The 144179-nt window shown below is 35.7% G+C and overlaps 1 protein-coding gene across 4 annotated transcripts; it reads right to left on the bottom strand.

Annotated features, from left to right (window-relative positions):
* Positions 1-59234: 59234 nt before the first annotated feature.
* On the bottom strand, positions 59235-110368 carry LOC131165748 (protein LATE ELONGATED HYPOCOTYL-like). Of its 4 annotated transcripts, XM_058123774.1 has the most exons (8): positions 109798-110368; positions 109627-109652; positions 109225-109404; positions 108991-109102; positions 108672-108733; positions 61594-61821; positions 60016-61488; positions 59235-59926 (listed from the first exon to the last, which is right to left on the bottom strand). In XM_058123774.1, the coding sequence occupies exons 3-8, from the start codon at positions 109261-109263 to the stop codon at positions 59513-59515; spliced, it is 2328 nt and encodes a 775-aa protein (XP_057979757.1). In that variant the 5' UTR covers positions 109264-109404; positions 109627-109652; positions 109798-110368; the 3' UTR covers positions 59235-59512. The 4 variants fall into 4 exon arrangements, with proteins under 4 accessions (XP_057979757.1, XP_057979758.1, XP_057979759.1 ...); XM_058123775.1 differs by lacking the exon at positions 109627-109652 and having other exon boundaries at positions 109778-110368; XM_058123776.1 differs by lacking the exons at positions 108672-108733; positions 109225-109404; positions 109627-109652; positions 109798-110368 and having other exon boundaries at positions 108991-109077.
* Between the last annotated feature and the right edge of the window lie 33811 nt (positions 110369-144179).

Below are 144179 nucleotides of genomic sequence, written 5' to 3'. Positions count from 1 at the left end.
CAAAGGTCAAAGTGCTCAAGAGGATCAAATGAAGCTTAAAAGAGTTCAAGCATGGATTTAAAGATGATATATTAAATTCTGAAGAATATGAAGACATGAATGAGTTGTTGAAAGCCAAGGAATACTAAAAGATCCAAATAAAGGCAAAGTGATAAAGCTCAAAGAAGATGGAAGCTTGAAGAAACAAAACATGAAGACTTAAGAATGAAAAAGTTTTAAGAGTTTTTATGTAAGAACTTTAAATGTTTAAAATATCGTTTGCAATATTTTGAAGCTCTTAAGTTAATTTCTTGGACCCAAATACCTTTTAAAATATCTGTAAAATAATTTTATAAAGTCAAAAATTATTTTAAAAGGGTTAGAATCATTTTTGGAATAAAAAGCAGCAAAAAGGGTTTTTCTGTTTCCTGTCAATTTTGATACAGCCGTATTCAGGTATATTTTGCACTATCAAACTTCATTATTTTAAAAAATTATGAACATGAAAGTTGTAGTATTTTCTCTTAGCTTTCTTTTGACACCAAAAACACCTAATTTGGAGTTATACATAAAAAGTTATATTTAAAACACTGAATGGGGGTCATTGCTGTCAGTCAGCTGAACACTGTTCACGTGCGACTTCAGACAACTGAAGATTAAGTTTAGTCAACTGAAGATTTGTTGGAAAGAATATACAGCAGGTAGTAGTGGTTCAGATGACTGAACTTGTGACTTCAGTCGACTAAACTTGCAGCATTAGATGACTGAACCCTGATTTCAGTCAACTGACCCTGTATCTAGTTATATATTTTTAAGGGGTTAAGAAACTTTAGTTGACTGACCATGACACTTCACTCAACTGAACACTGTTCAACGGAAAAGTTTTTTCAAAATTATAATATTTTATAATATAGCCGTTTGAGCTCCAAACGTTCTAAAATTTTGGGAAACACTTAAAGGAAACTTTTGCAACATGGAAACAAGTTTGAAAGCCTATAAATACATGGTTTTGCAAATCAAAACACATCCAAGAATTGAAAAATCTGTTTGTAAAGCTGAAAGTATTCTTGTTCTTCTAAAGCTCTCTTGTTCACTCATTGAAAAATTATTTTGCTGAGAATTCTGAAGTGCTGATCCTTCTTTTTCTGAGTTCCTATTTCTAATCCTTATCTAATAAGGATATTGGTGAATTCTACACTTGGGCTTCATTGTATTTCATATTGGTATTTTACATTCAAAGTATATAGTGTTGAAATCGTACTAACTTGCTCTTTGAGAGAGTATACTTGTATGCAAATCTTATCTTGTGTTTCTTATAGTTCTTTGACGTTCCAAGGGTCGTTTGGATCATTGGCTAAGCAAGGGGACATTGCTTAGAGAGGTGGACTCTACCCTATGTAAGGAGTGACCGAACGAGGGAATATCGTTTGGAGAAGGCGGGCTCTAGCCTTAACCAAGGAGTGTTGTAATTGGTATTGTTCCACCCGTCAACGAAACTGAACTAGTGAATCCTTTGGTGGTTTGCCAAAGGCAAGGACGTAGGCTGGGTATAAGCCGAACCTTGTAAAAATCTCTGTCTCATTCTCTCCTTCCCTTACACTTTATTTTCAGCATATTTAAATTGTGTGGATGGTTTAAAATTTGGGAATCATATAAACTACATATATTTGGAAAATCAAACAAACTTAAGGTTTAATTTTGATTTGGGTTGCGGAAACCGAAAGGGAGTACGTTGGTGACACCATATCTTGCGGAAACCTTACGGGAGTACGTTACTTGGTTAACATCCCAAAGATAAATTTACCAAGAGTTTATTTGAGTTCTAAATATTTGGAAAGAGTGATTTGATTCATCTATATAGGGTTTTACATCAGCAAGCATAAATTCTCATTCATTACAGGGCTTGGTTCAAATTTGGAAAATATAAACAAACAACCATCTTGAGTTGTTATATTACCAAAGTGCTGAATACTTTATATCTTGGTTTGGTTGTTTGTTGTTTGACTTATACTTGGAAAATAAATTGGTTGAAGATTGCATTTAATTGATTGGTTGTTTAATTAAGTTGTTGTGTGATTGGTGAAATTAAACAAATAAGTTAAAGAATTGGTTAAGTGTTTAAAGAAATTAAGGATTCTTAAAAGAAGTTAAAAGAAAGTTTTAAAAGCCAATTCACCCCCCCTCTTGGGAAGCTATTTCTAATTTCAATTGGTATCAGAGCGGGGTTATAGCAAATCTTAAATTGTTGCTATAATAAAATCTAAATGGCTAACTTAGGCGTAGCTCCCTTTGGAGAGGGACAATCTTCAGTTAGGCCACCTATCTTTTGTGGTTTGAACTACACCTTCTAGAAAAAGAGAATGCAAATATATCTTCAAACTATGAATTGGAAAGCATGGGAAGTTGTCATGGAAGGTGATCAAATTCCCACTAAGATAGTTGATGGAAAAAAAGTTCCCAAAGAGAAAAATGATATGACCGACCTAGACTATAAGATGCTACAAGTTAATGCTAGTGCCATGAATGCGTTATATTGTGCCTTGAATGCTAATGAATTTAATCAAGTAATGACTTGTAAATCAGCTAAGGAAATATGGGATAAGCTAGAAGTTACTTATGAAGGAACAACGGATGTTAGGGATAATAGGGTTGACATGCTCACAAGCGAGTATGAAGCCTTTAAGATGAACTCGGATGAATCAATTACAAATATGTTTACTAAGTTCACTCACATAATCAATTCCCTAAATGCCTTAGGAAAAACTTACCCTACTTATGAGATGATAAGAAAAATTCTAAGAGGTCTTCCCTCTATATGGGAACCAAAGGCTACTGCTATTACGGAAGGTAGAAATCTGAAAAATACATCCTTAGATGAGCTTATAGGTTCTCTCCTCACATACGAAATGGCAATGAATGAAAAGAGTGGGAAAACCAAAGCCCAAGAAAAAATAGCCTTTAAAACCTCACAAGAAAACTCTAGTAGCGAAGAGATGGATGAAGATGAAGCAGCCTTTATATCTAAAAAGCTAGCAAGGATACTAAGAAGGAGAAACAAATTCAAGAGAAGAATTCAAAAATCTGAATCGGATGAAGAAGAAGAAGAAGAAGTTAGTAAGAAATCAAAGACTAAAACTCCTACGTGTTACAATTGCAACAAAACTGGACATATCAAACCGGAGTGTCCACTACTAAAGAAAGAATCTAAGAAAAAAAAGAAGAAAGCCATGAAAGCCACTACTTGGGATAGTACAAGTAGTTCGGAGAATGAAATAAGTGACCAAGAGGTTGCTTACACGTGCTTTATGGCATGGGATAACGAAGAAAGCTCCCCAACTAAATCTTCAAATAATTCTTGTAATGATGAATCAAGTGATGAGGGTATGCCATCTTATGATGAACTTCAAAATGATTTATTCAAAGTACATAAGATGCTTATCAACGAAATACGTCATTGAAAAATATGAATGAAGGAATAATGAAAGAGTTAGAATCCCTTAAGGCTGCAGAAAGAGAAAAAGAGCCTAGAATCAAGAAAATAGAAAGTAAGAATGAAACTTTGACAAAGGAGTTAGAAGCTAAAAATCTTGCTGAAAAAGAGAAAGACTTGAAAATCAAAGAATTAGAAAGCAGGAATGAAAAGATGATAGAAGACCTTCGATCCTTATCCTCTACCGTATATGAGAAAGATATGTATATTTCTAGATTAGAGGATAGAATAAGAAAATTATCTCTAGAGTTAGAGAAATTCAAAAGAAGGTTGATAATAAGAAAGAGATAGAAAATTTTAAGAGTCAAATTGAAGATAAAGATAAGATCATTCATAACTTCACAAAAGGAAAGGAAAATTTTAATAAGATGATTGGCTTACAAAGAATGTCTCTAAATAAAGAAGGCATTGGTTTCAACGGAATTGAAAATAAAAAGAAAAAGAATTCTTACATGGGATATTTCTCGAAAGAATCCAAAGACTATACTTGCACTTCTTCTAATGCCTACACAAACACCATATGCTATCAATGCAAGAAAAAGTGGCATATAAAGTTTGAATGTCCATTTAAGAGGAAAGGTGTTAAAACCAAGCAAGTATGGAAAATAAAAGAAACCTTCCTTCAAAAATCCTCCTGACCCAAGAAAATATGGGTGCCAAAAATGAAATAGTGACTTCTCACATATATAAAATAGTAAATGACATTGTTGGCCAAAATCTTAGGATGATTTTTTTTCAAGGCATAACTTAAGGAAATATATAGAAAATATCAATTCTGGGCTTATTATATAAGCACCTTGATGTTATATGTTACATGCTTACTTGCTTATGTTATGTGCCGATATGCTGTATGCTACATAAGTATGACTTGACTTGACTTGACTTATATTGATAATTTATAGCTCATTATATTGCAAACTTGAGCATGAGCATGAATCTTGATATAAAATTAATTTTTGACTATGCATGCTAATAATGAATCAAGTGGATAAATTTGATTTATGTTGATCTCTATGTTGGTATCCATGTGCTATGAATGATTTTTTCTATATCCATGAACTATGCATGATGTGATATTAAGCTTTGGTATCTATAAAGTAATTTTGGTTTCACATGTTAAAAAAAAAAAAAATTTCAATAGATATCAAATCTTAAAAGCTCACTTGGTATCATAAAGTCAAATTATTTATGAGCATGATTATGTCTATGAGCATGATGTGACATTGATGATCTTAGCATGATATTGGTATTTGATGAGTATATTCATGAGAACATACAGGATACGAATCAATATATGAAGCATGAATAATAAACTTAAAAGCATAATTGGTATCAAATCTGAATGTATTGAATTCAGGGGGAGTGTTATAAATCGATTAACATCATGAATTAAATTTTAAATTTTAATTTGATATCATAAAAACCATCAAATTATTATCAGCCGGTATCTTGAATAAATGCTGTGAGTTACACACTATCCATGCAATATTGAAAAACAATAACTTGAGTGTGTACATATGTTTGGAATACATGGTTATTGATATGCTCAAAATGATTTGTATTTGAATTTAAATCTTTTCTTTTCTTTTTGATTGATGTCAAAAGGGGGAGAAGTTGTGAAGCAAAAATTGAGCATAAGTGATAAGCATGATTGATGAAATTAATATTGATTTTATTAAGATGAAGCTTATTGAATGGGGGAGCCTTTTTAAGGATTACTCACATTTTTGCCTCCTTGTTTGTCATCATCAAAAAGGGGGAGATTGTTGGCCTTACAAGGCTTAAAATCTTATTATCTTGTTTTGATGCTAACAAACAAGTGAAATTTAATGTATTTGTGTGAGTAATGATATTTCAGGGCTTATATATGAGAAAGCAAAGGTCAAAGTGCTCAAGAGGATCAAATGAAGCTTAAAAGAGTTCAAGCATGGATTTAAAGATGATATATTAAATTCTGAAGAATATGAAGACATGAATGAGTTGTTGAAAGCCAAAGAATACTAAAAGATCCAAAGAAAGGCAAAGTGATAAAGCTCAAAGAAGATGGAAGCTTGAAGAAACCAAACATGAAGACTTAAGAATGAGAAAAGTTTTAAGAGTTTTTATGTAAGTACTTTAAATGTTTAAAATATCGTTTGCAATATTTTGAAGCTCTTAGGTTAATTTCTTGGACTTAAATACCTTTTAAAATATCTGTAAAATAATTTTATAAAGTCAAAAATTATTTTAAAAGGGTTAGAATCATTTTTGGAATAAAAAGCACCAAAAAGGGTTTTTCTGTTTGCTGTCAATTTTGATACAGCCGTATTCAGGTGTATTTTTCACTATCCAAAATTCATTATTTTAAACAATGAGGAACATGAAAGTTGTACGATTTTCTCTTAGATTTCTTTTGACACCAAGAACACCTAATTTGGAGTTATACCTAAAAAGTTATGTCTAAAACACTGAAGAGGGGTCACTGCTGTCAGTCAGCTGAACACTGTTCACGTGCGACTTCAGATGACTGAACAGATGACTTTAGACGACTGAAGATTAAGTTCAGTCGACTGAAGATTTGTTGGACAGAATATACAGCAGGTATTAGCGGTTCAGATGACTGAACTTGTGACTTCAGTCGACTGAACTTGCAACATCAGATGACTGAACCCCGATTTCAGTCAACTGACCCTGTATCTAGTTCTATATTTTTAAGGGGTTAAGAAATTTCAGTTGACTGACCATGACACTTTAGTCAACTGAACACTGTTCAACAGAAAATTTTTTTAAAATTATAATATTTTATAATATAGCCGTTTGAGCTCCAAACGTTCTAAAATTTTGGGAAACACTTAAAGGAAACTTTTGCAACATGGAAACAAGTTTGAAAGCCTATAAATACATGGTTTTGCAAATCAAAACACATCCAAGAATTGAAAAATCTGCTTGTAAAGCTGAAAGTATTCTTGTTCTTCCAAAGCTCTCTTGTTCACTCATTGAAAAATTATTTTGCTGAGAATTCTGAAGTGCTCATCCTTCTTTCTCTGAGTTCCTATTTCTAATCCTTATCTAATAAGGATATTGGTGAATTCTACACTTGAGCTTCATTGTATTTCATATTGGTATTTTACATTCAAAGTATATAGTGCTGAAATCGTACTAACTTGCTCTTTGAGAGGGTATACTTGTATGCAAATCTTATCTTGTGTTTCTTATAGTTCTTTGACGTTCCAAGGGTCGTTTGGATCATTGGCTAAGCAAGGGTACATTGCTTAGAGAGGCGGACTCTAGCCTATATAAGGAGTGACCGAATAAAGGAATATCGTTTGGAGAAGGCGGGCTCTAGCCTTAACCAAGGAGTGTTGTAATCGGTATTGTTCCACCCATCAATGGAACTGAACTAGTGAATCCTTTGGTGGTTTGCCAAAGGCAAGGACGTAGGCTGGGTATAAGCCGAACCTCGTAAAAATCTCTGTCTCATTCTCTCCGTCCCTTACACTTTATTTTCAGCATATTTAAATTGTGTGGATGGTTTAAAATTTGGGAATCATATAAACTACATATATTTGGAAAATCAAACAAACTTAAGGTTTAATTTTGATTTGGGTTGCGGAAACCGAAAGGGAGTATGTTGGTGACACCATATCTTGCGGAAACCTTACGGGAGTACGTTACTTGGTTGACATCCCAAAGATAAATTTACCAAGAGTTTATTTGAGTTCTAAATATTTGGAAAGAGTGATTTGATTCATCTATACAGGGCTTTACATCAGCAAGCATAAATTCTCATTCATTACAGGGCTTGGTTCAAATTTGGCAAATATAAACAAACAACCATCTTGAGTTGTTATATCACCAAAGTGCTGAATACTTTATATCTTGGTTTGGTTGTTTGTTATTTGACTTATACTTGGAAAATAAATTGATTGAAGATTGCATTTAATTGATTGGTTGTTTAATTAAGTTGTTGTGTGATTGGTGAAATTAAACAAATAAGTTAAAGATTTGGTTAAGTGTTTAAAGAAGTTAAGGATTCTTAAAAGAAGTTAAAAGAAAGTTTTAAGAGCCAATTCACCCCCCCCCCTCTTGGGAAGCTATTTCTAATTTCAGAGATCATGCTTAGAAGGATATTTGTAAGTACTTCAAAGTCATTACTATTTAGATATGTGAAACTCCTTAAGATACAAAGACTTAGAGACCAACACTTGAAAGATTCTTGAAAATGTTTTTGAAAAGTTCCAATTAAGTTCTTCAAGTAAACTAAATTTTTAAAGAAATCAAAAAATTGAAAATATTTGAAAAAGAGGTCTTCCCAGCCAACTGACTCGTTGAACTAAACATACCCAGCCGACTGACTAGTTTTGAACGTAGTTTAATCAGCTGACTGATAGGAAACTTTCAGTAAAGTTAACTGTCTAGTCGACTGACTCAAATGAACTGAAAATGCCCAGCCGACTGACAATGCCCAACCAACTGACTATTTTGAACATGGTTCAGTAAGCGAACTAACAATTTACCAAAATTAATTTTTGAAAGTCAGAATGGTGTCAGCCGCCTATCCAGCTGATTAACTAGTGCAAAAATTGACCAAGTTAAGTGAGTTAGCCAACTGACTCTGCGGAGAATGTTCAAATTTAAAATTAACAGGAAGATTTTCAAAATTAATTATGTAATTTAACATATTTTGAAAAGTTACCTAAATGCTTCATGTTAAATGAGGAAACTTTTCTTTGAAAAATTCTATAAATACCTCCTTGCTAAATGAAAAATACACCGAAGCAAAACACGATTACTACACTAAAATTCTCCTAAAAGATCATTCTTGCTCACATCTTTTTGCTATGGGAAAACTCTATGAAGTTGCTAGATTGAAACACAAGGGTTTGGTTTTGAGTTTCATCTAGAATTCTTTTAAGGACCATTAGTGACTTCTAAACCTTAAGCTTCTTATTTTCTATTTAGCTTTGGTTTTGAAGTACGATTTGGAATTTAACTTGTATAACTTGCTCTGTGTTTTGAGAGTGCTTTTGTACGCAGATCCATTTCTTTCTACTTGATCTTTGATGGTTCAAGGCATTGTTGAATCGTTGGACCAAACATAGGTTATCGCTTAGAAAGTTTCTCTTCCTAAAAAAGAGGGTGATTATTGTAAGATTTTTGTTCCACCCGAAATGAATAAGGTATAGTGAAATCCTTAGGTGGTTGATCGAAGGCAAGGACATAGGTGTTAGCTTTACTGTGATCCCAAGAGGGGGGGTGAATTGGTATTTTTAAATTTTATCTCCTAGGTATTCCTCCTAGCAGCAGTATGTTCACAAGCCTATGGTCAATCTAGTGCAAATAATGTAAATATACCAGAAATTAAATAAAGCAGTTTAAACAACCATACAAGCACCAGAAAGCAGTAAAGAGAGGATGACACGCAGATATGTTATCGAGGTTCGGCCAACTGCCTACGTCCCCGCCTTGGCTAACCAGCACAAGGATTATCACAATACCTTGCTCACTTAAACGGGTGGAGTGGCACCTATACAAACCAAGTCAAATTACCACAGGGCTGACCTCAACCTTTACACCAATCCTTACCGAGCTGGATTACCGCCCCCTCAGGCCACGCCTGAAATCTCTCAGATATACAATCAAAGGTACAATACAAGAGTGCTTTCACGTAAAGCAGATTTGTACCACAAGTGCGCACAAACACAAACACCACAGATGATTTAATGATGTAAGCTCTGTGTGGTCTAAATATGTCAACTCTCAACAATGTTTTCTATCTGTGTAGCAAGTACGTGAGAGTGTCAATAATAATCTGTGTACTTCAAAATATTCAGTCAAGAGTGTTCACACAGAATATCAAACAAGCCTCAATATTATCAATCAATAGAATGCGTATATGCTTGGATTGCAAAATGGATAATCTTTGTTTTCGGCAAATGATATATATAATTGTATAAATAATACCACAAAGATTAATATATCACACACACGAATATCTTTTCACAAATATATCAATATGAACACCACAAGATATTCGGATATGTTTGAAAGTATTTTTGCAATCTCCAAACAAAAACGAACTTCCTAAGATATTGCAACGAGAATGCAATACTTGGGATGTCACAACAAGTCTTTCTTAGGGCAGATTTATTGGCAAAGCCTCCTAAGAAAACTTAGGTTATGCTCTCAAAAATCGATTCAAATATGCAACAAATATGGAGAGCTAACCTCTAAGTAAAAGTACTCAATACACTTACAAATGATTTAGATGGATGAAGAGTGTAAGCTTGAGTAGGTTTCAAAAGAAGTGTGAGTAATGAGAGGCAAAAATGATTATTTTGGCTTGAGAGAGAATTTTTAATCTTTTTGCTAATCCGTGCTTAAATCACCAAATGAAGGAGTATATATAGACATACTAAAAATTTTGACCGTTGGGGACTTATTAGGGATTTTTGGAAAAGATTAATGACACTTAAGATAAGTTAACCCCGTTAAAAAATTATTAACTGCGGTAAAAAATGGGAGCAACCCGAGAGGTCCGATCGACTAGAAATGGTTCGGTCGACCAGGACTCAAGTAGCTCGGTCGACTATGGCAATTTTGAACTGAGTGGCTCGGTCGATCGGAGAGGGCGATTTGCCAAATTTCTGAGGTTCGGTCGACCGGGGCCTTTTTGAACTACAGGGCTCGGTCGACCAGGCCATTGGGAATTCTCCCAAAACCCCTCGGTCGACCAGGTAGTTGGAGTACAAATCTAGTCGGTCGACCGGGAGGTCAAAGAGTTGACTCCCAAAAGGTTCGGTCAACCAAGGTCAAATGACCTATAAGGGCTCAGTCGACCGGGCCTGGGTCAAACAGTTGACTCGGACCGGTTTCGGTCGACCAGGCCAGATTGAACTGAGTTGGCCGGTCGACCGAAAGTGCACCAAGTGTGCATTTCGGTCCCGAATTGACCCAAATAAGTCTATTTCAAGTGCCTAATAAACATATGTGCATATGTGCGTGTTCTAAGGTCACTTGGGGTCCAATTTGGAAACACCAAAAAAGTCTGGTGTCGGTCGACCGAAGGTCGACCGATGGTTCACCCTAAGGTCTTTCTATGGTTCGGTTTGAGCTTACAAATTAAATCATGCATGTGATGTGTGTGAGCTTATTACAAACCGAAAACCCTAATTACTATTACAGACAAATTTCATTTAAAAACTATTACAATTAAGAGTATGAAATTGTCTTCAAGTCTTTAAGCTTTTCACATGCCACTAAAGATATGTTAATATGAACCTGCACATAAACTAGATATTTATTAAATACAATTGTATTTGTCATTATCAAAACCAGGGTGTGACCTATAAGGTCAACAATAGGTTAGGGTAAGACGAACCTCGTAAAAGCTGTGGTGTCTCTCTCTTTCCCTTACTCTCTTTTAAATTTCAGCAAAAATATAAACTGCGTGAATGTTATAATTCTTTCAATTATAAAAATAACGCATATTGGAAATTAAATAAATCTACGCCTAATTTGTTCTTGGGCTTACGGAAACCGAAAGGGAGTACATTGGTTAATTGATATTTTGTGGAAATCGTAAAAGAGTACATTGATTGGTTAACAACTCAAAACTTATTACACTACAAAAAATGAGGTTATTAGTGATGGTTCAAAACCGTCACTAATAGTATTAGTGACGATTTTGTGAGTATTAGTGACGGTTTTGAATTAGTTGTTATATTTGCCGTTACTAATACTTATTAGTGACGAATTTTAAAATTGTCACTAATAATAGAGTATTAGTGACGAATTAAAATCGTCACTAAAAACGTAAGCCCGTCACTATAGATTCTACACCGGTTTGACCAAAAATCGTCACTAAAACGGTAGTATTAGTGATAGTATTAAATTCGTCACTAATGCTCTATTATTAGTGACAGTTTGAAAACTGTCACTATTACTCACTAGAACCTTCACTAATACTGTGGCTTTAGTGATGGTTTTAAAACCATCACTAAAAGCCATAGTATTAGTGACAATTTTAAATTCATTGCTAATGCTCTATTATTAGTGACAGTTTGAAAACCGTCACTATTGCTCACCAGAAACTTCACTAAAACTTTTTAAAAAGGCAATTATTAGTGACAGTTTTGAAATCGTCACTAATATTAAGGCTTTAGTGACGAATAAAAGCGTCACTACCATACAATAAGTGACGGTTTTGAAACCTTCACTAATACTTAAATTGGACAATTAGTAGTGACGGTTTTAAAATCATCACTAATAATGTTAAATTAATTTTTTTACCAATTATTAATTCCTATAAAAATCAGTAATTACATTTTCTTATACATAACATTAAACCATAATTGCTAAAAAATTCATAAATTATTCAAAATTCTAATTCAAATTTAAATACAAATACAAATATATTATACAAATTCAAATTCAAATTTAAATACAAATATATTATACAAATTCAAATTTAAATACAAATACATTATACCAATTTAAATTCAAATTCAAATTCAGAAATTTCATCTGTTCAAATAACAAAAAAAGTCAAAAGTTGCATCCGTAGTGCATGATATCGTGCGGACGTTGTAATAGTTGCAAACCCTACAAATTAAGAAAGTTAAAAAAATTAGTATACGCTTTTTGAAAAATTTTGGCAGCATTTCTCCTGTAAATATGACATTTTCAATAGAGATATGCTCCAAACCTAGGTATTTATAATAAACAGTTCACAATAATCCAACCAGTAATGAATTTTACGAGTGCACAAAAGTTTCATATAATAAACATTAAATAATGGAACGTGTTCATGCATCTCATAAACAATATATATCAAAATATACATACCCAAACAATTATTATTCAATCAGAGGAATTCAACAAGATGTCCATAAATGAAATCAAAACTAAATAAAGATAACAAACGGAAAGTACAAAAAGGAAAACCTAGTAGTAAGGCATATTACTCTTACATCTACACTAGAAGTGTAGAACTTAGAAACTAACCTCGGAATCCCAAAAACTGGGCACAAGACAGCAGTTGTAGTTATTATTAGGTGAAGGAACACAACAACCTGCAGCATCAGATTAGAAGTTAGATCATTTAGTGCATGATCATGCAAAAAAAAGAAGAAGTAGGAAAACTCTACCATAGGCAATTTTAGAAATCCCATTATAAAAAAAATAATGAATTTAAGTAGCCACATGAAGATGGTTTTCATGGCTAAAATTCAACCACCAGTTATGAAATGCACAAACTAAAAATCCTAATCGATTCAGGTTATTCTTGTATTCTTTGTACATACGGTCTTTAATTTAGATATGTATGCATAGATTTATTAACAACCATAATTATGCAATAAAGAAACCACAATCATAATCGGTGCAACATAACTGTTCAACCTCCAACCTGTGGAAACAAGCTACCTCCAAACTCAACAAGATGGTTTGGAGTTCAATAGGTTAAATAGTGAGGAAAGGCATGATTTTCAAAAGTTTAAGGGAAAGCATGACATTGATAAAGCAGGGTGATGTTGAAGGATTTGTGTATCCAACCCCAAGTAGATGAAATAGAGGCTTGGTGTTGTGAAGAAGGGATCAGTAATAGGCATTATAGAAAGCTTGTCTTAATTTTTGAACAATGTTCAGAGTTCCTTCCTATTGTACTCCCAAATGCTTCCGACAAAAAACCAGCCCCACCAAATTTGTATCTTTTGCCTCCATCTTTTTACCATTGCTCTTATCTTGACTTGACTAGTTGAATTCCCATAAAGATTGAAAAACTCTATGGGTGATCTATTGAAGGATTGAGCAATATTCGATGGCTAGAATATTAAAAAATGAAAATAAAAAAAGAACACAATGCACATGAAGGTTTCAATCAATTAGATGAAAGGAAGAAAACAACATCACCCATAAAAAAATTTTAAAGTTACTTATAGAGAGATTTCACTATTAAAGTTTAATGGATCATCAACAGGGTATAGAAAATAAGGACAAGAATTATATATGTCAGCATAAGACAAGTTGCAAACTCCTAATCAGGGAATTTCTGTTCCATGTTTAAATAGTAACTACCAAGGAATAAAGAGAAAATAAAAAGATATGAATGTTTAAATAGTAACTAATAAAATGGTGTTACCAAAGACTCAAAAGAAGCTTGGGGAACAATGGTGGACCACTAAATAAAAAAGTTGGGCTGTTACCAAAGACTCAAAAGAAATACAATTGAGCATTTGCTAACTATTAAGGATTACCAAACTCTTAAACTACTAAAATGCTAACTGCAATCTCCAAATGTATTTGAAAACATAAAACCCAGACACACTAGGGCTAACACCTAATGGTGATGATGTAGTTACTGTGGGATTTAATGGATTGAAAGGAAGATGAAGATCGGAAGGAAGACAGATAAAAAAGATGCAACTGCAGGAAATGGTGTTGCCAGCAGCAGTAATTGCAAGGTAGTGACAGCAATTTAGACCCCTCAAGCCATGAGAACCTGATTCTTTCAATATTTTTCTCCGCCAAAGTAATATATTTTTGTTGGAAAACTAAACAGAAAAAGAGGGAAAAAAAAAGATTAATGGATGGAAGAAGAAAATGCATAGGGAAAGAGAAGAATACAATTAGCATTATCCAAAAATCATTAATGGTTTTCATTGATAGGAACATAATGTCCAAATTCTGAATGAATACTATATGAGTCTTGAAAATAAAATTGCCTCAAAGATCAAGTCCCAAAAGATTATTTTGGTCTAAACATTGTGATGGCCAACCAAGCATTTAACTATACAGCAGAAGTTCTAAAATTTTCCCTTGTGCATTGGAAGTTATTTAGAAAAAGAGAAGATGAGGTGGGGAAAGAACAAAAGAACTCTTGAAAAGCCTTGTGTCCCAATATACTTCAGTAATCAGCTCTAAGGCCCCTTGCTTAAACCATAGACCCATCTATATACAGGTTTGACTAAAATTTATGCTAGTTATGAGTTATGACTCTAACCGCAGTGCATATGAAAAAGAATAATTTCAATAAATAATGACAAATAGTTTACTACAATTCTCTAAACTAGTATGCTAGTGCATTCACATAAAATGGATCCATTAAGTAATATCTTAAACCAAGTGACTGGCAGACAGACATTGCAATAAAAGGAAATTATTAAATTTTTTTAAATGTCTTCATAATTTCTCATTATCTTCTTGATTCTCCATTGTCCCCTAAAAATAAAAAATTTAAGAATGTGTACACTTGTGCCCACAACTAGCTAGGCAATGATATAAGAAATTTAGAAAATACCATTTACCTTACAAAACATTGAGGCATAGAAGGACTATTATTGTCCTTAAAGCTAATTTCGTGCCTTCTAAGTTATTCATCAGACTTAGTATTTGTATGCATTCACTAGAATCAAGATATAGAAACCATTATTGCAGCTACTCTAAAACTAAAAAATATTTAGTAATAAAAATAGGAGTAGAATGAGAGACTTGAGAAAAATAGAAGAGAGGACTTGGTAATTGATTATATTTTGAATAAGTACAACAGATTGCCCAATACACGAGATTAAAAACATACCGAAATGTAAAAAAGAAAAGTAGAAAACATCAATACAAATATGTTTACTACCATTTATTTTTAAATTGGAATAAAAATTAATAACCTAAATGATTTCTCTATTACAGTTCATTAATCCTTCGACTATAAACTATAAATATTTAATGGTTAGAAATGAATTATTTCCATAAATTTAATGCACTAATGGACATATATAACATAGAAAATTGTGTTGATTGGAATGAAAAGGAGAAATGGTTTCCATTCGAAGCAATAGTAAAAACATAACACCAGAAGTATGTACCTGTGTGTATGCTTATATGAAAATCTACCAAGACAATGCCCATTGCAAAAAGCCAACTGGCACGACCGAGTAACAGGGAAAGGACAGAGCATCAATAAAAATGAGACAGGGCAAGGTGGATCTGATCAGAAACACTAACAAATTATTTCGGGATTTTTATAGCATAACAAACCCGAGGCAAAAATTGAACCTAGTCACCAGATCCCATACAATCTTTCTATAAATTATACCTCATAAATGGAACTTTAGAAGAAGAAATATTTATAAGCAGAGTCTCTAAAGCTTTGGAGGAAAATTAAAGGAAAAAAAAAAAAAAGACTATACCGGTTGTTTTTTAGAAATTCTAATAAAGGGGAAGAGAACAGAAAACATATGATACAAAATCCCACCTGCAAGAGAACTGACAACAATATATGCCCACCATGCTAAACGGGGCAATAGGTGCAGGACCAAATCATGAAAATGATCAGACATCTTTGGCAACATTAAATTAAAAACCTACATATTTAAGAAGAAAATAAAAAATAAAAAACACGTCGAACAGCCTTCGAAACAAAGAGACCCTTCACCTCAACATACCCATAACTCATCAGAGGAGATCAACAACATTTGATGGCAGCTCCTCAATAACCACGTTTTTAAATTTTCATTTGAGTCCACGGTTGGGGATGAGTCGGGAACAGCTCTGGCAGTGCCAGCGCTGGGTCTCCTCCTGATAGAGAGGTTGAGATCCGAGTCGTGGTGCGGACTCGATTTCACGCCTACGCCTCCATCGTGCATGTCCGTGATCGCCATGGATACAGAGAGGAGACATTGTGCGCGGTGGCTTGAGATTCAGTGGCGGGAGAACTGCGCTGCGTGCATATAGGAGCGAGGAGGGAGGAGCAGAAGGAAATTTGGGGAAAGAAGAGATGATAGAAGGGAGAAGGAGGCGGGAGTAGGATAAAGAAGAAATTTGGGAAAAGTGTGGGAAATTATGCGTGTTAAGGTGGGGATTTCAGATTTTGAGCATCAGTGACGGTTTCAAAACCGTCACTACTACGCTCCCAAACCATTACTAATACCCTTAATTAAATTTATTTTTTTATTTTTTAAATAAAAACACTATTAGTGACGGTTTTAAAATTGTCACTAATACCCTATTAATAGTGACAGTTCTCCCAAACCATCACTAATACCCTTAATTAAATTTATTTTATATTTTTTAAATAAAAGCACTATTAGTGACGGTTTCAAAAACGTCACTAATACCCTATTAATAGTGATAGTTCTCCTAAACCGTCACTAACTTCCTTAATTAAATTTATTTTATATTTTTTAAATAAAAACACTATTAGTGGTGGTTTTAAAACTGTCACTAATACCTTATTAGTAGTGATGGTTCTCCCAAACCATCACTAATACCCTTAACTAAATTTATTTTATATATTCATAAATATTAGTAATGACGGTTTGTTAATCGTCACTAATAAGTGACTTTAGTGACGAATTTAATCAGTCACCAATACCCTAAAATCGTCCCTAATATTTCCCCAAAAAAAATTTCGCGCAAAAATTGTTTACCGTGCAGTTTTTAGTGATAAAAGTATTAGTAACAGTTTTAAAACCGTCACTAATAGTGTTGTATTAGTGACGGCTGCTAAAACCGTCACTAATACAAACTTTGAGTGACGAAATTGAAATCGTCACTAATACTTTCGTCACTAAAAACCAGTTTTTTTGTAGTGTTAGCTGAAGGTCTATTTAAATTCTGATCTTGAAAAAGAGTTTGGATGATAGTTTAATTTTCAGTTCAATAGCAAACTACAAGACTTGCACATTCATATACAGGGTTGCTAAATATTGCAAAGCTAATATTAATTACTTGTATGGTGTTTGTTTGGTTTGAATTGGTTGTGTATGTTGTGTTTCTGGATTGAATAAAGGAAGTAAGTACTTGTGTGGATTGCTTAATCAACAATAATATAAGAAATCTTTAAAAGATTGTAAAAAGAGCAAGAACTCTTAAAAATGTTCTAAGGAATTTTTAAATAACCCAATTCACCCCCCCTCTTGGGACTACACCTTAGGTTTCAATTGGTATCAGAGACCAGTTATAGCAAAACCTAACAAGTAGCTATATAAAGATCAAAATGGCACAAATAGGAGTAGCTCCCTTTGGTGAGGGTCAATCCTCAACTAAGCCAATGATTTTTCATGGACTAAATTACACTTTTTGGAAGTAACGAATGAGAATCTACCTTCAAACAATAGACTGGAAGGCATGGAATGTTGTTACAAATGGAAATCTGAGTCCTACTAAACTAGTAGATGGAAAAGAAGTACCTAAAGAAGATAAAGAACTAATCGAATTAGATTACAAAATGCTGCAAATTAACTTAAGTGCAATAAACGCCTTATATTGTGCACTTAATGCAAATGAATTCAATAGAGTAATGGCGTGTAAAATAGCTAAAGAGATTTGAGATAAATTATAAGTAACCTATGAAGGCATGGTAGATGTTAAGGACAGTAAAATTGATATGTTAACTAGTGAATATGAAGCTTTATGAATTCCGATGAAACTATAACAAGCATGTATACTAGGTTCACACATATCATAAACTCACTAAGTGTCTTAGGAAAAACATATTCCACCTATGAGATGATCCGCGAAATTCTAAGAGCTCTTCCACCTATTTGGGAACCAAAAGCCACAGCCATAACGGAAGGGAGAAACCTTAAAACAAGTTCTTTAGATGAACTCATAGGATCTCTTCTAACCTATGAAATGATGTTGAAGGAAAGAAGCAATGAAAACAAAAACAAGAAGTCTATAGCTCTAAAAGCCTTAAAAGAACATTCAAGTGAGGAAGATAATGAATCCAGTGAATTAGAAGATGAAGACTTAGCTCTCATAACTAAAAAACTTGGAAAATTCTTGAAAAGAAACAAGAAATTCACTAGAAAATTCAACGGATCAAAAGAGGAAAGAGGTGAAAGTAATAAAAAGGAATACAAAAGCAAAAAAAGATCCTCCCACTTGCTATCATTGTAAAAAGGTCAGGCACATCAATCCAGAATGCCCACAACTCAAGAAGGAAAAGAAGAAAAAGAAGCCTGCAATGAAGGCAACTTGGGATGACACAAGTTCAAGTGAATCAGAGAGTGAGTCAAGCGATCAAGAAGTAGCAAACATGTGCTTCATGGCACATAACGAAGAGGTAAACTTTTATTACTCTCTCTTTGAAGATTCGTGTGATGAATCATGTAGTAATTCGTGTGAAAGCAAGCCCTCTTACAAAGAACTTCAATCTAAATTATTCTCTCTACATAACAAGTTTATAAGAGTCTCAAAGAGAAACATAAGCTTGAAATAACAAAACGAAACACTTAGAAATCAGCTTGAATCCTCAAAACTTGTTAAAGAAGAAAAAGACTTAAAGATTGAAGAGCTTGAGAAGAAAGTAGATAACTTGTCTCAAAAATTAGCTAAGTCTCAAGTGAATGAAGATAGCTAGAGAGTGCAAGATATAAATGATCTTAAAAACCAAATTCAAGAGAAAGAAAAGGTCATCTACAACTTTACCAAAGGTAAAGATAACTTTGAAAAAATGGTAGGACAACAAAGGATGGCAAACAACAAAGAAGGAATTGGTTACAATGGAGCACCAAACAAAAGAAAGAAAAACTTGTTTATGGGATAATTTGTAAATCAATCTAAACATTATGCAAGCACTTTATCAACAAATATTTATAAGCACACCACTGGCTACATGTGTAAAAATAAAGGACACAAAATGTTTAGCTATCCACTCAAGAAAAAGTACATTAAAGTAAAAAATGAGTGTAAGATAAATGCTAAAACTAGACAAGATTTAAAGAAAGTTAAGAAGGTTTGGATTCCAAAAGTGACAACATAAATCCTTTATTATAGGTTTGCTTTAGGACCACTTCATCTAAGGCTAAATGGTACTTAGACAGCGGATGTTCAAGGCATATGACAAGAGATAAATCTAAATTCACTCTTTCACTCAAAAGGATGGAGGATTTGTAACCTTCAGTGACAATGCAAAAGGCAAGATCATCAAAATTGGTAAAATAGGTAAAGACTTTTCACTCACTATAGATGATGTCTTTTTAGTAGATGGTCTAAAGAATAATTTATTAAGCATTAGTCAACTTAGCGACAAATGATTTGAAATAATATTTAAGAAAGACAAATGCATAATTCAAGATTCTAAGGATCAAAAGACACTATTCAATGCACATAGAATGAACAAAGTATATTGCATAAACCTTGATAGCTTGATTTCTCAAGATAAAACTTGCTTAGTGGCCATGAGTGAAAATAGTTGGCTTTGGCACAGGAGGCTAGGACATGCAAGCATGGATCTTATATCCAAGCTTTCTAAAAAGAATTTAGTTAAAGGCTTGCCTAACACAAAATTTTTCAAAGATAAAGTGTGTGATGCTTGTCAACTAGGAAAACAAATCAAGAAAAGTTTCAAAAAGAAGAAACATATATCAACTAGTAGACCCCTAGAACTCATTGTTTGGTCTTACTAGAACCAAAAGCTTAGGAGGAAAACAATACGCCTTCATAATTGTTGATGATTACTCTTACACATGGGTGTTGTTCTTAGCTAACAAAGAGGATTCTTGCAACTCATTAATCACTTTATGTAAGTTGCTTCAAAATGAGAAAGGGTATAATGTCTCAAATCTTAGAAGTGACCAAGGAAGAAAATTTAAGAATCAAGACATTGAAAAATTTTGCAATGAACATGGAATTAAATCACAACTTTTCAACACCTAGAACCCCACAACAAAATGGAGTTGTGGAAAGGAAAAATAGAACTCTACAAGAAATGGCACGAACTATGCTTAATAAAAATAACTTACCCAAGTATTTTTGGGCTGAAGTTGTAAATACAACTTGTTATATAATTAATAGGGTTTCCATTAGATCAAGCCTAAACAAGACACCCTATGAATTGTGGAAAGGAAGAAGTCTTAACATAACTTACTTTCATGTCTTTGGATGTAAGTGTTTTGTACTAAATAACAAATACAACTTAGGAAAATTTGATGCTAAATCGGATGAAAGTATTTTCCTAGGATACTCCACAAATAGTAAGGCCTATAGAATCTACAACAAAGGAACACTCACCATAATTGAATCAATTCACGTAGACTTTGATGAATCTAATCCTTTTTCAAGAAAAGTCAAAAATGAAGAAAAAGATGATATGTTTAAAAAGGAGGATGAGATAGAAATCAAGGAAGAAAAGGAAATAAACGAAGAAAACCCAAAAAATGAACTTATAGAAAATCCAGAATTACCAAGAGAATGGAAGTATAAGAAAGATTACCCTCAAGAACAAATTATAGGTGAACCATCTAGAGGTGTGACTATTAGACCTACTCTAAATAACCTATGCAATCACTATGCATTCCTATCTCAAAATGAACCTAAAGATGTTGAAGAGGCCCTTAAGGATGAATCTTGGATAATTGCAATGTAAGAAAAATTAAACCAATTTGAAAGAAGCAAAGTATGGCAATTTGTACCCAAACCTGAAAATCATTCGATCATAGGAGCTAAATGGGTATTTAGAAATAAAAAGGATAAAAATGGTATAATCATTAGAAACAAAGCTAGACTTGTAGCAAAAGGGTATAACCAAGAAGAAGGGATAGACTATGATGAAACCTTTGCCCTTGTAGCTAGAATGGAAGCCATAAGAATGCTATTAGCCTATGCTTCCTACAAAGAAGTTAAGTTGTACCAAATGGATGTCAAAAGTGCATTCTTGAATGGGTATATTAACGAAGAGGCATATGTTGAACAACCCCCTAGTTTTGAAAATATTGAAAATCCTAACCATGTATTTAAACTAAGGCTTTGTATGGATTAAAATAGGCCCCTAGGGCTTGGCATGAAATAGTTAGTGGATTTCTAATTGAGAAAGGTTATTCAAGAGGAAAATTTGATAGTACCTTGTTCATCAAAACTAAGGAAGATGACATAATTTTAATTCAAATCTACGTAGATGATATAATATTTGGTGCTATAAATGAACATCTATGTAAAGAATTTGCAAAGGGTATACAAGAAGAATTTGCAATGAGCATGATGGGGGAAATTAAACTATTTTCTTGGGCTTCAAATCAAACAAGCAAAGAATGAGACTTTTATAAGTCAATCCAAATACATAAAAGAAATGATACAAAAATTCGGTATGGAAAATAGTAAACCCATAGGAACACCTATGAGTACCTCCATCAGCCTAGACAAAGATGAAAAGGGAAAATCCATAGACACTAAGCACTATAGAGGTATGATTGGAAGTCTATTATATCTAACAACTAGTACACCCGACATAATGTTTAGTGTGCGTATGTGTGCCCATTTTCAATCAGCACCTAAGGAATCACACCTAATAGATGTTAAAAGAATCCTAAGATACTTAATAGGCACTATGGACTTAGTGTCGGTTGTAAGATAGATAGAAAAAGTACAAGTGACACATGCCACTTCTTAGGAAGATCTTTAGTTTCTTGGTTTTCTACAAAGCAAAATTTTGTGGCTTTGTCAATTGTTGAAGCTGAATATGTAGCAGCCGGGAGTTGTTGTGCACAAACACTTTACATGAAATAGTAATTAAGAGATTTCAATTTGAAATACACAACTGTACCAATTAAGTGTGATAATACGAGTGTGATTAACATATCTAAAAATCCTATTTCACACTCAAGAACAAAGCACATGCATTGGCCTAAGACACCACTTCCTAAGAGATCATGTTAAAAAAGAAGACATCATTCTAGAATTCATCAATACAAATGATCAATGGGTTGATGTTGACCCTATTGGTCACACCCGGTTTTGATTATGACAAATACTCATTGTATCTAATGAGTGTTTGAGTTTTTGTGCAGGAACTAAGACTGTTAAGATCAAGATGTGCACAAAGCAAGTAAAGATTGAAGACCCAATTACACTGTGTTGTAATATGTAATTCATTTGTGTAATTGGTCTGTAATATTAATTAGGGCTATCTGGTTTGTAATAAGCTCACACACATCACATGTATGATAATACGTAAGCTCAAACAAACCTTGAATGAGAAATGACCTTAGAAAGACCTTAGGGCTTTCCCTTCATTCGACCTTCGATTGAGCGACACCGGACTTTTTCGGTGTCTTCAAATTGGACCCTAAGTGACCCTAGGACACACACATTTACACATTTGTTTGTTAGACACTTGAATAGGGTGTGTATGGTTCGAAACGGGACCGAAATGCACACATGGTGCACTTTCGGTCGACCAGCCAAGGTAGTTCAAAAGGCATTGGTCGACCGAAACCTCCCTGGGTCAAAGTTTGGCCATTTGGTCGACCAAACTAGTTTGTTCACAAATCCCTAGTCGACCGAAACCCTTCTTGGTCAACATTTGACCACCTGGTCGACCGAAACCCCCTGGGGTCAAAAGTTTGACCATCTGGTGCACCGACCCTTTTTGTACTCCAACTACCTGGTCCACCGAAGGATCCTCGAGAGAACTCCCAGTGGTCTAGTCGACCGAACCAACCATTTCAAAATGGCCTGGTAGACTGAACCTCAGAAAATTGAGAAATCTTCTTCTCCTGGTCGACCAAGACCTCAGTTTAAAAGTCCCCTAGTCGACTGAACCTATTATGGTCGACCGGACCTCTCGGGTTGCCCTAATTTTTTTTTACCGCAGTTAATATTTTTAAACAAGGTTAAAATGCTTTAAACATCATTAAACTTTCCTAATAATACCCAATAGGTCTCCAACGGTCATATTTTCTCCCATGCCTATATATATGAGTTCATTTGAGAAAATTAAGCATGATTAGCCACTTTAATTAAGGGAAAATTCTCTAAAAATCAAAAACCCTATACTACTCATTTTTTAGCCCCATTCACTCACGCTTATTGTTTATTAGTGCCTACATCATCAGTAAGTGGATTGAGTGTGTGTTGGAAAAGGTTTGCTCTCCTTGTTTTAGTTGCTTGACATGATTTTATTTGAGAGCAAAACCTAAGGATTCTTAGGGGACTTTGTTGATAAGTCTATTCTAAGAAGACTTTGTTAGATCTTCTAAGCTTGCACCTTCATTGCAAGATCTTGAGATGATTGTAATTGTTTTTGATTGCAAAAACTTTTCAAACACTTCCAAATATCTATTGCACTTTAATCTTGTAAAATATTTGAAGAGATATTTGTTTTTGTGGTAGTGGTCTTTGTTGCAATATTCTTTCACTCATATATTATTTGCTGAATACAAAGATTACATATCTTTTGCAAACCAAGCATATACATCATTTAATACTTACATGCTTGAGTTATCTTGCTAATTGAAATACTGGAGACTTGACATCTTTGTGTGAACTTATTTGTTGAATATCATGTGATACAAAGATTGCTTGTTTGCCACTTTCATGTATGCATTACACATATAGTAAATACTTTTGAGAGTTGAACCATTTAGACCATATTGAGCTTACATATTGAATCATATTGTGGTGTATGTTATTGCGCGCATCTGGGTACATATCTGCTTTACACGAAAGCACAATCACTGTAACATCTGATTATATACACATTTGTTGTATATCCAGGCACGGGCCTGAAGAGGGAGACTAGCCCTGGAATAGTCTTGGATTGGCTTAGACCCGATTCGGAATGCTAGGTGCATCGTCTGGTTAAGGCGTGTAGGTTGAGGTCAGCAACGCTAATTGACATGGTTAAGGTTGAGATCAGCCCTGTGTTAATTTGACCTGGTTGTAAACGGTGCCGCTCCACCCTTAAGTGAGCTATTAGTGGAATCCTCCGACTTGCGAGCTAGAGGCGGGGACGTAGGCACAGTTGGCCAAACCCCGATAACATATCGTGTGCCTTGTTTATATTTCTGTACTTTATATTTACCACACATGTATGTTATGGTGTGAATGATGCGTTTGACTTAATTTCCACATCATTTTTATCTATGCATTTGGAATTGCATAGAAAGACCCTAGGCTTGTGTAATACTGATTGTAGGATTAGTTGAACCTAGGAAGAAAGTTTAAAATTCCAATTCACCCCTCCTCTTGGGAAACACCTTTTCTAACAGTTGATATCTTCACTAAACCACTCTCAGAAGATAGATTTATAACCATTAGAAGAGAGCTTGGTTTACTACATAGTAGAGAAACTAACTGAAAGGACAAGCTTAAAGAAAAATCTACAGTCAGCCAACTGACCATGAGGTCAGCCGACTGACTAAAGAAGTTATTCCTAGAACAGAGAGCAGAAATCCATTTGACACTGAGGTCATCCGACTGACTGACTAAGCAACCCTAGACTTGTTTGTAAAACTTAAAGTTGTCAGTCAACTAACCTAGGGTTTGTCTTTTTATGTGTTCTAAGTTTGTTTTGGCGTGCACTGCACTTTAATGTGTTGTATGATAAAACACTTAGCTTGGTCGCTTTCTTTCCCCTTTTTTCTTGAATAAATAGACTTCATGCTTATGTGATATGCAATATGCAACATATGCGTGTTTTAAAATTGGTATCCTAAAATCTTTAAAGACGATGAAAATATTTATGATATATGGCTCACTACACTTGTTTGAAAATTTGAGCTTAAAGTTATTAAGTATGATTTAGAAACATGATTATTGAAATGTCTTGACCATGTATGCTTATGATGGATCACATGAATAAATTGGCATCTATGGACGTATATTGGAATCCATGAATGTATTAATTGGTATCACTTGGTATTTTAGCAATACAGCATACTTATGAGCATGTAAGGATATTGATAATATTGCCATCATCTTGGATTTGAATGATGAAATATGAATGCCAAATATGAAAAGAAGCATGACTATTTGATTTTTTTTACCCTTTTTGATTGATGTCAAAAGGGGGAGTAGTATTTGAGTAAAAATTGAGCATGATATATAAGCATGTTGAGCATGATATTGAAAAATTCGAGCATGAGATATGTATCAAAAAGTAGAGGGAGAAGTACATGATATTGTATGATTTTGAAATTGGTCTTGAAACTACAAATTGTTACAATGATGCTTATTGTAAGGTGGAGTAGAATAATGCTAGTTGTAAAGGGGAGTCTTCATAAGGCTTACTCATATTTTTGCTTCTTATTTTTCATCATCAAAAAGGGGGAGATTGTTGGCCTAACTAGGCCTTTCAATCTTGTTTCGATGATAAAAAAATGGAGGATGCTTTAACATGTGTTGTTGAGTGGTTTTATTTCAGGTCTAAGTAAAAATACGCTCACGGTCAATCATGGAAATAAGCTGGAGATCAAATGTCAATCAAGTGAAAGTGTCTTAGTATATTGAAGTAATGAATGACAAATGAAGAGCTTAAAGGCCAAGCAAATCTTAAAGTCAAAAGTGAACCTCAAAAGGTTGCAAGAATTATGATTAAGGAGATCATGCTTAAAAGGATATTTTTAAGTACTTCAAAGTCATTACTATTTAGACATGTGAAGCTTCTTAAGATACAAAAACTTAGAAACCAACACTTGAAAGACTCTTGAAAATGTTTTTTGAAAAGTTCCAATTAAGTTCTTTAAGTAAACTAGATTTTTAAAGAAATCAAAAAATAAAAAATATTTAAAAAAGAGGTCTGCCCAGCCAACTAACTTGTTGAACTAAACATACCCAGCCGACTGACAATACCCAGTTGACTAACCAGTTTTGAACGTGGTTCAGTCAGCCAACTGACATGAAACTTTCAGTAAAGTTAATTGTCCATCCAACTGACTCAAATGAATTGAAAATGCCCAGCCGATTGACAGTGCTAAGCCGATTGACTACTTTGAACGTGGTTCAGTCAATCGACTGAAAATTTAGCAGAATTAATTTTTGAAAATCAGAATGGTGTCAGTCGCTGGTCCAGCCGGCTGACTAGTGCAAAAATTGACCCAATCGAGTGAGTTAGCCGACTGATTCTGTGGAGAATTTTCAAATTTCAAATTAACGTGAAGATTTTCAAAATTAATTCCATAATTTAATATCTTTTGAAAATTTACCTAAATGCTTCGCGTTAAATGAGGTAACTTTTCTTTGAAAAAGTCTACAAATACCTTCCTTACTAAATGAAAAATACACTGAAGCAAAACACGATTACCACGCTAAAATTCTCCTAAAAGATCATTCTTGCTCACATCTTTTTGCTGGGGGAAAACTCTACGAAGTTGCTGGATTAAAACACAAGGGTTTGGTTCTGAGTTTCATCTAGAATTCTTTTAAGAACCCTTGGTGACTTCTAAACTTTAGGCTTCACATTTTCTATTTAGTTTTGGTTTTGAAGTACGATTTGGAATTTAACTTGTACAACTTGCACTGTGTTTTGAGAGTGTTTTTGTACGCAGATCCATTTCTTTCCACTTGATCTTTGACGGTTCAAGGCATTGTCGAATCGTTGGACCAAGCATAGTTTATTGCTTTGAAAGGTTTCTCTTCTTGAAAAAGAGGGTGATTATTGTAAGGTTTTTGCTCCACCCAGAAGGAATAAGGTATGGTGAAATCCTTAGGTGGTTGACCTAAGGTGAGGACATAGGCTGGGGTAAGACGAACCTCGTAAAAGCTATGGTGCCTCTTTCTTTCCCTTACTCTCTTTTAAATTTCAATAAAAATATAAATTGCATGGATGTTATAATTCTTTCAATTATAAAAATAACGCACATTGGAAATTAAATAAATCTAAGCCTAATTTGTTCTTGGGCTTGTGGAAACTGAAAGGGAGTACGTTGGTTATTCGATATTTTGTGAAAACCATAAAGGAGTACGTTGATTGGTTAACAACCCAAAACCTATTTGTTGACTCTATGAATCAAATTCGGTTTTGATAATGACAAATCACTTGGTATTTGATCTGTGCATTGAGTTTGTGAACATGACCTATATTAAGCATGCACGGAAAGATAACGAGTCATGGAAGTCGTAAAGTAAAACTGACATATCTTGGCAAGATCTATGGAAATTAAAGAGTACAAGAATCAAGATGCAAGCAGCAAAGTTCAAGAACATCTTGGGAATGGGTATTTAGAACTCATGTACTTACATTTTCATATGATTTAATTTAAGGCTCAACATAACTTAGAATGTCTTTAGGATTCATGCATTTCATGTACATCATAAGGGTACTTTCATGGACTTAAAAATACTTTTAAAATCATGCAAAGTGTGTTTTATAAAAGACCCAAGAAAAATAGCAACGAAGATTTTTAAATTAGGAAAGAAAAATTGAGAAAAAAGGGACTTCGGTAGCCTAAACTCAACCTCAGTAGCCTGAAAATTTTTCTTTAGGAGCCTGAAAATTAAGTTCAGTAGCCTGAAGAATTAATAAGAAACACAGTAAGTTGGCCGAGGCACTTCGGTCACCTGACCTTGGAACCGCGGGCGCCTGACCTGGTTTCAAGAACCTGACCCTCTCTTTAGGCACCTAACCCTGCATTCCAAGTTAATTTTTCAAAGGGTAAAGGAACTTCGGTCTCCTGGGCATTCAACCTCAGGCGCCTGAACCTGCGGGAAATTTAAAATTTTGAATTTTATTAAACGAACTCGCAAGCTATTTCTTTGATCCAATGATTGAGATCAATCCTAAGGGTAAGAAACTATATATACTGAATATCTAAACCCTAGAACGAAGCTGAGACACACAACAAGAGAAGAACATATCTTATTGCAAGACCATAGAGAAGCTTGTGTCGATTGCTATACGATTGCCCGCACTTTATTCTTCATTCTTCTTCTTTGGGCAAATCTACTCCGGAAATCAAAGGGCATTCATTCATTCAATTAATTTTCATTCTAGTATTGAGGTTTGATCATTCAAGTTATTATTTTCAAGAACTTCTCATCTCATTACTTGTTCTTGATTATCATTAGAAAAATTTGATCTTGAAGTGTGCACATACATATAAAAATTGTTTTTGAAAAGATCATTACTTGAAAAAGTTGTTTAGCTATTGGTTGATTGGCTTTGATTCAATAGTATATAAATATATATATTGTTCATAGAGCATATTATTGAAAAATCTATTTTTGAGTAAGTATTTTTTATTATGGTTTTGTTATTGATTGAATGATTTGATTCAAGTGTGCATTAAGTTAAAAGATTCATATTTTAGATATATTAAATCACTTGAATATATATTCTTGGTATTCATAAATATTTATTTTATTGAGGGATATTTTGTTTGGAAAACCTTATACTCAGTATTTTGATCTTTGAATTACATGTCGTATATATTTGCATATTACAAAGATTGGGTTGTGATTAAATATTTGATAGAAAGCTTTTTGATATAGATTGATAAAACATTCAAGATAAAGCTTTTAACAAGTTCACATTAGATATATTTGTGCATCTTTACAAAGTGAACTAGAACCCTAATACACTCCAAAGAATTTCAAATATTTTTTTACATGGGATTTAAAAAAAAAAAAAAAGGGTTTTGTGTGTTGAAGCATATCATACATAAAACGATTGTATCGTTTTCATACATTCATGAGCTTCAAGTTTAATCATATGTTAATGTGTTAGGAATTTGAATTGTACTCACACGCTTTTGTTAGAAGCATTTTTTAGTGTTGATTTTCATATTGCATTGTATACACGGTTCGGTGTGTGAACCAGTGGTTGAGGAGAAAGTTGTATCTCTTGTAAGCAATGGAGTAGAAGGGAGTTATGCCTCTTATAAGCAGCAGATTGTAAGGAAATCTCCATCCCAATTTAAGGAGTAGGGATTTAGTGAAATCCTTGAGTGGTTGCTCAAGGCGAGGACGTAGGCCAAGTCGGCTGAACCTCGTAAAAATCGTGTTTGTCTTCTCTCTTCCCTTTACTCTTTACTTTCAGCACTGCATTTAAATTGTTTATATTGCATGTATAGGTTGGATAGCATTGCACATAAGTAATTGAATAACACGAATTCATTGGTAAATATATAAGAAGGGTTTAAGTGGTAAATAAGTGTCAAAGAATTTTTAAATACCCAATTCACCCCCCCCCCCCCTCTTGGGATTACACTTGATTCAACAATTGGTATCAGAGCGGGTTTACATAGACTTGATAGTTAATTTGTAAAAAGATCACAAGGCACACATTGGTGTAACTCCATTCGGTGAGGGACACTCATCCACTAGACCACCCATTTTCTGTGGTGTAAATTACACCTATTGGAAACGTAGGATGAACATTTATTTATTGAATGTAGATTGGAAGGTTTGGAAAATAGTGACTAAGGGAAATCACATTCCCAAGAAAGTAATTGATAAGATTAATGTACCTAAAACTGAAGATGAATATACTGAAGAGGATTGGAAGTCAGTACAAATCAATGCCACTACCATGAACTTACTTTTCTGTGCATTAGATGTCAATGAACTTAATAGGGTAATGGCATGTAACTCAGCTAAAGAAATTTGGGAAAAATAAAAAGTTACATATGAAGGCACTAAGGGAGTCAAAGATAGTAGGATAGACATGCTTACTAGTGAATATTAAGCATTTAAGATGACAACTGATGAATCCATACAATCCATGTACACTAGATTCACACACATCATTAACTCTTTAAATGCTCTTGGAAAAACTTACCCTACTTATGAGTTGATCAGGAAAATACTCAGGGGATTACCTCCAATGTGGGGAGTGAAAGCTACAGCAGTAGCAAGAGGGAGAAATCTCAAGGAGATGTCGGTGGACAAACTCGTTGGATTGCTCATCACCTATGAGTTGGCAATAAACGAAAGGAAAACTGAGCAAAGCAAAGCAAAGAAGGTCACTGCACTTAAGGCATCATCAAGCTACTCAAGTGAAGAAAGTGATTCTGAAATGGATGACGACATGGCCCTGCTAATAAAGAAGTTCGGGAAGTTCTTGAAGAAGAACAAGAAATTCAACAGAAAATATCAGAACTCTAAATCGGAAAGAGAAGAGACTAGCATGAAGAAAAATAAGGAGGATCCACCAACATGCTACAATTGCCGAGAAGTTGGACACATCAAGCCTGAGTGCCCCAAGCTCGTAAAAGACTCAAAGAAAAATAAAAAGGCTCTAAAAGTTGGTTGGGATACTCACAGCACTAGCGATTCAGAATTTGAATCCAGCGACGACGAGGTTGCCAATCTGTGTCTAATGGCACATGATGACCTTGAGGTACAATCCTCTTTTTCATCATCTATATATTATTCCAGTGAGTCTAAAAATGAAAATAATATGATTTCTTATGATGAACTAAAACAAGAATACATATACACTATTAAAATACTTGAGAAGAAAACAAAGAAAATTTTTGAGTTGAGAAGTAAAGTCAAAGAACTTTCAAGCTTACTTGAACGTCAAAATGAATCTCATGCATCCTTTATAAGAAATAAAGATTTGAAAATTGAGGAGTTAGAAAAGGATTTGAAAGATAAATCTAAAATTATTTGTAAATTTACTGAAGGACAAAACAACTTTGAAAAGCTCCTAGGATCTCAAAGAAACTCCCTAGAAAAGGAAGGGCTTGGTTTTAATGGTAAGAAAAATCTAAAGAAAAGACATCTTTATATGGGTTATTTAACAAAAGAATCAAAGTCATATGCTCCAACTAAGAATTATTATAGAAATACTACTTGCTTTAAATGTAAAAGGTTGGGTCATATACAATTCGACTGTCCTTTCAAAAATAAAGATGTAAAAATAAAGAAAGTATGAAAGGTCAAAGGTCAATCTAACACTAACCCCCCTAGACCCAAGAAAATCTGGGTACCAAAGCTAGTTGTTTGATTGTGTCTTGCATATTTGCTTAAGATCACCATCCTCAAAAGAAAGATGGTATATGGATAGCGGATGCTCACATCACATGACCGGGGATAAAGCAAAGTTCACATCCATCATACCCAAGGATGAAGGGTTTGTTACTTTTGGAGATAATGCTAAGGGAAGGATCACAGGTGTAGGTAAAGTTGGTAATAACTCCTCATTAATTATTGATGATGTTTTACTAGTGGAAGGTTTAAAGCATAATTTTCTAAGTATAAGCCAACTATGTGATAAAGGCTACAAAGTATCATTTGAACATGACAAGTGCATAGTTGAACACAAAACTGATAATAAGATACTATTCACTGCTGAACGTCATGAAAATGTATATACCACAAGCTTTGATAACTTAACCTCATAGAGTGTGACATGCTTCTCTCCTATGAATGAAATTAGCTAGATTTGGCATAGGAGACTAGGATACGCAAATATGGATTTAATCTCAAAACTAGTTAAGAATGAATTAGTTAAGGGACTGCCTAAGACTAAATTTGTGAAAGATAAAATCTGCGATGCATGCCAGCTAGGAAAACAAGCAAGAACAAGCTTTAAGAACAAGAAAGAGATTTCCACTACTAGGCCACTCCAAATGCTACACTTAGACTTATTTGGACCAAACCCAATTAAGAGTTTAGGAAGAAAATCATACACTTTTGTCATAGTTGATGATTTTTCAAGATTCACATGGGTACTATTCTTAGGTCACAAAGATGAAGCATGTGAACAATTTATAAACCTACGCAAGAAAAATCCAAAATGAAAAGGGATATACAATTACTAAAATTCGAAGTAGGGGTAGAGAATTTAAAAATCAAGGCATGGAAGGCTATTGTAATTCATTAGGAAATGCCCATAACTTTTCAACACCAAGAACATCACAATAGAATGGTGTAGTTGAAAGGAAGAATAGGACTTTACAAGAAATGGCCAGAACTATGCTTAACGAACATAAATTACCTAAATACTTCTGGGCCGAGACAGTGAATACCGCCTGCTATATTCTAAATAGAGTATTAATTAGACCATCACTTAATAAGACTCCTTATGAATTATGGAATAGCCATAGACCAAACATATCATATTTTCATGTCTTTGGCTGTAAGTGTTTTGTGCTTAGAGACAATGAGCATCTAGGGAAGTTTGATGTGAAATTAGATGAAGGTATCTTCCTAGGGTATGCCTTAGATAGTAAAGCCTATAAAGTATATAACAAACAAATATTGACGGTCATAGAATCTATTCATGTAGTGTTTGATGAGTCAAATCACTTCTCCAAAATAAATGATGAAGATGAAATTGAATTAAACAAGGAATTTGAAGAACTATCAATTGAGAATGATTCAGAAAAGAAAAATGAACTTAAGGAACCATACATTGAAATTGATCAAACTGAAAATGAGGTTAATGAACCACCTAGAGAATGGAAATACATAGAGAATCATCTCATAGATCAAATAATAAGTGAACCATTACGTAAAGTATCCCCTCGCTCCTCTCTTATGAACATCGTTAGTCATTTTGCATTTTTGTCTTAAGAAGAACCTAAGAATGTGAGTGAAGCTATAGAGGATGAATCTTGGGTGCTGTCCATGCAAGAAGAATTAAATCAATTTGAGATAAACAAAGCATGGACATTAGTTCCCAGACCTGAGGATAAGTCAATCATAGGGACCAAATGGATATATAAGAATAAAAAAGATGAACATGGAATAGTTATGAGAAATAAGGCTAGATTAATAGCTCAGGGATATAATCAAGAAGAAGGTATAGATTTTGAAGAAACATTTGCACCTATAGCTAAAATGGAAGCCATTCGAATGCTTTTAGCATATGCAGCTTTTAAGAATTTCAAGCTATATCAAATGGACGTCAAGATGGCATTTTTAAATGGCTACATAAATGAAGAAGTGTATGTAGAACAACCCCCAGGTTTTGAAAATCATAAAAATCCTGATAATGTTTATAGACTGACGAAAGCCTTGTACGGTTTAAAGCAAGCTCCTAGAGCTTGGTATGAAAGGCTAAGTGGCTTTCTATTAGAAAATGGATTTCTAAGAGGAAAGATAGATACGACCCTGTTCATAAAGTCTAAGAAAGGTGATATTCTCCTAATGCAAATATATGTCGATGACATCATATTTGGTGCTACAGATAAAGAATTGTGTAATGAATTTTCCAATACCATGCAAATTGAATTTGAGATGAACATGATGGGTGAATTAAATTTCTTTCTAGGACTTTAGATCAAACAAGAAAATCATTGAATATTTATAAATCAATCAAAGTATATTAGATACTTACTCAAAAAATTTAATATGGAAGACGGAAAAATACTAGGCACACCTATGAGCGCTTCATTGAAATTAGACAAAGATGAACAAGGTATACTAGTAGACGTCAAGCTATATCATGGAATGATAGGTAGCTTGTTATACCTGACTGCCAGTAGACCAAATATGATGTTTAGCGTATGTTTGTGCGCAAGATTTCAGTCTACACCAAAAGAGTCCCATTTACTAGTTGTTAAACGGATACTTAGATATCTGATAGGAACTGTGGACATTGGGTTATGGTATCCTAAGTACACATCCTTTAAGATTCTTAGTTATTCAGATGCTGATTTTGTGGGTAGCAAAGTGGATAGGAAGAGCACTAGTGGTACTTGTCATTTCTTAGGACATTCCTTGGTCTCTTGGTTTCCCAAGAAACAAAATCCAGTTGCTCTTTCCACAGCTAAGGCTGAATACATAACGACAGGTAGTTGTTATGCTCAAACTCTTTACATGAAGCAACAACTGAAGGATTTTGGATTAAGTTATGAAACAATCCCTATTAGATGCGATAATACGAGTGCGATAAATATTTCAAAGAATCCCATTTACATTCACGAACTAAGCACGTAGAAATACGACATCACTTTCTTCGTGACCATGTGCAAAACAGGGATGTGACACTAGAGTTTGTATGCACGGATGAACAATAGGTAGATATATTCACAAAACCACTTGCGGAGGATAGGTTTATCCAAATTAGGCGTGAATTAGGTCTCATGCATAGTCGAGAGGTTGCTTAGAATTGTATTAGATGATATAATTCAGGGGAAGCAACGTCACTTAAGATGTAATCAATTGGTATCAAAAATCCGACATAACATTTAATTCAACATTTGATATCCTCATGTAATCTTTGAAATGTATGTGTTAGTAAGGGGGATAGTTGATATCAAAAAATGTGAAAAGGATTTTTTTCTTTTTTTACTAATGATTGAACATGTTTATATCCTTAAGATTTCTAAGGGGAGAAGAACAAGGGTATGTCTACTCATATTTTATTAGTTTACACCTTTTTGTTGATGTCAAAAGGGGGAGAAAATTGGAAGCAAAAATATTAGAATGGAAGCAAAGACTGTGGGAAATATGCAAAGGGGGAGAAACAGTTGTTGATGTCATGGATTGAAACATCATCAGCATATTCATTATGAGCATATTTCATACCTCATTTAGATTCAGGAACTTTGTGTATGAACATGAGCATATTGTCATTCATTATGAGCATATTTCATACCTCATTTAGATTTAGAGACTTTGTGTATGAACATGAGCATATTGTCATTCATTGAATATTTGATGCATTACTTGAGGGGGAGCCTTGTTAGGCGTAACCCATTATATATTTTTTGCTCGTGTATTTGTCATCATCAAAAAATGGGAGATTGTTGACTTTACGAGTACAATCCGATTTTGATAATGACAAATCACTTGGTATATTTTAAGCCCTTGAATTTCCTGGTATATTTCTGGTTCTTTCTCATGAACTCTCCAAATTTCTTAGTGATAGGCACCATGTTATCATCTGATTCTAAATCACTTCCCCCACTGGAGCTGTTGGATGATGCCTTAAGCGCTGTAGCTTTCTTAGTTTTGTTTTGCACATTTTTCCTTTCATTTATTTCTAGTTCATAAGCAATAAGCGAACCGATCAATTCATCAACCAACATCTCCTTCAGATTCCTTCCTTCTGCTATTGCAGTAGCCTTAACTTCCCAAACTGGCGGTAGTCCCCTAAGTATCTTCCTGATCAACTCATAAGTAGGGTAAGATTTACCAAGAGAATTTAAAGAATTCGTGATGTGTGTGAATCACATGGAATGAATAGATTCATCAACAATCATTTTAAATGCCTCATATTCACTAGTAAGCATGTTTATCCAAATCTCTTTTACTTCCTTAGTACCTTCATATGTGACTTCTAACTTTTTCCAAATCTCTTTAGCAGTGTTACAGGCCATCACCCTATTAAACTCATTTACATCTAGTGTGCAAAATAGCAAGTTCATTGCAGTAGCATTTATTTGCATGGATTTCCAGTCTTCCTTTGTATATTCATATTCAGTCTTAGGAACATTTACCTTATAACCTACTTTCATGGGAAAATGGTTTCCCTTAGAAACTATTTTCCATACTTTCCAATCTACATTTAACAAGTATATATACTTATCTTACGTTTCTAGTAAGTGTAATTTACACCACAGAAAATTGGTGGTCTAGTGGACAAGTGTCCCTCACCGAATTGGGTTACACCGATGTGTGACATATGGTCGTTTTACAAAAATAATGATTAAGTCTATGTAAACCTCTCTCTAATACCAAATGTGAATTCAAGTGTAATCCCAAGAGGGGGGTGAATTAGGTATTTTGAAAATATTTAATTTTACTTCATCAATCAGTCTCTATTTTAAAATTTAACACAGACAATCACCAGGGCTTGAAATTGATTCAATCCAATCATTTTATATTCAATTATACCCAATTACTTACCAAGTTCTTGTAAGGTTATTCAACATACACACATGCAAGATAGGTGAAATTTGGAATAGTTTCCCAAGAGGGGGGGTGAATTGGCTTTTAAAAAATCCTTAACTTCTTTTAATATTTAACCAATTCTTTAACTTGTTTATCTATTTTGTCAATCAATCAAGAACTTGATTTCTTTTAAACAATCAACAACACAATACTATTGCTTAGCCAAACAAGTAATCAATCATCCAAGTAGCCAAGCCAATCAATCATAAATTAAAAGTAAACAATCAAACCAAAATTAACACATACACCACTTTGGCAATGTAAGCACTTAAAATAGTTTGTTTGTTTATATAAGCCATGTATATATGAAATTTGTTCTTGCTGATATAAAACCCTGTATTGATGGTTTTGCTTCTTCAATATGATGTGCAATATAACACCCAATCAACACAATATCTACACTCTTCTCAATATTCAGAACTCAACTAAACTCTCAGTTAATTTATCCTTGGGCTGTTAACCAAGTAACGTACTCCCATATGATTTTCGCAAGATATGGTATAACCAACGTACTCCCTTTCCATTTTCGCAACCCAAATCAAAAATCAAACTTAAAGTTTACTTGATTTCCAAATCTACGTAGCTTATATGATTTTCAAATTTAAACCATCCACACAATTTAAATATGCACTGAAAATAAAGAATAAGGAAAGAGAGAGTGAGACGGAGATTTTTATGAGGTTCGGCTTCAACATAGCCTACGTCCTCACCTTTGGTAAAACCACCAAAGGATTCACTAAACCGGTTTTGTTGATGGGTGGAACAAACCTTTACAACACTCCTTTGTTAAGGCTAGAGCCCGCCTTCTCCAAACGATATCACCTCGTCCGGTCACTCCTTAACTAGGCTAGAACCCGCCTCTCTAAGCAATATCCCCTTGCTTAGCCAATGATCCAAACAATCCTTGGAATCTTCAATCTACAGAAAAATAAAAAAAATAAAAGGAATAGTTGTGTACAAGAAACACTCTCTAAAAAGGGCAAGTTAGTACAAGTTCAGCACTATATACTTCAATGTAAAATATCAATATGAAATAGAATGAAGCTCAAGTGCAAAATTCACCAATATCCTTCTTAGATGAGGAGTAAGTAGTAGCAAAATCAGAGGAGGAAGGATTAGCATTTCTGAATATCTTAGCGAAATAGTTTTGCCATTAGTGAGCAAGAGAACTTGTAAGAACAAGAGTGCTTTCAGCTTCTCAAAACAGATTTTTCAATTCTTGGATGTATTTTGATTTGCAAAACCATGTTCTTATAGGATTTCAAAATTGTTTCCACTATGCTAAATCTTCCTTGGAGTTTTTCCCAAAATTTTAAAAAGTTTGGAGCCTAAGCAACGGATATTTAAAAATTAAAACTTTTAAAAATTTCTGCCCGTTGAACAGTGTTCAGATGACTGAAGTCTCGGGTTCAGTCATCTGAAGTGGTTCTTCCTCTTAAAAAAAATTCAGCAAAAAGTATTCAAACATTGGAAGTTACACTTCGGTTATCTGAAGTGGTTTTGTGTGCTGTTCAGTCAGCTGAAGTGCCTCCCGTGAACAGTGTTTGATTGGTTGATAGTTGTGACCCCACTTTAGTGTTTTAGCCATAACTTTTTCTTTATAACTCCAAATTATGTGTTCTTGGTTTAAACAGAAAGGTAAGAGAAAATCCTACAACTTTCATGTTTAACACATTTTAAAATAAGGAGCATTTTATAGAGAAAAATTCACCTCAATTAGGATGTATGAAAACAGACAGCATTTGGAAACACTCTTTCTTTTTAAAATAATTTTTGACCTTATAAAAATATTTTCCAAGTATTTTAAAAGGTATCTAGGTCCAAGAAGTTAACCTAAGAGTTTCATAATATTTTAAATGATATTTTAAACATTAAAGCACTTACATGAGACTTCTAAGACATTAACATTCTAGGTTCTTGAGTCTTCATGCTTTGTCCTTGGATTGAGTCCATCTTTTCTTCAAGCTTCCATATTCTTTGAGCTTTCTCACTTTGCCTTTATTTGGCTTTTTTGAATTTAATATTCCTTGGCTTTCAACAACTTATTCATGTCCTCATATTCTTCAAGGTTTAATATATCATCTTTAAATTCATACTTTGACTCATTTAAGCTTCATTTGATCCTTGCTTGCACTTTGACCTTGTTTTCTCATATATGAGCTCTGAAATATCATTACTCACACAAATACATTAAATTTCACTTGTTTGTTAGCATCAAAACAAGATAACAAGATTTTAAGCCTTGTAAGGCCAACAATAGGTAATGAAATGCGTTGCAGAAATTAAAAGGAGTAAGGGAAGAGAGAAAACAAACATAGTTTTTACGAGGTTTTGCCAACCCAGCCTACATCCTCGCCTTGAGCAACCCACTCAAGGATTCCACTAAAAACCCTGCTCTTTTAATTGGAATGGAGCTTCCCTTATAATCCACTGCTTACAAAAGGTACATATTCCTCCTAATCCGCTGCTTACATGAGATACAACTTTCTCCTCAAACCTAGTTTAATACCCAAACCATGATTACAATATAACAACTCTGCAAAAACTCAATAACGCTTCTACACAAGATGAAGAGTACAACATAAATCCCTAACGCATATTCATAAGATAAAACTTGAAGCTCAATATGTATGTAACGATAAAATCGTTATATATATGATATGCTCCTCAAAATTACCTTCAGGGTAATATCTCCAAAAAATTAATTTCTTATAAATAAACACTTTGGATATTTTAGGGTTTCAAACCAATCCACTTGATACAGGAAAATCAAGATATGATTCTTGTAAAAATAATCTTTAGTAACACTCAGATCTAGGTTCCAGATATCAAGTAATTTGCAAGATTAACTCATTGAATAAATATATAACTTAAAATATTGCAAAGATTTCTCACAAGCAGGTATTTAATCACTCTCAAATTTTGCAATCAATTAGCTTTTGTAGTAGTCAAACTTAGAACAAAAATATATTCAAGAATATCTCAAAGAATTTAGTTCAAACAAATTTTTCTCAAGTATGTATATTCAATCAATGAATAAACAATTCATATTGTTATTTTTGTTCCCAAGTAATATATATATATATATATATATATATATAGATTTAATGAGCTTTGGGAATAACAAAAATAAGATTTAAATGTGTAAAATGCTTTTACCAAACCTCAAACCTCAAGATGTATGAAACGTTGTAGTAAGATATGAGTGAAAGCTCTTGACTTTTGAATGAGAATGCCCAAAACTTGATGTATAGAAGTTGGAATGCAAGCCCATAGAGAATTTTCGTTTAACGCTCTCAAGATATGTTCAAATATTAGTCATCACTCTAGGCTTAAGTACTAATGATCATAAATTCCTAATCTATTAAAGTGCATATTAAATATCATCCTTTCATTGGCTCGTATCCTGCCCTAAATGATGATCATATCCAAAGGGTACTTTCCATCCTTCAAAGAGCATTGTTCTAAAATATTAATATACTCCTAAATGCTCTTTGCCCAAAATAAGTTAATACATTCTCTAGTTTTCTTATCCCGTAAAATGTCATGCTTTTCCTAAATACTCTTTTGAACTTAATAGTGATTTAATCGTTTAAGAGTATTTATTCAAACTTGAGCCTCTCACGTATTGAGATTCATAAGGAAAGAGGCATAACTGGCTTATGACTCTGAAGGAGTATTGATTGTGACTTTTTGGTCCACTAAGCCTATACATCCAAAGCCAAAATTAAATCATTGAAAATCTAGAACACTTGGCTAAAAATTTGAAGAATCAAAAAAGGCATAAGCTGTATTGAGTTGAGAGCATAACTCAGGGGGAGCATCTCTCTTTCACATCTATATAAATTTATTACTCTCATATTATTTTTTCACTTATATGCCTTGATGAGAATTAAACTGCAGCAAACTATCCATATTGTACTAAATGATTAAACTTCTCTGATGGGTGGTTTATATTTTATATGAATTGTTGATCGAACTATTGATTGCATGCTATTTGTATGGAACGCCAACTGCATGGCTGATACAGTATTGTGTATTGCATGCTAGTAGTGGATCTAAGAGTTGCATGCTGATTGAACTAAATGCCACCTGCATGGCTGATGCAGTGACTTATGAATTGCATGCTGTAGAAACTCCTAGGTTATATGGTGCATGATTTTGTGATCAATAGGTTTTCAAAATGTTCCATTTACAGACGGCATGCTATTGAAATTTTGTTAAATTTTCTCAACTCCATAAACCATGTTCCAAGCAGTTAACATATGTTGCATGCTGGACTTTATTTTAAAGGGTGACTGTATAGTAAATAGATATCTTATCTTCATCCTTAACTGATAATGCATGCTTGAAAACATATGTAGGGGAGCTGAGCTTCATCCATAGAGTAAGAGCAATAAATGACTCATATGCATCATGTTACGTTTTTTTAAATATTGAGGCTCTTCTGAACTCTGAACATCATATACTGTGCATAAAGTTCTATGAATTGGTAAGGATTGTTCTTGGTTATAAACATTATTGTATGTCTTAATATGTATTTTCTGATGCATTAGTGGCCTATAGGGATGATTGTACTGATCAGAATATAGTTGATAAATAATTAGTATGATTGGTTTAAAAGATTTAAAAGGATGGCTTATACTACTAAGCATAGTGAAATTTGTCTTTAATTAGTATAAGGAGTGTGTGTCATCTAAGTTTGGATTCAAATCGATAAGGGGAGCATCCAAAATTAAATTTCTATCATATCATGCTCACAAATATTTTTAGCTTAAATCTGGTTTGAACTCTCTGTGGCTTGCGCTTAATTATGATGATTTTATTGAAAATTTTAAATAAAAAGTATATTGCTTTGCCACAGGCTCCTTGGTATAACCATATAATTCCTATGTTTAAAATTTTCTAATAATTTTAGGATCCATATGGTTGTGTGTTCTCACTATATTAGGAATGTGCTTAAATGCTAAACTAGAAAAATCATTGCTTGCTTGAGCATCATATTAAAGTTTCTTTTCCAGCAAGCTTATTCCCCAATACATTGCTATAATATCAAAGGGGAAATATTTTTTTTTATGGCAACACATATTTTCAAAACTAAAATTCATTATCTCTTGCCTTATTATTTATATATTATTTATGCATGACTAATTCGTTGATTGTAAATAAAATGCATGCGAACTAGTTAGACTATATTTATGCTCAAACCAACTTTTAAATATTATATGTCATACGCTTTGAACTCAATTTGTTTTATGGGTCTTATGATATGTGTGAATTGAAATGGTTTTTGAATATTTCTAGTTTGACCATGTTTAGCATGTCATTTTAAATTTTAAATGGCTTGAAATTTGGATTTTTTTTTAGCAAGCTATAACTTTTTTTATGCCTAGGTTTTAAGTTAAAAAGGGGGAGTTCTCTTTTAAGTTATATTTTAATGCTCAAACTGTTTTTATACTTATCTTAGCCCTTTTGCTTATGCCAAGGAGGAGAATTTTATGAGCAAAATGATAAATGATTTTATGACCCAAAGGGAAGGAAAATTTCTTTTAGGGCAAAGTTTTTTACGGGGTAATTATCTGAGTTTTACTATGCTTTAATGCTAAAACTAAATGCATAATTATTTGAAATGTCTTCTGTCTTTTGATATGCTTGAGCTACACTACTTATCTTTTTAGTTATGCATATTTTTAGAGGGTGCCTTTTTAGGCATATCCCATTTTCCTCCCGTGTGTTTGTCGTCATCAAAAAGGGGGAGACTGTTGACTTTTTGAGTCCAATCCCTATTTTGATGCTGAAAAAGCACCTGTATCTTATATATGTACTAAGTGATTGAACAAATTTATATCTTGGTGGCGTATTCCATGGAAGATAGAAGAGCAAATAAGAATGAAGATATTTGATTATTTCATTTGTAATTGCATTTTTAGTTTTGGTATGTAATAATGCATTTCATGCATGACGTGATTGAAAGCTCAAGATGACCATAGACCAACCATAGTGAATCAAACAAAGACCATAGAAAGACCTTATGGGATCTAATCTTTAATCATAAAAGTTAAAATCATACAAGGTTTTTGAAATTATCCTGAAAAATGGGGCTAAAATTCATTTTTGCAAAGGCCTCGGTCAATCGGCCTTCTTAAGCTTTAATTGCTTCAGCCAACCGACCACCTCAGCCGACTGGCCTTGTTTATACCTAAAATCTTTAGTCTATAGACCCAATGAACTGGCATACTAGGCCTTAAGGCCAACCAAACGAACCTACGTAGGTTTGGAATCGCCCAATGGCTAGTCGACTAGTCCCTTCCTCAACAAACTGAACCCTTCAAAAATTCAAATTTGAACTTGGGTCAACCAATTGGCGAAGCCTACGGTCGACCAACTCTCTCAGGTTTGGACATTTTTCAATGCTAAACATAATTAATTTTGTAATTAAACAAATCTGGAAATACCCTCCGTGTCCCTTAACAGCCAAAATTTTTAGGACTCTATATATACCCCATTCACAAATATAATTAAGGCGGTGATCAGCTTATAAATTCTTTGAAAATATTTTGTAAAATTTTTTTTTCTACTCCCACACATTCAAGCTTATTTTTCATTCTATTTCTCATACTACTTTGAAAAATCCTTTTAGAAAGAGAGCTTTAATTCATCCTTTTCTTTTGCAAATTAATTGCAAGTTGAAGAGTGGTAGAATACTCCATATTGTGGGCATTATACATTTCATTGCTAAGCTTATACTCTCTTATTCATTTTTGATAATCATTCTATCAAAAGTGAGCTTGAGTTTTTCTCATACTATTTCATTGATAAATTTTGTTGGGAAGACTCTTCTTAGCTTGTGAATCTTTGAACATATTTCATTGCAAGATTCAAAAGCTTACCTTGTGTTTATTGCATAAATCATTTTGTAAGAAAATCTCCAACATCTCCTACACTTTGTTTTGAAAAATATTTTAGGAGATATTGTTTGGGTTATAGATCTTTGAAAAACACTTATTGAATACATTTATTTAAATCAAAGATCATTATCATCATTTACTTGGGCAAAAATCGTTTGAATGCAAAACCCTAAGTTCTCCTAAATTCTTATTGAAAAATATTTTTGGAGATATATTTATTAGGGTTAAATCTTTGAAGTATTTTTTATCATATATACATCATCTTCAAAGATAGAAAAATTATTTTGAAAATCAGCAATACTCTACTGAGCATAAATCATATCTTACGAGAGTGCATCTTGAGCTTCAACTTGGACATCCCTACTTGATTGGAGAAGCATTTATGTTTGTACAAAAATATTATTAATTATATTCTAGGCGTGGCCTCAAAAGGGACACTTGCCCTATAGGAAGTCCTGGTTTAGCTCAAACTCAGTTAGGTGAGTTAGGATTTGCAACATCCTATAAAGTGTACACAGTTTGACTTAACCTGGTAATTGAGCTGAGGTGTCTCTGCCTCATAAGGAAAATTGGTTGTGGCTCAGCCCTGTAGTTGAGTTGGAGATTCTCCGCCCCGTAAGGAGAGTGTAATTGGTGTCACTCTACCCGGTTAAAGTGAGCACTTAGTGAATCCTTGAGATGTTGGCTTAAGGCGGGGACATACGCAGGATTAGCCGAACCCCGATAACAAATTTTGTGTTGCGCTTTCTCTTTCCTTGCACTATTTAATTTCTGCACTGGTATGCTAATATTTAACTTGTTGCGAATGTCATATCTATTCTTAAATATTTATATATTTATTTATTCGAAAAAATTGGTATCTGTTTAGAAAAACCACAAGTTAAGTAATACTGATTGTGATTTGAGCCTAACCTAGGAAGAAATTTTTAAATACCCAATTCACTCCCCCCCCCCCCCTCTTCCCTCTTGGAAATACACCATTCCTCTCAATAACTAAACTTTTGAATTTGACTCTAGTATATAGACTCTAGATTATCAGTGCCTTGGACTCTAAGATTAGCTATAAACAAATTAATAATAGTGATTAGGCGAACTTTACCATAATTAAGGAAAAAAAGGGAGGGTTAGTGGCAACTCTTTGAACCTTCAAAGTGTAAGATAAAAGCCAATTAACACACTTTTTGATAGCCACAATCGTCGAGGTGTGAGATCCTATTTTGCATATGTTTAGAGTCAATATTGTTGTTGTTATGTATTTCTTTTTACTTATATTGTTTTTATTGTTGTCAATAGGATTAAAAAAAAAAAAGGGTGTCCATTTTCAATTCCCTAAATGTTCATTGTCATCCTTTGATGTTAGTTTCACTAAAAATATACAAAAAATGAAAAAAAAAAAAAAAAAAAAGGTGCTCTAAACTAATTTTTACATTACATTAATGCCATATATATATATATATATATATATATATATATATTGGCGAAAGAGGGCGGCACCTCAATTTATTTATTAATATACCCTCACTTTTGGTGGAGGAATACCGTGGTTACAAGATAAAACAAACCAACCAAACTAGGACAAACAAAACTAAACATAACTAAGAAAGGAGATAAAAACAAAAAACAATCAAAATCAAAACAAAATACACCAAACTAAATATTAATGCCATCTTTGCAAGTCCTAAACCTATTTTTTCTTGTGTTTGCTTCTTTTGAATCCTTAATCAATCTGACAATGAAACTTAAAAGTAGGGTAATGACGTCCTTTCAAGACTCTTGAGGTGAGATGTAAAAACCCGAAAAATTAAAATGATTAAAATAATTATGAAAAATAATAAATAAATAAATAAAAGGGAATAGTATGAAAGAAAAAAAAAACTAATTGAAATAAGAGATATATATAAGTAAGTTGTTATAATATATATATATATAATATGTATAAGTTAAAGTATATATATATATATATATATATATGTGTGTGTGTGTGTGTGTGTGTGTGTGTGTGTAGTAAAGCTACTTCAGGAAGCTTCATCCCAAAATTGAATTGGGATTTTAGAGCCTGCGCCTTCTCCAGTTCTCCCAATATCTATTGCTCACGCTCACCTCCATCTCCGTCTCTCTCTTAATTTCTTGATGGATATTCAGCTGATCGGGAAACGAAAGGTACTGTTGGATTCCTAACTCCGCCGCCGACATTTCTATTGGAGCGGATTTGTCGTGGGAGTGACTTAGGCACCACTCTTGGGGAAAGCTAACTTTTCCCTATTTTCTCAATTTATCCTTAAATCGATCGTTAAATCGACGATCGGACACCACCACCAGGTCCTAATTGGGATCGTCGTCATTTTGAAGTAAGTAAATTTCCAATTTTGACTTCTTAGACCCCACTCCAAAATGAGAGTAGGGTTTGGGGAATTAGGTAAATTTTTTTATTTGAGGATATAATTATTTATTTGGAATTTATGGGCCTAAGAAATATTAAAATAGTATATTATTTAGGATAAATTTAATGGAATTAGGATTTTTAATTTCAGGGTCCGGGTGAGTGTCGTAGGCATCTTTTCGGGGTCCCTATTGGCGTAGTTCAAGAACCAAGTAAGGGAAAAAATATATATTAAACCAGAATTTTTTTGAATTTAATGGAAAATGAATTGTGTTATACATACGTGTATATGTTTCGATATGGGTTTAAAATGCCAACCATTTAAATTACGTTTTTCAAGCTTAAGGTTGTTTTATTAGATAAGTGTATGTGAAATTGAACTGATAAAAGTAAAAGATATTTTCAGGATAATTATGAAAGAAATGAAAGATATATTTTCAGCATATAAATGTTAAATGTAGGTTGACTTATTTTATAGGAAATATATATAAATTTTACTGCTAAATAGTGTGGCATGAGTAAATAGGAATTTTGTGTGGAAATATGTTATATGTATGAGATACAGGATATACAGGAAATGAATTGAGTATGAAAATGTTATATAAAATATGCTGCATGTGAGTGTTAATGCAATCATGTAAAACAGCTGAAAGATGTTGGGTAACATAGCTGAAAGATGTTGGGTAAAATAGCTGAAAAATGTTAGATAAAATAGCTAAAAACAGCTTAAAAATGTTGGGTAAAACAACTAAAAGATACTGGGTAAAACAGCTGAAAGATGTTGGGTATGTTATGAAATGAAATGAAAATGGAAATGAATGAAACAGAAATGAAACGTGAAATGTGAACAATGTAAAATGGGAAAAAGTCACGTAAAGTAAAATGAAATGAAATGTAAAAGATAAAAACATGAACAGCTGAGAAATGCAAAATAATGGCAAACAGAATAATGTATTATGGTATTATCAGTATTTATGCTAGTAGTGTAAAAACTCGAACCGTGATAATGGGTTTATATATAAAGAGAGGGACATTTTGGTAAAAGAGCAGGTTCGTCGACGAAGCCTTTGTTCTTCTCGTCAATGAAATTTAAAGCCTCATCGACGAGGAGAAGCCAATAGGTCTAGAAAGTTGGAAATATCAGGATTCGTCAACGAAATCGCTGTCTCGTCAATGAAATTTCTGAAGACCTCGTCGACGAAGGTACCATTTTGTCGACGAAATTGACCGGGTCAAAGGGCTATAAAAGGAAATTCTCATTACTTCACCATTAAGAAATCTCAATTATCTCTCTCTCTCTCTCTCTCTCTCTCTCTAAACCTCTCCCTACTCCTTCTCTCTAGATTTCTTCGCTGAACATTGCTAGAATCTGGAAACGGAAGTTACCACAAGGATCGTGGAAGGATTCTCTACAACTTCTATGGATCGGAATCTCATTTCGAGCGTTTTTGGGTTTCAGGCTAAAATCGAGGTAAGGCTTGATTTTTTTTATAATTCAGTATATGTGTAGTAGTACGGATTATAAGCATGTACTGTACTGTGATTTGTAGGTTTCAGAGTCTCGGTTCGTAGTTTTGAGGACCGTAGAGCTCATAGTTGGAATTCGGGTTAAGGTAAGGGGATTCTTTTTATATTAGTCCATTTTTGAAATCAGGAACGATAAGCCTATAGGCTACGATCATATGTATGTTTTGGCTACTTATTTGGGGAAATCTATCGGGTAAAAATGTGGGATTTTCGGGTTACAATTTTTGGGAAAATTGGGGATTTTGAGTATCATCTCTATTTTGTTTGGAAAACTGTTGGTTGTGTTTAAACTGTATTATTGAGGTGACTGAAATCCATATTTGTATAAACTGTATACTTGAATTAGTAAAAGATATGATTTGTCGTAAACCAAATAAATGTGGTATGTATGGATGTATGTATTTGTTCTAGGTATTTGTAAAACAGTTATGTGGCGGCTAATTACCATATGCTGAAATGTATAGGGACGCGAGTTCTAAAATGATTCCAAGTTTTGTGAAATCGGCTAGGGGCGGCTAATTACCGCACACCGAAACAACTATGTGGCGGCTAATTACCATACGCTGTGCCATGGATCGGTTAACTACTGTAGGCAAGAGTGTCCAGCTTTATATCTGAGGGTGTGAAATATCGTCAGTCTAATTCCAGTTGGTCACCAAAGTGGTGTGAGCTATATGCTACATCGTATGAAGCAATGAATTCACTATGGGCCTGAGTTGTCGCAATGTAGTTTTGCACGTGGCAATGTAATCGTGGTGAGACTAGGTGACCTTGTGTAGTTGCATATGTAGTAATGGATTCACTATTGGGCCTAAATCATCACTTCATAGTTGTGCGTGTAGTAATGTACTCGCTGTGAGACTAGGTGACCTTGTGTAGTTGCGTATGGAGCAATGTAATCACTATTGGGCCTTGATCGTCGCAGCGTAGTTGCATATGTAGCAATGTAATCGCTGTGAGACGAGGTGACCTTGTGTCGTTGCGAACTAGTGTGACGACACTAACCGTATGTATGTATGTATGTTTTGGGTATCATATGAACTGGAATGGTTTTCTAAAAATACTGGAACTGTATGGAATTGTATGAATTTGTACGAATTGTTTCAAACTATATCGTATCTTTTATAGTGTTATGAAGTATGTAAAATGACACTGGTATGCCACACACTGATATAAACTGTTTTCTTCCTTACTGAGAGGTGTCTCACCTTGAATGTATGTACAATGTTTTCAGGTCCCTCAAGTAGCCGTAAGTAGCATCCTAGCATTCGAGAGCAAGGGTATCGTAGCTACTGCTAGTACCTACTAGGTACGAGTTTTGGTATTCAGGTTGTCGGGATAGTTTTGTGGACACCTAGGGTATGTTTTGTAATTATGAGAATGCATATCCTAGTTTGTATAGACTCTAGCATGATATTGTTTATGTAATAAAGATCGTATTCGGTTGCGTATTATGGATGAGTATGGATGATTGTATGTATGTATGCGGGCATCCGTTCACCCCACGGGGTCGAACCCTCTATTTGTAGTGTATCGGGTATGTTTTAAATTGATACAGAGACAGGTTAGGTTACTAAATTCACATCTGGGACCCACCTACGGGTTCGGGGTGTGATAGCTTGGTATCAGACCTAACCAGGATTTTAGGTCTTGTAGACTTGGTTAGTGTGTTGATGTGTACATACGAGAGTATAGGATGTAGGAAATTGGTAGTATTGGTCGAGGGTTGTTATGTTGCTAGATCGGGATGTGTCAGCGGTATTCCGTGTTTTTCCTAGGATGACGATTCCAGTAAAGGCAGGGCAGACCATTGATGGATTCGTGTCGGTGTGGCGGGACAGGCTTAGACCTTTGAGAGTAAATGTTGATGTGATTAGGTCTATGATTGTATTAACTGTGTATGATATAGGAATTCTAACCGATTCCTATTCTATTTTTAGAATGGAGCCCAAGGATAATAACTTGGAAAGTGGCTTCGAGGAGACGGCAAGTGATGAGTCTCCTTCCATGTCTCGTGGTTTAGCAAGACAGGTGATCCGAGAGATTGGGCGGAGTGTTAGGAGATGCGAGAGCTCTCCTACTGATGTAGGGCATCGAGATTTTCACATGCATGTACCCTCCAACATTTACAGGAGGACTAAATTCGATAGTGGCGAAGGACTGGGTCAAAAAGACTGAGAGGATTTTGGAAGTTCTCCACTGCATTGAAAAGTAGAAGGTTTTGTATGCTACCTTCCAGCTAACTAGGGAGGCAGGGCGATGGTGGAAGGCGGTGAGTTTGTTGGAGAGGCAAAAGGCTGGTCCATCTAGTATGACATGGGGCCGTTTCAAGGAGGTATTTTTCGAAAGATACTTTCTGGTCTCCATACGGGATGCCAAGGCCGATGAGTTTTCGGGCCTGACGCAGGGACCTTTGACGGTGCAGAGGTATGCTTCTAGATATATCGAGTTATCTCGATTTGCACCATACTTGGTTCCAAATGAGCACGAGAAGGCTCGAAGGTTCGAGAGGGGTCTGAGGAAAGACATCCGCCGTGTTGTAGGGATGCTGCAGATCCATAGGTTCTCTGTCCTAGTGGATAAATCCTCCATACTTGAGACCGATCTTCGGGGAGATGAGGTAGAGCAGGTTTAGGGGAAGAGGCCAGTATCTTCTGGTCCTCAAAGTGGACCTCGGCAGAGTCAATGGAAGAAGAAGAAGAATTACAGCTCTGGTTATCAGTAGAACACCTAGCGGCTGAGTTTTCAAGGGGATCCATCCTTTGCACCGTGTGCTAAGTGCCGTAAATGGCACGAGGGCGAGTGTCGTCCATTCTGGGGTGTTTGCTACAATTGTGGCAAGTCGGGTCACATGGCGAAGAGCTGCCAAGAATCGAGGAAGGATATGCCTATACAGAGCCAGAATTGTGGGAGTAATCAGATGCCTCGAGGGAACTACCAGGCAACCACAACTCCGGCGAGAGTATATTCACTTACTCCAGTAGATGCGGAACACGCTGGAAACATGGTGATAGGTACCATGTTATTGCTTTCGAATAGAGCTGTTGTCTTATTTGATTCGAGGGCAACCCATTCATTCATATCTTCTAGATTTGTGAAGTTGTATAGGGCGGAAACCTATATGATGAATGAAATGTTGTTTGTGACTACGCCAACTAGGAGTGTAAGGATTTGTGGTGAGATGTTAGGAAACTGTTTAGTGGTGACTCAGAAGAGACTATTATCGGCGAATCTTGTAGTATACGACATGTTGGGTTTTCGACGTCATATTGGGAATGGATTGGTTGTTTTTCAGCTATGCAATGATTGATTGTCGTAAGAAGGCAGTAGTGTTCAAACCTCCTGGGAAGCAGGAGTATGAGTTCATGGGATCGTGTGTGCATTTGACGCCACAGATTCTATCGGCATTACAGGCGAGAAGGTTACTCTTAGATGGTTGTCAGGGGTACCTAACTTGCGTGAAGGAACCACTGCGGGATGTGTAGACTCGAGGGCATTCGGGTGGTCAACGAGTTTCCGGATGTGTTTCCTGAAGAACTACCCGGTTTACCTCCGGATCATGAGGTGGAGTTTGCGATAGAGTTGCTGCCTGGCAAGGCACCGATCTCTAAAGCTCCATACCGGATGGCTCCAGCGGAACTTCGAGAGTTGAAGGAGCAGTTGCAGGAACTACTAGACCAGGGTTTTATTCGACTGAGTGTTTCACCCTGGGAAGCTTCAGTATTATTTGTGAAGAAGAAGGATGGATCGATGCGTATGTGCATTGACTACTGTGAGATCAACAAAGTGACGGTGAAGAACCGTTACCCTTTGCCTCGTATAGATGATCTTTATGACCAACTACAGGGAACGCAGGTTTTTTCGAAGATCGATCTACGGTCAGGGTATCATCAGGTGAAGGTTAGATCTAAGGATGCAGCAAAGACTGCTTTCCGAACTAGATACGACCACTATGAATTCTTGGTTATATCGTTTGGGCTTACCAATGCGCCGGCAGTGTTCATGGATTTGATCAACAGGGTTTTCCATGAGTACCTAGATCGATTTGTAGTGGTATTCATTGACGACATTCTGGTATACACGAGGAGTACGGAAGAGCATGTGGAACATTTGAGGTTAGTGTTACAGATTTTGTGGGAGAAGAAGTTGTATGCTAAGCTGAAGAAATGTGAGTTCTGGTTAAATCAGGTTGTATTCTTAGGCCATGTGGTGTCTGAGGGCAGTATCTCTATTGATCCTAGCAAGATCGAAGCTATGGTCGACTGGGCTAGACCAAAGAATGTGTAGGAGGTTCGGAGTTTTCTAGGACTAGCAGGTTACTATCGTCGGTTCGTGGAGGGATTTTCTAAATTGTCTGGACCTCTGACACGATTAACTAAGAAGGGAGTAAAGTTTGACTGGACTAGTAATTGTGAGCAGTGTTTTCTTGAGTTGAAGCACCGGCTGGTTACTGCTCCAGTATTGACCATTCCTTTGGGGGATGGGGGATTTGTGATATATAGCGACGCGTCCCTGAAAGGTTTGGGATGTATGCTTATGTAACAGGGTGAGGTGGTATCTTATGCTTCTTGACAACTTAAGGAGTATGAGAAGAATTACCCCACGCATGATTTAGAGTTAGCTACTGTTGTTTATGCCTTAAAGATCTAGCGACACTACCTGTATGGTGTTTAGTGTGAGATTTTCACTGACCACAAAAGCCTCAGGTACTTTTTCACGCAGAGGGAGTTGAATATGAGGCAGAGGCGGTGGCTAGAGTTGATTAAGGACTACGATTGCACGATCAGTTATCACTCAGGAAAGGCTAATGTGGTAGCAGATGCGTTGAGTCGGAAGTCAGAACATGCAGCAGTATCTGCAGTTGTAGCTCAGCATCATATCAGACGGAATCTAGAAAGCCTTGGCATGGAATTGGTCTCTAGTGATCATCAGGCTTTTATTGCTAGCTTGGTAATCCAACCGACCTTGTTTGAGCGTATTAAAGCCACGCAGGCTAGTTATGCAGAGTTAGCTTAGATTGTGGAGAAAGTACAGCAGGGTTTGGCTACAGATTTTGACATCTCTGATAGAGGTGTGTGGAGGTTTGGGACCAGGTTGTGTGTTCCAAAAGAGGATGAGATCAGAAGGACGATTCTGGAGGAAGTGTATCGTTATTTGTATACCGTACATCCAAGTAGTACAAAGATGTATCGGGATTTGCTTGACTCCTTCTGGTGGAGTGGTATGAAGAGGGATATTGCCCAGTTTGTGGAGCAATGTCTGATGTGTCAGCAAGTGAAAGCTGAACATTAGAGGCCGGCAAGGCCGTTGCAGCCTTTGCCTATTCCGGTGTGGAAATGGGAGCATATTTCCATGGACTTTGTTACTGGTTTGCTGCCAGCACTTCACGGGCAGAATGCTATTTGGGTAATTGTGGACAGGTTGACGAAATCTGCTCACTTTGTACCAACGAAGGTTAGCTACCCTTTGAGTAGGCCAGCTGATAGGTATGTGCATGAGATTGTGAGAATGCACAGGGTACCGGTGTCCATCATTTCAGATCGAGATCCAAGGTTTACTTCTCGATTTTGGAAGAGCTCACAGGAAGCACTGGGGATGAAGCTTACTTTCAGTACAGCGTTCCACCCTCAGACGAGATTGACAGTCAGAGAGGACAATACAGACCTTGGAGGATATGTTACGAGCTTGTGTATTGGACTTCGGTGGTAGTTGGATTCAGTTTCTGCCACTAGTGGAGTTTGCCTATAACAATAGCTTCTAGGCTAGTATAGGGATGGCACCGTTCAAGGCTTTGTATGGTCGTAGGTGTCGATCTCCTTTGTATTGGGATGAGGTCGTTGAACGTCAGGTTTTAGGACCTGAACTCATGCAGCAGGCGTTTGAGAAAGTAGGTTTGATCCAGGAGAGGATTAGATCAGCTCAGAGTCGGCAGAAGAGTTACGCAAATGTTCGCCACTGTGAGTTGGAGTTCGAGGTAGGGAGTAAAGTATTCCTTAGAATCGCTCCGATGAAGGGAGTGATGAGATTCAGAAGGAAGGGCAAGTTGAGCCTAAGGTATATTGGACCATTCGAGGTCATTGAGCGAGTGGGTTCGGTAGCCTATAGAGTTGCACTACCCCCAGCACTCTCGAGAGTCCACGATGTGTTTCACTTATCCGTGCTGAGAAGGTACGTGTTGGATCCATCTCATGTTATCAGTTATGGTGAGTTGGAAATTGAGGATACGTTAGCGTATGAGGAGATACTTGTTCAGATTCTTGACCATAAAGTCCAGAAGCTTCGTACCAAAGAAATACCATTGGTAAAGGTATTATGGCGAAACCACGAGGTTGAGGAAGCTTCTTGGGAACTGGAAACGAAAATACGCCGGAAGTATCCGCAGTTATTCTGAGTAATAGTTGGATAGCAAGGTGGTATGAGTATGTATGTATGTATGTAAACCTCTGTTATCATATTAGTATTGTGTGGTTAGTCTCTGGGAGGGTGTGGTAGTATTGTAAGCTCCCGAGGCCATGTATGTATGTGACCACGGTATTTCTCTGCCATAAGTGAGGGAATGTATGTATGTATCATAACGGGGTTGCGTATAAATGGCCGCCATATTCTCTAGAGCATGTATGTATGTATCGTAACGGGGCTGCGTATAAATGGCCGCCGTATTCTCTAGAGCATGTATGTATGTATCGTAACGGAGCTGCGTATAAATGGCCACCGTATTCTCTAGAGCATGTATGTATGTATTGTAACGGGGTTGCGTATAAATGGCCTCTGTATTCTCTAAAGTGAGTATGTATGTATCGTAGAGGGACTGCGTATAGATAGTCACTGTTTCACCTTAGAGTAGGTATGTATGTAGTAGTATGAATGTGGATGTAAAGAGAGATTGCAAATTTCGAGTACGAAATTTTTGTAAGAAGGGGAGGTTGTAAGAACCTGAACCGTGATAATGGGTTTATATATAAAGAGAGGGACATTTTGGTAAAAGAGCAGGTTTGTCGACGAAGCCTTTGTTCTTCTCGTCGATGAAATTCAGAGCCTCGTCGACAAGGAGAAACCGAGAGGTCTGGAAAGTTGGAAATATCAGGATTTGTCGACGAAATCGCTGTCTCGTCAATGAAATTTCTGAAGACCTCGTCGACGAAGGTATCATTTCTTCGACGAAATTGACCGAGTCAAAGGGCTACAAAAGGAAATTCTCATTACTTCACCATTAAGAAATCTCAATTATATCTCTCTCTCTCTCTCTCTAAACCACTCCCTACTCCTTCTCTCTAGATTTCTTCGCCGATCGTTGCTAGAATCGGGAAACGGAAGTTACCACAAGGATCGTGGAAGGATTCTCTACAACTTCTACGGATCGAAATCTCGTTTAGAGCATTTTCGGGTTTCGGGCTAAAATAGAGGTAAGGCTCGATTTTTGTTTCCGATTCAGTATATGTGTAGTAGTACGGATTGTAAGCATGTACTGTACTGTGATTCATAGGTTTCGGAGTCTCAGTTCGTAGTTTTGAGGACCGTAGAGTTCGTAGTTGGAATTCGGGTTAAGGTAAGGGGATTTTGTTTATATCAGTCCATTTTTGAAATCGGGATTGGTAAGCCTGTAGGCTACGATCATATGTATGTTTTGGTTACTTATTTGGGGAAATCTATTAGGTAAAAATGCAGGATTTTCGGGTTACAGTTTTTGAGAAAATTGGGGATTTCGGGTATCATCTCTATTTTGTTTGGAAAACTGTTGGTTGTGTTTAAACTGTATTATTGGGGTGACCGAAATCCATATTTGCATAAACTATATACTTGAATTAGTAAACGATATGATTTGCCATAAACCAAATAAGAGTGGTATGTATGAATGTATGTTTTTGTTCCAGGTATTTGTAAAACAGCTATGTGGCGGCTAATTATCATACGCTGAAATGTATAGGGACGTGAGTTCCAAAATGATTCCAGGTTTTGTGAAATCGGCTAGGGGCGGCTAATTATCGTACGTCGAAACAACTATGTGGCGGCTAATTACCGTACGCTGTGCCATGGATCGGTTAACTACTGCAGGAAACAGTGTCTAGCTCTATATCCGAGGGTGTGAAATATCGCCAGTATAATTTCGGTTGGTCACCGAAGTGGTGTGAGCTATATGCTAAATTGTATGAAGCAATGGATTCATTATGGGCCTGAGTTGTCGCAGCGTAGTTTTGCACGTGGCAATGTAATCGTGGTGAGATTAGGTGACCTTTTGTAGTTGCATATGTAGCAATGGATTCACTATTGAGCCTGAGTCGTCCCTTCATAGTTGCGCGTGTAGTAATGTAATCGCTATGAGATTAGGTGACCTTGTGTAGTTGCGTATGGAGCAATGTAATCACTATTGGGCCTTGATCGTAGCAGCATAGTTGCGTATGTAGCAATGTAATCGCTATGAGACGAGGTGACCTTGTGTAGTTGCGAACTAGTGTGACAACACTGACTGTATGTATGTATGTATGTTTTGGGTATCGTATGAACTAGAATGGTTTTCTAAAAATAATGGAACTGTATGGAATTGTATGAAATTATACGAATTGTTTTAAACTATATTGTATCTTTTATAGTGTTATGAAGTATGTAAAATGACACTGGTATGTCACACACTGATATAAACTATTTTCTTCCTTACTGAGAGGTGTCTCACCCCGAATGTACATACAATGTTTTTCAGGTCCCTCAAGTAGCCGTAAGTAGCATCCTAGCATCCGAGAGCAAGGGTGTCGTAGCTACTGCTGGTACCTACTAGGTACGAGTTTTGGTATTCTGGTTGTCGGGATAGTTTTGTGGAGACCTGGGGTATGTGTTGTAATTATGGGAATGTATATCCTAGTTTGTATAGACTCTGGTATGATACTGTTTATGTAATAAAGATCGTATTCCGCTGCATATTATGGATGAGTATGGATGATTGTATGTATGTATGTGGGCATCCATTCACCCCACGGGGTCGGACCCTCTATTTGTAGTGTATCAGGTATGTTTTAAATTGATGCAAACATAGGTTAGGTTACTAAATTCACACTTGGGACCCACCTGCGGGTTCGGGGCGTGACAAGTAGAACATTTTACATTTGGGCGAGACAAACTCTTCGCTTGAGGGCTTGCTGATAAAGGCGAGTGCCCTAGTTGTATCAGGTGTAGTAGTAGGCTGCATAACGTACTAGTGCAGAAGGAAACTACTTGTATGGGCGGCTAGATTTCCTTATTCTCGGGGCTTTCGCCGATAAACCTTTGTATGAATTGTTTGAGTACGAGATTACATCACTACCTAGGGGCTTACTAAGTAAGGTGAGTGCTCTAGTATGCTTTAGTTGTGACATTGGGTTACCTAAAGTATCAGAGTAAAGGGATGCTACTTATGGGTGGGTAATCACCCCTATCCTTGGGTAATCTCGTGGGTAAAATATCTTGTATGTGTTTGATTAGGAACAGGAAATGATTTCAGAAATTATGTTAATGATTTACAAATGATGAAAACATATACTTATGTTATTTACAAATCTCATGTTACTCACACGCTGTTTTAATATATTGTTTCTTCCCTTACTGAGATGTCTCTCACCCAAATAAAAATTATTCCTTTCAGGACCTCCATGAGATCGAGCTTATCGGGCTCGAGGTTGTTATATCATTTTGGGATATAGTAATAGAAATGGTATAATTTCTGATGATACTTTTGGGAATGTATAAATTTTATGTTTTATGTTCTATGTTTTAAGTCTTCTGAGAAATGGATGTTTGTAAATACTGAATGTTTTTGGAGATATGTGTATATATGATAATACAGGTGATGATTAGTTATTTTGGATTATAGGTAGAAATAGTAAAATCTGGTATTATATTTGTGGAGATTATATTTATCTTTTCTGATGCGTACATGATATTAGAATGTGGATTATCAAGTAAATGAATGAATTAGTAGCACTTTTGGCCCACTTAGAGGGTCGGATCATTACATGAGAGCAAACTCTACAATGGTAGGGTTGTGTTTGAGTACATAGACATGCAAAGATATTCGTTTGCATGTACATGCATGTGCACTAATGTGTATGCATATATGTGAACATGCATGTGTATGAGTATTTGCATGCATGTGTGTGTTTGCATTTGTGCATGGGTGCATGTGTTGGTTTGCATGCATGCACATATGGATGGCATAATAGTACTGTTTGTATATATATGTGTGTTTGCATTTGTGCATGGGTGCGTGTGTTGGTTTGCATGCATGCACATATGGATGGCATAACAGTACTATTTGTGTATATATATATATATATATATATATATATATATGAGTATGTGTAGGTGTGAAAACATGCATATGCACGAGCTAGGGTTTGGTAATGCATGCATGAAAATATGGATGCATGCAAGCTTAAAGGTGTCCATGAATGCATATATGGATGCATGCTTGCAGAAGTGTTTTGAGCGTGAAGGTGTGGGGATATATGCATATGAGTTTGGATGGATATGCATTAATGGGCAAGAATATATTCATGAGGTTATAGGAATGCATTTAAGGTAGAAGTGATTATGAGCATGCACACTTGTGTCTTTGTATGGATAGACTTGTGAGAGCTTGCATGGATCTAAGTGTATGCATTATATTATGAATGCATGTTATGCATCTTTATGTGTTAGGATGCATATCTTTGTGAGTTTTGACTGTTCATGCATTGCATATACAACAAATAGGTATGCACGTGTATATATGGATGTGCATTTATTTGTGAGCGTATTTTAGTGTTGGCATGCATGGACAAATATCGATGTGTGTGCATTGATCTATACATGATGGTTATGAGTGCATGCCTGTGTGTGAGCGAGTGTGTCCATACATATACATATGGGTAAATATGCATGATTAATATCGTTATTATCACTATCATTGTTATTATTATTATTGTGGCTTTTTAGTAGTGTTATTAATGGTGTAGAAAACCCAATACATATTTATAGGCATTTTATCATTTTAAAAAAATCCAAAAAATGCTCAAATCCAAAATTTGCATGACAATATTTTATCATCTTTTTATGTGTGTTAAAAACCTTGCAGATGGAGAACCAAGGACAAAACATTTGGATCTCGCCTATTTTATTTTAAGGTGGCATTTTTCTAATCACTTTAAGTCATCTTAGTGATCATACAAGTTAATTTGTGGTACCTTGAGCATTACACATTTTCTCTTCCATTTGCATGCCATTTACATTTCCCTTTGCTTTGCATGATTATTCAAGCCCTAACAAATCTAAAGAGAGGAAAATTTTGATGAAAGAACTTTGGAATGGTTGGAATCGAGGAATCAAGCCCCACTGAGGTTGTCTAGATCCACTATTGAAAAAGAATGATGGATTTTCAATTCAACAATGCAAACAACTTCACCTCAATATTAGCATAATCAAATCTAGCATCGCCACACATTAATAGAATATGGACCTATAGTGAGGTTGATTAAATAGAAAAAGCAAACATTCACTCTTGAGCACAACTAGCTTATCGAAGAAGTCATAGCTCCTGAAAGTAGCTTCACAAAGAGATAAGCTACCTGGAGCGGCTCCCTAGTGATGTCTTAGTTAAAAAGGTCAAAAAAACTAACGAGCATGCATGATTTCATAGACCTTAACAAAACTTGCATAGGGGGTTGTTTTCCACTTTTAACAATTGATAAGCTGGTAGATGCTACCTCTACTCATAAATGATTGAGCATTATGGATGCAATCTCTAGTTTAAAAAAACAAAATCCTTGTAAACCTAGAAGATAAGAAGAAAATATTCTTTATGACAGAAAGGGAAACTTTTCCTGCTGCATTATGTCATTTGGGCTTTAAAATGTGAGACCCATTTTTTATACGAGACTATATCTTCGAACAGAAGAAACAATAATACTTAAGTAATACATGGATAATATGCTCGTGAAGAACCTTAATGAAGGAAGAGATCACAAACAAAATAAGCCCGGACCATTGAAGTATAATATCAAAAGTTGAATTAATTAAATGCACCCCAACTTGTCCGGCGTTGCCCATCATCTGACAACGTCAATAATTATAGACCTCAACTTTATCCTCAACAAGTAGAACTCTCACAGTTCATAATATGAGGCCTTCCAATGCTGCCAAAACATTTTTATGCACAAGGCCCTCATTACATGAGCTAGTGCCCTTTCAAATCATGCAACAAAGAACATCCCGTTTGTTCAACAGGTTACAGATTTTTAACAAACGCCCATAACTCTACATCAGACAGCAGGGACGACTGTCTTCCAAGGACGCTAGGAGTTCCAACCCCCTTCTGCGCTAGAGCTGCATGGAAGGGAGAACTCCTTTAATCCAAAAAGCTCAATGTAATAATGCGTGATACCTTAATTTAAAGAAATTCGACTTTCTGGTAAAGAGGCCGGATGAAGGCTAGTTAATTTTCTTTCTATTATCCTCCATCCAAGTCTTTTCAAGTAGTCTCAAATGCATTTGCGTGGTCTGAAGTAAAATAAAAAATTAAAAATTAAAAAGCTAATGTAGAAATATGGTACACAAACACATAGATGGGAAGTTTCAGGAGCGTCAGGACTTAAAAATTTAAGAGTTGGAACGGGGAAAAAAATAGAATCACATGCAACTACAAAGATTTCCTTTGTATACAATTGCATGGAATATTAAATATCAAGTTGAGGCATCCCCTTCCAAGCGTATCCTCTTAGCACAATTTTCTTCACTTCCATTGGCATTTGCCACCCTGCACTCCTTTGCTTCAACTGAACATCTTTTGTAAGGTTTAAAACCTGTTCGACGAGCCTTGAGCTTTCCCTGTCCAAGCCCCATTGAAAGTAGTCCCTCTTCCCCGTTGTCATTGCCCGTCACCAATACATTTTTCTCAACTTCCCGATGACAGGAACAAGTTCCACAAGTCTTGCTGTTGAGGTCTAAACGTGATGCATCATTGTCTTTCTCATCCATGCTCTGCTTAACCCATTCAATATTATTTTTGTGATGCTCCTTATTCTTCAGATCATGCGGAGGTGAAAAGCTCTGTGGCAACACTTCTCTAGAAAACAGTGCTTGAAAAGCTATCCTCCCCTGAAAGATGATGTGACTTTAGAAGAACAGAAATGCATGCATGAAGATTTTTTTCAGAGATCAATTCATAGGATTATATTTTACCATACCTCTTCAGAGACCTCCTTCCAAGAATCATTAATGTTGCTGGCACTTCTAGTGCGGCGATTGCTAGATTCAGTAGCGGGATGATTTGCATCAGGTTCCTTTAACTCATCATTGTCATTCTCATGTTTCTCTAATACATCTGTTTCTACTTCACTGCTAGAAGGTGTGTTTGAACCACACGAAGATCGGTCCACCTGTTTTCTACTCTTTGCCTTGTTTGAATCATGGACCTCAGTTACTACTGCAGCCATCTTCTCATGATCAGGAGCTGTTAACCCAGTATTTACCTTTGCAAGTCCACTCTCCTCAGAGTCTGATGATGATGAAGTTGGTGCCTTGGAAGCAGAATTATGTGCTTGCAAAGCTTCAGAGTCTTCAGGATCCAATTGCTGATCTTGCGATGGGGGATTTTCAGAAGCATTCTCCTTCCTTTCCTTGTTGGCTGCTGATGCTTGACCAGCATCTCTTGATGGGGCTACAGTGGTGGATGCAGGAGTACATGAATAGCCAGTGAGGAGAGGAGTGCAAAAGGGGAGCAGTCCATGGGCTGCCCACCATGCAGTTGCAGCTGCTACAGTAGCAGCAGCAATTGCTGCCATACTTGGAGCAGAGGTAATTTGCCTTGGTGGAAAACCTCCAATTGTGCCTGCAGGAGAATTTTCGGAAGCTTCCACATTTGTGCAGGGCCAAAATGAAGCTGCAAAGCTTGCTGCAGCGTGGGCTGCAGGGTTTTGTAGCAGACTAGATAAAATAAGACTTGAAAAGGCAGAGGAGATGTGGAGATATGATCGGTAGTCATCTTGATTGTAATGGACAGGGTTGAAGGGAGAAGGGAAAGTGGGAACGGATGGATGAATGGATGATCTTGAGGTGTCATCTTGATTTTCAGTAGTTGCAGATGCAGCTGGATTAGTGAACACGTTAGTTTGTCCATGAACTCCTCCCATTTGATGAACCATGGATTCTCGGTATAACGAATTTAGGGCAGGAGTTTGACTACACATTCCCAGGCTTGCATCTAGAACATGCACAGGAACATGCCTTGGGTAGTTATGCGCTGCTTGCACGTCATTTGCTGGCCATGGACCAAAATTTTCATGCTCACTTAGTTTCCTTGTTTTCTCATTAGAAACCATTTTCTTGGGTGAAGTGTGAGATATCTCCAAGTCTGAGGATATGCTCGTGCCATTTTCCTGAATAGCCTGTTTGGCATCACATTTATGCTGCTGATTTTCTTTGGTCTCAGCATTGGCAAAAGATTCATTATTTTTATCCTGGTTGATGACTTCTTTCACCGAAGGCACAAACTCCCTAAAAATGCAAGAGTTTCTGAGTGCCACTGGTGTTGATATGGAGTTCTTGTTCACAGAACACATAGACGTAGGAGCTTCTTGAAAAAACGTAAAGACTTCTGAGCAACTTTCATCATCCAGATTTTTTTTTGCATTTGCCGACTTTCCATCACCACCAGGTTTCTGATAAAATTAAAAAAAAATGGCAAGACAAGTAGAAAAAAAAATTACATGAAAAAGAAACAAGAAACAAAGTTTGGATGTAGACGGAAACACAAAGGGACATGCCTCCAGAAGTGGCTCTTTCTCCAAGTCCAGTATTTGCTTAGCAGGCTGTGTAGAAGAAATTGACATAATCAGTTTTCCATCCTTTACTCCCACTTGCGAAGTAGGATCACCTGCACCTGTCTTCCGAGGATAAGGATTGCTCGGCTTCCTTTTGGGGCGTGGAGGAGGAATGTCTATGTTGAGAGCTTGTCCAACAGGAATTCCTTTAACCAGAGCTTCCTTCTCTAACTGAAAGTATGAATGCGGTTATAGAACAAAAAAAAAAAATCATATTAAAAACCTCTATAGGCAGCAGAAGTAGTAGTTGAACATCAACAAAAATTTACTCAACTATCTCAAGCACTATGGAAAATAACAATAAAGCATATTATTTACACATGAACGGGTAGCAATGCCGTCTTTTTAAAAGAAAGAAAAGAAAAGAAAAATCAGTCACAATAACAGCAGGAAAAGGTTGATTTTCTTTTATATTATTTTTGGAAAGTGAAAGTACCCTCATGCAGTACAGCCTATGCTAGTTCTATACAGAGTTCCCCAGGCATCAGTTTTTTTATACCAACTTAGTGACTTTTAGCAGTGAAAGCGAGAATTGAGAAAAAAGATTACCTCATGCACTTCTATGCCACCCCCCACCCTCACTAATTTTGATTTTCTTTTTTCCTTTTCCGGAACTGAGGATGGGGTCGCAATGATGAGGGTAGCAGGTATCAGAACCTACTAGGCAATTTTTAGTAGTAAAGGTGGAATTAAAAGTGTTAGAATTCCACTTTAACTAAAAGTTTAAGCTATTAGGTTATGGGCCAAAATGCATATCAAGCTTCAACACTCCCCAACATGTGCAGCCTGACAACAGAGATAAATACCCGATGGATAACACCCATTACAATTTGTTGGGAAGACAATAGTTTTTTAAACAAAGCATAATAAATGCAGGCAATGAGACCAGAACCCAACACCTCCTGGTAACCAGTTTTTATACCATGTTAAAATACCACTTTACCTAAAAGATTTAGTTATCAAGTTGTGGGCCAACAATGTATATCAAGCTTTAACAAAAAGAAACATAAGTTTTTTACCCCTATCTTTGGCAGATTGCAGAGTTAAAATGAAGAATGGATCACAGATCAATATTGTAACGCAAATACCAAGTCCATATTTTGTTCACAAAAAGCATACATGAATGAAGCCTGGAAGACTTCTTAAGAAGATTTATAAGCATTCCAATAGATGAACTCATGCATTAAGGACATTATTGAAGCACATATAAAGACTTGGGGAGCTGGCTTTGACATCCCTCAGTAATAATATGCGTTGATAAATGAGGTATGTACTGGCATCTTGGCATGAGTTTCTGGGACAGTAGCTAATCCAGCTACTCTGTGCTATTGCCTTGCAAGTATAAATGCTAACACATTCCCCTAAATAATTCAGAAATCTCCGTTGAATGCCAGAGTGATTCATTGGGGGAATGTTTACCTGTATAATTCTTTCCAGGACCAACCAAGAGAATGTTTCTTAGCAAGTCATTCATTAAATCCCATAAATCCATCCAAAATGTAGATATTTAAATGCAGTACCATGGACTTTTTAGTATAGGTTGATTGAGTTCACAAACAGATTCACAGCATGCATATGCACACATCAACACAAGCAAGAAGTCACATTTTCTCATGGTTCGCGTTGGTATGTTTCTAGTTTGTTTTTCTTTTTACTTATTTTATTATTCATTGATTAGTCATATCAACTGTACTAAGTTAAAATGCAGTAATTACAGGCTGCGTTAGTGGAGTTGGATTGCGGGTTTTCTTCCAAAGAAGAAAATGTGCATTTATTAGGAAAAAGAGTTACAAGAATAGAAATGGAAAAACCTGAACTTACTGATTCTTCCAATGAGAAGAGGGATGCCAAGAACTCTACTACCATGTCCAAAATAGAATCTAGAATCAATGTTCAGGGATACCTCTTCGTAAAGATGGCAAAATGAGTGCAAGGTGCTGCAACTAAAACACATTCCAAATATGGTTTAATGCTCAAGTCTTTGAGTCGGCAAGAGATGCAAGAAACACAACATGGAGAAAATCATTAGCTGGATATCGTCTTTTGATGTAACCTGTACCAGGATTATAAAAACTAGAAAAAAAAATAATTATAAGAGCATGTTAATTAGCACCTTCTTTCTTTAAGATAATTCTTTGTTTATCAGGGAAAAAAGAAGATAGAGAGGAATAAAGTGATGCAACCCAAAGCAGCCAAATACAAGTGGATGTAAATAATGCAAGCTGAAATCTCACAAGCCCATTGTGACTTAGTGGGCTCAATTAGCCCTTCATCTTGCAGTTGGCTAGTCCCTTCTGGGCCAATAGGCAGTGCTCTGGATTCATTCCCTTGTGGCTTACCTTCGTAGGGTTGATATCCTCGTTTTTCTTGAATGGAAGGCTAACAAAGAACTTTACTTTAGAGAGCAAAACAGCTCACATTTTCACGGTGCAGTATCTAGAAGCAAAATACAAGATCAGTAACAAAAAAATTTCTTAGGAAAACCAAAGCAATATCTGAGATCTCATTCTTGTCAGCTCTGTCCAGAAAACAAACAGGCATTCTGCTGACCTTTGCATGACATCATAGCAAAAGAGACACAAAGACCCCATGGTGACTCCTCAACACAATCTCCCAAATCTTCAAACTCCTCATCTAAGGTTAGAGCTATAACTCCCTAACTCTCAAGATTTTTCTAGAAAATTATGAAAAAAATCCCCCAAAACATCCAGCTCCACTGCTTTTACAAAAGGCAGGTAGCTTCCTGGAGAAGTTAACCAAAAAATCAAACTTTTCCCCAAATACACAGCTAATCAAACTGTCAAACTTTTCCCCCAAATACACAACTACAATTAATTATAGAATGCAACCAAAAAACTGACTCCAATAAAAGAACAATAATAACTCAATAATATCGAAATTTGCAGCAGACCTGCCTGCCTACAGGAAAATGTCTGAAACATCCAGACAATGCTAACTGCGAGATACAAATAAGTGTTTAGCCCATATTGTAAAACACTAAATACTAAAATAAAAAGATATGGACTGGTTGCGCATCCTCACTTGCCTAAAATGCACATAAAAAAACTCATTTACCTTCATAAACTCTTCACTTAGCCAGCTATTGTCGTAAGTAATCAGCCCTTCCATTCAACTGAAAATTAGTAGCAGGTTCAATCTCAAGTTCTTAACTGGAAAATATCTTCAACCCTCTCTGTTTCTGTTTTTCTTCTTGGTAAATGAAGTTCTATTGTTCTATTTTCAGAGAGCTGTATCACCATGATAGTAATTGTTAGCTTACCACCTTACCTAAAACTTAAGCTGTTAGGTTGTGGGCCAACAATGAATATCAAGCTTTAGCACTCCCTCATACATGCAGTCCGACAGCATGCGGAGAGAGATAAATAGCTGATTAATAACAGCCATGACAGGGAATAAAATAATTTCTAAACCACCACGCAATAAAAACGGGAAATAAGACTAAAATTCAGGACCTTTCAGTAACCTGGTTCTGATACCATGTTAGATGGGAGGGATTTCCTACCATTTTCAGCTTGAATTTGCAAGTATCCATTGAATGATTTTCGACTACAGGAAGCCCAAATGGATGTGACAAGCATCCACTGGCACAACATTGCACCACACTGACTCCTGATAAGTTTTATCAACGGAGAAACTACCAAAAGCACTTAGAAGAAACAACCTTGCACTCTTTGTTGCGCTAGAAAATGAAGGTTGTGGATGCTTCACTATTTTAATCTTTAGGTTATCCACCATCTCTTTAGCAATAATGCTTTCACCATAATGATCCCAATGATCAAGCTACACAATTCCCCATCAACTGTACACTTGAGTTATAAAGATATTCTTTCATAGCCAATCCTCATACAATGGTGTTTATGAAGCAATTATTTAATGCTGGATAACTAGTACCTCATTAAGAATATTTTCTTGCAAGCTTGCTACCTCTAAACCAACAGAGGCAACATTTTCAGCAATAAACTGCCATCATTGTCAAGACACCATCCTCAACCACCTCATCTGCCAAGTTAGCTTGCTCTTCAACTTGTTATAAGCTGGGTTTGACTATTTGCAGAACGCCTGAACTCTGTGCAATGTTCCTTTTTTGTGATTCAATGCTTACTAGGCAGGGTAATGCTTCTTCAGTGTTGTTCTAGTTCATCCATGTGTTACAATTCAGTTGAACCTCAACTTTCAGAGCATGTTGATAAGCATCCTTCACCTTATTTGGACTGTGGTGGCTAATTTGGTCTCGATTCAGCAGCCTGAACCAAATAACATATTTACTATCTCTCAGTTTTTCAGCCTCAGGAACACCTCTACGAAGAGTTAGACAACTAAACCATTTTATAATACTCCACATTTTTATGGCTGTCTTAAATTTTGAGCCTTTTGGTAAAGAGGTTGCTCACAGTCTTAAGCCCCTGGGGCAGGAATTGTGACTTCAGCTTCTCTTTCATCTGCCACCAAGTGTGATTTTTCTCACCTCTTTTTTCTCTTCCCATCTTTTTTATAGTTCGTCAACAGTCCAAACCTGTCCTATGCATTTTTGCAATAGAAATCTTCCTTCTCTCTTTATTCAGCTCTTTCAAATGAAAATAATTATCTATGTTGTCTAACAAGTCCAACAACTCATCTGGCTCCGATTCACCATCAAATTAGAATTCAACTACATGGCCTTGATTCTGCATGTCTTGCACTCCTCAATTCCTCATAAATGTTGTCAGCAGGCTGTTCACTTTCTCGGGGAACACATCCTCTTCTTTCCTCACCCAGATCAACATCTACATCAATATCTACAGCATTGTAACCAGACATCAACTGTGTAATCTGAGAATCTGCCGTTGAAGCCCTTGAATGGTCTCTTCAAAGACATCCATACTCAATACTAGCATAATAAGATCTTCTTTCAACCTGCCAGGATCAACTCTTGTAGTTATGTCATAACAACAAAAACAAGAAACCGCTAAATCAAGCCCAAGGAAAGAATCTACCTTATTACCACTTGGATGAAATCCAAACCTAGAAAAATACAAGTAGATCTAGATAATTCAAGCTGGAAATACTTCAGGCAGTAATACACTCCACATTTTCCCATTGCAGTAATTAAAAGTAAAACAGAGGATCAGTAATGCAAATTTTCTGGGTAAAACCAAAGTAAAAAACACCAAGATCTTGTTCCTCCCAGCTCTGTCCAGAAAACAATTAGTGGCCTACTGCTGAGATCTTGCAAGAAAATGCAGTGAGAGAGATTGGATTCTGGAAGTTGACGCAAGGTGACTCCTCAACCAAATCTGCCAAGTCTTCTTTTGACATATTTTGATGATAGCAAAACTTATGCACTTATGGCTGTGCTTGTGTGTTGAATTTACTTTTTTGACCTAAATTATTGTTGTTTGACAAACAGAAAAATAAGATGTCCCATTCTGGTTGTATAGCACCAGCAGAGCAAAGCATAAGACAATCTCATGCAGAGCAGGAGACTTCTTGTTACTATTTGGAGAGAGTATTTTTTTCTCTAGCACAATTGAACTTTATTTCAACTAAATCTTCAATGAAATTTGAAACAATGAATATTAAATAATTTCTAAATTAATTCCCTTGATTTTAAATTGTTTGAATATATCTTTGACTCATTTGAACAAGGGTAACTGATGTCAACGGAACAGCAAACAGCAAAGCAAAAGATTTCTTTCCTTACTTCAGCCCACATTTATTTCCTTATATCTCAATTCATTATTTTGTACAGTTAGCATATATTTAGCTTACATGTATAGGGCTTGACAGATTATAGTTTACTTGTATAGGGCAAGAATCATGCTAGACCTTATTCACTTTGCATGTATAGCATTCTTGTAAACTCTATATATAATATACAGCACTCAAGGCCAATTCATTCGGCCATTCACAAAATATTTGACATGGTATCAGAGCCAGCCGACTGCTAGGTTTTTTATTTTTTTTCCTTCGATTTTTTGTCTTCTCGGTTTCGTGGCTGCTGTGGTTTTGTTTTCTCTTCTGGAATTTTTCTCTGTTCTTTTGGTACTTCTGTGGCTGCGTGGCTGTCAGCGCAGCAGGTTTCTTGGTTGCCATTTATTCGTCCAGTTTATGTCCTTGTGATTTTCGGCAAGCAGGCAACAGTTTTCTGTTTCTGTATGTGACTTTCGGGAAGCTTTCTGGTTTGCCACTTATTTCTCCAGTTTTTGTTGCTGTTTGTGACTCTTGGCAAGCAGGCTTGTGACTTTCGGCAAGCAGGCACAGAAGGTTTCTGGTTTGCCACTTATTTCTCCAGTTTTTGTTTCTGTTTGTGACTCTCGGCAAGCAGACAACAGCTTTCTGATGCTGTTTCTGGCACTTATCTTCTCGGCACAGCAGGTTTTTGGTTCAAGATTTAATTTTTAGTGCAGTTTTTTAGTTCAAGATTTAATTTTTAGTGCAGGGAGGTTGTTCTTGGTTTTTCTTTGTACGTGCGTCGTTTATTTTGGGCTTCTAGATTTTCTGGTGGTCTGTTTCTTTCGGCACAGTCTGTTTTTTTTTCTTGGGCTTCTCAATTTTCTCCACATTTAGCATGGAGTCCGCACCTGTGTGTGCCAAGTTTACAGGCAACAATTGCCTGTTCCAGCACGTTCTCCAGTTTCTTCTATTAAGTCTTTTGCTTGAAATAATGTTTCAGATCTTAGTATGGTGTGGCATCGTCGTTTAGGCTATCCCAATACTCTGATCTTATCTCATGTATTGAACTCTGGTTTACTTAGTAATAAAGAATGTTCTTCTTTATCTCTTGAGGGTGCCTCTTGCAAACTTGGTAAAAGCAAAACTCTTCCCTTCCCTTCCCTTTGCAAGCTAGTAGAGCTTCTCAGTGTTTTGATCTTATCCATAGTGATGTTTGGGGACCTTCCCCAGTTAGTTCACATGAAAATTTTAAATACTATATGACTTTCATTGATGATCATAGTAGATTTATTTCGCTCTAAATATGAGGTTTTTCGGACTTTCACAGAGTTTTTAGCATATGTTGACAATCAATTTTCTGCTTCTATTAAGACATTACGCATAGATTATGGTGGTGAATATGTGTCTATTGAGTTTCAGGTATTTTTGGCTTCTAAAGGCATTATTCATCAACGTTCATGTCCTGCTACTCCCCAACAGAATGGAGTAGCCGAACGGAAAAATCGTTATCTCCTAGATGTGGTCCATACTTTCTTGCTAGAATCCTCTATTCCATCCTTGTTCTGGGTTGAGGCTCTGAAAACTGCTACTTGATTAATTGTAAACCTTCTCAAGTCCTACTCATGGAGTCTCCCTATTTCCGTTTATTTGCTAAGTAACCTAGTTACGATAACCTCCGTACCTTTGGTTGTGTATGTTTTGTTCATTTACCTCCTCATGAGCGACATAAATTATCTGCTCAATCTGTTTGATGTGCATTCTTGGGATACAATGTGTGTCAAAAGGGACTTGTTTGCTATGATCCTACATTACATCGTACCTGCATTTCTAGGAGTGTTATTTTCTTTGAAAATCAACATTTCTTTCCTATGTCCTCTATACCCTCCTCTCCTACTGTGATTCTCCCCTCCTTTGAGGAGAAGTTCTCAGATCCTCATTCAGTCAGTTCTCATTTTAAACAAGGTATTGTGTATACGCGGCGCCCCTGCCCACACTCTTCTGGTAGCTCATCTGATATCTGATCCTACCTCGCTCCATATTCAGTCAGTTACAGCACCTCTAGAGCCTGTGGTACGTCGCTCTTCTCGAGTGTCTGTACCGCAGAACAGGTATGGGTTTCCCTCTTCAAGTTCTGGTAACTCTGTTTCAGCTCTTACTGCTGCATTATCCAATTTAGATATTCCCACTTCCTACTCACACGCTGCTAAGCATGATTGTTGGCGACAAGCTATGCAGGAAGAAATTGCTGCTCTAGAGGCCAATCACACTTGGGACATTGAGCCTTGTCCTCCCACCTTTGTTCCTTTGGGTTGCAAATGGGTTTACTCAGTCAAGGTCCAACTGATGGAAGTCTAGATCGTTACAAAGCTCGCCTTGTTGCACTAGGGAATAATCAGGAATATGGTGTCAATTATGTAGAGACCTTTGCTCCTGTGGCTAAGATGACTACTATTCGTACGATTTTGGCTATTGTTGCTTCCAGTGAGTGGCCACTACATCAGATGGATTTCAAGAATACTTTTCTTCACGGGGATCTTAAAGAGTGAATTTATATGAAGCCACCTTGGGGCTTGTTTCCCTCTCCGACTTCACATGTGTGTAAGCTTCGTCATTCTCTTTATGGTCTCAAACAAGCTCTGAGGGTCTGGTTTGATAAATTCCGCCCCACTTCATTACAATTTTCATTCAAGCAAAGCAAGTATGACACTTCATTGTTTCTTCCGAAATGAGACATGGGTATTGTTGTTCTTTTGGTTTATGTTGATGATATTGTGATCACTGGTTCCGATTCTGCTTTACTTGTTCAGCTCAAGACTCATCTCTAAGAGTCCTTTCATATGAAATATCTTGGGTCTCTCACATATTTTCTTGGTCTTAAGGTGAACCGTAGTCCCTCAGGTATTTCACTCAATCAACATAATTATGCTAGTGACTTGATGGCCACAGCTAGCCTTCAGAAGGGTACTTTTGTTGATACTCCCATGGAATTAAATGTCAAGCTTCGCAAAGAGGAAGGTGACTTACTTGCTGATCCTAGTTTATACCGACTCACCATTACTAGACTAGAAATTTCTTTTGTGTACAGCAAGTCAGCCAGTTTCTTCAGACTCCTCGTCATCTTCATTAGGCTGATGTCCATCGGATCATACTCTATGTTCAAGGCACTTCTGCCCGTGGTTTATTCTTCCCTACAGGCAATTCTACTCGCCTTGCTGCTTAGAGCGATGCTGATTGGGCTAGTTGTGCGGATACACGTCGCTCCATCACTGGTTGGTGTGTGTTCTTAGGTGATGCATTGATCTCTTGGAAGAGTAAGAAGCAAGACAGAGTTTTGAAGTCATCGAAGGAATCTAAATACCGGGCGATGTCTCTTACTTGTTCTAAAATTATATGGCTTCAAGGCTTGCTTGCTGAGCTAGATTTTTCTGAGACCGATCCTACACCTCAACATGCTGATAATACAAGTGCTATCCAGATCACAGCCAATCATGTCTATCATGAGCGCACGAAGCATATTGAAGTCAATTGTAACTCTATCTATGAAGCATTTGAAGCTCATGTTATCACTCTTCCACACATTTCCACTGAATTAGGAATTGTGGATATCTTCACCACAACTCTCACTCGTCAGCAACATTGCTTCCTACGTAAAAAATTGATGCTTGTTGATCAACCCGCATCAATTTGAGGCGGGCTGTCAACGGAACAGCAAACAGCAAAGCAAAATATTTTTTTCCTTACTTTAGCCCACATTTATTTCCTTATATTTCAATTCATTATTTTGTACAGTTAGCATATATTTAGTTTACATGTATAGGGCTTGACAGATTATAGTGTACTTGTATAGGGCTAGAATCATGCTAGACCTTATTTACTTTCCATGTATAGCATTCTTGCAAAGTCTACATACAATATAGAGCACTCAAGGCCAATTCATTTGGCCATTCAAAAAATATTTGACAACTGACAACAATATTTTTTGTGCTTATTTTCTTGTGTTTGCAGCAATTAATTTGGCATGAATTGATAAGGATTCTTTTGAATTTTGAATTTCAAATGATAGGATACATTTTCATCTTTTCTTGTGAGGCTATATGAACTTTCCAATGCTTAAGAAACATTGTCCCACTTTTTATGGAAGCTAATTTGCATACACAAGAAATATTTGAATTGCTGAGGAGATTTATCTTTGTTTTGCATACTCATGGAAGAATAGAATCTAGAACACTCTGGTACTTATTTTATTCTTAACCAAAGTACTCAAACAATTAAAATATAGTTTACTTCCACTCACACTTCATGCAACATACAAGAGATTGAGAAGAAAAACGAGAAGACAACATATGAGACGCAAAATGCAAATGAAAATGAGAGTAGCATGAAATTTGAAAAACAAGTTTACAAAATCCAAGTGTGATTTTTCAGAAAAGTTCTCTTTAAGAAGTTTGTTTTTGCTATACATCTTGCTGTTCAAGCAATATTGCAAAAAATAAGTTCACAAGAATCAACTCATTTTTTAGTTGCTTCAATTGGTTATAAGTAGATAATCAACCATCTCATTGTCTGATAGCATACTTTTTGTTCATTAGCAAACTAAGTCATTTCATGAAGCCTAGTTTTTGCTCATGGGACGATGTGCATGAAATTGAGCTTAACGAAGAGCATTATTAGGCATGATTGGAATACAGACACTTTGTAAGTCATCCAAGATTAAGTCCCAAGATTTGTTCATGAACAGTATCATCTTATGAATCTTAGTACTCCACAATGATAGCTTATTGATAATTTATGTTGCATGAAATGGATTGAAGATTTGCATACTGAGTGCATGTGTTTAGGTGTATGAGAGAGTTGCTCTCATGTGAGTATTGGGATCAAGTATCCAAAGGCTATGTAAGGATTGGGGATTTGTGTCCCTAGTGCACATGTGTTGTTGATAAATTAGTGAAATTCTAGAGTGAGTGTCTTCGGTGAGTGGATGTAGCTCACAAGAGATTGAACCACTATAAATCATGCGTGCAACTGTTACCATTGCTTTGTTCATTTGATTTGTGGGATAGTTTTTGCAATTTATAGTCAAAGTTTGTATTGCAATATGGCTCTAAACAAATCCAATTCAACCCTCCACCTCCCCAATGGGTGCGCTCTGGCTGCCATACCCACGCCAACATCTTCAAACCAGTCATCTTATGGTTTGAGCTACAAATCTCAATAGTTTTCTAGAAAAGCAAAAAAGGGGGGGGGGGGGGGGGGGAATGCCTCAGAAACAACTAACTTTAGTGCTTTCAAGGGTGCAGGTAGCTTGTAGGGGAAACTAATTCAAATAGTCTAACTTTTCAGCTAAATACCCAACAAGTACAAAAAATTATAGAATTCCCCCAATAAATTGAATCCAATTTGAGCATCGATTGTGGACTAAAAGATTTTAAAATCTGCAGTCCAATGAACTCGCCTCGACCCACAGCAAAAAGGAAAAAATACTCTAAACTCAAAATACCCACTGGATACCAAAATAAGTGTTTAGCCAATATAGTAATACTTATCTACACGTGCACAAAACAATACTTTCTATTTGCATCAGAGAAGATAGGCGTTTCAAGGATAGGTTAGAGATTAAGGAAAGGGAATGAGGATCTAAGAGGAGTGAAGGGATGAATTGGAGATCCAATACCAAAGGTCTTCATCCTCCCCCCCCCCCCCCCCCCCCCCCCCCCCCCCCCCCCCCCCCCCCCCCCCCCCTCTTGAGGAAAAAAAAAAGCAAATTGAACCCATGAACATTGCTTCAAGTTCACTGCTACCTCCTCAAGTTTAGAATGTAACACTCTGACCCATCCATGTCATATTGTGTTAATATTACTTCATTCTATTAATAGCATCATTACTAAGTTGACTGAAATGTCATTTGCATGTGACTTTTTTATGTCTTCAAATTGACTACTTCACTCATTCTTTTAACATTTCAATTTTGAATCATTTTTACACTTCAATTTGTAATTTTTCTTTGAATTTGCAATCTGTCCAATAAATGCTCCAACCCCAACCATTTAATATTTCACAGATGGCCAAATAAATATGCAAGAAAGGCAAATGTGACTAGACCACTTTTAACAATTGATAGCAGACTCTCTATTTTAAACAATGTTTACAGTTCAATGAATCGTAATAAAATCATTTGGTAATTGAAATTAGACTAAGCTATTTTTTTTGTTTACCCAATCAACTCAACATGAATAATTAATATTCAGACTTGACACTGTTAGATTACTACTTTACCTAAAAGCTTAAGTTGTTAGGTTATGGACACTCCCCCGCACATGCAGCCCGACAGCACGTGGAGAGATAAACACACTGTTTAGCACCCATGATAGGGAACACAATAATTTCTTTTAAACATCACATAGTAAACGCACACAACAAGACTAGAACCTAGGACCTCTTGGTTATTAGAAAAAAAATAAAAAATAAAAAAAGGCAGCCCGATACACGAAACTCCCGCATTTGCAGGTCCAGGGAAGGAGCAAACCACAATGGGTCTATAGTACGCAGCCTTACCATGTTAAATAATTGGGTAAAATGGAAGACCTAAAACTCAATGGTAGATCTCTCCCACTATTTATAATATATGTCAAGCACAATCAGAACGACCACAATACCCTTACTAACCTACACCTATTACATGTTGAATAATTGGGTAAAATGGAAGACGTAAAACTCAATGATAGGTCTCTCCCTTTATTTATAATATATGTCAAGTACAATAGGAATGACCATAATACCCTCACTAGCTTACACTTACTACAAACCAAACTCTAACAATTAATAATAATTATAAATGATTAAATAACCATTAACACTCCCTCTCAAGCTGGAGCATATATATCATATGCTCCTAGCTTTTTACAAATGAATTTCACACGAACACCTCCCAAGGCTTTAATGAACAAATCAGCAAGCTGAAACTCGGACTTCACATGAATGGTTGTAATGAGCTTTTGTAAAAGTTTCGGTTGAATAAAATGACAATCAACTTCAATGTGCTTTGTCTTCTCAAGGAAGACAGGGTTAGAGGCATTATGAATAGCAACTAGACTATCACACATCAACTTCATAGGCTGAGAAAGTGGAGAACCTAGTTCTTTCAACATGTTCTTCAGCCAAAAACGTTCACATGTAGCATGCACCATAGCTCTTTATTCTGACTCAACACTCGACCTGGCCACCACAATTTGTTTCTTACTTTTCCAAGACACCAAATTACCACCGACAAAGATACAATGCCTAGTTATAGATCCTTGGACATAAGGTGACCCAGCCCATTCTGCATCTATATAATCCTTGAATATGAGTGTGACCCCGATCCTGATAGAAAATACCTCCCCCTAGTGCACCTGTGAGATATCTCAAAATTCGAATTACTACATCCTAATGACTTGTTCTTGGGGAATCGAAAAACTGATTCACAACACTCCTTGCGAAAGACATATCTGGTCGGGTGACTGTGAAATAAATGAACTTTCCAATAAGTCTCCTATACCCTAACCACCCATATCTAGCACTAACTTACTATTGGGATCCATGGGTGTATCAACAAGTTTGATCATCATCACCAGTGATCAAAATGTTATCCACATATACAATAAGCAAAATCATGTCAGATGGAGTATGACAATAAAACAGCCAAACCATGCCATTGGAGATTGTTCTAATCCATGTAATGATTTTTTAAGTCAACATACTGAGCCTAACTCCCCTTGAGCAACAAACCAAGGTGGTTGCTCCATATATACCTCCTCATGAAGATCACCATGTAGGAAAGTATTCTTCACATCTAACTAATGTAGAGGTCAATTACAAGTAGTGGCTAAAGAAATGACCAACCGTACTGAGGTAAGTTTACAGACCGAAGAGAACGTGTCAGAATAATCCAAACTATACACCTGAGTATAGCCCTTAGCAATAAGGCAGACCTTCAAACGAGCCACAAAACCATTAGGATTGACTTTCACATTGCACGGCTAGCAACAACCAACAACAGACTTTTATTGGAGGAAGCGGTACCAAATCCCAAGTATCATTATCATGTAGTGCACGCTGTTGACCTTATAGGTCATATCCCGTTTAGATAATGACAAATATCTTGGTATCTTACCTTTTCCCTAAGTTTGTGTGCAGGTTCATTCTTACATCATATGGTGGCATATGGAGATACAAGGGAAATGAAGACCAAAATTGTTTTTATTTGAATTTAATATTTTAATTTTTTTGGGTCTGTAATAATTATCGGTTTGTAATAATTAATGCATTGCATGCATGTTAGGACTATAAGCTCAATGACCTTAGATCGACCCTAGGTCCTTACACATCATTTGGAAAATCTCCTTTAACTCACAAGTCATATCTATGCAAATAAGAGTAAATTTTAAGCAAAAATAGGACTTAACTGGAAGTTTGAAAGGGCTTCGACCGACCGAACTCAGCGCGTTAAAAACGCCTCAGTCGACCGAATAGGTAAAGAGTCAATGAGTTGACTTGGCTCCAGCGACCGGTCCAAATTGAACGTACTGTTCACGGTCGACCGAACATAAAAGATGACATTTTTTACCATCCTCGGCCAACCGAACTCTAAGCTCAAAATCACCCCGGTCGATCAAATTATGGAGTTCGGCAAACCCAAGTGTGCACCGGTCGAACGAACTTGTTTAATGACAATACCCTCCCTCCCTTTTCTATTAGTATCTTCCATTACCTCATTAACCACCAATGCAACATCTAAAATCCGAACAATAAAGCACTCAAAGTTTGAGAAGCTGTGTCCATAACACATCATTTAGTATGTTAGAAAGGACTTCAGCCTGTAACACCCTTCTTTAAAGTAAATACATATGCATTCCTTAAAAATCATCCACAAAGTACTGAGAGAATCAATTTACAAGACATAAACAAACAAACACCAAATCACTCACTGTAATCTGGATAAAAATTCCAAGATTTTCCCACAATGTGATGTAGAACTGCAATAGATTCAGAAATCAGAGAGGAATTAAAGGAATAATGTGAGGGAGTAAGATGAAGACGAGAAGGATAAGAGAGAGGTAGCAGGAGAGAGAGTAGACAAGGATGGAACAAAGAATTCAAAAACAAAATAGGGGAAAGAGACAAAAAGAGAATTAGAGAGAGAATAGAACAGAGAGAGAGAGAGAGAGAGAGAGAGGAAGGGACACGGGACTACAATTGCAATCTGAGACAAAACATTAACCATCCAAAAATCTTACAAACCAGTATTTATACCCACCACTACTAACAAATTTACATAAAAACCCCAATAAAACAAAAAATTACAAAATAACTTCAAAATATTTAAATACACAAAATAAACTTAAATTAATTAAACTTCTAAAGAAAAAAATAGGGATTTCCCAAACTAAAATAAAATACCTAGCTACAATATAAACATCTAAAGTTATCCATTGGTGATTCTTCATCGAACTCCCTTTGTAAGAGAAAACCAGACCTTGAGTTCTAAAATGGCGTAGCAGCTCCTTGAGTGGGAACAAAGTTGAACATTAAATCAAGAAGCACAATTTGCATTGCAACGCCAATCACTTTTGGAGAATATCTAGAAGATCCTTCAACTGTAAGTAGCATAGAGGGTTGCAATGCCCTTTGATAAAAAATAACAAGTCTTCCAAACAAGAATACAATTTAATATCCAAATCTATTGGCAGCCCAAGAAAATATGCATTTGGTCCATTCTAGGATGATGGACAATGTTTTACTAGATTTGGTTAAGGAAAATGTGGAGAGACAAGATGCGAGAGATGGAGGCACAAGTTTATTGGATCAAGGAGAAATGATCCTTTCAAAGATAGGATCCATGATGAAACAATTTTCAACGAACTCTAAACCAAGCAACTTTTCCTTAATCTTTGGGTTAGAAATGGAAAATTAAGGTTGAAGAGCAGAGTCATTGACAAGCACATATTTCCTAGTAGTTGACAACTCATCTTGAAGTTCATTGCAAGTCTCTACAACAAAGGTTGTTGACAAGTCAAGGTCCATCTCTGGCCTAGAGGCACCAAAAATAATTAGGGTCACTAAAGACAAGTCTATGGCCTTATTTTGAGAATGTTCATGACTCATGTACACAGTAAAATCAAAAAATTGTGCAGTACTAAGATGCAAATATTTATGTAGTCATGATACTCAATTACGCAACAATTTGCAGGGGCACTTCTGATATTTGATCGTTTATCCTCAGCAATTTGAGTTTTCTCTTGAATATCTTGGGAGGATCAAGGAGTACATCATGACCATGGAGAAATTGATCTAAATTGATGAAATTCTTTAAAGATAGGAGGTGGTGTTATGGATTGATAGCTGCATAAATTTTTCAGCTTCCAAAGCCATGTGGTGAGTCTCAACTAAAGTAGTGGGACGTTTTCGAATTTGCAAATCATACGCCTTCTGATTCTGTCCCCCGGTATTTTCTTGAACATAATTACCATTCTAGGTTCCTTACTAAGAGCACACCAATGAAAGACGTCTCTAAATTTATGGTAATAATCAGTGACACTATAACAAGTTGCCTAAGATTACACAGTTGGATTGACAATTGCCAACTATGCAGGAACTAAATATATAGAACTGACTCATCATTTTTTTTCTTTTTTCTAATTGGAAAGTAAATATGGAACAATGCAAATTCCAACAAGTAGTGCAAGTTCATACAACATTACCACTAAGTCCTCGCGCAGACTTTGTAGCTTTTGAGAGATTCTTCAAATATTTCACTTCAATCTCTCACAAATGCTCCAAGAAAAATCCACTTGTAAACTAGGAAAAGGGTGCTGGCACACTGAATATATCATCCAAAAATATGTATTGAACAATCGAAGATGGATTTCTTCAAACCAACATCAAAATCTCACAAAGGAAAAGTAATTTTCTGTAGGGAATCTCTTTAGTTATCACATCTGAGTCTTAATAGAGTGCCGGAAGACTTGAATCACCCTCAAAAACATTGGAAATTGCACTCACAACCCAATTTCTCAAGTCTCCACAAAATAAAAGCCTACAAAATTCAGCAAATAAAGTCTGCATCCAGTGTGGTTCTGACAATTTCCTCCAAGAAAATGTACCATACACAAATGCTTGAAATTCCTCAGTTCAGTTTCAAAATTTCAAGTAGAAAACCCAATTATCACAGCTGGAAGCAATATCTCGCAAGTCTGAAAATACAGGAGATTCAACAACTTCCTCACATGAGTCACCTATGCACAGGCTGCTGGAAAGGCTCCTCCAGTGATGAAATTCTGGACAGTGGGAAATCAGGGACTGGGGAGTTTGAGTGGTGATGATGGTGTATCAAGAGAATACTGGCAGATCTGAGATTACAGAAGTGGGTCGGCTGGAGCACATCAGGTGGCGCAAGGGCCCACACCCCTTGTCAAGTGAATGTGATATTGCAGGGGAGGTGTTCTCGGAGGGTTCTGATTCTGATGGTCAAGGTGTTGTAAAATTTTTGCTGGAAATTGGTGTTTCAATTTCAGGGGCTCAACTATAATTTCTGTGGAGTTGCAGATGAAAAGTTTGAGGCTTTTCCTGCAGTCCCTGCCCCTTGAGTGATTTGTAAGACTCGTAGTTGTCCAACAATAACTCACAGTTATGGAGATTGAATCAAAATAACTGTTATTTTTTCTGGTCAAAGACAGCAGCAGTGCTCTGGACTTTGGCTTTACGGCTGCAAGGTGTGTGGTTTACTTATGGTATGGTATGGTTTGGCGCAGTCAGCTCTGATACCAGTCTGTTGTAGAACAGAAACAGAATACTAAATCAGAGAGAGATTGAGATAATAATGGGAGGGAGTAGAAAGAAAAGGGAAGAAGAGGAGAGGGAATAGACAAGCACAGAACAAAGAATTCAGAAACAGGACAGGGGAAATAGACAAAAAGAATTAGATACTGAACAGAACAGAACAGAAGGGAAGAAGAAGAAGGAACCTGAGAGAGAGTGAGAGAGAGAGCAATTGCAATCAGATTCAAAAAATTTTCCGTCCAAGTAACTTACAGACCAGTATTCATACCCATTACTACTAACACATATTTACATAAAATCCTCAATAAAACAAGAAATTAAAAAATAACTCCAAAGTATTTAAATATACAAAATAAACATAAATTAACTAAACTTCTTAAATAACAAGGGTTTTCGCAAACAAAGTAGAAAAACCTAGATATAATATAAACATCTAAAGTTCTCCATTGGTGATTCTACATCACTTTGTTTTCATAATCTCATTTTTAATACTTCATGCATTTCCTTCATTACATACAAAAGCCCTCCTACTTCTCAACCTCCAAATGCACCAAAAGACGCACAGGGGTACCCCAAGACTTGTTGATATACTAACCACTTTTATCATTATCTCTAACCATTCATGTGATAATAAAATAAAAAATGTTCTATGACATCACCCAAGAAACTCAAATCCAATGCCAAATGAAGCACCAGCTCTTCCTTGTAAATTTGTAGTACAGCAGTATGTGGCTGGAGCTCTATCCACCTTTTATGCATTGGTAGCATCTGTCAAGTAGCACAGCCCAGCTCTTCCTCTAGTTGTCACCTATTAGAATAGTCCCCAAGGATGCCTCCAGTGCAACTAGAAAAAAAAAAACAAAAAATCCTCCTTGCTACTTTAGATCACCAAACCGATTTTGAAGGGAACATAATGTTATTATCTTTTCAAAATTTAACCAAACTGCTTTCTTTCCAAGGGAACTTTAGCCAAGCTTTTATGAAAATCAGTTACCAAACTAATTGGCAAAAAATTCCTAACTAGTCATTTGATTTTGAGAATCACATGCCTAGGAATCTTATGTGTGGGAGTAGGATGGCCTTTCAATTGGAATCCATTACCAAAAAAATAGATGAGAATATTTTGTGGGCCTAATGGATTCTTGAGAATTCACAACTGCCCGCCATTTCCCATTCCTAGAATAAATCAAACATGGGCATCAAGAATCCTCAAAGATTCCTCTAACAAAAGACTAGCAAATTCTCCTAGGAAAAAAAGTTAGTAGAAGTAGTACTTTTACCCACTAGGACATCATACCATTTTCAAAAATTCATTAAACATCTCTAGAAGATAAAATTTTAAAACGTCACTGCTGCCTTGAAAAAAAATAATGAAAATCCATCATGAAACCATAGTGGCTTTATCCTTCCCCATCTTAAAATCAGCCCTTCTCACTTCTTCCTCCTCAAAAAGCCTCTCCAGCATACTAGTTGTATCCTCTAGGATTGCACCCATTCAACCTCTCGATCATTGCACTACCCTCATCCTCCTCCAAATAAAGATTTACAAAAAAGATTTTGTAATCTCCATGCTATTGATTTTGAGTTCTTAATCACTTCACTTTTTCCACATCATTCACTAGTTCGTCAATAAAATTCTTCCACATCATACCACTAGCCACCTACGGGACTATGACAATCCCCCTCAACCCATTTCATCGTAGTCTTGTGCAGCTGTGCCTCCAACTAGTCTCCTCTCTCATAAGGACCTCCTCCAAATCACTTAACAAAAATCCTCCTCCAACTGCTAAGTTCTATAAGAAAGTACCCTATCCTTCCAACCTATCGAATTTATCCATTTCCTATACAATCTCTCTTTTACAACCGACACATCACCAAACCCCTCAACATTCCACATTTTTAACTTCTCCTTCGCATATGTTAACTTCTTCATTAAATGAAACGTCTCCTACCGCTCTACAATATACTCATCCCACAAAACCTTAACCAAGTCCGAAAAAATTGGTTGAGTCATCAAATACTTATTTTATTATTTTAAACTTCTAGAATCCTTATATACTCATCCCACAAAACCTTAACCAAGTCCAAAAAAATTGATTTAGTCATCCAGTCAAATACTTATTTTATTATATTAAACTTCCATAATCATTTTTTTTTCTTCCAATACTTAAACCATTGAATCTTTTTCTAAAGAAGAAAATTGGTTAAGAATTACAAAGCAGCGGATAAGAAATCCACAAAACAGTTCATTAAATAGAAAAAGAAAAAACAATTCAAACCTACAAAGCTCTTAAATCACATTGAAGATCAAAATGCACACCACTTTGAAGATTCCAAAAGCAACAATGTTTTAAATTTCAATTTCAACTAAAATTTCAAGGCTTCAAAAGTATGGAAATTCCAATGTCACAATCAATTTCAATTTTGATTTTTAAAAATGATGGACATAGAAGTAAAGCATGGAATATTTTTATGAAGCTTCTAAAATAATTAACAAAAACAATAATGGAAGATTTAGAATTTCAAGGCTTCAAAAGTATGGAAATTCCAATGCCACGGTCAATTTCAATTTTGATTTTTAAAATTGATGGACATAGAAGTAAAGCATAGAATATTTTTATGAAGCTTCTAAAATAATTAACAAAAATAATAATGGAAGATCTAGAAACAAAATATTGTAAATAAAATACATTGTATGTTGCATACAAGGTGCAATAACTGTAATACAATTGCCATATTAAACATATGTAATTAATATAAATAGAATTCATAAATAAGCAGAATTTTAATTTTTTCATTGATGAATTTATTAAAAAGGCACCAAGGGGGTGAACTTAGTTACAACAAATGAGAACTAAGATACAAGTGGTGTTGAATCAACTGTGACTATGCATACAAAAAAAAAAATTGTGCATGTGTCTAGTCCATACAGTCCATTAAACCAACTAGTGAGTGTTGGAAGCCATCTAGTATACAACCCAAAAACAAACTACTGGGATCCAGAACAAGGCTTCTATCCTTTCACTGATAGGCGTAAACTTTCGAGGCCCAGATCACCTTTTCCAATGTTGCAACTACAGCCCAGTGCTGGCCGGCCAGAACAGCAGCCAGCTTCCAGAAATTGCCAAGTCCAGATGCAGTGAAGCAAAATATAGTCCACAGATTCAGCATTTGCATAAAAAGCATATGTTAGCCATGGTTATGCCCTTTTCAGAGGTTATTGATAGTGAGAATCTTCCCAAAAATTGCCTCCCAAGCAAAAAAAGAAAAGCAACTTTAGTCAGCAGTAGAGTTTTCCAAATAGCTTCCTAGGGGAAGTCAATCCTCGCCTCAGTGAAGTAGCCACTTTTGCTAACCTTCCATTCAGGCCCATTTGGATCAGTCAATTTAGGAAATTTCTATATAAGAAGCCATAGAAATCAGCAAAAGAGACAAGCACCCAATCATGGGCATTCCTCACAAAAGGGGATGCTCCAGGTTGTTCCATTATCAGAGTGGTAGCCTACACACTAAAGCATCTGTTTTGTAGGCCAAGTTGAAAATGGCAGGAAATTGGGGGCTAAGTGGGGATGAGTTCTACCAGGAGTTGTGTCAAAAGAAGATATCATCAGCACTTCAGCATTGAAATAGATGAGTGAAGAAATATGTCCAAAAGTTTCTAAATGCTTAACCCATAGGACTGCCTAGCCTCTTTAAATATCCACTGATTGTGATCAAGGTTACGCTTTAAAGCAATAATTTTTCTCCATAAAAATATCTTATCCATGAATCTCTAAATCCATTTACCAAGAAGGGCCTTATTGGACAACATGGGAGATTATTTGAATTGGTTGCCAAACAAAATTTGGAAATTTTTCCCATATTTCCCAAAGCTTTTTTTGAATGTCTTCAAATATTTTGTCCACAGGCAATCACTGGGGAAGAGAGTTCTTTCGATGAGAGCGAGTATTCCATGTTAAGAAAGAGTTTTGTTTCCAACTAGCCAAATTCTTGTCAAATCTCACAACAATAGGTTCCCAAAAACGTTTGTCCTTGAACTCTCTCTTCCCCTTGGTGTCAAATCTCACCAAGGAGCAGACAAAGGAAGTTCAAAGGAAAGGTCCAAACTAGCAACCCATGATACCAAACAAGAAAATGTCATAGTTTACCTCCCAAATAGGAATAAGCTCACTATTCCCCAAATTAACTTCCAACCAAGAAATTGCTTCTAAGCATTGAAGTATGCACTTTAGGTTAAGGATTTGATGAGCTTCCCCCTCATAAAAGATAGCAGTATCACCTACAAAGAGGAGGTGAGAACCTTGCAGCTCTTCCCCATTTCTTTTCACCGTTAACCCCCTTAAAATTCTTATAGGGGGAGAACATCTCCAGTACAATGATGAAAAGCAAAGGAGATGGTAAGTCTCACTGCCCAATACAATTTCCTAATTAAGTTTCCAAAGCCCATCTTTTAGGGTGTAAAAATGGAAGTCTTAGTAAACATGGTTGAAACCTTTTTCCATATCAAGTTTACAAACAACTCCTCTTTTTTTGGCTTTGGAGTGACTACCACAACTCTTGAAGCAATGAGGATAGAATCCAAGATTTGCCTCCCTTCAATCTTTTAAAGCGTGACGGATATCAGGATTTCATTCTCATTATAAGGATCTTCAAGCCACAAAGCTATACAGATGCTCATCCTACTGAATCCCCTCAACATAAGGCTTCTATTAAGAATGTCTAGCAAAATGGAAAGCCTAATACAACAATAGGCCTCCGTCTCTATTTACAATGTGTCATGCAAGGTCTTAAATTATGATTTCAACTCAAATTTTGAAGCTCCAAAAGTACAGAAATTTCGACAGGAATCTCAATTTCGAATTTGAAAAAATAACGAAAATCAGTAGTAAAGCATGGAATTCTTTGTGAAACTTTAAAAATGATTAAAAGACATAATAATGTAAGTTTTAGGACTAATATATTACAAGTTAAATACATTTATGGTGTGTATAAGATGAAAAATTTGCAATATAATATGTGTATCAAACATATTTGTAAGATAATGTAATTAAACATATTCAGTTTATACAAATGAAATTCATAAATCATTTAAATACTATTTATTATACAAATAATGATAATTTAGACATTAATGGTTAATAAAATGTTGTTGTAAGTTTATTTTGTCATATAATTTCAAAAGCACTTGTCATACAGATCATAATGACCATCATACCCTTACTAACCTATGTTCACTCACACATAGTTGTACATACTAAATAACTATGAATAAATAACCACTAACCTAAGTTTGTCCAAAAAACCATCCAACCCAACCCAACCGAACTAAACCCTTCACGGAGAATGGTTTGAAACAGTGTTCGAACTGGTGGATTGAATTTATTTATAAACCGGATACATGGGCTGAGTTAACTATTGAGTGTGCAACCCGATCTCATTTCTCCTTTTGTTGAATATGATTGCATTTGATGACCTAATGTAATTGATGGCATGCTTGTTCAGTTGTTCCTAAGACTTTCTTTACTCTATATGTTGTCACTACAAAGTACTTGTTATGTCTTTTGTTAACAGAGATAATTCAGGCAATTAGGCTGTAAATAATGCTGATTAGGCTGTAAATAATGCTGAAAATCTGGAAGCATTTAAGTGCTGAAAATCAGGCAATTAGGCTGTAAATAATAATGATTAGGTTGTAAATAATGCTGAAAATCTGGAAGCATTTAAGTGCTGAAAATCAGGCAATTAGGCTGTAAATAATGCTGAAAATCTGACAGCATTTAAGTGCTGAAAATCAGGCAACAACTATGTAAATCTCTTCTATATAATGAAAGCAAACCTAATGGAAAGGGCATTCATACCAAAATAAACATGGTATCAGAGCCCCTCTTCTGAATCCGTTGCTTTGGTCTTAATCACTGGGTGCGATTCTCATCACTGTTTTTTTTTCCTCTGTTTCTACAAGTTCTTTCTTGCTTTTCGTGAGCATCGGCTTTCTCTATGGTGTCCATTTTGGTGGTTTTGAGTTTTGTTTGGGGCTGCCGGAATTTTTTTTTTTAGTTGCGCACGCTTCCCTTTGTTGCGGGCTACTAATCTTGGTGTTTTTCTCATGGTCGATGCGCATCTTTGTAACTGTCGACAGTTTCTATGGTGGTCAGCAGCTTTGACTCCTCCAGGTGTGATCAACGCAGGTGCTGTGTTTCTTCCTCTGCTGTGTTGTTTTTCACACAAGGTAGGTATTTCGAGTTAGGCTTCCGTGTTTGATCTGGGTTTTTTATTTCTGCTAGGCTTTTGTAAACTGGTTGTCTGCGGACCTCTTATTATTTGGATTTGGATCTTATTTGAGTTAGGCTTGCCATTTATTTGGTTGACTGATTGGGCTTATTTTTTTTTAGTGCCTTCATCGTGTCTATTGAAAAGACTATTGTTTGATTTACTGGAAATAATTTCTCTACGTGGGAATTCCAATTTAAAATGTTCTTGAAAGGGAATGAATTATCAAATCATATTGATAGTTCTGCTCAAGTTCCCACTAATGAAAAGGAATTTGCACAATGGGAGGTAAAGGATGCTGAGGGGATCTCTTGGCTATTGGGTACGATTGAGTCTCACCTTGTGACCAATCTTCGCTGTTTTACTATAGCTCAGGCTATGTGGGATTATCTCTACTGTATTTACCACCAAGATCACAGTGCTCGGAAGTTCCAATTGGAGTTGGAAATTAGTAATTACAGTCAAGGTAATTTACCTATTGAACAATTTTATTCTGGTTTTATTAATCTTTGGAGCGGATATTTTGCTATTGTTCATGCTAAGGTTCCCCCTAAGGCACTCATGGCTCTTCAAGTGGTTCATGCTGAGAGTCAACGCGATCAGTTTCTGATGAAACTTCCAACTGAATTTGAGCTTGTTTGAGCCATTTTATTGAATTGTAATCCAATTCCTTCATTGGATATTTTTTTGGGAGATTTATTGTGTGAAGAACAGCGGTTATCCACTCAAATGGGTATGACTTCTGAGAAGGTATTTTCGGAGGCTGTGAATACAGCATATGCAGCACAAGGGAGAGGGAGGAACAAGTTGCAATGTTTCAGTTGCAAGGATTTTGGTCATATTGCTCGTGACAGTCGTAAGAAAGTTTGTGACTACTGCAAGAAAGAAGCCAATATCATCAAAGATTGTCGAGTGCAGCCTCAAAATCGCCAATCCCAAGCTTTTCAAGTTGTTGTTCAATCTTCTTCTTCTTCTTCTTCTGCACCACCCACTGTAAGCTCTGACTCTTCTGTTCTCACACTAGCAATGGTCCAAAGGATGATTGTATCTGCTTTTACGGCCTTAGGCCTGCAAGGTACAACTACTAACTCAACTTCTTGGATTGTTGATTCGGGCGCTTCTAATCATATGACTAGTAATATGACGGGTCTTTATGGTGTTGTTCGTAAGTATATAGGGACGCAAAATATTCAGATTGTTTATGGCAGTACTCTTCCAATTACTGCTGTTGGTAATTTGGGCTCTTCGTTTCGTGATGTTTTTGTCTCTCCTGGATTGTCTACCAATTTAATTTCTGTTGGATAATTGGTAGATAATAACTATGATGTTCATTTTCCTCGTGGTGGTTGTCTTATGCAGGATCAGGTGTCGAGGACGGTGATCATGAAGGGGCGTAAAGTGGGATGTTTATTCCCTATACAATTTTTTATTCCTAATGTTGTTTCTCTTGCTTGTACAGCTACTACCAATAATAATGAAGTTCGGCATAAGAAATTGGGTCATCCTAATTTTGTTATCTTGGCTCATCTTATGAAACATGGTTTTTTGGGCAATAAAGATTCCTTTTCTTCTACTCCTATATCTTTTGATTGTGCAACTTGTCATCTTGGTAAAAGTAAAAACTTTACCTTTTCTTGCACATGGTAGTCGTGCTTCTAATTGCTTTGAGATTGTGCATACTGATGTTTAGGGCGTGAGTCCGGTTATTTCCCATGGTCAGTATCGTTATTTTGTGACGTTTATTGATGATGATAGTCGATTCACTTGGATATATTTTCTCCGCTCCAAAGCTGACGTGTTTTCTGTCTTTCAAAAATTTATTGCGTTTGTCAAGACACAATTCAGTACTTGTATCAAAACTTTACGCTCAGACTCAAGGGGGGAGTACATGTCTCATTCTTTTCAGACTTTTCTTCAGCAAAAGGGGACCATTTCCCAGTGTTCTTGTCCTTATACCCCTAAAACAAAAGGAGTCGCTAAGCATAAGAATCGTCATCTCTTAGATGTCGTTCGTAATTTATTGATTGATTCTTCTATACCTTCTAAGTTTCTGGGTGGAAGCTTTATCTACTTCTGTCTATTTGATTAATTGTTTGCCTACTGCCACTATAAATTATGATTCTCCCTATTTTCGATTATTTAACATATCTTCTTAGTATCGTGCTATGTCTTCCGCATGCTCTGAGATCACATGGTTTCGTGGGTTATTCAGTGAACTTGGTTTTTCTCAGCTTCATTCCACTCCTCTTCATGCTAATAATACTAATGCTATTCAGATCGCCACTAATCCTGTCTTCCATGAGCGTACAAAACATATCGAAGTCGATTGCTATTCCATACGTGAATCCTTTGACAAATGAGTCATTACTCTTCCTCACATTTCCACCGAACGTCAAACTGCAGACATATTCACTAAAGCTCTTTCTTAGCACTGGCATCAGTTCTAGGTTGACAAATTGATGCTTCTTGATTTACCAGCATCAATTTGAGGGGGAATCTTAACAAAGATAACTGAGGCAATTAGGCTGCAAATAATGGGCTGTAAATGATGTTGATTAGCTCAAAATCTGGCAGCATTTAAGTGCTGAAAATCAGTAAATTAGGCTGTAAATAATGCTGATTAGGCTGTAAATAATGCTGACAATCTGGCAGCATTTAAGTGCTGAAAATCAGGCAACAACTATGTAAGCCTCTTCTATATAATGAAAGCAAACCTGACAGAAAGGGCATTCAGACCAAAATTAACATCTTTAACTTGAATGATACAAATGTTTGTGCCGTAGTGGACATCTCAATGGTTATAGCTTGGGATTAGCATGTCTGATGTCTTGAGTTTGAACCTTGAGAAGGAGTGGGAAGGTGAAAAAGATGGACGACAACTACCTCCCATTGGGTAGAATAGGGCAAATGAGGCCTCCAAAGAATATAAATAAATAATTAAATCATTAAGAAATTGACAATAATATTTTCAATGCCGCAAACTTTTTTCAAAATTCTAAACCCATTTATATTCTTGCATCATTTTTACATGAAAAAAAAATAAAATTAAACTAAACTAAACTGCCAACTCAACCAAACCCACATAAGTACCAAATCAACCCAAAATCAACCAATTTGTATACTAAATGATTCAATTGAGAATTGAATTTTCATCAAACTAACAAGGATGAATTAGATGGAATTTTGAGCTCAACCTAACCCATGAACAACCCTACATTGATAACACTCCCCCTCAAGCTAGAGCATAAAGATTGTATGCTCCCAACTCTTTCCACCTTTAGCCCCCTTAAAATTCTTGTTTGCATTTCATTTTGCAGCAAGAGGAGAGCACCTCCATCACAATGATGAAAAGCAAAGGAGATATGAGGTCTCCTTGCTTAATACATTCACACCATTATGTTTTCAAAACCCTTTTTTTAGAAAACATACAAATAAAAGTCCTAGTAAACATGGTTGAAAGCTTTTTACATGTCATGTTTACAAAAAACTCCTCCCTTTTTGGCTCTAGATTGATCCACAACTCTTGAAATGAGGGCAACATCCATGATTTTCCTCTCAAGCTTTGAGAGCATGAATAATTTCAATATTTCATGCTCTCTATAAAGATTTTGAAGCCAGAAATCTTAGTAAAGGTGCTTATCAGGCTAACATTAATCCCTAAGCCTATGGCGTTTGTTAAGAATGTTTAATGAAGTAGAAAACCTAACCACAACTATTGGTCCCCCTCTTTGTTTATAATATGTGTCATGTGCATTTTCAATGACCATCATAAACTTACTAATCCACGTTCACTAACACACAGTTGTAATACTAAATAACCACTAACCTAGGGTTGTACAAAGAACCGTCATCCACCTAAACAAAACCGCCTACAAAGAATGGTCTCAAACAATGTTTGAATTGGCTAGTCAATTATGGGTCAGGTTACGAGTTCAATGGGCTACCCAATTCCACTTCTCATTTTGTTGGACATCTTTTGCAAGTGATGATCTATGACAATTGATAATATGCATGTTAAACATTATGTTAGTTCCATTGTTTATGAGACTTTATTCTATACACTGTCAATGCAAAGTACTTACAATGTATTTAACATGAATGATACTAATGTTTGCACCCCCACCCCCTCCTTGACCCCGCTAGGGAACATCACGTTGGTCATAGCTACGCATTTGCATTCCTAAGGTGTTGTGTTAGAATACCACTATACCTAAAAGCTTAAGCTATTAGGTCTAAGCTTTAGGTTTTGGGCCAACAATGTATATCAAGCTTTAAAACTCCTTGCCACGTGCAACTCGGCAACATGTGGAGATAAACACACAACAAATAACACCTAACAAGGAATACAATAATTTTTTTAAACACCACATAATAAATGCGGGCAATGAGACTAGAACCCAAGATCTCCTGGTAACTAGCTCTGATACCATGTTAGAATATCACTTCACATAAAAGCTTAAGCTATTAGGTTGTCAACCAACAATGTATATCAAGCTTTAACATTGAATTTGAACCTTGAGAAGGAGAGGGAAGGGGTACATGATGGACGATAGACTACCTCCCATTGTGTAGCACAGACCCAACGGGCTTCCAATGGGATAAAAAAATTGATACTAGCATTCCCAACACAACAAACATTTTGCGTAGTTATAATCTAACTCACATTCTTTCGTGTCATTCCTTTTTTTTAAGTGGGGACAAAAACACAAACTAAACCACCAATCTGACACAACCTGCCGAAGTACCAAATCAACCTAAACCGAACCAATCTATATCCTTCATGTTTCATCTTAGGATTGGATTTTCATTGAAAAAAAATGATAAAATGGAATTTTAAGGTCAACTTGACCCATGAAGAGCCCTACACTAAGTAGGAACACTCGCCCTTAAGATGAATCATAGATGTCATGTGCTTCTACCTTGTTGCAAATGGATTTAATTCAAGAATTCTAACCCCACTGCCAACACCCCCCTGCACTAAAAAAATAAGGAGAAAAAAAAAAAAACTTCAATGAATAAAATTAGCAAAGTTGATATTCGAAACTTCAATGGTTGACATTCTCCTATGTCACCAAACTTGCTTTAGTATGTTTGTTCATATCCTTAGGCACCACCTATTATTTGCCTCTCCACTAGTTAGACGTGAAGAATATGATTTCCTACATGATGATCTTTAAAAGGAGGTAAATATCTCACAATCACTCGGCCAAATATATCTTTCGCAACAAGTGTTGAGAGTCAGTTTCTTGATTTTTTAAGAACAAGTCACTAGAATGCAATAATTCGCATCTTGAGATATCTCAAAGGTGTACTTGGAAGAGGTTTGTTATTTCAAGAACGAGGTCATACTTATATTTAGGGATATACTTATGCAAATTGGACCGAGTCAGAATATCCACAACAGAGTACTACATCCTTGTTGGTGGAAATTTGGTTTCCTGGAGGAGTAAGAAAAAAACTATGGTGGCCAAGTGAAGTGCCAAGTCAAAGTATAGCCATGGCTCAACAAAATGTGAACTTGTTTGGCTAAAGAACATATTAGAAGAACTGGGTTTTCCACATTCTCAATCTATGGAGCTGATGTGTGATAATCAAGTTGCCATTCATATTGCCTCCAACCTGGTCTTCCATAAGTGGACAAAATAGATTGAAGTTGATTGGCAATTTGTTCAGGAGAAACTTGTGCAGAAGGTCAATACCACCACTCCTGTAAAGTATAATTTGCAGCTTGCTGATTTATTTATTGAAGCCTTGGGGTGTGCTCGTGTTAAATTCATTTGTAACAAGCTAGGAGCATAAAATATATATGCTCCAACTCGAGATGGAGTGTTGATGGTTATCTTAGTCATTTAACATTATTAGTGTGATATAGTTATGTTAATAAGTGAGAGTTAGTAAGGGTATTATGGTCATTTGTATGTACTTTGACATAAGCTAGAAATCGAGGGAGAGACTTATAATTGTGATTAGTTTTTCCATTTTACCCAATTATTCAACAGTTGAAAATCAAGTTCAATGTGTTATATAGGCTCACAAAAAATGGATTGAAAGCAATATGAATAGTAGCTTCATTATCACACATGAACTCCATAGGCTGAGAATGATGAAAACAAAGTTCTTCCAACATGTTCTTCAACAAATTTGGTTAACATGTAGTATGGGCCATGGCCTAATATTCTAACTCAACGCTTAATTAGGCCATGATAGTTTGTTTCGTGTTCTTCCAGGGTACTAGGTTAACACTGACAAACACGTGGTATGTGTCATGGATATTTTGTTCAAGGGTGACCAAGCCCAATCTACGTCTACAAAGCTTGAACAGGAGTATGAACCCTACCCTCAAGCAAGAGGTCCTACACCTTTGAGATATCACAAGATATGAATGGCACCATCTCCAGGACTTGTACAGGGAGAATAGAAAAACTTGCTAACAACACTTGTTGCGATTGTTATGCCTGGTCAACTACAAATAATCCAAGGTTGGCAGACAAACCATCCATCTAGCAGTAATATGATTCTAAGATCCATAGGTGTATCAATGGGTTTGAATCCCAACAATCGAATCTCATCTACAAGATCTACAACATGCTTCCCCTTTGACAAGACGTATAGGATCTAGATACTTTGATACCTAAGAAATATTTATAACAGTCCCAAAGCTCTAGTCTAATACTTTGATGGTACCCTCATCATCTTTGCTAGTAGTCACAACATCATTTGTGTACACAACCAACAAAATCACCAACAAAATCCTACCAACAACAATATGGCAATAGAATACAAAGTCATCTTGTCCATCATTGAAGGCTAGACTCCAGCACTACTACATTCAACCTATCAAACCATGCTCTGGGAGATTGCTTCAAAGTTCAAACCATATAAGGATTTTTTGAGATTGCACACCAATACTGACTACCCATGAGCATCAAGTATTGTGACATGAAAATCAAACTAAGTCTTTGTTTCAAAAAAAAAAAAGGCACGAAAGTTATCCAAAAATTCAAAAATGATTTGGTTAGAAGAAATAGATTATTTGAGTAATTATGTGGTGTAAGTAGGGGTACTTTTGCCTTTCAAGATTTTTTATTATTGATATATAAAAGGGCAGACCTGGAGCTGGACGTAACTCCAGGAAACTGCAGCCTCCTCTTTTCTCTTTCTTTTTTCTTCTTTTTTCTTCTTTTTTTCTCCTTTTCTCCTCTTTTCTTCTTTTGACCTCCATCTCTAACTTTACAACATGGCTTCAAAGCCTTAATCTCCTAAAAATCTGATTTTTCTGAGTTTTTTCATTGATACTCTGTTTTTTCATTTTCTTTATTATCTTCCCCTAATCAGCTCTCAAATCTGATTTTCTGGTTGGTTTAAGAATCGTTTAAGGTCACTTCTCATCTTGGTTTTTCTGTAAAGCATCCCTGGCAGGATGCTGTGTGTCCATGATGACTTGCTGATGTGAAGTTACCCTCTGTTTCTGGTATCTGCTGTTGCTCTGTGTAAATCTGTTTCTGGTATCTGCTGTTGCAGTGCGGTGTTCGCTGGTTGGTTGTACCATGGTGATGCTGTTTGTTCGTGATTGCAGCAATCTTGTATCAGTTTCTGGTGTTTGTCATAGGTGTTCAAAGATTTAATTTCCTGCTCTTGCCGGCACTCTGTTCTAGCTGCTTCCAGCCATCATACCTGTAGCTGCTGTCCTGCCAGGTTGTTTATCAAACGCCTGTGGTGCTTGTTATGGACTGCCCACTGCCGCATGGTAAATTAAATCCTCCTAGGACGTTGTAACTTATGTTCTGTAGTTAGAGCAGCCCTTTGAAGTGCTGAAGTTCTGCTCTGTGCTTGTCTTTGCTACCTGATTTCACATTGTTGCTGCGTCGTTCATTCCAACCTTGGTGTGCACTAATTGTAGCATATTGGGGGTGGTTTTGAAGGCCTCTACAGATAGAGCTTCAACTAATACTGTAAATGTACAGAACACCGCCATCAAATTGGTTGGATCCTCCAACTACTTGCTAAAGGTCTCAGGCAGTATTGAGTGTATATTAACGCGAAAGGAAAGTCCAAATATTTGTTGCATTCTCCTCCATCTCCAAACTCCAAAGATTATGAAGATTGGATGAAAGAGAATGACATATTACTTGTGTGGTTGTGGAATAGCATGGAGCCACAAATTGCTGCAAACATGATGTTTCATAGAACAGCAAAGGCCGTATGGGGTGATCTCCATGAAGCTTCTCACAAGACAAAAATTAAACTCTTGTTTTTTACCTATATGAGAGGTTTTTCAAATATGACCAAGAAGGTAAGCATATTAGTGAGTATTATAGCACTCTCAAGGGTATGACAGAGGAACTCAACATTTATCAACCAATTAGTTCAAACTTTGTGATGATTAAGAGGGTAACAGGCAAAGTTCTTGGCTGCCAAGTTTTTTTATGGGCTGGGTCCACAGCTTCAACTCATCTGCAATCAGATTCTTGTCGGTGAATCCATTCCATTTAGGAATGAAGCATATGCTAGAATCCAAAGGATCACCAAAGATAGCTCTCAATCTTCTTCTCAGGCTTCTTCACGTGATAGTTCAAACATGGTTAGCAGTACGTTAAACCATGGTCGGGCAAGTGTTAGAGGACGAAGACGAGGTTTGGATGGTAGTTGTAGCAAAAGTAGTGTCTCAAGACAAGGAGTTTGTTGTGGCAATTCTCAGACTTCCACACACTATTGTGAGGACAATCATACTATTGATCGATGTTGGGATCTCCATGGAAACCTACTTGGGCCAACAAGTCTCTTGCCAAGAGTGATTCTGCAGTTGACACTTCTAGTGCGCCTAACCATTCCACTTGGGGGTTAAGTACATTAACTACCATGTCTCGAGGAGTATAACAATCTTTTTCACATGATTTTTACAACTTCAAACCCGGTCTTCTATATGTAGTGCTACTGTAACCCATTCAAGTACAACCGAGCTTCTTGCCTCTTCATCCTCCTCACCATGGGTTATTAACTCTGGTGCCTCCTCCTTTATGATAGGTAGTCCTAATTATTTCAGTCCATAAAACCTACTACTTTACACTCCAAGGTTACTCTTGTCGATGGTTTAGTTACACCAGTCTCTGGTTGTTGCAATATTCTTTTGTTTCGTTCTATTCCTCTATCTTCTATCTTATATGTGCCTAAATTTCCATTGAACCTATTATTAGTTAGTCAATTAACTAAAACACGAATTGTTTTGTGACTTTCTTTCCTTCTCATTGTGTTATTCAAAATATCCAAACAAAGAAAAGGATTGGTGGAGGGATTGAGAAAGATGGTCTATACTATTTTGATGGCGGTGATGGTAGACCCGGTTCTTATCATATGGCTTCTTCAATTTCTACCCATGGCATTTCACTAGATTAATGGCATGCTCATTTGGGTGATCCATCACATATAAAATTGCAACAAGTTTTTCTTATGTTCAAATCTTTTCCCATTTAGAGTGTTCAGCATGTCAATTAGGAAAACATACTAGAACATCATCCATCTAGAGTTGAGTATCGTTGTAATTAATTGTTTTCTTTTATTCATTTAGATATTTGGGGTCCATGTAGAGTTAAGAATTTGATTGGGCATCAATATTTTGTGTCTTTTGTGGATGGTTTTTCGTGTATAACCTAGATCTATCTAATAAAAGACAAGTTTGAATTTCTCAATGTATTTACTCACTTCTATATAAGGAAATAAAAACCCAATTTGGCATTAATATTCACATTTTTTGATCTGATAATGCACTTAATTTTTTTCAAAATGAGCTTCAAACTTTTTGCTTCGGCAAAGGAATTACTAATAAAGTAAGGCTATGACATTGATATCCCTTTTGATTATAGGAATAATCAGAAAAATACATTTGATATCAAAGGGATCCAACTTATCCATTCTTGGAGATAATTGATGGACAAACCAAATATACGAGGAAGGAAGAACAAAGGAGCCTTAGGAAAGACAACTTAATATGGAATTTTACCACCAAAGATAGAGGATGGCATTTTATTGATGGGGGAGCAAGTTGTGAGAACAGCATCACTCCAAAAGACTTTAGGGACATTCATTTGATACAATAGGGTACGAGTGACTTCAAGAATATGTCTGTTTTTCTGCTCTACAACTCGATTTTGTTGTGGAGTGTAGGCACAAGAGAACTGATGGACCATACCAAAGTTAGTCTTATAAATACTGAATTGGGCACTGAAGTACTCCTTAGCATTATCACTATGAAGTAGCTAGACTAGCATATCAAATTGACTCTTTATTTGGGAAAGGAAAGCACAAAAGATTTCCAACAACTCAGAACGATCTTTCATTAAATATAACCAAGTTATCCTAGAGTAGTCATCAACAAATGTAACAAAGTACAGAAACCCCAACTTTGATGTCACACGATTAGGATCCCAAATATCAGAATGGACAAGCATGAAAAGGCTAACTACCCATTTGTTGATCCGAGGAGCAAAGGGAACATGATGATGCTTGCCCAATTGACATGACTCACACTCAAGATTAGACACAGAACTCAATGTAGGAACTTGTTGTTTTTCACCTTGTCCAAGGACAGATGACCAAGACGACACTGGATTTGAAGTGGTGTAGCTATGACTGTGCAGGCAATGGGTGGAGAAGGCGACTCAAAGTAGTAAAGTCTGCGAGCCTCACGTCATGTGCCAATTGTCTTTCCCACCTTCAGATCTTGAATAACCACTAAATTAGGAAGGAATGTGATAGAACAATTTAGTGACTTTGTAAGGTTACTAACATAAGATTGAAGGAGATTTAAGAATGTATAAAGCAGAAGAAAGAGAGATAAAAGGAGTAGGATTTATTATTCCTATCCCCTTAACAGCAATAGTGGACCCATCAGCAAGGGTAACTTGGGGGAGATTTTTAGGATATTGGAGATCAGAAAAGAAGTTGGTTGCACCTGTTATATCGTCAGTGACAGCAGAATCAATAATCCAAGAACTAGTAGGAAGGATACTAGATGACATACAGACTATAGGATTACCTTTCTGGGCAAAGGAAGCAATGTGATAAGATGCTTGTTGATACAATTGATACTATAGAAACCAGGAATACTCCTCTGATACAGTCATAGTTCGCGATTCACTCAAACAAGTGACTAATGAAGGAATCATACTTTTGGGATTTGCAAACGCCAACCCAACATTCACAAACTCGGACCAATGATCATAAGATTAATTTCTGGAACAACCATGAACAAGGTGACCCACCATGAACAAGCCACAGATAAATCAATACAACGCTGCCATAGCACCAAGAAACTCACGCGCAGCCCCAAGAAAGCAACACTCAGCACTAGAACAATTGGAGAGAGGTGAACCACTGAAACTACCATGAACAAATCACCAACAACCTCAGATGCAGCCCCAAGAAAGCAACACTGCCATAGCCTCACACCAAAAAGAACAGCTTATGAGCACTGCCACTGCCCAAAGAAGGTCATCAATGACAGTTACTAACACCGAACAACAACTAACGAACTACCATTAGTACATTGGAAAAGCAATGGAAGACAGAGTGCTAACAAAATAGTAATAAAAGAGTGACAAGAAATTTAAATAAATAAAATTAGAGATCAGATGTTGGGTACAAGTGCATTTACCTTTTAGAACAGCTATAGGAAGATCAACATCATGGGAAATAAGATCATCCGATGAGGGAACTAGAGTATAGTAGTAGAAGCTAAAGAAGGCACTCCACCCTTGAATCGCCATGTGTATACCTGCAAATTGGGATGATCCAGGCAACAAGAATGATTCAAACTGGATAAAGATATAGGAGGATTAGGCACAGATAGTAGGTTTGGATCTGGAAGGCAAGGCAGAGGAAGAGACTCATCAAGGTCAACAGAATTCAGGAATCATTGCAGTATGGTAGACTCAAAAAAGGTCGCATCAATAGAGATAAAGAATCGATGTAAAGTAGGACTATAACATTGGTATCCCTTTTCAGTATAGGAAAGCCCAAAACAATACATTTGATAGCATAAGGATCCAACTTATCCATTCCTGGAGTTAACTAATGGACAAAGGACACACAACTGAATATACTAGGAGGAAGGGAGAACAAAGAAGCCTTAGGGAAAATAACTAAATATGAGATTTTACCACCAAGGATAGAGGATGGCATTTTATTGATGAGGGAGCAAGCTGTGAGCACAGCATCACTCGAAAAGACTTTGGGGACATTCATTTGATACAATAGGGCACAAGTGACTTCAAGAATATGCCTATTTTTCTGCTCTACAACTCCATTTTGTTGTGGAGTGTGAGCACAAAAGGGCTAATGGATCATACCAAAATTAGTCATATAGGAAATGAATTGGTTACTAAAGTACTCCTTATCATTAATCACTACGAAGTATCCTAACTGGCATATCTAATTGAGTCTTTATTTGGGAACAAAAGGCACAAAAGATATCAAAACGATATTTCATTAAATATAACCAAGTCATCCTAGAGTAGTCACCAACAAATGTAACAAAGTATCGAAGCCCCAATTTTGATGTAACACGACTAGGACCCCAAATATCGGAATAGACTAGCATGAAAGGACTACCACCCGTTTGTCGACGTGGGAAGCAAAGGGAACACAACGTGTTTGCCCAATTGACGAGACTCACGTAAGAAATTTTTGTGAACCTACTGAAGTTAGTTAATTAAGTTATTTAGTTGAAAATTCCGCAGACAACTCAACTTACGGTCAGCAGAACATTCAGCAATAAAATTATTCAGTCAGCAAGTTGCAGCCAGTGTGATTCTTTTTCAAAGTTCTGTTCAGTTTTTCAAAGTGGAATACAGCTGTCATCCATTAATAGCACAAGCGTGAGTTACTTAGTCTAGGAACTTGTCATATTCTTTGCCTTGTTTCTCGGTTTATTTAATGAGTTGTTAAGTCCCTAGAATATTAAAACTTCCCATCTATTCCCCATGTACTCTGCCCTATAAATAGTGGCCTTATCCCAATCATTTTTTAAGTAGTGAAAAAATAGAAAAGAATCTCAAAAATCCAGCAAAAAGTGTTGCAGCATTGAAGCTTTTTATATATGTAATTTCTTCATCAAGTCAGTAAATTAAAGAGGCATTTTTCAGTATTTTTCTTCTCTATTTTTTATGTTTTACTATTCGTCTGTTCCAACAAAATTTGGTATCAGAGCCATGTCATCCAGCACCTCTTCCTCTGCTCGAACTTTGTTCAATTATTCTCAAAACCAAGTACCCATCTTCGAAGGAGAAAATTATGGGTACTGGGCAGATCAAATGAAAATTTTCTTCATTGCACGAGACTTATGGGAGATTATTGAAGAAGGGTATGATGATTCAACTTCAGCAAATGATGATTCATCCTCTACAAACACAAGCACAGCAACCTCATCTCAGAGATCTGCGCAGAACAAAGAAAAAATAAAAAATAATGCTCTTGCTTTGAGTTATCTTTATCAAGAGATCAGCAAGACCATCTATCCCCGCATCTTTGGCATTCAAAAGGCTAAGGACACATGGGAAACACTGCGGAAGGAATTTCAAGGAAACAATAAAGTAGTCTCAATCTGACTACAATCTCATTGGAAGAACTTTGATTTTTTCTCCAAGGTTGCTGAAATAGTCAATCAAATCAGAGCTTATGGTTATCGGATGGAAGAAAAAAATATCGTTGAAAAAAATCTCAGAAGTTTACCACCAAAATTTGATCATGCAACTGCAACAATTGAAGAATCAAAAGACCTCTCAATTATGACCATGTTTGACCTCTGTGGCTCTTTAGAATCACATGAGGAAAGAATTAAAAGATCTTCAGGTCAGCCCTTGGAGCAGGCTTTTCAATCAAAGCTCAATTTGAACCGGAAAAATCAAGAGAGGAAGGGAAATTTTCAGCAACAAGACCAGTCTCAAAGAGGCCAAAATAATCAGTTTCGTGGTCGTGGAAGAGGCCATGGCAGAGGCAGGAATTTTCAGCCTCAAATGTCCAGCAATCAAGGACAAAATTGCATCATATGCAAGAAGTCAAATCACACCTCTGCTGAATGCTATTTAAGGTGTAAAAGGTGCCGCATTCCAAACCATTCAGACCAGGATTGTTGGCACAAGAAGAATGAAAGTTCATAAGCAAATTTCAACAAGGAAAATGATGAAGAGCAAGTGTTTCTCACTTGTCTCAATGCTGAAAGCAACGACGACAAGGTTTGGTACTTTGACAGTGGCTGCAGCAATCATATGACAGGCAACCGTGAGTTATTTGTTAAAATTGATGAAAATGCTTCAAATTCCGTTATTCTTGGTGATGGGAAATTTGTAAAAGTTGAAGGAAAAGGAGTAATAGCGGTGCAGTCCATATAAGGTGAGCAAAAATTCATCCATGATCTTTATGTCCCAAGTCTCGCTCACAATCTCTTAAGTGTGGGGCAGTTAATTCAAAAAGGATATCAAGTCCATTTCAAAGGAAATGAATGCAGAATCATAGATAAGAAGAAGAACTCACTGATGGCTAAAGTTGATATGACTCGAAACAAGGTTTTTCTACTCTCCATCAACTACACAAGTCCAGTGGCTTTGAAGAGTGAAATTTCAAACGAATCTCAACTATGGCATCTCAGAAATAGGCATTTAAAGCATTAGGGACTGCAGCTTCTCAAGCAAAAGGATATGGTTTGTGGTCTTTCCCAAATAAATCAAATTGAAGGAGTTTGTGAAGGCCGTATTTATGGGAAGATGCACCACTTTCCTTTCCCTAAAACTTCTTGGAGAGCCAAAGCTCCTTTGGAGCTTGTTCATGCGGATATATTTGGTCCCACAAGAACACCATCTCTTGGAAACAAAAGGTATTTCATGCTTTTTGTTGATGACTTTACTAGAATGATATGGTTTTATTTTTTTCAGCAAAAATCATATGCCTTCTCAATATTTCTCGAGTTCAAAGCCCTCGTTGAAAGGCAAAGTGGGCTGACAAATGAAGACCTTAAGAACTGATCGTGGAGGTAAATTCATATATCACGCATTCATGAATTATTGCAAGAAGGAAGGCATTCAAAGGCAACTAGCAGTGAGTAGAAGCCCTCAGCAGAACGGAGTTGCTGAAAGAAAGAACCGGACCATTGTTGAAATGGCTCGGAGCATGTTAAAAGGTAAAAGACTTCCTAATTCTCTTTGGGCTAAAGCTGTACATACCACTGTTTATATCTTAAACAGGTCACCAACAAAATCAGTGAAGAATAGAACTCCCTATGAGGCTTGGAGTGGGAGAAAACCAAATGTTAGTCATCTAAAAGTGTTTGGTTGTCTAGCCTACTCACTCAACAAAGCTCCTAATAAGGACAAGTTAAATGAGAAGGGAGAAAAGCTTCTGTTTATTGCGTACAGCGATGAATCAAAGGGCTACCGACTGCTGAATACTATTAATCACAAGCTGACAGTGGCAAGAGATGTCATCTTTGACGAAAGGGGAGTATGGCAGTGGACTTCCAGTGGCCAGAACTCAACAAATATTCCAGATTTTGGACCAGCTGAAGCAACAAGACCTAAATCAGCTCCTGAATCTCAGAATCCAGCAATTTCAGAAGCTGAAATTGCACCCGAGAACCTTATTTCAAAATCTAAAAATTCAGAAAATGAAGGAACTTCATCCTCTTCACCTGTCCTAAGAAGATCTAAAAGAGTTAGAAAACTTACGGAGAGGTATGGTGATTTTAGAAGCAATTTTTCTAATGAAAATTCATAATTTGCTATTTTCTTTTGAGTCACAAAATTTTGAAGATGTAGTGAAGGATAAAAAATGGAAAAAGGCCATGGAAGAAGTGCTGAATGTGATTGAAAAGAACACATGGAAGCTTGTCGATCCTCCTAAAGGCAAAGAAATTATTGGTCTCAAGTGGGTTTACAAAACCAAGTACAATGAGGATGGTTCCATTCAAAAGTACAAGGACCGATTGGTTGCCAAAGATTATTCTCAACAACCTGGGGTTGATTTCAACGAGACCTTTGCACCGGTTGCAAGAATTGAGACAATTCGGTTTGTACTTGCAATAGTTGCCAAATTGGAGTTAAATGTGTATCAAATGGATGTTAAATCTGCATTTCTTAACGGAGAACTGAATGAGGAAGTTTATGTTGAGCAGCCACGTGGATATGAAATGAAGGGCAAAAAAGAAAAGGCGTACAAACTGAACAAGGCTTTGCATGGCCTCAAACAAGCTCAAGAGCTTGGAACAGTAAAATTGATTCTTATTTTCAGAATTCAGGATTTCAGAAAAGCTCTCAAGAACTAACTCTTTATTTTTTTTTAAAAGAAACTAATTTCATCATTGTTTGCTTGTGCGTTGATGATCTAATTTACTTTGGAAGCAATCTTCATTTACTTGCTGATTTCAAGCACTCAATGATGGACAATTTTGAGATGACAAACTTAGGGATCATGAAGTACTTCCTCAGGATGCAAGTTAAGCAAGGAAGAAGGGAAATTTTTATTTCCCAAGAAAAGTATGCAGCTGATATCTTGAAGAAATTTCATATGAAGGACTGTAAGGCTGTAAATCCTATGGCTCTAAATAAAAAATTAAATTCTGATGATGGAGCTTAGAAATTCGACGAAAATCAGTATAGGAGTTTAGTTGGATCCCTTATTTACTTGACTCATACTAGGCCTGATATTACACAAGTTGTTAGTATGTCGTCTAGGTTCATGCACAGCCCAAGTGTACTTCATTATGCAGCAGCAAAAAGGGTATTAAGATACCTTAAAGGCACACTAAAACTTGGATTGAAGTACAGCAAAGATTTTGAGTTTGTTTTGACCGGTTTCATTAATAGTGATTGCGTCGGATCAGTTGATGATCGAAAAAGCACATCGGCATATGTCTTCTGCCTTGGAAATGGCACCATTTCATGGTGTTCAAGAAAGCAAAACACTGTTGCCTTGTTATCTTCAGAAGCAGAATATATTTCAACAATAGAGGCTACTTGTGAAGGAGTTTGGCTGAGGAAATTACTTAGTGATTTAAGACTGAAGCAAGAGGGTCCTACAACCATTTATTGTGATAATATGTCAGCAATAGCTTTAACTAAGAACCCAGTTTTTCATGCCAGGACAAAGCATATTGAGGTCAGACATCACTTTCTTCGTGACCTTTGCAAAAGGAAGAAATTCAGCTAGAATTCATCAGCACTAATGAACCAGCAGACATGCTCACAAAACCTATTACTACTAAGAAGTTTTTGAAGTTCAAAGACATGTTAGGACTCACGGCTTTACAGGGGAATTTTTAATAAAGCCATGAACCTACTGAAGTTAGTTAATTCAGTTATTTAGTTGAAAAGTCAGCAGATAACTCAGCTTACAGTCAGCAAAACATTCAGCAATAAAATTAGTCAGTCAGCAAGTTGCAGCCAGTGTGATTCTTATTCAAAATTCTGTTCAGCTTTTCAAAGTGGAATACAGCAATCATCCATTAATAGCACAGGAGTGAGTTATTTAGTCTAGAAACTTGTCATATTATTTGCCTTGTTTCTAGGTTTATTTAATGAGTTGTTAGGTCCTTAGAATATTAAAATTTCCCATCTATTCCCCATGTACTCTGCCCTATAAATAGTGGCCTTATCCCAATCATTTTAAGTAGTGAAAAAATAGAAAAGAATCTCAAAAATGCAGCAAAAAGTGTTGCAGCACTGTAGCTTTTTATACATGTAATTTCTTCATCAAGTCAGTAAATTAAAGAGGCATTTTTCAGTATTTTTCTTCTCTCTTTTTTCTGTTTTTCTATTCTTCTGTTCCAACAACTCACACTAAAGATTAGACACAAAACTCAATGTAGGAACTAGCTGTTTCAACTTGTCAAAGGATGGATGATCAAGGCGACAATGGATTTGAAGTGGTGTAGTTGTGACTATGCAGGCAATGGGTGGAGAAGGTGACTCAAAGTAGTAAAGCCCACAAGTCTCACATCCTGTGCCAATTGTATTTCTCATCTTTAGATCCTAAATAACCACAAAATTAGGAAAGAATTTGGTAGAAAAATTTAGTGACTTTGTAAGCTTACTAACTGACATGAGACTAAAAGGAGAATAAAGAGAAATAGAAGGAGTAAGATTTATTGTTCCTATCCCCTTAATAGCAATAGTGAGACTTGTGGGCTTTACTACTTTGAGTCGCAACAGCAATAGTGGACCCATCAACAAGCGTAACTTGAGGTAGATTTTAAGGATACTGAAGGTTAGAAAAGAAGTTGGTTGCACCTGTTATATCGTCAGTGGCAGATGAATCGATAACCCAAGGGCTAGTGAGAAAGATACCAAATGACCTATAGGTTGTAGGATTACCTTTATGGGCAAAAGACGCAACGTGATAAGATGCTTCTTGAGACGATTGATACTATAGAAACCTTGAATACTCCTCTGATATAGTCAGAGTAAGCGGTTCACTCAAACAAGTGATAAATGAGGGAACCATTCTTTTGGTATTTGCAAACTCCATCCCAACACTCACAAACTCAGACCAATGATAACAAGGTTAATTTCTGGAACAATCGGAACAACTACAAACAAGGTGACCACCATGAACAAGTCACAAATAAATCAGGACAAGGCTGTCACAGCACCAAGAAACTCAAACGCATTCCAAAGAGAGCAACACACAGCACTGGAACAATTGGAGAGGTGAACCACTGAAATTACCATGGACAAATCATCAACAGACTTATATAACACTGCCACAGCCTCACAAAAAACAGCTTATGAGCACTACCACTGCTCCAAGCGAGTCACCAATGACTGTTACTAACACCGAACAACAACTAACGAATTACCACGAGTGCATAGTCACAACAACGATTGGATCTTTGAGCAAAACACATGCCCAACAGCTTGATATTTTGTTATATGGAAGAAATTAGAACACTGAATCAAAAAAAAAAACAGCAACTCCCACTGTTTCAAACCCAATAAACTCAATAGCCATTGATAAAAGCTTCACAAAGCATCAAACAACCATTCCCTAGGTGCCACACATAAGAAATTAAAAAAAGTGAGATCTTTGGACAAAAAACATCATGAAAAACTCCATCAACATGTTAATAAAGGGATTGGATCACTGCTGGACGATTTCAGGTCAAATACATGCCAGAAAGTAGCTTCACACACCAGCACATGGGGTCGGCCCTGGCAGCCTTCAACTGGCTTGTGAGGGTGCATGGGACACTTCTGGAGATGGGATTTCAGTGGGGGGCAGATCAGCAGTGTCTGTCGGTGACTGGTGTTTTTTTTTTTGCAAAATCTATATTAGATTTTGTGCTCTTGAACTGGCAGTGTCGCCCAGGAAATTTCCAGTGACTGGTCTGACTTTCAGCTGTTACTGCTGTTTTGTAGGGCTAGTGTTGCTGAAAATCCTTTTATGATGGTAGACATGCGAAGTTTGGGTTTTAGGCTTCGGTTTTGATGGTGGTGGAAATAATTAGGGTTTAGGTTTCAAAATCAAGCCCTAATACCATGTTGAATACTTGGGTAAAATGGAAGACCTAGCCTCAATGATAGGTCTCTCCCTCTATTTATAATACATGTCAAGTCAATTGTAATAACCATAATACCCTTACTAGCTCACACTTATTACTAACAAAAATCTAACACATAATAATAATGGTAAATGACTAAATAATCATTAACAAAAACATGTAAAATGTAGAAGTGATTTTGTCAAACTTAGCTGACATTTTCATTTTTCTAAAATTCTAGTTTAAATTAGGTTTAGTTGATGTAGCAAGCATTATCTCTAGTTTAACTTTCATTTACCTGTAGTGATAAGATTTTTTTATAATAAAATAAATTATTAGGTAAGGAGATAAATACAATCAAAGAGGACAAGAAGTCCTCGTAAAAGAAGCCAAAAAATAAGAGAATAAAATAAAAGAAAAAAATCCAAGACTACTAATTCAAACAAAAAAAAAAAAAATACTTCCACATCTTCCCATCATTTTTAGAACAATTTAAATCTTTTAGCTCTCTTTTATCATTTTCATCTTATTCTTTCCTCAATCCAATCTGACTTCCTGTCCTACTGGATCCAAAAATGCAATCCCATCCTAACTATTATTATTCTGAAATATTGGTTTCATTAATGACCCTGACTGGAGAGGTAGGCATATGCAAAATACCATCTCCTGCAACCTGACCAATTTTTGCTCCATCAATAAACCCACTACTCTCAAAATAGGAACACTTCCAGCCCTGCTATAGAAGTCTCAAACACGTGGGAATAATCTGCAGATTCTCAGGAATACAAGGTAAAACATTCCTACCACAAATTTCGTCGAGTACTAAACAACTACCTCAGACAAACTCACTATCAAATCAATCAAGCTCATTCCCCTCATTGAGTCATCTTCCCATTTCATATTTTCTACATTGGTACCATCCTCACATCTCTTCTACCCAAAATCACTCATGTCAATGGGAGAATATCTGCATCACAATGCCTTTTTAAAAACTTTATTAGCGCACATCTATGAATTAAGGCATTTTTTTGTCAAAAATTTTTCACATTTCAAAACTCGATTTCATCACCATTAAGTGATTACCATCCTTAGAAGATCCAGCCAACGAGCCTCATTTTCCAACATTGACATAATTCTTCTAACCCAACTTCTACTTTCCAGACTTGCACCATATGCCGAATGATTCTAACATTAGACAACAATAAAATTCTCACAAGAACCTGCCAAAGAATATATTTTATGTTGACAATGTATTCTAGGACAGTTGGTACACGTCCCTGAACATGCCTATGGTCCCTGACCAGAATAGGTGCCTTCCAAGAAACAATCCCATCTCACCATCTTGAACCACTAAATCTGCCTGCAACTCTAATTGTTCGCCCATCTTTGCTTGACCCTCAACGCCCTCACCCATTTGAATACTTGCCACTGCACCTGACTTTTGATCTAGCCCACAGTTCTTGGCCACCCACTGCTCAGTCACCTTTTTCAAAGTTTGAAGAGAAGGAACAGCAAAACAGAAGAACCATAGCCAATGCTTCTAGTATTACTTGACTGGCCAGCATTTGCTCGTGCTTGCTGGGTTGGACAAGCCACATTCAAAACACAATAGGTTTCCATGTATTTAAACTACGGATTGACCTGTTCTTTTAAACATCAATGTTGGATCTCATTAATAGATTTAATTTGATGTTGGTGGTGAAACCATAGGAACAGAACCATGAATGCATTGAAGAATGTGATAATATCACACAATTATTTTATACTACACCATCGTTATCAAGTCATTTTATGTACTAGTATAATTATTTAGTACGTCTATTCAATGATTTATCATTTCCAATTATATATATGAATTATGGTCATAACGTTAAAAGTGAAGAAAAAAAAAATTTTCATACCAACAACTTAAAAACCAGCATAAAATTCATTTTCTATACTAACAATACTTGCAGATAGAAATACTATCCAAAAAAAAAAAAATTATTAGTTAGGATTCCAGTCATCCTGTGCATGCTTGAACAAAATATGATACCTACTATGCCCACTTCCAACTACATTACATGTGCTATACATGCTTTCGCATCATCAGCACCAGCCCAATTTGCAATCCACGAATGCTATTTAAAACAATAGAAAAGCTAGTAACCCATTTCAAAATGCACATCTTATAAACATCTAAAAGAGAGCAGTAACAATCAATCCCAAAATTTCAGTTCTTTTCCCTCAATTTCCCTTTGGCTTGTAGTTAAAAAGAAAGAAAAATCTTAGAGAAAATCTAGACAAAATAGAGAAATCTCAAGAAACTTACAAAATGAAATCCCAAGTTCTAATTTCTATCTTCCACTTCTCCACAAAATTTTGGTGAAATGTTATTGAGTTGTCAACAACAATTGAACAAATGGTCTCTTGGCGCAAAAAATACTGAAGAATATAACCGGAACATGCCTAGACAACCTAATAGGGACATAGAAATAGCACAAACATCATAAAAAAATAAAATTGTAACGTATGATAAACTAATACATGGATGGCACATCTTCTTATCCCCCATAAAAATAATAAAATTAAAATTAAAAACAAACACCTCAATGGCACATCTAAATTCTATGGCACCAGCTGGTAATTTATTTTAGCTGTTATTATCACATATGAAATTCCTAATTCTTCTCCAAAAATGAAGCAAGGGATTAAGCAATTGAGATAAAAGGTTACAGTACAGATAAGGAAAATAAAAATAAAAACATAAACCGTACCAAGTTATAGCATATGAGCATAATCTTGTTAGGCAGAACCATTTGCACAACCATAGACATAGGGCTGTCAAACTGGCCACTACCCGTCCAGCACATTCTGGCCGCATGTTCAAAAAAAATAATTCTAAACACTTTCAGATAGTGTCAAACATATGTTTCAAGGAGTGTTGGAGAAGTGTTGATGTTTGACAATTGTCCTACTCTAACATGTACTCCATATCTTTGTTTAATTTTTTGTTCTACTTCATGTGTGACTTAAATGTAAACTTAATGGAGAGATCCAACCGAAGAAAAGGAACTAAACAACAACAAAATAAAGATAATAAAACAAAAACAAAAGCAAAAAAGTTTGCTTCCAAATAATGATGATGATGAAGCCTCCAGGACTATTAACAGATCCTACTCATTGTTCTAGATAACAATTTGCATTAAGCTTGGTGTGAAAACACTTTAGTATACACAAGTTTAAACATGCCTGACGTAATATCAACACATCATTGATATTATGTTAAGTGTAAACAGCAAAATAATTTCAACAGAATTTCAATACAACTTGTAAAACCAGATTAAAGCATAAGTTGTTTCATGTTGTAAACATTAATAATAGTAAAATAACAACAAGAACAAGAACAATAACGAGAATACTAATGATAAGGCCTTGAAGAGTATGTAAAACCAAACTCTACTTTTTGCCGTTCTAGTTGGCAGCTAATAATCTTCACCAAGCATGGTCTGCAAGGTGCCTTGGTGCACATAAACTTAAACATGCATGACATAATATCAAATATAAAAACACATTAATGATAATGATTAATGATAATAAATAAAGCATAAATGGCAAAGTAATTTCATTAGAATTATAGTACACCTTCAAAAAGCAGATTAAAGCATCAGTTGTGTTGTGCTGTAAATGGAGCTAAATGCCAGCATGAATAAGAAATAATATATTTTTAATACAAGCACAAGGCAAGAAGGCACCAGTTGACCTTCGAAAAGAACTTTTGGGCATGACTTCTGATCTGAACTGCAGTCTTTGTTCCTATATGTTCTGCAGATCAAAAGATAGGAAAGGGGGAACAGAAAGAGAAGAAGGAATAGAGGTCCATATAAGAGAGAAAAAAAAAAAGACTTAAATATAGCATTTCCTTTTGTTCATTATAAGAGATTTACAATTAATAATTTCAAACTATAGAAATATACTGGGCCAAAAATTCTGATTTTGTACAGCTGTTTCTCAATACTGGCAGCAGAATATCAATATAATAAATTTAAAAAGATAAATTAAGAGGCCAGTGAAATTAAAACCTTCTATCCGCTGCCAAGCTCGACCATGGAGTTTCAATGCTTCTAGGAACCTATTATGCTCCTCCACTGTCCATCGCTCTCGCTGCTTTGTAATAGTATATGGCTTCCTTGTCTACAATTAAAGGAAACTCACATATTCATATGTTAATCTGCCAATAAATTTATTTCAACTCGCCCAGCTTTGTAATTAAAGAAAAAAAATACAATAAATTTCTTGTATTGTCTAAATATTACCTTGATTACCAAGTCCTCTCCAGAAGAATAAGTGTCCATCACCGGACTAAAACAGCTTCCGCAACTCTAAATATTCTATAACAAGCATATAGCACAACGGCCTGCATTCATCTCTCTCGACATTGAAGGCTTGAAAGGGATTAGCCGTCGTTGATGAGAAAACCTTATAAGTTAATACTACTGCAAAAGAGAAAAAGGAACGACAATCGATAGAGATCCGTCTCTGATTTATGACGGCAAGAATAAGCATTCCAATTCACATGGACGGATAAGAAAACATAAACTGAAATGAAAATCCTTTAGAATTTTCCAGACTGCACCGCAACAGAGACGCTCTCTCTGAATCCGAAACAAGTGTAAGAATATCCACTAAATAGAAATTGCCTTATTCAGTATCCTCACCAAAACGAACTGGAAGACGCTGAAACCTTTAGAACGTACAAAAAAAATCCAAATCAGTAATCAAACAACAACTGGCAGAGCTACCTTTCAACATTGCATCAACAGGCGCACAACAAATAAGTTTTCTCTAAGAAAATCTTCAGAATCAAACCCTAAAAATCCGAGACGCACCTTCGCAGAAAGCCATGGGAAACGATACCTCTCGCTCCTCGGATGTCATCTGCGATGAAGCATGAAGCGAATTCATCGAAGACTCGCCACAAAGCATAGATTTGTCGGCAATGGCGAATCGGAGTCCCAACAACTTGATCGAAAATTCAAAGTAACATAAGAAAAAATACGTGAAGAAAGAGAGAGAGAGTCTGCGGAGCGTTGAAGATAGGAAGAAGAAGAAAGCAGAGAAGAAGTGTTCGTCTGTGTTTCGGTGAGGCCTTAAACCAGCAGGCGAAGCGAAAGCTTGTTCCAGAGAGAGAGAGAGAGGAGGTGGGGTGGGAGCAATCTCAGCCACTATAATTTGTTGTGGATTTATTAATGTTAGAAAATTGAGAAATATATTTGAGGCTGCAATGAAGTGAAGGGTACAGGGGAATAGAGGTGACGGATGGAGGCACAGGATGACGCCAAGTGGCGGAGCTGTAGTGGGCAAATGGCTGGCCCAACAAGCCCACCTTGCGCTTTTTTTTCACAGGAAGAGAGATCTCAATTCTCCACCACAAACTGGGGAGTGAAGGTGGGCAACCCCGAAGAGGGGAAACCAGCCTCTTTAAAAAGCGTATCCCGTGCTCCAGCTGTGCCCGGGGGGACCCCCGACACACGTGGCTTTTTCCTCCGTGGAAAAACCGCCAGTATCCGGTCATGTGCGTACGGACAGCCTGCCTATATTTTGATGACGTGGCCACATGGGACCGCTGCGTCTCCCTCTCTTCTGCTTTTTATTTTTATTTATTTCTTTATCTTTTGTTGCGGATTGGATTTCTCGACTTGGCCGAGCACAACCCCGAGCAAGGGCTTTTGCACGAATATGAAGTTGAACGTGCAAATAGTTTTATAATATTTAAAAATTAACAAAAAGTCTCCGCGTTAAGTTTGATTAATTATCAGAATTAATCCAAAAAAAAAAATTCAATTGAAAAAAATGTTCACCTCAACAAAACCAAATTACACATTGTATCGAATCAATATTCAACTAAATAGTAATCTGATTACATTGATAACCGATATTAACGGAATTAAGTGCTCAACTCTTTGTTGTAGTACTTGATATACCCCTAAAATATTTTCACTCAAAAGGAGGAACGGTTTCGATTCCACCATTAAACCTCCTTACATAACCAATATACAAATCTTAATGCATATATATTCATGAGAATGAACGGTTACAAAACTATACTTAAAATCTCCACATAAATGTCCATAAAAGCTTTGTAACCTCCCACAAGCACAATAATATCCATTAATGACGAATTGATAGAGGGTCAACCTCCACCACTATAAAAAAGGGCTTAGAGAAGAGGTAAGCATCTCACTCATTCTCATTTCTTTCTCTTGTTACAATTCAAAACTTCTCATTAGTCCTTTACATAGGCATTAGAGTGACCTTTAGAGGTACACCCCAAGTCCTCCAAGCCTTACTTGATTTTTTTCAGGTGGTCGTGATCAGGGAACAATTCACGAAGGTCGTTCAATTTTCAGGCAGCGGACGTTGGTGCCATATGTGATAATTATTTTGAGCAGTTTTCCTTATCCTTGATCATGACTACATCACACAATTTGAAGTCAAAACCTGCAATGGGTGACCAATCACCCCAATCCATACATTCTGCACCAGTTGACAATTCCAGCGTGACAAGAAGTGAATTCCTTACATTTTAGAAAATGATGGAGGACATGTTCACTATGATCCTATAGCAGAAAGGGGGATCATAAGGAACTTGCTCCTCATCCTAACTGAGTATAACTCGAGTCAAATGGGAAAGTTGCAGTTCCACCATAAGTCACTGATAAGGCTTTTGATCCAACAAAAAAATTGGAGAATGTGAATAGTGTGGGCATTTATGAATAATGATCACACAAATTAGGAGAAAATTTTTTTAAAAAAAATTGATCAATTGGAGAAAATGATTAAGGAAGCTCGCAGCAACCCCTCCTCCGGGGAGTCCTCAGTCAAATCCTCAAATCCACTGTTCACTAAAGAGGTAATGGATGTTCCCTTACCTAGCAAGTTTAAAATGTCAAATATAGACGGGTATGATGGCTTGTCCAATCCTATTGATCGGACACCTTTAAAGTGTTGATGCAACTGCGAGGCGCACCAGATGCAATCATGTGTCGAGCATTTGCAACCACTCTAAAAGGGAATGTCAAGGCATGGTATTGGACCTTGAAGTCTGATTCTATTGGATCTTTTTTCGAAATAGAGCGATAGTTCACTGGACACTTCGTCAACAACTGAAAGATAGCAGAAACTTCGGCTCATTTGATGAGGCATATTTAAGGAGAAAAGGAAACGTTAAAGCAATTCGTGCATCCTTTAATCAACGCAACCCTAGGGATTTGGAACTTAGATCATTTAGTAGCAGTAGTAGCTTTGACAACGGATCTTCAACCAAGGGATTTCCTAAATTCACTAGGAAAGAAGCCTCTGGTTAATATGGGGGAGCTAATGGCATGGGTCCAAAAATACATCAACCTAGAAGAGGTAATGGCCGCAAGAAGGAGCCAAACCGACTTGAAAAGGAAGGGCCTAACTGATAAGCAATGCTCATAAGGCCTGAAGAACAAGCTCAACTGATGATCTAAGCTCATGAGACCTAAAGAACTAGCCCAACTAATGAGTAAAGCTCATAAGGCCCTAATACTAGCCGAACAGATAAGCAAAGCTCATAAGACCCGAAGACTTACCTAATTGATGAGCAAAGCTCATGAGGCCCAAAGACTAGCACAACTGATGAGCAAAACTCATAAGGGTAGAAAATTGGCCTAACTGATGAGAAAAGCTCATGAAGTCAGAAGAACTAACCCATCTGATGAGTAAAACTCATAAGGCCTGAAGAACTGGCTCAACTTATGAGCAAAACTCATGAGGCCTGAAAAATTGGCTCAGCTGATGAGCAAAACTCATAAAGCAAACGTGTGAGCACTGCTCATTGAAAAACCTAACAGATGAGCATAGCTCGTGAAGCTTAAAGGTCCCTAACAAACAAAGTTATCGACCTACGATGAAAGATCTAGTTGAATAGCTACTCGGATTGATGAAAAATAACAAGACAACAACTTGAAATTAGGCTAATTATCTAGTAGAAGCTGAAATGGCTCATAAAAAATTAAATAGCTTGGATGAGCCAATGAAAAAACAAAAATGTCGACAAAACGGCTTGGCAGAAACCCATTTAGCTCGAATGAGCTAATAGAGACAGGGAGCAAGCTGAGCATATGGCTCGGCAGCAACAAAAACGGTTCGACATAAGCCCATTCAGCTCTGATGAGCCGATAGAGGCATGGAGTAAGCCAAGGGCACGACTTGGCCACAACAAAAATGGCTTAGTGTTAATCCATTCGGCTCGAATGAGCCAATAACGGTACAGACCAAGAAGAGCACACGAATCGGCAGAATCTGGTGACAACTCGAATGAGCTAAAGGCAATACAAATTAAGTTAAATATGCAGCTCGGCAGAAGCCATAACGGCTCAGACAAGTCAAAAACAGCCCGGGTTCAAGGAAAAAAAATGGGCTTGGGAGTTTCTAAAGTTTTCAAACTTTGGAAACAAGTTTCAAAAACTTTGAAACCAGATGGGGGGACAACTGATATACCCCAAAATATCTTCACTTAAAAGGAGAAACGGTTTCGATTCCACCATTAAACCTCCTTACACAACTGACATACAAACCTTAATGCACATATATTCATGAGAAGGAACGGTTACAAAACTATACTCAAAACCTCCACATAAATGTCCATAAACCTTTGTAACCCCCACAAGCACAATAATGTCCATCAATGCCATATTGATGGAGAGTCAGCCTCCACCTCTATTAAAAGGGGCTTGGAGAAGAGGTAAGCATCTTATTCATTCTCATTTCTTTCTACTATTGTAATTCAGAGTCTCTCATTAGTCCCTTACTTAGGTATCAAAGTGACCCCCTAGGTTACACCCTAAGTCCTCCAAGCCATTCTAGCTTGTTCTTTTTTAGGTGGTCGTGATCAAGGAATGATCCATGAAGTTCGTTTGAACTTCGAAGTACTAAATAATTTAAACAATATTTATTAAATGATAACCCTATTTAAATATTTAATACATTAAAATAGTGAAAATAACTTAAAAGTTAAAATGACATATATATATATATATATGTGTGTGTGTGTGTGTGTGTGTGTGTGTGTGTGTGTGTTAGGTTAATTTAGCTAAGTGCAAGAAACAAAATATTTGAAATTCTATATATTTTATAGATTTCGCAAACGATTAATTTTAAAATGAAATTATTAATTTCATTTTAAAAAATTCTAGCAAAAACTTCATGCTCTACATGAAAAAGTGCTTTTTTTAAAAATAAAATTCAAGAAAAGATTTTCAAACAATGAGATGAAGTAATATATCTTAGATTTCTTTTTTTTTTTTCCTTTTTTTTGCCTTGTAATTTTATTAGTATTTCATCCATACGTAGTAACTATTTTCTAAAAATTAAGTAATTAAACAAGGTTTAAATTTCAAATTCTAGCAGAGACCCATACTATGCATGAAAAAGGCTTTTAAAATAACGAAATTCAACAAAAAAAATTTCAAACAATGAGACAAAGTAATATAGCTTGGAATTATTTTACCTTGTAATTTTGTAAGCATTTCATCCATACGTAAGGCATTACATAGTTAACATATAAGATATCCCATGTAATTTTATGAAATAATTCAAAATCAAATTAAAGATGTTTGATGAGCATAATTATAAAAGATGAAGAGACTCCAAAGTTCATGTAACGTGGCTACACTTGTTTTCAAATCAAAGTAGTATAGATTTTCATGCTTATTTGAGACAAAAAATTTATAAAAATACTACTACTGTTTAATAGTTTTTCAAGAATGAGTGAAAATATAAATAAATAATTAAAATTACAATATATATTTACTATAATGTTGATATTCATTTTTCTAGTTAGTATGTGTAATAATAGATGTCATATATTCACTTGTTGAGATATTAAGTTTGTCACAACTTAATGCTTAAAAAAATGTGAATATTCAATATATAGAGTGTCAAATGGTAAAAAAAAAAAAAGAAAAAAAAAATATTAGCAGTGGTACAATTTTAAATTGAATAAGTTCATTCAAAAAAAATATTAGCAGTGGTACAATTTTAAATTGAATAAGTTCATTCGTATTAGTCAATGTTAAAGATAAGCAAGAAAATTTGGAAAATAAAACCAAACTACAAAATCATATCAAATCCAACTAAAAAATTGGTTAACTTTTTTTTTTTTTTTTGCCTTGATTTCAATTTGAAATTTTTTAATATTTTTAGTTATCGACTCGGTCTTGGTTTGGCCCATTCAATAACCATGGTTAATTGAACTGAATCAATATATTTAAAACACAAAAAGTGAATGTTATACATAGTATTATATACAATTTAAATAATTAAAATTTAAAAAACGATTGCATTACTCAAATATTAATGCTTATATTTTAATAATGAATATTCTAAATTTTACAAATATATTCTTATGGAAGAAAACATTAATTTGTAGGGTATTAAAATTTAAATAAGATCCAATGGTTCGGTTAACCATTGGATATTGGTCTAAAAACTGGTTCGGTTAACCATTTGTAACGTTTTGATTTTCGTTCACATTTTTCAATGAACCAAAAATTTTGTTTGATTAACAATTTGGGGGCATGGTTTGATTAACTAAATTATGCCCAGCCCTAGTTAATGTAATGAATACTAGTCATAGGCATGTATAATGCATGTGCTCCATTGCTTTTGGACGGCAACAACAATTCATGGTGAGACGATTCTCTCTCACACATGCATAGAATCCTGTTGTACATTGCTTTGCCATCATTTTTTTTTAACTACTCTTATGAAATGTGAGATTTCAACTTTTGCGATGATAGTTCATAGGTACAAATGTATCACCATAGATGCTAGGTTTGCCTCCGTCGTTGAATGTTGACAACCCATGGTTAACAACTTCCAATGCCTAGTACCACTAGCAACCACTTTGATGACAATAATGTTAGAGTTTGTTGCTTATATTGAGTGGAACGCATGCACAAAGAAAGCATGGTGAGTAAGAACAAGGAAGCTGGATTGTACAAAAAAACCGTTGATGGTTTGGTTGACGGTTTAGTCTTGAGAGAAAATCATTGACGGTTTTAGTTACATTGTTTCAATATCAGTATTAAACCGTTGACGATTTGCTAAAACCGTTGACAGTCTTGTTTGATGCTGATTTCGAATTTTGAATCGGGAAGATAAGTAGGTTGGGGATTTTAGAGGATATTCCACTGAGAATTGCTACAAGGGTACTTGGGGAACTTCCTAAGCCTTTTGTACGTATAGGGTTAGCATATAAAAAATATTGTAACCCTGGTTTGATAATTGATAGTGAAAATTAGTCGTTCGCTCCCATGGACATAGGCACATTGCTGAACCACGTAAATTCTTATGTCATGTGTTTTATTGCTTTGATAATTACCTACGTGTGATTGAATTTCCGTATATTATTCATCATTGGTTGCTGTATTGCACAATCTGATTCAACTTGTGTTTCCGTTGCACATTGGTAATTTTTGCACAACAAATTGGCCGGTATCAGAGCTTTTGGTCACAATGGCTAGGATTTATTTTGTGAAGTTCGATATTATCAAGTTTGATGGATCGGTAAATTTCAAACTTTGGTAGATGAAGGTTATGGACTTGTTGTTGCTGCAAGGTATGGTTAAGGCATTATATAGGAGGCAGTCGGAAGGCATGGACAACATAAGTTGGAAGGAATTTAAAGCGAAAACCGTTACGACTATCAGGCTTTGTTTGGCTGATGACATGATGTATCACGTCATGGATAAGGAATCGTTGATGGTAGTTTGGCTAAAACTAGAGTTCCGGTATATGTCCAAGTCATTGATGAACAAGTTGTATCTTAAGAAAAAACTGTATGGGCTTAAGATGGCAGAGGGTTCAAATCTAAATCAACACATCAATGTATTCAATCATATAATCAACGATCTAAAGCGAGTTAATGTGAAGTTCAAGGATGAAGACAAGGCGTTGATGCTGTTAAATTCCTTGCCTATGTCTCCTATGTATGAGAATCTAGTTATGACTCAGACATAGGAAAAAGAAACCCTAGAGTTGGAGGATATCATGAGTGCCTTGTTGGGTTTTCATCAAAGGAAGAAAGCCAGCGATGATAATTCTCAAGGTGAAGGGTTTGTGGTGAAAGGTAACTAGGATCGTGGGAGAAGCAAGTTATAGAGTGGACCGAGTAATAATAAGGCTCAGTCTAATTCAAGAAGAGGAAGGATGTACGGTGTTTTAAGTACGGGAAAAAGGGGCACATAAAATCATATTGTCTATAGAAGAAGAAGGGGAATGCAAAAAATAAAGAAGGTTCATCAAACTCGACGAATGTAGTGGAAGAAGAAGACTCAGGGTGCGGTGATGGTGATATGCTTTCGGTCTCATATGGTTTAGATGGTCTCACCAATTCTTGGATATTAGATTCGGCGTGCTCCTATCATATGACGCCCAATAAATACTGGTTCACCACTTACAAATTGGTAAATTTTGGTTCCCTTCTGATGGGGAATGATGCTTCATGCAAAATTTTTAGAATAGGGAACATCATAACCAAAATGCATATTGGTTTGGTAAGGATGTTATGTGATGTTAGGCATATACCAGAATTAAGGATGAATTTGATTTCATTAGGCATTTTAAATTGTAACAGGTTTAGTTGCAAGTATGAAATTGGGATAATGAAGGTGAGTAAGGGTGTTCTAACCGTGATGAAGGAGTAGAAAGTACCAAGGAATATTTATACACTACTGGGAACCATAGTTAGGTGGAGCTGCAGCTACAGAGTTTGAGTTAGATAGTACCATTTTGTGGCATATGCAATTAGGGCATACGGGTGAGCATGGAATGATGAAACTTAATAAGAGAAATCTTTTAAAGGGAGTCAAATCATGCAATTTGGATTTTTTGAGGTATTGTGTGCTTGGGAAACAGAGCCACACACATGATAGAGGAATCCTTGACTACATTCATTCAGATGTTTAGGGGCTGGTAAGAGTAGCATCTTAAGGAGGGCATATGTACTTTGTAAGCTTTATTGATGATTACTCATGAACGGTCTGGGTGTACTACATGCAGCACAAGTTAGAGGCCTTTTCCAAGTTTAAATAATGGAAAGTTGAGGTGAAAAACCAGATCGGGAGAAAGATTAAATGCCTCAGGACAGACAATGGAACTTAGTACACTGATTCGAGGTTCATGGAGTTGTGCGAGTAGCATGGCATTAAGAGACATTTCAAAGTACGCAAAACACCATAACAAAATGGTGTGGCGGAAAGGATGAATCGAACCATTGCTGAAAGGGCTTGATGTCTTAAGTTGAATGCAGCACTTGCACAGAACTTCTACGTAGAGGCAGTAAATATGGTATGTTTCTTTATTAATAGATCACCAAGGGTAGCACTAGATGGGAAAGTTGTAGAGGAGGTGTGGACATGCATCAAGGTAGAATACTCTAGTTTGAGAGTATTTGGATGTCCAGCTTATGTGCACATTCCTAGTAAGGAGAGATCAAAGCTTGAGACAAAATCTAGATAGTGCATCTTTCTATGATATTAGAAAGGAGTGAAAGGGTTCAAGTTGTATGATCCAAAGGCAAATCAGGTGGGTAAAGACGTGGTTTTTGATGAGAAAGCTATATTACTCAAGAAAAAGAAGAGAAACATGTGCTAGAAAACTATAGCAGCAATAAGCATGTGATGCAGGTGGAGTTAAGACTTGAGGTACAAATGATGTTGTTTAGAGTGTAGGGAGTTCCAGTTTAGGAGACTAGGAGTAATGCAATATTTCTATAAACAAGCCTAAGCGCACTGTTAGGCCAACCCCAAGTATGGATTTGACGATCTGGTTTCTTATGAACTTATTACTAGTAGTAGGGATCTTATTGCATTTTAGGAGGCGGTGCACAATCAGGAGAAAAGTACATGAATGAGTGCTATGGTGGAGGAGATGGAGTCCTTGCATAAGAACTAGACGCAGGAGTTGGTGGAGCTTCAAGAAGGGAAGAGAGCGATAAGATGCAAGTGGGTGTATAGGAAGAGAGAAGCGGTTTCAAAAAAATAAATAGAGAAGTTCAAGGCTCGGTTAGTAGAAAAGGGTTACTCACAGAGGAAAAGAGTTGATTGTGATGAGATCTTCTCTCCTGTGGTCAGGAACACTTCCATCAGAGTAGTGTTGGGATTGGTGGCACATTACAACATGCATTTAGAGCAGATGGACGTAAAGATAATGTTTTTCCATGTTGATTTGGAGGAGCTAATTTACATGGTATAACCAGAAGGGTTTAGTTAACCTGGACATGAGCACTTGGTTTGTAAACTAAAGAAATCACTTTACGGGCTGAAGTAGTGTCTGAGGCAGTGGTACAAGTGGTTTGACTCCTACATGATCCGGATTTGCTACAGGAGGTGTGACTATGATTGCTACATTTTTGTGAAGAGTATTGAGGACGGTTCACTTATTTTTCTATTGTTTTATGTTGATGATATGCTGATAGCTGCGAAGGATATGACTGAGATAAATCAGTTGAAAAATTTATTGAATTTCAACATGAAAGATGTGGGTGCATCCAAAAAGATTCTTGGGATGGAGATTTGCAAGGACAGAGTTGCAGGGAGATTGTGGTTATCTCGAGGTAGCTATGTGGAGAAGGTGTTGGAGAGGTTTAACATGGTTAATGCAAAACTGATAAGTACACCATTAGCGAATCATTTTAAGTTGTCTACCGCCCAGTGCCCAAAGACAGATGATGACATTTGTGACATGTCAATGGTCTCTTATGCCAGTGCAGTGTGGTGTCTGATGTATGCTATGGTATGTACAAGACTAGACCTGGCACAAATTGTTAGTGTGGTGAGCAAGTTCTTTTCAAATCCGGGTAGACAACATTGGGATGTAGTCAAGTGGATTCTTAGATACTTGAGGGGTACAACAAGCTATGTCATTATGTTCTGCAGACAATAAAGTGATCCATTGGTGGTAGGTTATGTGGATGCTGACTATGTAGGGGACTTGGATGACAAGAGATCTACCACATGGTATGTATTCACCCTTGTGGGAGGACCTATTTGTTAGAGGTCTATGGTGCAGTCACTCTTTACTTTATCTATTACTGAATCTAAGTACATAGTAGTGGCTAAGACTGCTAAGGAAGCGTTGTGGCTTACATGGTTAGTTAAGGAGCTGAGAATTCAGTAAGGTGGAGTTTAGATGCATTGTGATAGTTAGAGTTCCATTTATTTGGTCAAGAACCAGGTGTATCTTGCAAGGAACAAGTACATAGATGTGCGGTTTCACAAGATCAAGGAATTGGTTGCTTCTAGTGAACCACTATTCTAGAAAATTCACCCTTCTGAGATTGCAGTAGATATGTTGATGAAGCATATTATAGCGGGCAAGTTCAAGCATTGATTGGACTTAATCCATGTCTCCAGTTGCTTGATGGGAGGCGCCCCAACCTGCGATCCTAGGTGAAGTTGCGGGTTATGCTTTCAAGTGGAGTTGTGGATTATGCTCTCATATTTCTCTTAAGGGGCAGCGAATATTCGCCAAGGTTAGAGTTTGTAGCTTATATTGAGTGGAATGCATGCATAGGGCAGGAAAGCATAGTGAGCAAGAACAAGGAAGCTGGGCTGTAGGAAGAAACCATTGATGGTTTGGTCAACGGTCTGGTTGACAATTTAGTCTTAGAAGAAAATCGTAGACGATTTTCCTGAAATCGTCCATAATTTTTGTTATAGTGTTTTAGTTTTGGTGTTAAACTGTCGACGATTTTCTGAAAATGTAGACGGTGTTGTTCAGCGTTGATTTCAAATTTTGAATTAGGAAGGTAAGTAGGTTGGGGATTTTAGAGGATTTTCCTCTAAGGATTGCTACAAGGGTACTTGGGTAACTTCCTGAGCCTTTTGTACATATAGGGTTAGCATATAAACAATATTCTAACCCTAATTTGATAATTGATAGTGAAAATCAGTCGCTTTCTCCCATGGACGTAGGCACATTGTCGAACTACATAAATTCTTGTGTCGTGCGTTTTATTGCTTTGATCATTACTAGTGTGTGATTGTGTTTCCGTATGTTATGATCGTTGGTTGTTGCATTGCATGATCCGATTGATTTGTGTTTCTGCTGCACATTGGTAATTTTTGCATAACAAATAAAAAACTTAAAATATAAATTTTAAATCACATACCAACTATTGAAATGAGATTGTAGTCAATTTTTTATAACAATTGTAGCAAAATTGATTTCAAGAAGAGTATGGATAGGATATATATATATATATATATATATATATATATATATATATATATATATATATATATATATATGGCTTGATACTCTGATAATTAAGAATTATGGAGTGGAGTTTTGAAAGGAATCTAACAGAGTGTTTGTCTTTACAATTTTATCATCTTCTTTTTTTATGTCTTTTCAATATACCCTCTTCTTCTTCTTCTTTTTTCATTTTTTTTTGTTTTAAAAAATGAAAATTATATTTTATATTTTATAATTTGAAAGAAAATTTTTGCAAGTAAATTTGCTTAGAAATTTTTTAATTAAATTTTAAAATTAAAAATTTTCACATTGTTGATACTAGGCTTAGAAGACCTATTTTGGTTTCCAACATTTGGTGACTTAAGAAAGTAAAAGTAAAATGAACCAACATTTGGTTCCTTTACTTGTCCTTTTTATTTATAATGGATTCACCATTTTATTTTGATTTTTGAATAGGTAAAATAAAGGAAAACTTTTCTTAGAAAAAGATTTGGTTCAAGAGTACTACTATGAATAAGAAAGGAAGACTTTTAAATTTTCTTAATTGAGATTTAAAAGGTCTAGCACCCTAAAGCACTCATTTTAAGAATAGTTGTAGCACTTTCCCTATGTGAGTGTGTGTGGTCCACTTAAAAATTTACAAAATTTAGGAGAAAGGCATCAGCACGTAAGAAGGAGTATCGGGGGTTCAATTCCAGGTAGATACACTCACGGAGCCAGCGGGTACCGTGGATGGTGAGAATTTACTCTGTGAGCCAATGGGGACCGTGGATGGTGAGAGTTCGCTATATAAGCCAGCGGGTACCGTGGATGGTGAGAGTTCTCTATAAGCCAACAACAATCGTGAATGGTAATGGAGATGTGTCTCAGGCGTTGTGTTGGTTGAATGTCCAACTGATGCACAAAAGCCATGTCCGCATTCCGTACTTTACCCTAATCAGCGAGACCTAGGGGGAGGACGCTGATCCGTTTGTTTGGTGCCGCACCAGGGGGTCTGAAGGGCTTGTTGGTGGCTAGAGTTCCTATGTAATCAAAAATTAAAAACAAAAACAAAAAAAAAAAATATGCTTGCAAGATTAGGTGGTCGACCGCCTGTAGAGAGCAATCAACCGCTTCTTGCTAGCTTTATGTTTTGTTTGTTTTCTAAAATTTTAACTTTTTGCCCTCTACCACTTCTGAAAAGGCCTTCATAATTCATAGAAAAGTATATACCTCATGGGAATTCAACGACTTGGATGCCTTATTAAATTTCTCAAACAAAGCACACAAAATAAATAGAAAAGAGAAAAGAACAAAAAGAAAGATATTTAGTTCTTTAATTGTGGTTGAATCTACAAAGGTAGATTGCCTACATATCTTCCATTGGAGGAATTAAGCCACTTGTAGCTTCAAAACATTTTCAAATCAAGTTATAGAAAATATTTTAGTAATTTTTTAAAAACACTTGAAAACACAAGATACATAAAAAACACTTGAAGTCTTGTTTAAAAAAAAATCATTTTTTTTTTTGTTAGAAAATTGATCTTTTTAATGAAAATTCTGTAGAATAGAGATTAAAGTTAAGTTAAAACATTAAGAACAATCCTTTTTCTCACCCTCAAGCCACTTCATGGGTGATTTCTTTGAATTTTTTTTTTTTCATTGTTTAAACTTGAAAAGTGTAGATTCTTGGTAGGAGGACCATAAAACTGCCTTGAAATCTGTTTTTTTAAAGACTTGAATAACATATAAAAGCCACATCATGGATGTATAACTCCAAGAAAATTTCAATAGATTTGTAAAAACTTTAAAACTTTGTACACATTTGTGGAAATTCAGTTTAGAATGAGAAATTTGGTTTATATATATATAGAAAACCTATGAAAACCTCCAACAAAACAACACTCGAACTTGACCAGTTACACTCTGATGAGTGTAAAGACTCGAAATAACTTAAAATCAGGAAAAATCCAAGAAAATGTGTAAAAATTATGTACTCTTAGGATTTGGGGATTGACCATTTGGAGAGGACAGTCAACCACCTGGTGGTCCAACAAATACTTTTTCCAAATTTAATAAGGGCGGTTGACCACCTGCAAGCCAAAATCAAGCAAGCATACATTTTTTTTTTAAAATTTGTAAACATGCTTTTTTCCATGAAATTAAAGTAGAAACATCCCAACTCTACTAACATGCAAATATTAACATGAATTAATGACAAAAAAATCAAGCATCTAAACATGAACATTCATAAAATGTCCATATACTTCATGCTGACCTTAAATTTCATAACCCATTTTGATAATGACAAATATCTGTGAATTTTATCTTTGCCCTGAGTTTGTGTGCAAGATCTCTCTATGAATGAAATGGAAAAGGATCATATTACTTGGTGGTGTATGGAGAGACTCAAGGAAAAATGAAGACAAACTGTTTACATTTGTATTTTGTATATTTAATCATTTGGATTTGTAATAATCAACAGTCTATAATAATTAATGCATGACATGCATGGTAGGAACTATAAGCTCAAGACCCTTAGATCGACCCTAGGTTCCTGCATATCACTTTGATAAATCCCCTCAAACTTACAAATTATAATTATGTAAATAAGGGAAAACCATACTTAAAAACAAGACCTATTTCTTAAGCTTGAAAGGACTTCGGGTGACCAAACCTTGTGCATTGAAAATGCCTTGGTTGACTGAATGGGTGAAAATTCAAAATAGTTGACTTGGCTCGGGCGACCAACCGAAATTGAACTAAACTTTCACGGTCAACCGAACCATAAATATTGACTTTTTCACCTTCCTCAGGTGCCTGAACCTTACGCTCAAATATACCTTGGGCGACCAAAATGAGAAGTTCAGCAGACTGAACTATGAACCACGTGACCGAACCTCGAGCATTTGTAAAATCGCCTTGACCTTAGTCAATCGGCCTCACGCTCAAGCACCCAAACCCAAAAGTGCACTTTTCTCTATATGTTTGTTCGGGCTACCGGTCCTACGAGCCAGGCGACCGAGACTCTCGAGTTGCCATATTTTTAACTGCGGTAACTCAGGTTAATTAAGGGTAAAATGTTTTAAAATAATTTTAATTATCCCCTATGTGTCCCAACGGTTACTTTTTGGGTGAAATCTATATATATGCTCCCATTTGCAAAGATTAAGAATTAATTAGAATTTTGATTAAGAAAATTTCTCTCTGAAATCTCCAGTGCTTTTCCTTCACATACAAGCCCAAATACTCTTCCTTTCCTCATTCCCTTGAAAAATCATATTTAGTGAGAGTATTTTGAGATATCCTATACTTCCTATACAAGCTTATACTCTCATTGTTGTGATTGTTTGTTGATTTTATTGAGAGTTAAGCCCAAAAGTTTTTCCCCATAGATTTAATTCATAAATTCATTTTGTGAGGAAATTTTTATTAGCTTGTGAGTCTTTGCATTTTTATTGCAAGACTCTTGAGTTTGTCTTGTGTTTTCTTTGAAGAAAATAATTTTTGACAAGCTTGTGTTCTAAATATCTATTGTGCATAAGTTTCTTGAAATCTTTTTGAGATATTTGATTATACTTTTGAAATCTTTGAAACCCTATTTGTGGTTGATATGTTTATATATATTGTGTTTATTAAGGTGTAATCCCAAGAGGAGGGGGGGGCGGGTGAATTGGGTATTTTAAAACTCTTTGAAACTTATTTACCTCTTAGTCCATCTTTCTAAATTTAACCAATTACTTATCAAGTTTGTGTGAGGTTATTCAACATACATACATGCAATATAAGTAATAAGGTGCATTGCGGAAATTTAAAAGATAAGGGAAGAGAGAATGCAAACGGGATTTTATGAGGTTCAGCCAACCCGACCTACGTCCTTGCCTTGAGCAACCCACTCAAGGATTCTACTGCTCCTTAATCTGGGATGGAGCTTCCCTTACAATCCACTGCTTACAAGAGGTACAACTTCCTCCTAATATGCTGCTTACAAGAGATACAGCTCTCTCCTCAAACCCGGTTCACAACCCGAACCGTGATTACAATGAAATTTGTAAAACACTCAAAGTTGCTTCTAACAAAGATAGTGAGTACAACTGAAATTCCTAATACATAATAATATGATGAAACTTGAAGCTCAGAATGAATGTAATGATATAATCGTTATATGCAAGACTATGATTCACTAACTCTCCCTTTTATCAAATCTCCCAAAAATATTTATATAAATAAATGCTTTGGGGAACTTAGGTTAAATCTTTGAATACACAAACAACTTTGAAGATTGCAAAGACTTGAAATACACTTTATCACAACAATATTTCCCTCAAGTTTTCAACCGTATGATCTTTGTAATATGCAACTTAATATATATATATATATATATATATATGTATGTATATAGTTATGAGCTTCTAAGAATATTTAATCAAATGGTTTTAAAGTATCCAAAATATCAAGTCTTTAACTAAGGACACACTTGAATGATAACTATTTAACCAATGCCCAAAGAAAAACTTTCTCAAGTAATGAACTTGTCAAAAACACTCTCTATATGTATATGAAAAACTTAAGATCGATCTCTCTAATAATAATATTCAATAACAGATGATGAGATTAGAAACTCTTGAAAATAATAAATGGATTGACTAAACCTCAATACCAAGATGAACTCAAGATGTGTAACTGAATTCCCTTTGATTTTCTAAGTTGATTTGCCCAAGCTTGACGAGTAAAAGTTGGAGTGTAGACAATCGTATAACTATATGCTCAAGTTTCTCAATTCTCTTTCAAAAATATGTTCTCTTCTCTTCCTATTGATCTTCTCTTAGCACTAGGGTTTAGATGATGTATAAATAGGTGCCTTAGCCTTAGAATCAATCCTAACCGTTGGATCAAAGATTAGCTCGCGTGTTCTCTCATTTAAAAATTAGATTTTTAAACTTTCCTGCAGGTTCAGGCTACTGAGTTTAAGGGCCCAGGAAACTGAAGTTCTTAAGAGCTTGGAAAAATTAACCTAGACACAGGGTCAGGTGACTAAAGTTGAGGCTTAGGCGCCTAAAGTGACGAGTTCAAGCGACTGAAGTTGTATTCAGTCTACTGAGGTGTCTTGACCAGGTTCTGTGTTTGATCATTAGTTCTTCAGGCGACTGAACTTAATCTTTGGTCTTTTGAAGAAATTCTTCAGGCGACTAAACTTTGAGTTCAGGCTATCGAAGTTCCCAATTTCTGAATTTTTCCTTTATACTTTAAAAATTTGCTTTACTCTCTTTCTTGGCTCTTTTATAAAAACATTTTTTGGGGTTTTAAAAATATTTCTAAGTCCATGAATGTCCCCTAATGATGTTCATGAAATGCATGAGTCTTAAAGTCATTCTAGGGTATATGTTGAGCCTCAAACTAAATCATATGAAAATGTAAATACATTGGTTCTAAGTACCCATTCCCATGACGCTCTTGAACTTGTTGCTATCATTTTCATTTTTGTACTCTTTGAGTTCCATGGATTTGCCAAGTTGTGTATACTTTACTCTTCATGGCTTCCATGACTTGTTATCCTTCCATGCATGCTTAATATAGTTCCTATTCACAATCTCAATGCACAGATCAAATACCAAGTGATTTGTCATTATCAAAATAGGATTGGACTCATAGACTCAACAATCTCCCCCTTTTTGATGATGGCAAATACACGAGCAAAAATATAGAATAAAACGGGTTATGCCTAACAAGGCTCCCTCTCAATTAATGCATCAAAGATTCAGTAAGTTAAATATGCTCATGCCAAATGAAATATGCTCAGGTTCATGTATACGTTGTTTAGCCTGATTCCAAATGAAATATGCTCATGTTCATACACACGTTGTTTAGTCTGATTCTTCTCCTATAGCATGATCCTTATAACTTGATTCATCTTATAACCTGATTCTTCTCCCCCTTTACACAATTAGTGTTGTCAACCATTTTTGCCCATTTTTGCTTAAAGCCAAATTCTTATTTTTGCCTAAAGCCAGATTCTTCTCCCCCTTTTGACATCAACAAAAAGGTGTGTAATATTAATGTGTATAATATTAATACATGAGTGGACATAGTCTTATATTTTTCTCCCCTTTTAAGTCTTAAAGTTTTGAACTTATTCAACCATCAGATTTGAAAAATTTTACTTCTCCCCTTTTTGACATCAACCATCCCCCTTGCTAATGCATAAATTTGTATTGTGAAATGTAAATTGCATTGTGAACATACACAATGTGATAAATGCCATATAAGTGTATATGCAAACTCAGTCATTAAACTTCTATGATTATGTGAGGATTAACATGTGGAAGGTAATATGCTCTTATCATGATACCAAATGTTAACAAATACCAAATGTTGATTAAGGTGATACTGAATGGGAACAAGTGAGTAGAATTTGAAAATTTTAACCAATCATGAATATTAAGTGACGTTGCTCCCCCTGAATTATGTCATCTAATATAATTCTAGGCAACCTCTCAACTATGCATTTCAAAACAAGATCATATGGTTAACTCAAGGAATTTTCGGCAAAGCAATATATTTTTCATTTAGAGTATTCAATAGAATCATCATGATTAAGTGCATGCTACAGAATGTTCACTGCACATCTAAGCACTAGAAATATTAGTAAGCATAGTAAGATAGTAAATAATTTTGAGATGCTCCCCCTATGAATTCGAATACTTGCGTAGATGAAATGAAATGCTTATACTTATCAAAGATTAATTTCGCTACTAGTTCAAAGTCATATAAGCAATCATTGTAAAAAATTTTAGACCAACTAAAGTGATACTATGATGCACATGATTTCTTTATTCTCTTTCTCTAGGAATGGAGCTCAGCTCCCCAAAGCCATAGTATTTTCAAGTTAATTTGCTCCCCTTTCGTTATACACTTATCATATTCTTATGTCTTTTCCATATAATCATTCTTCACCAGTTTAGTCAAGTGTTCTAAGATCTTGAATGATTTATACTTGACTTTACCTGATTTATCTTAGAGAACCAAAAAGTCATAAACAATTTTACTTCAAGGTCACAAGCCTATATTGCTTCTTTTCTTATGGGTCTCAACGCACAGGTTTCTTAGTCATTTGCATTATCATATAGATTGAAACCTATCACATATAGCTTAGCCATTTGACATATTCAAAATCTTCTAATAGATTTAACTTGAAGTTTTAAAGCTTGTGAAGTGAGATTTTTCCAATACTCTTAACAATTTAATTATCATTAAGTTCAAAAGAATATTCATTATGAGTGGACAATATTCAAAATAGTTCGTGAAAGCGAATATATCCAACTACTTAGGTAAAGAGCAATTTTGGAGAATATTAATTTTTGAATGTTGCTCTTTGAGTATTTCTGATTATCCAATTATTGGACGGTACCTTATAAGTAGGTCTTCAATTTTAAGCAAGGGTACAAGCTTATAATAGATGAATCTTTACCTGATCTGAACATGGTATGGTAAAGATTTCTTGTGGAGGATATTGCTTTATCTCAAATCAAAATTAGGGATTTTTACATTTTAAGCACAAAGGGAATATTTATTAAAAATGTCTTGGTACACAATTTGATTCCCTTAGAGAATTCCACCGATTTGATTATAACAGGATGTCTTTTAATAAGCACTCGATAGATATTGAATTTATGATTATTAGTGCTTGTGGCTAGAGTGATGATTGATTTAACCATTTGAGGCTCCAAGAATGAGTTTAGGATTAGATGATGTTTAATATATGATTTATTCCTAAAGGCTCAGTCTTATGCAATGGACATGATCTGCTTAACTTAGGATTTTAATATTTAAGCATAGGTTAAGCAATAAGAATTATTTGTTAAATAGCAATGCTGTAATTCATTTGGAAGTGGATTTATTCTTCAATATTATGATTTATGTTACTCATTGCAAGGATATTAGGTTCCTGATATTTTAATAGTTAATCTCTCAACCTTCACTTTGAGTACATCAAGATTTGCATGCCATTCACTATTTCAACATTTTACCCAATCATTCCGATATAAGAGCATTAGGTAGTTAGATTGGATATATTGCTTAAAAGAATCATATTAAGTTAACTTTCTTGTAGGATTCTTAGTATAATAATAGTGTAGTAAATATGCACACTAAGATTTTGCATTTTAAGCACATACTATTCCCTAAGTCTATTAGTCATCATGATCCTCTCTATTTTATGTGGCCGACTTCACTAAATTCTCAATCCTAAAGTCTAAAGAGGAGTTTTTGGGGTTTGTTTGGTACTTATTTTTCTTTGACTCGCCAAACCTGTTTGTGCTTCACACCTTTCCTTTTAAATGGACAATCAAATTTAATATGTCCTTTATTTTTACATAATACGCAGGTGGTGTGAGCATACGGATCGAAGGAGGTACTAGCATAGAATTTTGACGCTTTAACAAAATACCACATGTATAGGTTCTTTCTTCTTTATTTTCAATTCCATTGTAACCTATACCTTCTTTGTCTAAGGTCATCCTTTGAGAACCTAAGAGCTTGTTAAAATTTTCTTTTCCCTTAGTAAATGCGTGGATGATCTTAGCTTGATCCTCTATCTTTCTTTCTAGATCTTGACTTTTTAAATTATTTAAGCCTTTGCAAACAACTTGTAACTTTACCAATTCGTCGGTCATTTTGTTTGCTTTACATTCAAGTTCATAAATTTTAAGATCTTTTGCATTATCACTCGAAATCTTGGATTTTAACTCTTTCAGCTCTTTTGCCATCATATCATTCTTGTTTTCTAATTTCATGATTTTCAAATCATTTTCTTTTTCAACACTAATTTTTGATTCAAAATCTTTCAGTGATGCCTCATTCTTGGTTGCTAATCTCTTAATTTCTAATTCCTTTTCATTCTTTTCTTTTTCCAGAGAAGTATGAGACTCTTGAAACTCTTCTAGCTATTTTGCTAAGTCTTTATTTTCACTTTCCAACATTATTTTCTTTTTGGACATCTTTGTTAAACTTTTATAAGCCTTAGCAAATCCCTTTTGTAATTCCTCATAAGATGGCATGTTATCATTATCAGATTCATCATAATATTCACTACTAGAATTATCACAAGATGTATCACAATCATTGCATGAATCATTTTGAGAATTTGAATGAGAAGTAGAATGAGTAGAGTGTACCTCTTCATCAACTAATGCAACTAAACCACTGTTTTCTACTACCTGATCATTTGAGCATGAATCTTCCCAAGTAGAGGACTTCTTTCCTTTGGTCTCCCCAAATATCCTATCAAGTTCTTCCCATATTTCCTTAGCACTTTGACATGACTTGATTTCATGAAAAAACATTAGTATCTAAACCAAGCAATAGAATGTTCATAGCATCGAAATTTATTTGCATTAATTTCATGTCATTCTCATTCAGCTCATATTCAGATTTAGGAATTTCAACATTGTCAATAACTTTTATAGGAGCTAAGTTTCCTTGAACAATTACTCTCCAAATCCTCCAATCCATCAATTTTATAAAAATAGTTATTCTTATTTTCCACTCGGTGAAATTTTCACCATAAAACATAGGAGGTCTTGCAGAGATTTGTCCTACACCAAATGGGGTTACATTGATGTGTGTCATGTGATCTTTTTACAAATGAACTATTAAGTCTATGTAAACCCTCTCGAATACCAAATGTTGATTAACGTGTAATCCCAAGAGGGGAGGGGGGTGAATTGGGTATTTTAAAACTCTTTGAAACATATTTACCTCTTAGTCCCTCTTTCAAAATTTAACCAATTACTTATCAAGTTCGTGTAAGGTTATTCAACATACATACATGCAATATAAGTAATGAGGTGCATTGCAGAAATTAAAAAGATAAGGGAAGAGAGAATGCAAACGCGATTTTACGAGGTTCAGCCAACCCGACCTACGTCCTCACCTTGAGCAACTCACTTAAGGATTCTACTATAATCCCTGCTCTTTAAATTGGGATGGAGCTCCCCTTATAATCCGCTGCTTACAAGAGGTACAACTTCCTCCTAATCCGCTGCTTACAAGAGATACAACTTTCTCCTTAAACCCGGTTCACAACTCGTACCATGATTACAATGAAATCTGTAAAACACTCAAAGTTGCTTCTAACAAAGATAACGAGTACAATTGAAATTCCTAATACATAATCATATGATGAAACTTGAAGCTCAGAATGAATGTAACGATATAATCGTTATGTGCAAGAGTATGATTCACTAACTCTTTCTTTTATCAAATCTCCCAAAAATATTTATATAAATCAATGCTTTGTAGAACTTAGGTTAAATCTTTGAATACACAAACAACTTTAAAGATTGCAAAGATTTGAAACACACTTTATCACAACAATATTTCTCTCAAGTTTTCAACCACAATATGATCTTTGTAATATGCAACTTAATATATATATATATATATATATATATATATATATATATATGATATGTATTCCAAAGATCAAAACTTTGAATATAAAGTTTTCCAAAAAACATCCCTCAATACAATATATATATATATGTATATATATATATATATATATATATATATATATAGTTTTGAGCTTCTAAGGATATTTAATCAAATGGTTTTAAAGTATCCAAAATATCAAGTCTTTAACTAAGGACACACTTGAATGATAACTATTTAACCAATGCCTAAAGAAAAACTTTCTCAAGTAATGAACTTGTCAAAAACACACTCTATATGTATATGAAAAACTCAAGATCGATCTCTCTAGTAATAATATTCAATAACAGATAATAAGATGAGAAACTCTTGAAAATAATAAATAGATTGACTAAACCTCAATACCAAGATGAACTCAAGATGTGTAACTAAATTCCCTTTGATTTTCTGAGTTGATTTGCCCAAGCTTGATGAGTATAAGTTGGAGTGCAGGCAATCGTATAGCTATATGCTTAAGTTTCCCAATTCTCTTTCAAAAAGATGTTCTTTGCTCTTCTCGTTGATCTTCGCTTTAGAACTAGGGTTTAGAAGATGTATAAATAGGTGCCTTAGCCTTAGAATCAATCTTAACCATTGGATCAAAGATTAGCTCACGTGTTACTCATTTAAAAATTAGATTTTTAAACTTTCTCGCAGGTTCAAGTGATTGAGGTTAAGGGCCCAGGCGACTGAAGTTCTTTAGAGCTTGGAAAAATTAACCTAGACACAGGGTCAGGCGACTAAAGTTGAGGGTCAGGCGCCTGAAGTGACGAGTTCAGGTGACTGAAGTTGAGTTCAATCTATTGAGGTGTCTCGGCCTGGTTCTGTGTTTGACCATTAATTCTTCAGGCAACTGAACTTAATCTTCAGTCTTATGAAGAAATTCTTCAGGCGCTTGAACTTTTAGTTTAGGCTACTGAAGTTCCCTATTTCTAAATTTTTCCTTTCTATTTTAAAAACCTGCTTTGCTTTCTTTCTTGGCTCTTTTATAAAACATTTTTGGGGTTTTAAAAATATTTCTAAGTCCATGAATGTCCCCTAATGATGTTCATGAAATGCATGAGTCTTAAAATCATTCTAAGGTATATGTTGAGCCTCAAACTAAATCATATGAAACTGTAAATACATTTGTTCTAAGTACCCATTCCCATGACGCTCTTGAATTTGTTGCTTGCATCTTCATTCTTGTACTCTTTGAGTTCCATGGATTTTCCAAGTTGTGTATGTTTTACTCTTCATGGCTTCTGTAATGACCTGCTTTACTTACTACGTAATAAATCACATATAATATAGTCAACCCGACCCCGTGGGTAATGGGGAGACACCTATCATACACAACGGAAACCTAAGCAGTAGTAAAATAAATTACATGAATCAAACCATATAGTGCATAATACTAGAGTTAACTACAATCCAAAATATTACTGTGTTTATATACAATCCCCAAAACATCCAAAAATATATTTAGGATCCCACAACAAAATCTCGTGATCCTAATTCACACTTACCCTTCTAGCGGGGTAGCACAACTAACTCAATGGTGGCCTCGATTGGCCAATCTTTCTGGGTTTCCTAAAAATTATTTAAGATTGGGGGGAGGGGGGGTGGACACTTCTCAGTAAGGGAAAATAAACTAAATACAACTGTGTGGCAACATGAATATTTAATGCTATAATTGATATACAGTACATTTTGCATACTAGAAAATATTAATCATATCATAATTGCATAAACATATACTTTCATATTTTTAATAAATCATACTGTTCATGAATTGTCTGATATAACTAAAAGTACTGAAATTTACCCAGGATGCATAGCTAGCTGATGTCATGTATTACCCCCCATGATGGGTTGTGCAGCCTGAAGGTTGGACCCGACAATGGTTGGCCAACCACTGCCGAGTCAAAAATGCCTGTAAGTACGATGGGTCCACCACACCCTGGTCTGGACTGCCAGGTGGACGTCTACAACTCTACATTGAAAGCTATATTGACTCTCTATCTCCCACCCCCTCTACTTGGAGGGGCGGTTAGCACAAGTCTGAACTGTAATAATTTGATTTGTATAGCTACGGTACCGTGCTCTTGAAACCAAACTAAACTATCATCTGGGTTCTGATAAAATATAATACATGAAAATATACTGTTTAACGTAAATATATGGATAGCATTTGCTATAATAACATAAATAAATATGGCCTTGCGCCAATTACTTTCATATCTGCGGCTTTGCTTCTAAATCATTCATAAATATGGCCTTGTGCCGAAATCATACATAATACACGGCCTCACGCCGGCTGTCAATCAAGGTCTTGCGCCAAACATTTCATACATATTAATATGAATAGATAATTTATTTATCATGTATTCTAAAATCATAATGTATTGCATTATTTCATAATCTCTGAAAATTGTTGAAATATACTTTATTTGCAAAATTACCTTGACATCATATAATTTGTGTAAAAATAATATTCATGCCACACAATGCTGAATAAAATCATACATTCTATTTTGAAATCATATTTTCTGGCATTTTATACTAAAAACATACATTCTAGTGTAACAACAGTATTTTCCCAAAGATACATTTTCTCAGTGATACTCACATATAATACATGCTTTCTGAAAATAAATTTACTAATAATGTCATAATAATTTTCATGGAAAAATCACTACTTTAGTTTATTCCTTTACCTGAAAACTAAAAGCCCATATAAGATTTAATCTTGCACCCGTAGGATTCCCCGTTCAGTACCCTGAAAACAACATCATCCAGAACTAAACTTCAGTATTTCTTCATATACAACATTTCCTATAACTATGGAAAGACCAAATTCCAAATAAAAAGCTTTACCTTGAATTTGGGATGAATTTTAAGGTAGGCCCACCGACGATCCACTTCGGTAGATTTGTAGAAAACTTTCTTAGTAGTGTTATGGTGGCTTTAGATTGTCGAACTAGTGAGGATTCGACCCGAAATCTTAGAGAGAAGGGAGTAGGGACGAATGGAGGAAAGAGAGGGAAGTTGGTGCGTCGAAATTCAGCCAAAAAAAATGAAGTTTGGACTATTCATACACTGGCCTTCGTTGACGAGCCATGTCACTTTGTTGACGAGGTCAAGAAGGCAATTCATCGATGAACTCTCACCTCTCGTCAACGAAATTTAGAATCGCCAAAACTCCTCTCGGTATCTTCTCGTTGACAAAGCGCACCCTTGTTGACAAGCCAAAAATGCCATGTCGTCAACGAACGCGAAGCGTTCGTCAATGAAGTCTGTTGTTACCCCCTTTTACAATTTCCATTTTTCTCTCTCTTTATTATTCAAATACCATTATTCTTTGGGTCATTGCAACTTCCATGACTTGTTATCTTACCATGCATACTTAATATAGTTCCTATTCACAATCTCAATGCACAAATCAAATACCAAGTGATTTGTCTTTATCAAAACAGGATTGGATTCATAGAGTCAACATATTGTTTCAAAAATATTATCATAGCACACTCTTACAGTTTGAGTGCCACACTAGCATTATCTTAAGAGTTGTTATATTGTCTTCACTGAGCTTATAGATTTTATCATTTTGAAGTGCATTTGTTATACTAGTACAAATCTGCTTATTGGAGAAGCACGTATTTTTGTACATGAAATTTGTATTGATTATTTGTTGTATTCCAAGCGTGGCCTGAAAGGGTGATAATCTAGCTAGGAAGGATTGTATGTAAAAGTTGAGGTCAGCCCTGGTAATTTGACCTGCTTGTAACTGGTGCCGCTCCACCCGTTAAGTGAGTTGTAGTGGAATCCTCGAGCTTGTGAGTCGAGGCGAGGACGTAGGCACATTTGCCGAACCTCAATAACATATCTGGTGTTATCTTTACTTTACTTGCTGTACTATACTGTGCTTGCTTGGTTGATTTACTTGTGCAAATTTAATTCAGTTGTATTTATTAGTTTATTTTATACATGCTTTAGATTGACCTTAGGTTTGTGAAATACTGCTGCTAACCATTTGACCTAGGAGAGAAAAACTTTAAAAATTCAATTCACCCCCCTCTTGGGATTACAGTAATGTCAACAATTGGTATCAGAGCCTAGTTGCTTAAATTTAATCATTTTTCTACAAAAAGATCAAAATGACTCACAATACTGTGACCCCTTTTCCTGAGGGACTCTCATCCACCCATCCTCCTATTTTCGGTAGTGTAAATTACACCTTCTGGAAATAAAGGATGCGTATTTACCTTCAAACTGTTGATTGGAAGGTGTGGAGATTTGTCTCCAAAGGAAATTTTGTTCCCATGCAAATTGAAGATGAGGTTAGAATACCTAAGATTGAGGAAAAGAACACTGATGATGATATGAAAGTTGTAAGTATAAATGCAACTGCAATGAATATTTTATACCGTGGACTTGATGTAAATGAATTTAACAGGGTTATGACATGCTCTACTACCAAGGAAATTTGGGATAAGTTAGAGGTTACTTGTGAAGGCACTAGAGATGTCAAGGATAGTAGAATTGATATGTTGACTAGTGAATATGAAGCATTTAGGATGAACACTAGTGAATCTATTCAGAGCTTGTACACTCGTTTCACTTATATCATTAACTCACTACATGCATTAGGCAAGCCATATCGAGATGATTGGGAAAATTCTTAGGGGTTTGCCACCTATTTGGGAAGCTAAGGCTACTACCATTGCTAAGGGTAGAGACTTAAAAGCAATGTCCCTAGATAAACTAATAGGGTCACTCATGACATACGAGTTGGCCATTAATGAGAGAGTAAATGAGTAAAATAGAATAAAGAAGGTGACTGCCTTGAAAACATTTACTAACATGTCCAATGATTGTAGTGAACCAAAATCAAGAGATGACATGGCTATGCTTACTAGAAAATTCAGTAGGTTTTTCAAAAAGAATAGCAAGCCATATAGAATGTTCAGAGATTTAGTATCTGAAAAAGGAGAATCAAGCAAAAGAAAAGAAAAATCAAATCTCCCACATGCTACAACTATAACAAAGTCGGGCATATCAAACTAGATTGCCCGTTGCTGAAAAAGGAATCAAAGAAGAAGAAGAAAGCAATGAAAGTCGGCACATCGTGGGACAAACAAAATAGGAGTGACTTAGACACTAACGGTAGTGACTCTAAGGTTGCTAACTTGTGCTTGATGGCACATGATGATAAGTATTTTCATCCTGCTCCTTATCTTCTTATTATTTTGATGATGATGATTGTGATTCTAATAGCATGCCTACATATAAAGAATTGCAGTATGAATACATTTGTGTATCAAAATTGTTAAATAAGATGATAAAAGAAAATGATAATTTGAAAAAGAAATGTAAAAATTGGTCAAAACTTTTTGAAATGGGAAAATTTGTTCACTCTACTTGGCAAGAAGAAAAGAATTTGAAAATGGCTGAACTTGAAAGAAAATTGGAGGATAGCTCCAAAATTATCTACAAATTTACAGAGGGTCAAAACAATTTTGAAAAACTTCTCGTGGCCCAAAGAAATTCTCTTAGTAAAGAAGGTCTCAGATTTTATGGAATTGGAAATGTTAAGCGAAAGGATCTTTATTTGGGATATTTTACTCATAAATCAAAATCCTACATTCCACCTAAAGAATCAATTAGGCAAACAACATGTTATAAATTCAAACAGATAGGTCATATTCAATTTGACTGTCCTTTTAGAAATAAACATGTGAAAATTAAGAAAATGTGGATAGTCAAAGGTGAACCAGACACGAACCCCTTTGGACCCAATTGAATTTGGGGACCAGCATCAGTTACTTAAATATTTTTGCAGGTATGCTTAAGGTCGTCCTCATCCAAGGACAAGTGGTATATGGATAATGGGTGCTCATGTCATATGATTGGCGATAAGGCCAAGTTCGCGTCCATTGCTCCCAAAGAAGGAGGGTTCGTGACAATCAGGGACAACGCAAAGGGAAGAATCATCGGAGTAGGTAAGGTTGGTATGGAACCTTCCCTTCTTATTGATAATGTTTTATTAGTTGATGGTTTAAAGCATAACCTTCTGAGTATAAGTCAATTGGACAATAAAGGTTATAGGGTATCCTTTGAAAATGATAAATGAATTGTTGAAAATAAGTTTGATAACAAAATCCTTTTTACTGCTGATTGTCATGTAAATGTTTAAAGCACCAGTTTTGATAACTTAGCTTCTCAACATGTAACATGCTTTTCTGCTATAAATGAAGTAAGTTGGTTGTGGCATAGATGTCTAGGGCATGCTAGCATGGATCTTTATTCAAAACTTGTGAAAAACAACTTAGTTAAAGGCTTATCAAAAACACGTTTTGTAAAAATTAAAATTTGTGATGCATGTCAAATGGGTAAGCAAACGAGATCAAGTTTTAAGAAAAAGGAAAATCATAGCCACCACTAGACTACTTGAAATGCAACACTTAGACTTGTTTGGTCCTAATCAAGTTCAGAGTCTACGAGGAAAATTATATGCATTTGTTATTGTAGATGATTTTTTTAGGTTCACATGGGTACTATCTCTTACACATAAAGATGAATCATGTACTCAATTCACTAGACTTTGTAGAAGAATTCAAAATTAAAAAGGCTACAAAATAACGCACATTAGAAGTGATAGGGGAACTGAATTAAAAAATGATGGCATAAAGAACAACTGTGACCTAAAGGGTATATCTCATAATTTCTCTGCACTTAGGACCCCACAGAAAAACTGTGTTGTAGAAATAAAGAATAGGTCCTTGCAAGAAATGGGTAGAACAATGCTTAATAAACATAAATTACCCAAATATTTCTAGGCCGAAGCAGTGAGCATTGCTTGTTATGTAATGAACAGAGTATTAATCAGACCCTTTCTTAATAAGACTCCCAATGAATTATGGAATGACCATAGACCAAACATATCTTACTTTCATGTCTTTGGCTGTAAGTGCTTTGTACTTAGGGATATTGAGCACCTAGGAAAGTTTGACTTAAAATCTAATAAAGGATTTTTTTTCTAGGTTATTCACTTAACAGTAAGGCCTACATGTTTAATAAGAGAACATTAACTATTATTGAATCCATCCATGTTGCCTTTGACGACCCTAGGTCCCTACACATCACTTTGATAAATCCCCTCAAACGTATAGATTATAATTATGCAGATAGAAGAAAACCATATTTAAAAATAGGACCCATTTCTTAAGTTTGAAAGGACTTCGGGTGACCAAACCTTGAGCATTGATAATGCATTAGTCAACTGAATGGGTGAAGAGTCAAAATAGTTGACTTTGCCCGGGCAACCGAACCAAAATTGAGCTAAACTTTCACGATCGACCGAACCATAAATACTGACTTTTTCACCTTCCCCTGGAACCCAAACCTTATGTTCAAATGTACCTCGGGCAATTGAAATAAGAAGTTCGGTAGACCGAACTATGAACCAGATGACCAAACCTCGTGTGTTTGGAAAATTGCCTTGGCTTCAGCCACCTGGCCCCACACTAGGGCACCTGAACCCAAAAGTGCACTTTTCTTTGTGTCTGTTTGGGCGATCGGCCCTAAGAACCAAGCGACCAAAACTCTTGAGTTGCCATATTTTTAACTGCGGTAACTCGAGTTAATAAAGGGTAAAATGTTTTAAAAAAATTTTAAGTATCCTTTATGTGTCCCAACGGTTACTTTTTGGGTGAAGGCTATATATATTCTCCCATTTGCAAAGATTGAGAATTAATAAGAGCTTTGATTAAGAAAATTTCTCTCTGAAATCTCTAGTGCTTTTCCTTCACGTACAAGCCCAAATAATCCTTTCCTCATTCCCTTGAAAAATCATATTTAGTGAGAGTATTGTGAGATATCCTACACTTCCTATACAAGCTTATAGTATCATTGTTGTGATTGCTTGTTGATTTTATTGAGAGTTAAGCCCAAAAGTTTTTTTCCTATAGATTTAATTCATAAATTCATTTTGTGGGGAAATTTTTATTAGCTTGTGAGTCTTTGCATTATTATTGCAAGACCCTTGAGTTTGTCTTTTGTTTTTTTGAAGAAAATAATTTTTGACAAGCTTGTGTTCTAAATATCTCTTGTGCTTAAGTTTTTGGAAATCTTTTTGAGATATTTGATTATACTTTTGAAATCTTTGAAACCCTATTTGCGGTTGATATACTTATATATATTGTTTCAACAATATTATCATAGCACACTCTCACACTTTGATTGTCACACTAACATTATCTTGAGAGTTGTTATATTGTCTTCACTGAGCTTATAGATCTTATCATTTTGAAGTGCATTTGTTATACTGGTACAAATCTGCTTATTGGAGAAGCACGTATTTTTGTACATGAAATATGTATTGATTATTTGCTATATTCCAGGTGTGGTCTAAAGGGGTGATGATCTAGCTTGGAAGGATTGTATGTAAAGGTTGAGGTCAGCCTTGGTAATTTGACTTAGTTGTAACTGATGCCACTCCACTCATTAAGTGAGTTGTAGTGGAATCATCAGGCTTGTGAACTGAGGCGGGGACGTAGGCATATTTTCTAAACCTTGATAACATATCTGGTGTTATCTTTACTTTACTCGCTTTACTATACTATGCATGCTTGGTTGATTTACCTATGCAAATTTAATTCAGTTATATTTATCAGTTTATTTTATACATGCTTTAGATTGACCTTAGGTTTGTGAAATACTGCTATTGGCTATTTGACCAAGGAGAGAAAAACTTTAAAAATCCAATTCACCCCACTCTTGGGATTATTGTAAACATAAAAAAACTCATAGAATAAATGAAAAATAATGAAGAGAAGGTTTAGGCATTAATCGACCTTGATGAAGAAAATACTTGTATCAAGTGGATGACCCCTTTCTTTCAAATTCACTCCTCAAATGCTTAAGACAACAGATGGGAGATGTAATTGTCTTTATTTTATTTTTAAATTAAAAATATCAATTTAATCCCACTAAAACTCTTGGAAATACTCTCTTTGCCCCATCTTGGACATACCCTTTTCTCTCTCCTAAGAGGTCTTTTATAGATCTCTAATGAAATGGACGGAAAATCCTTTTTGAATTCGAATGCTAAAAAATCAAATTCAAAATTACTACAATTAACTACTAAGCACAAACAACCAATGTCGTGACTTGACATGTGGTATCAATGAAACAAAAGGCATGCCCAAATTCTTCAGTTAATCACAAGAGGATAATAGAAAATTTTAAAATTTGTTGTGGTTAGGCAACTACCTGAATGAGCCGGTCAACTACCTATTGGGGGTGCCAAACAACAATGATGGGAAAAGGGCCGGTAGTCCACCAAAAGTAACCCGTCAACCCCCTTAGGTTGTTTTCCTTTTCCTTTGCATTTTGATTTAATTTTTCATATTTCTTTTGGTCTTTGTTTTAATAGGTAAAAAATGACTATCGACAATTGCCCTTTGTTTTCCTAACATTTTGGGTATATAAATGTGAGGAAAAGAAAGGATGTCATCCTTTAACCATCTCATAAATAAAGTAGCAAATATGTTGAGCTATCCTATTTGATCCCAATAATTACTTGAGTTTGGATTTAGTTGCAGTTACCATTTTCTTCAATGAAATCTTTTGTTCAATGTACTCTTTCGAGAATTTGCACCATTTTGAAGTTTTTTTTTTTTTGCTAAACAAGTTTGGTATTTTTGTTTGGAAATGGTTTGAGAAAGAAGTTAAGGATTGTCAAAGGTGGAAATGAAATTGTCAACACATACGGATCGACATTTGATGCCTCTATGGGGACGACTACCCAAAGAATGCATTTAAATGTCCTTTATCTTGCATTGTAGGTTCACAAAGTCGCCACTAACCTTTTCTACCTAGGTGTTGTTAAGTCCACCTAATTGCTATCGATTAATTGGTCTCTAACTAATTGTAGGATCCAAGGAACCAATAGTTTCTATTCTACATTCCAAAACCATTTTTGAGAGTTTAGTTATGTGAGGGGAAAGTACAAATACCCCCACACACTCATCTTTTTGAATGGTACCATGATAAGTCCGGCTGTTCAAACATTAATCAAGATAGTTTTTGAATCTTGTTAAGTTAGGTTATTTTTCCTTTACATATTTTTCACCTTATAACCATCGGCCCTCATCTCAAGAACCACTCAAATAACAATAGTGTATTCCTCGGGGATCCATCGCTGAATAGATTAACTTAGGGCTTTCTTTAAGATTTCACATGGTTCACCCCATGCCAATATAAATTCAAGAAATCACGAGACTCATCATATATCTAAGAAGAAACATATGCATAAACGTACATTATCTAGCACAATACAATTGAAGTGTCATCTCATATAGCAAGGTAACATCACACATAATCAATGCTTAACTCAACAAGACAACCCTAAATTTGCAAACATAGTAGCTTCACAACTACACATGATCAATGCTTAACTAAACAATAGAATCCTAAATTAAAATACACAATGGGTTCACAACTCTATATACAATAGGAACCTTCTTTCCGCTTTATTAATTTTTGTCTGATTTGTTTTTATATCTATTTTTTTCTTTCATTTTCTTTTGAGTTTAAAATTTTTTTTGTACAATAAAAACAATGCACTAAAAGACACCCTAAGGACCCTAGAAGCCTTCAAAAAACAATCCAAAAATTCTATAAATTTTCTATAGTTTTTAAATATTTTAAAGATTGTTTTCTCATTTAAAGAAAACCTAAGAAAATAAAAAAAAATAATGATTATTCTTATGAATCTACATTCAACAAACCAGGATAAAAAGGAATATTTTTTTAAAATATACTTTCAAATTTTTTCCACTATTTTTGTGAAGTTTAAACTCTTTTATGGATAAACAGAAAAAAAAAAAAAAAGAATAAAACAAAGAAGAAAGAATAAAAATAAATAAAATAAATAAGATAATAAATGGAACTTACCATAGACGTGCATAGGGACGTTCCCTCTACCCTAGGGCAATGAGGAACGCACAATGAGTTTTTTCCGTTTTATTATTATTTTTAAATAAAATATTTAATAATACTCCATTTGGGAACAATTTTCCTAATCTAATGCTTACGTAATCTCGCAACTTGGTGCTGCGAGATTTACCACATGTCAAAAACCTAAAAGCTCTGGTCAATCAAATCTCACAACGTCGTCCTGTGAGATTTAAACAAATCTCATAACTTGGTACTGCGAGATTTACCATGTGTCGAAAACCTATAGCCCTGGTTAATTAAATTTTGCAGTTTGATCTTGTGAGATTTTTAAAAAATCTCGCAACTTGTTGTTGCGAGATTTGCCACACATATATATTTGATGCATATCTATTTGCATCTGCATGCATATGCTATTTTAATTGTAATTAATATCATAAATATAATAATAATATTTTATTATCACCAAATATTTCAACACTCCTTTGGACCTTTTACAAATCAAGAGTTAACCTTTGTGAAAACTCAATTCAACTTTTTTTTATTGCTAAGAAACCTAATAATTTGTTCATCTAATAATATTTTACTATAATTTGATTATGAAATGGTAAAATTTTAGTTATATTTGAATTGTACATCTCCTCCTAGCCTTTGTTTGAAACTCAAAAAATATTAAGAAAAGAAAAAAAAATATATCAAAGATTTTATATTTTCATGTTTGATTATCAAGGAGAGTGAAAAAGAAGATAAAAAAATATACCAAATCTATGAACAAAAATTTTGATTTTACATATCTTTAATATTTAAATTTTCTTACTTTTAATCTCATTAAGATAAACTTTTATTTCTGATAGTATTTAAGAGAGAAGAAAAATATAAGTTTTCTCCTTATTTTCCTTTTCATTCCATTTTCCAAATAAAATCTTTGATCCAAATAGTCCCTTAGTATGCTTGAACTGTAAAAATTTGTCTACAAATACATCTAAATGGAATTTGAATCTTAAATTTAGATTGACGTGAACTTAAAGAAGACACTATAAAATTAATTGGCTTATTTCGAATTCACAAATTTAAATTGAAACTATGAAAATTATGCTTTTAAGCACTACCCTATTAAATTTCATTAGTTCTATGTCTGGAGAGACCTTGAATTTGAATTTGTAATATTGGATTTGAATAAGATGTAATATAACATTGTATTGAAATATGTCTAAATCTAGCCAAATCTAATTTTAAGGTTTGAAATACATGCTCATAAATGCAGCATAATTTTATTTGGAAAAATTATATTTTTATGTATAACTTTTATAAATTTTCTAGAAAATGTCAATATCTAACTTTTATCAATCTGATTCATTTTTTAAAAATTAAATGTGAAGCATATATTATTACAAATCACTTATTTCAAGTTATTTTAAACGTACCCTTACTCCATTTCATGTTAGAAATAGCGACTCACTCACTCACTCCTCACAAGTGTGTTGCTATGTTTGCATCTCAAATGTTCAAACCATCAATTTCGACCGGTGTTATGCCTAAATTATTGTTTACTTGAATTTTATTATTTTTTGTTTAGAAAACCAATATAAAA

The sequence above is a fragment of the Malania oleifera genome, chromosome 10, assembly GCF_029873635.1.
Source record: "Malania oleifera isolate guangnan ecotype guangnan chromosome 10, ASM2987363v1, whole genome shotgun sequence".
Classification (NCBI taxonomy): Eukaryota; Viridiplantae; Streptophyta; class Magnoliopsida; order Santalales; family Ximeniaceae; genus Malania; species Malania oleifera.
The sequence above is the reverse complement of the archived record's forward strand: the minus strand, read 5'-3'. Positions and strand labels throughout refer to the sequence as shown.

Coding starts and splice junctions, on each gene's coding strand:
- LOC131165748 (XM_058123775.1), bottom strand. CDS start 109,263: ATGGACACTTATTCTTCTGGAGAGGACTTGGTAATCAAG. Junction 108,734..108,990: donor AGCTTGGCAGCGGATAGAAG/GTTTTAATTTCA, acceptor TTTGATCTGCAG/AACATATAGGAACAAAGACT. Junction 61,489..61,593: donor AGAAAGAGCCACTTCTGGAG/GCATGTCCCTTT, acceptor TAATTTTATCAG/AAACCTGGTGGTGATGGAAA.